This window comes from Pelmatolapia mariae, linkage group LG12 (assembly GCF_036321145.2).
Source record: "Pelmatolapia mariae isolate MD_Pm_ZW linkage group LG12, Pm_UMD_F_2, whole genome shotgun sequence".
Lineage (NCBI taxonomy): Eukaryota > Metazoa > Chordata > Actinopteri > Cichliformes > Cichlidae > Pelmatolapia > Pelmatolapia mariae.
Window position 1 is genome coordinate 29,953,248 of NC_086237.1, and position 142,912 is coordinate 30,096,159.

At 39.6% G+C, this 142,912-nt stretch overlaps 8 protein-coding genes across 14 annotated transcripts; 4 read left to right on the forward strand and 4 right to left on the reverse strand.

The window, feature by feature from the left end:
• Positions 1-4,909: 4,909 nt before the first annotated feature.
• Positions 4,910-15,624, reverse strand: cep78 (centrosomal protein 78). 4 transcript variants are annotated; one of them, XM_063489644.1, is made up of 18 exons: positions 15,527-15,603; positions 13,927-13,980; positions 13,099-13,367; positions 12,823-12,998; positions 12,596-12,668; positions 12,388-12,491; positions 11,890-12,064; positions 11,670-11,783; positions 11,295-11,359; positions 10,873-10,975; positions 10,530-10,544; positions 9,451-9,565; positions 9,161-9,203; positions 8,934-9,077; positions 8,742-8,819; positions 7,969-8,150; positions 6,417-6,564; positions 4,910-6,007 (listed from the first exon to the last, which is right to left on the reverse strand). In XM_063489644.1, exons 3-18 carry the CDS (start codon positions 13,358-13,360, stop codon positions 5,408-5,410), a joined length of 2,397 nt encoding a protein of 798 aa, XP_063345714.1. In that variant the 5' UTR covers positions 13,361-13,367; positions 13,927-13,980; positions 15,527-15,603; the 3' UTR covers positions 4,910-5,407. The 4 variants fall into 4 exon arrangements, with proteins under 4 accessions (XP_063345714.1, XP_063345713.1, XP_063345712.1 ...); XM_063489643.1 differs by lacking the exon at positions 13,927-13,980 and having other exon boundaries at positions 15,527-15,624; XM_063489642.1 differs by lacking the exon at positions 13,927-13,980 and having other exon boundaries at positions 15,544-15,620.
• A 5,621-nt stretch (positions 15,625-21,245) lies between these two features.
• lifra (LIF receptor subunit alpha a) lies at positions 21,246-39,947 on the forward strand. Its single transcript, XM_063489967.1, has 18 exons — positions 21,246-21,387; positions 29,328-29,547; positions 29,713-29,849; positions 30,092-30,245; positions 30,460-30,738; positions 30,887-31,016; positions 31,938-32,080; positions 32,212-32,360; positions 32,516-32,669; positions 32,920-32,984; positions 33,262-33,493; positions 33,728-33,913; positions 35,010-35,111; positions 35,266-35,412; positions 35,591-35,740; positions 35,920-36,013; positions 36,175-36,241; positions 36,378-39,947. Exons 2-18 carry the CDS (start codon positions 29,439-29,441, stop codon positions 37,065-37,067), a joined length of 2,988 nt encoding a protein of 995 aa, XP_063346037.1. The 5' UTR covers positions 21,246-21,387; positions 29,328-29,438; the 3' UTR covers positions 37,068-39,947.
• A 326-nt stretch (positions 39,948-40,273) lies between these two features.
• spef2 (sperm flagellar 2) lies at positions 40,274-54,529 on the forward strand. Its single transcript, XM_063488816.1, has 37 exons — positions 40,274-40,452; positions 40,710-40,812; positions 40,913-41,165; positions 41,356-41,514; positions 41,712-41,855; positions 41,958-42,028; positions 42,166-42,376; positions 42,559-42,747; positions 43,756-43,943; positions 44,861-45,032; positions 45,258-45,480; positions 45,629-45,699; positions 46,284-46,387; positions 46,522-46,769; positions 46,886-46,955; positions 47,043-47,197; positions 47,337-47,510; positions 47,670-47,803; positions 48,057-48,184; positions 48,329-48,467; positions 48,598-48,735; positions 48,826-48,971; positions 49,086-49,151; positions 49,251-49,329; positions 49,513-49,572; positions 49,670-49,793; positions 49,869-49,994; positions 50,765-50,903; positions 51,227-51,299; positions 51,425-51,581; positions 51,682-51,788; positions 51,914-52,096; positions 52,350-52,442; positions 52,788-52,958; positions 53,037-53,246; positions 53,704-53,826; positions 54,424-54,529. Exons 1-37 carry the CDS (start codon positions 40,395-40,397, stop codon positions 54,487-54,489), a joined length of 5,055 nt encoding a protein of 1,684 aa, XP_063344886.1. The 5' UTR covers positions 40,274-40,394; the 3' UTR covers positions 54,490-54,529.
• A 4,297-nt stretch (positions 54,530-58,826) lies between these two features.
• Positions 58,827-61,664, forward strand: pdxp (pyridoxal (pyridoxine, vitamin B6) phosphatase). Its single transcript, XM_063490180.1, has 2 exons — positions 58,827-59,616; positions 60,472-61,664. The coding sequence occupies exons 1-2, from the start codon at positions 59,019-59,021 to the stop codon at positions 60,816-60,818; spliced, it is 945 nt and encodes a 314-aa protein (XP_063346250.1). The 5' UTR covers positions 58,827-59,018; the 3' UTR covers positions 60,819-61,664.
• On the reverse strand, positions 61,652-65,683 carry kgd4 (alpha-ketoglutarate dehydrogenase subunit 4). Its single transcript, XM_063490182.1, has 5 exons — positions 65,350-65,683; positions 65,007-65,092; positions 62,901-62,964; positions 62,568-62,770; positions 61,652-62,219 (listed from the first exon to the last, which is right to left on the reverse strand). Exons 2-5 carry the CDS (start codon positions 65,058-65,060, stop codon positions 62,202-62,204), a joined length of 339 nt encoding a protein of 112 aa, XP_063346252.1. The 5' UTR covers positions 65,061-65,092; positions 65,350-65,683; the 3' UTR covers positions 61,652-62,201.
• A 1,216-nt stretch (positions 65,684-66,899) lies between these two features.
• On the reverse strand, positions 66,900-70,902 carry LOC134638589 (betaine--homocysteine S-methyltransferase 1-like). Its single transcript, XM_063489320.1, has 8 exons — positions 70,802-70,902; positions 69,613-69,745; positions 69,334-69,446; positions 69,029-69,220; positions 68,736-68,883; positions 67,913-68,095; positions 67,478-67,706; positions 66,900-67,361 (listed from the first exon to the last, which is right to left on the reverse strand). The coding sequence occupies exons 1-8, from the start codon at positions 70,817-70,819 to the stop codon at positions 67,184-67,186; spliced, it is 1,194 nt and encodes a 397-aa protein (XP_063345390.1). The 5' UTR covers positions 70,820-70,902; the 3' UTR covers positions 66,900-67,183.
• Positions 70,903-83,761: 12,859 nt separating this feature from the next.
• Positions 83,762-96,624, forward strand: LOC134638963 (LHFPL tetraspan subfamily member 2a protein-like). Its single transcript, XM_063489940.1, has 3 exons — positions 83,762-83,838; positions 91,846-92,545; positions 94,396-96,624. The coding sequence occupies exons 2-3, from the start codon at positions 92,143-92,145 to the stop codon at positions 94,650-94,652; spliced, it is 660 nt and encodes a 219-aa protein (XP_063346010.1). The 5' UTR covers positions 83,762-83,838; positions 91,846-92,142; the 3' UTR covers positions 94,653-96,624.
• A 1,123-nt stretch (positions 96,625-97,747) lies between these two features.
• Positions 97,748-107,716, reverse strand: LOC134638577 (secretory carrier-associated membrane protein 1-like). 4 transcript variants are annotated; one of them, XM_063489302.1, is made up of 10 exons: positions 107,459-107,716; positions 106,536-106,616; positions 106,184-106,294; positions 104,575-104,586; positions 104,147-104,258; positions 103,255-103,383; positions 102,902-103,061; positions 101,433-101,534; positions 101,221-101,338; positions 97,748-99,997 (listed from the first exon to the last, which is right to left on the reverse strand). In XM_063489302.1, exons 1-10 carry the CDS (start codon positions 107,513-107,515, stop codon positions 99,836-99,838), a joined length of 1,044 nt encoding a protein of 347 aa, XP_063345372.1. In that variant the 5' UTR covers positions 107,516-107,716; the 3' UTR covers positions 97,748-99,835. The 4 variants fall into 4 exon arrangements, with proteins under 4 accessions (XP_063345372.1, XP_063345374.1, XP_063345373.1 ...); XM_063489304.1 differs by lacking the exon at positions 106,536-106,616; XM_063489303.1 differs by lacking the exon at positions 104,575-104,586.
• Positions 107,717-142,912: the final 35,196 nt, after the last annotated feature.

The following is a 142,912-nucleotide window of genomic DNA, read 5'->3' on the forward strand; positions in this document are numbered from 1 at the left end:
GTTCCATTGTCCATCAACATGGTTCCACACTACTTCATTGATATTGAGGTCCGGCCAATCCATGTGTTTTTCTAGGTTTGCTTTTACTGCATTGAGAGTATGTTGTGGACCACTGCCATACTGAAAAGAAAAACAAAACAAAACAATGTCATTCGGATGCTTTTCAGGTTGCATGGTGGAACAAAATCTAACCATACTTTTCTGAGTTAACGATTCCACCAAGTTTGACAAGATCCCTAGGGTCACTGGCTGAAATGTAGCCTCAAATTATGACAGACCCTCCATCATATTTTACACATGGCTGTAGTCGCTCAATCTGATATCATTGTGTTGGTGTTGCTCCTGGAGAAAAAAAACTAATGTTGGTTCATGTTTTACACTGTGAATTGACCAGTCACATTGTAGTAATGTCATAGTTTTGCAACATTGGAATCACACCACACACCAAACCATAACCCTAACCACAATCACACCTTAATCCCCAACCTTCCACTTTTTTCCCTGACTCGACATTAGCAAGTTTTTTTTTCTTTTCGGAAAGTATGACATCATAACAATGTGATTGGTCAGATGCAATGTTGGTCTTGGACAAACATTATGTTGATCTAGGAACAACACCAACATACGAGTATCAGATAGACCACTGTAGACACTCACTGTTGTACCTTGCTCCGGACTTTCTCCTGCATACTAACCTTGGTTTTTTCCCTTTGTTTCCCTTCCCTGACCAATAGATGAATCAACCGAAAGGTCAGCCACAACTCTCAGGTTCTGTTTCAGGTCTTTGCTGTATTTTTTATATTTTTTATCAATATGACTTTCAGATACTGTTCATCTGTTAGAGACAGTTTTTGTTTTAGCCCATTCCGCTTTTGTCCTTCATGCATTCAGTTTCCTTAATTTTTTAAATGATACTCTGCCGACCATGCCAAGACACATTCCAAGAGATCAGCTAATAGCTCTGTGGGAAACACCTTGTTGGTGCAAAAACATGTATTTTATGTGTCAAACATTGTTAGGTTTCGCATTTGTTATAGGTTAAAAATAAAAACAATTTCCTGAAAATGGTCAAGCACAAAGACTGGACTGGAAACAAATGAAAAAAAAACTAACGTCTAAAGAACTATTTTGAAAACCCCCAGAAAGCCTGAAGAACTAGTGCTCGAGACCACTTTAAAAATGACAAAAAAGGTCTGGCTCCCTGGAAGCACAATATAAAGACATGAGTCATGCCGCACAAATTTAGATAAACTAAAGACCTTAATTCACTGAAATCTCAGCCAAAATAAGAGATACCACAACCAAAATGTACCATAGAAAATTGTTTGCTCCAGTTTCTCCACTTCCAGAAATTCTGCTGGACCCTGCAGTGGACTTGAACACTGCAATGCTCATCAGGATACAGCTCTGACTGTAACTAGAGATCCACATTAGAGAAAAGACAATGGAAACAAACAATAAACTTTAGAAGCACAAGAGCATCCCAAATGAGCTTGCATTGGTTGTAGGTAACATGATAGGACATAGTGGCAGGAGATTCATATCTGACATATTGTAAAGTCTAGCTCCTTGAACACTAAATATAAAGAAATGAAGAATGGGTCACAATTTTGCACAGTACTGTACATTTTGAATGTTTTGAAAAGTTTCAAATAAGGAAAATTGATCAAAAACAAGCCAAATGGGAATTTTAAAGGATACAAGCATTTTTCCACATTCAATCTGGTGCAGTATGTTTACAACTAATTCCATATGAAGGTTTTCTAAAGTGTTAAATTGATCCTACTTTAAGATCGAAGTCTGGTGACTTAACTGATGAAGATAAATTAAAAAAAAGAATACTAAATAAACTGAACAATTTCCAAACAGAACTATTGAAGTGCAAATGAGCCATTATGGCAACAGAACATAATAATAATGTATACTTTATTGATCCCCATGGGGAAATTCCTCTCTGCATTTAACCCATTCACTCAGTGGGCAGCCATTGGGCGCCTGGTGAGCAGTGTGTAGGGACAGTACCTTGCTCAGGGGTGCCTCAGGGTAGCCAGTCAGTAGATTTGAACCCTCAACCTTCCAATCATGGGGCTACCACTCTACCTACTGAGCTATCCCTGAACCTCAGAAATAGAACTTTTCTTGCACAACATAGTTGCTTAATAACTTACTTAATATCCTTTCACAATCACCACACACTAGGTTAGCAAACCAGTAAACAATGACAAGTTCAGATAGTTCTATTTGAACACAGGTTAACTTTAATTCTTAGAGCAATAAAGTCAATAAACAAAAACATGAGTTAACAATACTTGTTATACAGCGATATCTAGTGCTGGGCGATATGACGATATATATCGTGTGGACGATAGAAAAGTGTCTATCGTGCCATTTGTCTTCTATCGTTTATATCGTACTAACCCAAATTTTATAAATTATTACATGAAATATATAATTAACCCTTTACAACTGGTCGGAGCAGGTACACTCCGTTTTACCTAACTATTTTTAAATCCCTGTAGAACTGGAACCACATAAGGTAGTGCAATAATTTTTTTTTTTGCATGTGAAACCGGAGTTGTACTTACATCTTATGCCATTAGCTTGTCCAAAGTCACGGTTTCCTTCCACATATAACTTTGCAAAAATTGCATAAGAAGCACTTGCAGCAACAAAAACATAATATTCCAAACTTGCAGCAACAAAAAGATAATATTCCAGAAACAGGCTTTGCCGACGTTCATAAGACTTCCTACGTTGGCATATACGTCAGCGCGAACTATCGCACGTCCGCCATTACCTGCCCGAAACCGGAAGTGACGTCATTTTCGCGAAAGGGCCTTATAAGCCTATGTTGGTGTTTTTAAAAGACATGTTTGACTTTATGCTTTTCTGTATCGTTTCTGGGATGCTTAGAACTCAAATTACACTGTTGGAAATAGTTTGTTTTGATGCATTATAATATTTATTTTCATTTTTCCTGTAGTATATAAAAATTAGTGTATCTCAAAAATAAAACTATGAAGACACTCAAAATAAATTTCTCGTGGTTGGAAACTTTTGTATTTACAGTTTTGAGGGATACACCGCTTAAATTTTTTTAACTAGAAATATATGTAAAAAACAAAAAAACGATTTTCAATTTTTTTGTAGTTTATTGCACTACAAGTTTTTGCAATTTATGTAGTTACTATGGACTTAATGCATACATATTATTAAAATTTGGGCTATAACGGTTGTATTGATATATGGAAACTTGAAATACTCCCACAAATGGCACTACAGCATGTAAAAACATAAAGATAAGCTCTGGCGGACTTGGTTCTATGGTAGGTCTTAAAGAGTTAAATAGCCTGTGGCAAATATATTAGTGTTGTCTTCTCACTATACATGCTCTTAACTTTATGCAAGTAAATAATATGGTATAAAAAAATGATATTTTTCGCAAAGAAACTCCGTCTCGTGGTTTGCGAGCTGGTGCTGCTGTACGTGCACCCGGATTTGCGACATACTTTACGGTAACTCAAAACAAAGACTGCACCCTCGGCACTCGCTGTTTACAGACTGCGTACTTTCGAGATGACCACAGGTCAAGTCGTATATCGTGATATATATCGTTATCGTGATATAAAATAATTCATATCGTGATAAATATTTTTTCCATATCGCCCAGCACTAGCGATATCTAAAATATTGGAAATCTAGTAACCACCATAGCCGAAGCAGCAAATCTCTTTAGTGTTTGTTGATAAATTCAACTTTTAAATAAAGAGATCAGAGGAGGTGCAGTGTTGTGCAGAAATGGCGCATCCCCGTGAGCACAGTTATACTAGCAGCATGACACAAGATAGGCTGAATTTGTAGCCAATCAGCCAAATCAGCCAAAACATACAGTCACAGAAAAATATCTGGAGCAATAAGAATAACAGGGATTTCAGAAATATGAGCAAAGTCTGGGATTTTGCTGGAAAGTTGCAAAAAGAGATATCACTCCATTTCATGTCTCAGACATCACAAACAGAAAAACAAAGCCAACATGTACACTTACTGATCAGATTTTTCTAATACTACTAGCGGATATAGCTATCCCCCCAACCCAAAATGTAAAAAGTTACAAAATTAATGTAATTAATCAACTTTTATATATATATATATATATATATATATATATATATATATTTCTGTATTCCAATTCATTCTGTGTCAAAATATCTGGCAACATATAAAAATTGAAACTGAAATTGAAAGCTTTATGCACAATCTGTCACCTCTCCAGAGATCCGTTCTGTTTTCGGTTGACGTTTGGTGCTTACGTGTTAGGATAATGTGCACACGCCAAAAAGAACATCATGTTCTGCGCTGACCCACAAAACTCACGCTTTGTTCACAGTGAGTCAGGATTCCAAAAAAACAAACACCGGAGTTTAAATCTTCACACAAAAAATATTTCAAAAGTACTTCAGTTGTTTTCCCAGCAGTAATTTGTGTTTTGTTTTCTTACCCTTGTGACACTTTAAGTTGGATTTTGGAAAAATAACCTATCAAAAAGATGGTTACTGACAATGAGAATAAAAGTTATGTCAAGGTTGCATTACTCAGTAGGCAGCTGTTCTTGTGGTTCATATCAGATGGAAGATCACACTAACTCTAAGTCATTAAATATTAATATTAATTCTCTGTATTGCACATGAAGAACAAACAGTTTATGTCTGAGCACATGCTGAAAATGTTAAATGTCAAGTTTAGAATAACTCAATAACAATCGTAGAACACTTTATTAGGTGTTAAATTGCAAAATAGTTTATTATAAACTAAATTTAAAGCAGAATAACAGGAACATTAAATTATGCCATTATACATCATAGAGCCTTAAAACAACCTCTAAATATATCAAAAATCTGTCATTTAAAAAAAATAACTTTAATGTCCAAAGCTACAAATGAGTAAGAGCACATGTGAAACAAGGAGTGACATTTAGCTTAAAGCTCCTATGCAATGCCTTGAGATTGTACACTTTCTAGTATTTGATTGATTGCTACAAGAACCAGGATTATACTCGAAGAAACAGAGTTACAGATTTGAGAATGTCGCACTGAATTAAACTGCTATACTGCAGATTCCCCGCACTTTATGAAAAAGTTCAATAAGACTGTAAATGTAAATCTAAAATGTAAAAACAATAATATAAGGCTAATTTTTTATCACTTATTTATTTTGGTTTAAATGCAACAAGGTGCTTTTAAAAACATCTTGCTTCCCTAAACTGAAATGATTTGGACCGAAAATGCAAAAAAATAAGAACAAAAAAATTATGAAGGTGACAAAAAAAATCTACAATCTAAAATCAGCGAAAATCTAAACTTACAAGAAAAGGCACTGACACACAGGGACACAGTTTATGGTCAGCTGGTTAGGATTCATTATCTGACCGAACCCCCAGACTCTCCAGAGATCTGACCTGCTCTAGAGCGCCTCTCCTTGAAGGGGCTTTCCTCTCTGACCCTTCTGATCCTGACTGACCTACTGTCACCAGCCTTCCGTTTCCCCTGTTCCTTGACCCTACTGATCCTACAGAATCCTCTTTGTCACTTAAAATGTCACTAACACTTGCAGATGAACCACCTCGAGATCCATTGCTATGGGAAGCACGGTTGTAAGTGTAGCTGTTGCTGAAGCTGTATCCATGGGAACTGTTGTTTCTGTGAGAGTTGCTGTTGCTCGTGGGGTGGCTCGGCCTAGTCTGGGAAGTTTTACCAAAGGAAATATTATCAAAGGACTTTTGGCTATAAAAACTGTGTTCAGAGCCTGAGTCATGCTGGGTGTCAGGCTTTGAAAAATGATTTGCTTCTTCTTCTACATCCACTACACCACTTGCTGCTGGTGCAGAAGCCTGAGTGAAAGTTACATCAAGTGACCTTTCTTTATGAAGGGCTGCTCTAGTAGGGGATGGAGACTTGTGCAATCTGGTGTCAGACAATCCAACGAGGGCAGCAGACGGGGCACCTCCTACCTAAAAAACAGAAATTACATTTGATGAGACAATGTGGAAAACGATTCTATTCTAACTATTCTAATCAAAACTAAAACTGAAGTAACATTAATAATGTCTCATTAACAGATACTCTCATCCGGAGCTGCTAAAGAGAATGTGAATGCATTAAACTATAATTCTTGAACCTAACAATCTGTAGTCCAAGTTAATCTACATTTCTGCTTGATGTGGTTACGAATCTAATGTCCACCATTATCACTAAGGGCAAGTCTCCAGTGCTGTGAAGCAATGATTTATTTATCCACAATTAAATATTTGCGTACAGATTTGTGCTCTTAAAGTTTTTCAAAGGCTTATGCAAACTTTAAAATATTCACCCCACCTGCCAACAGAACATGCTTCCAAAGTTTGCTTTGCATATTCTTACCAAAGACAGAGCATCGATCCTGTAACGCCCTCCAGGCGGTGATGCCGCTCCATGCAAAAGTGGTTCTATTGTGGAGGAAAGCTGAGGTCTTCCCAGAGGGTGGAAATCTGACTTATCAATTCCAGCCATTGAAGCTAGCTGACCTAAGCTACAAAAAATTAAAAAAAAGAAAAAGACATGCAATCTATTAAAAATGAACTTGCAGAGTAGATAACCAGCTAATACCAGCCTACCTTTTTCCTACAACAAATGCAAATAAAAAAATGATGATGGTAAGATGTGACTAAGATAATAAGATATTGGGTACACTGGTGGTGCAACGGTGTGGGGGGATATTTTCTTTGAACCCCTTTATAACTGCACCACAGCTAATCTGACTACTCTCACTGATCCCTTTATGATCCCAGTGTACTCACCTTCTGATGGCTGCTTTCAGCATGATAACGTCATATTAGTCTTTGAACATGACAATGAGTTCACTGTACTCAAATAGCCTCCATAGTCACCAGATCTTAATCCAGCAGAGCATGTGTTTGCTTAATCTATTCTATTAATAATTAAGGTAGTTCTGAAAGCAAAAATGGGTTCAACCTTGTGCAAGAAGATGCACCTAACTAAGTGGCTAGTGGGCGCATTTTAGATTTAAAAAAATTCCAGAATGATACCCTGATTGAGTAAGTGACTGACTCAAAGATGACTGCGAAATTATACCTAACCGATGGGCTTTGGTTTCCATATATTAATCCAAGAAATGACAATGACAAACCTAGAGTTTCGTTTTGAATGAAACCCGTCCTGTCAGAATTAAACTGCAGAATCAACATCAATTTGGCCAATATTAAAATTAACTTCAGATATTTCCGAAAGAAACTGAAATCTAAGATGCACACCTTTTTTAAATATCACTAGTCTAATATTTTAGAAAATACACCTGTTTGACATCTTATCCCAAGTCAAATACGAGCCATTAACTACACAACCTGTAACAATTTAATGATGCATCACTAAGAGAAGTGTGTAATCTGAGTATATGCTCTTTCTATACCACTTGAGTGAACTTACTCTTGCAGACCACATTGTTACACTATAAATGATAAGAGCTACAATAATAAGCTGCTTCATCATGCAGCTGAAATATTAAAGCTACACAAAAGTTTACTCACAGGGTGCCAGACTGTAATACTCTACAAAAATCTAGCAAACACCTTTCTGCAATGTTTTGTATGATGCACAAAGATCACTTTATAAAAAATAAAATATAATAAATAACTGTAGGTATCATCCTAAAAAACACATTAAATGTAAAGTGATAAAGCAAAGACATGACAAGGGGAAGAAAGAGAATTAAATATAAACCACTTAAAATGGGGATCCAGTCAAAACAAAACTAAAGGGCAACTTAAAAGGTCAGTATGGCTCAAGAAGTGGGGAAAAAAAACACACCCATACATAATGAAACTGAAAGCTTTTTAAAAGAACAGATTTTCAGTAAACCACGTAGGTCCTGTGACAACGGTGGCATTTTGTACTGGCTGCTATTAAAAATACCCACCCAGCATCTTTGAGCAAATCCAGGAAAGCGTGAAACTTAGTGAATGACGTCTCAATGCTTTCCAGAATTGCCTCATCTTCAAGAGCACTGGAAGCCGGTGGTGCTAATGCAGAGCCACTGGTAGCAAGTGCCTCTGACAGGGAGTGATTGGCATCTCGAAGACGAGCATTCTCCAGCTCATACTGAACAGAAATTAAATAAAGAATAAAGGCACAGCTTGGCACAGTCTTATTTATTCATTTTAAAAAAACCACGACTGTTCAATAAAACTGATTCTTCAATAAAGGACGAGCTGTTGCATTACTTCATGAAAAATCAATAAGTACCTCCCACCTGACTCACAAAGAATCACACTGTTTTTCTATGAACAACTTTGAGCATCAAATAACATGGGAAATAACACAGTTTCAACAGCAAAAGTACACCAATTAAACCAACATGCTGTTTTCTGTTAATTCCCTGGAGTAAATTTAAAAAAAACTTTAGATTTGCAGCCACTAGAATGTATCTGTCTTGCACTTATGAGGTTACGAGGGCTCAAAATTGCTGGTCAAAAATAACAGATTTTTAAAAAATGCAATATTTTGACCTATTTTTGTGTATTTCAAGGGTCTGTGATTTGGAACATGTTGGTAAAATTAATTTTCAAAGATTTTAAGAAATCAGCTGATTGTGAGAGGGTTGATTTTCTGTGGATTTTTATATGATTAAAACTTGCAATAAAGGAAAACATTAAAACTAAATAACAGGCATAAATTACAGATTTTATTTACCTCCATGAGCCTGGACTCAGCCTTCAGTCTGGCCCTCCGCTCTTCTCCAAGCCTCATACGGCACTCTTTTAGCTCCATCTACAGGGCATGGATCAGAAGACCAGTGTGTGAGGTGGTTTTGTTTAATGAACTCTTCACATACCACATCTTTGACTTTAGAAGCAGCAAAAACACATTACAAAAATGACTAACCTGTATTTGTTCAAACCTCCGTGCAATGACTCTGTCCTGACGATTAAGAGAAGATGGTCTCGGTTCCACTTCCACCACTTCCTCTTCATCATCCTCCTCTGCCTCTGAATCCGACTCCATGGTAACTTTCACTGTGGCTGCACCCTAATAAGATATTAACATTAATGCTGCTGTTTAGGGCTCTTTAGCCATTACGCTGCATTACACACAGACACAAGACAGCTTACCTGAAAGCTATGGTCTGTTACAGTAATTCCAGGAGGCAAACCTCTGCAGAAGCAAAAACATAGTATTAGTCTCTACATCACTATAATAAACGGTGAATTCTTTTTAAACATATAATTACATAGATACATGTTCCATACAGGTTTCCATATGCAGAAAAAATAAATTTCCAGACCCCAAAACACACAATCCAAATTTTTGATAACTATCTTCCAAACGTATTAATGGAATATAGTTTTTGTTGTTTGCTTGTTGTTTCTTCTGAACTGTAAACTGGTGAACATTTCTTCACCTTTGGCGTCCAGCTCGTGCAGCAGCACGCCAAGGCACATGTGGGGTGCGTGATGGCTTAGGTTTCAGAGCAGCAGCTGAACTCCGTCCACCAGGAGATGGTCCTTTATGAGTGGCTGCAAAGAGCAGACATGTCCATGAATTCTGAGAAATCTTCACCTCTAAGAAGGGCGCAGCAATGCAAAGTCCTCATAGTATTATGAACTGTACTTTATCACCATGTATTAAAAGTGCCTTGAGGTGTCTGTTGTGATTTGGCACTATATAAATGAATAATAATCAATCAATCCATCCATCGTCTTTTGCCTATCCAATTCAGGGACATGGGGGGTCTGGAGTCTATCCTAGGACTCTTAGGGCGAGAGGCAAGGTACACCCTGGACAGGCCGCCAGTCTGCCACAGGGCTAACACATAGAGACAGACAACCATTCACACCCACATCCACACATATGGGCAATCAACCATCATCAATTAACCTAACCCCACTAACTGCATGTCTTTGGACTGCAGGAGGAAGCCGTAGTACCTGGAGAGAACCCACACAAACATGGGGAGAACATGCAAACACCACACAGAAAGACCCTGGCCTGATAGAGGAATTGAACTCAGGGCCTTGCTGTGAGGCAACAGTGCTAATCACTGCATCACTAGGCATTAATGTGCATTAATAATATTTAATTAAACTGAACAGTGATAAATGATAAACTGATAAATCTTTGCTCACAGAAAATTGTTAGGTTCCTCCCAATAATAACACAAGATATGCGCAAAATAGTGGAAATGATTATAATGGCCAGGAGAACACGTGTGGGCTTTCCATGAATTAATCAATGCAAAAATTATAAGAACTACATGCTTTGTGAAACTAGCAGATATTACTTGCTTCTAACAAGCAGGGTATAAACATCACAAGCAGATAGATGAAAGACTAATTAATCTAGGTGAGTATCTACTGAAACCATCCTATAAATAAGGGCAAAGTCAACTAAACCATAATCAAACACATCACAAATTCAAGATTATTTTTGCACCTATCAGCAGGAGCAACAAAATAAAATCACAATGAATTCAGTTCTTACCATGTCTCCAGATGACTTAAAAATTACATTTGAGAAGTTGAAAAGACACAGAGAATAAGCAATACTATCTCAAACAGACTGAAAGAAATCCTCCAGTGAATTTACACTGCACACACACATGCACAAAAAACCCCAACATAAAACAGAGAAATGTACCTATGCTCATAAAAATAAATTAATAAATGTCTGGGTTTTTTTAATAGGCTGATTTTAGGGGTACAACCAGGAATACTGAAATTACTGTGTTTTGTCTGACTAGGGAGACAATAACATGGAGTTACATGCAGTCTGCCAGTGTTTATGTGGAACATGGAACAAGAAAAATGTATGTATACATAAATACCTATTCTAAATGCAGCTTTCCCTCTGACTGTACTGGGTAATGCTCTCCTCCTTGGACCAGAAGCTCTCTGTGGTTCTGACGCTGCAGGCTTGATCCAGCAATACTGTAGGACAACATAAGGAAGAAACATGCATACAAATACACCACCTAGAGCAATGGTCCTCCCCGCCCCCACCCCTCCAAAAAAGTTCACACCCCACAACTTTTATCAGTGAATAAGAATAAAAAAGCAACCAAGCTGAATTCTACTTAAATAGAAATAAACACAATAGCATCAGCTAACTTTTATTTATTGACTTTCTCTCCAAAAAGAAGGAATCCCATTTAGTCACCAGAGTTACACTTTTATGTTGTTTGGTGCCATTACAATTTTAGAACCAGCACTTTTTTTTTCTCTTGGAATATTTCTCCCAAACACTTACCTCTGGTGACTGTCCATGACTGTTCATTAGTACTTTCTCTATTATAGTTTTAATTAGGAGTTTATCTGAAAAGAAAACACAAAAACAGTGAAGATTCAGTACCAGAAACATTTCTAGAAATTTATGTTTCGTGGTTTTTGAGATGAACTACTACATGACTGATTAATTACAGTATTACTCAAAGGATTTTTCTACAATGGGAAAGGAACATGCACACACAAAATTTGGTTTGCATTAATATTTAAAATGGAAACGTAAAAACAAACCAGCTCAAGCAGTGGAACGAACAGCATATTTGATCAGATTGGGAAAAGTGCTATTAAGTCTGGAAAAAAGCAAGAAAATGCTATTGCCTTGACTGAGGTAGCAACTTACCAACTAACGGGTTACCACGGATATCCAGCACACACAAAGAAGAATTCGTTTTCAAGGCTTCTAGCAAACGACGAGCGCCTTCGTTGGAAAGACCACATCTTTGCAGGTCCACAGCTGTTTTACAAGCCAAAAATCAGAAACAGAAATCCTATCAAAAATTTGTACAATAAGGAAAACAAACAAACACAACCAAACACCACAAACTCACAAATCTACTAACCTTTAACCCAGAGGTCTTCAGCAAGTTCACTTGCAAGAGCCGCAGCACCCCGGTCCCCAATTAAAGTGTTACAGTTAAGTGTGACACGGCGAAGACCTCCCATACCCTCAAACTGCGGCTGTCGATACCTCAGAGACTCCGCCCACGCCGTACCATGTCTTTGCATACCCTGATGCTTTAAGATAAATAAAAGGATTCTTACAAAAGTTGTGATGAAAAATGTTAAGACTCTGCCACTTCTATTACTGAACGAAAAGGCCCACATTGTCTTATTCTGTCTTTTATCTTTTATTGCAAAATGTACTGCTGTCTGAACCCTCGCAAAGGTAAATCAATTCATAAAGACCACCTGCTTGTGTGCACCTCAATTTTTTTCAGATTTCTCTAACAAACTTTTTTAACAATTATTATCTGGATAGTTTAAAATTATTAAATAATTATCTCTCAATAAAAAAATTAAATAGACTGCCAGATGACACTGAAAATCAAATACTATACCTTGATAATATTGGCCATGTGCTCTGCCCCCCTCCAGGTAAGACTGCATCCACTAAAATCCACTGCCCTGATGTTAGTAGAATACTTAACGCTTTGGCAAATGACTAAAACATATAGAAACATATAGAACACACAGTTACACAGGTAACATACAATACAAACTCCTTTCCTGAACAAAATTAGGAGACAGTAGTATAATTGCGCATACCCTCTAAGCCCTCATCACTGATTGGACAGTTAACCAGAGATAGGTTTTCCAAGGAAGTGCTTTTTGCCAAACCCTAGATTAGGATCATTTCAACAAAGAACTTGTTTTAATAAATGTCCATTCTAAGAGTGAACAAAAAAGCAGCAAACACAGAAGGAGTTCTGAATAACATTTTTAAAAAATGAAATAGTTACAATGCTTTGATTTTTATAATGCTCTGCTTTCACCTTTGTCAGGGTGATGAGGTCCCTTTCTCTCAGTGGAAGTCCATTGAGCTGCAGCATCTTGAGGTTGGGAGAGACAGTGAGGCACTCTCTGAGGGCCTTGCACAGCTTTAATGTCATATCCTTGGAGCGAATAGCTGGAATCTTCCTCCTGAAGCTAGACTTAAGATATCTTCTATCTGAAACCAATGGTGACATTGTTGTTTTAAGTAAAATCTGAAAATCAACAAGTTTCTAACATAGACAATTAAAATCGTATAAACTGTTTCAATAACTTACCTGCCTCTCCAGAAGCCAAACTAGCTTGGTATGTGCTACTTATTGCTATGTGGTGCAGGTGTTTGTTAATGGATATAGAGCTGAGAACGGGTGGCCAGTCTGCTAGCTTCAGCTTGTCTCCATTAAAGTCCAGCATCCCTTTGTTGAGGTTCATTTTAACTGCAGGAAGGGGGACAGATTCCTGCCTGGCACAGGCAAACTCATAGTAAGCCATAAAGTCCTGAGCACCCTGCCGCCGAATCTGAGCGCTGTCCGGGACCATCTTTGATCTAGGAATAAAAATATTCAAAATAAGACAAAGAGAACTATTTAAATGGGTAGGAATACTTCAAGATCACAGTAATGATAACAGCACACATCACGGCAACTTTACTTTTACACCATATCGTATTTTTCATACGATTGCTTCAATTTAAGTAGAAAATTCTCCTATATCTGTGTATATGATTACATCTTTGTCTTCTTCCTTAAGCTGGTCCTTTCAAGGGTCGACACAGAGGATCACGTGCCTCCATCTCACCCCATCTCTAGCATCCTGTTCTGTCACACCAACCCTCTGCATGTCCTCCTTTACTACACCAAAAACCTCCTCTGAAGTCTTCCTCTTTCCCTCCTGCCTGGCAGCTTCATATTCAACATCTTTTATCCAATATTGTCCAAACCACTCTTTAATTTCACCTCCAAAACACTTAACCTGAGCCGTCTTTCTGATATACTTTTCTAATCTTGTGTATCCTGGCCACCATCTTAGAAACCTTTGCTTTCACTGCTGTTATCCTTCTGTCACAAATCAACACCTGACACTCGTCTCCAACCACTCCACCCTACCTGCACTCGCTTCTTCACCTCTCTCGTGCACTGTCCTTCGCCCTCGATTGTTGACTGCAGGTATTTAAATATATATATAATTAGACATCTGCTGAAAAAGTTCGAATTCTTAAACACTATGTATCACTTGTAAACTGGTACATAAATGACTATGTTTTGTTATTAATTATTTGAAAGTTTGAGGATTAATACACCATAACAATGATCCACAGAATATGCAACATTCTTGTCTAAAAGACTCCTCTGGTGTTCAAAACAACTTATATTTAAGATATATTTTATTTTTGTTATTATTAATCTCTGGCTCTCTTCTACAGTGTCTTCTGTCCCATCTTCCTCCCATCACCCCCTAGCAGTTGTGGCAATTACCTCCCCTAACTGAGCTTAGTTCTGTTGGAGGTTTCTGCCTATTAAATGGAATTTGTTTTCCTTCCCACTATCACCAAGTGCTTGTTCAAAGGGGTTGTCTAATTCTTTCAATTTTCTTTATATTATTGCAGCGTCTCTACCTTACAATATAAAGCACCTTGAGGTGACTGTTGTTGTGATTTGTTGCTATAAAATGACACTGAATTGAAATTGAACTGAATTAATTTACAAAACTTGTTCAACTTTATTAACGTATTGCTATATCATAACATTTACAGACACAGCAACAAGCATGTGGGGTGGCCATATGCGAGCCACTAAAATTATTGAGGTGGCACACCAAAAACAGAATTTACAGTTTTATTATGCTCTAGGTTACTTGAAAATATGGCAAAATAATTAATCTAAAAGAATGATATTCCTACTTAATTTCCTGCTAATAAAGTTTATATCACTGAAAATAGGTAAATATGAAAACCAAATGAGATTTTGAAATCTATATTAATAAGTTTTAACTGATCGACTGATCAATTAATTGAGTGGAAGTCCCAGGATGGCTTTACTGATTCTCAGCAAAGCTGACTAGAAGCAGCTTAAGATTCACTCTCCCAGACTGGAGTTCACTTTAACAGTAATGAAATACAAATAAATATTAGATCATTAGATTTCCATGTTGTCCCTGAGATGCACAGTGACAACACTGGTGCACAGTGACACCAGCTTTTCTGCAACCTTATTACATTATTCCCAACATAGGACAGTCAGGGGGAGCCACTGGGGGTGCCAACAAATTTTCGGGGGTAGCCAGTGCCTCCTCTGGGCCCGCAGGAAAAATAAGCTATCAAGATATTTCGATAGCTTTGTTATGTAACTGATGGCCAGTTATCACTATTAAGCCAAGCCATAACCAGCCCTTCATCTGAAGATCACAGATCACAAGTTTTCGTTAACACTTCAATGTTAACCTTACAATAAAGCTAATCGTTGACTTTCACTGATTTTGAATCTTCACCAATTGTCTATACACAGTGTAACCGCTTTCGCTCATTAAGTGCAGAGCGCTAAGGTTAAACCAGTGGCGTTAGCTCAGCTCAGCTCCTAGCAACCAAAGACTGTCTATGCTAGCAGTGAATGTCAGCATCAGGGTCTAGAGCTGCTGTTTTTAATTGTGCCTTCATGCATTACACAACTGGATTTAATCAAAATAAAATAATATAATGTACTTTCATACCCAACTAAAGACTATACCGTCGCGGGACTGATGTATGGCTTTTCCTCGACGTTGCTTGACAACTTCAGCAGTCTGTTATTGTTGACAACATAAACGACCGCTCAAAAGTGGCGCTGTAGTGCCAGCAAACCCACGCCCACTTCTTCCTCACTGTGCCATTTGCAGCTCTAGCCAGAGATCTGCTGCCATCTATCAAAGCGGAGCGGTAAAACATATTACAGGGAGTCACAACTAATGACTGTACGGTCATAACCTATTTAGAGAAGCTTGAGTACATAATAAACTATCCAGTTATAAAACAGATGACGAACCTCTCGAGACGTCTCAAAAAGACTAAGTGATACTTCAACATGTCATTACAAAGAAATCAAAGAAGTTAATCTGCATTCCCTACTGGGCCTACATTTTAGGAAATAAATGTGTGCGTTTTGGCTAAGCAAATTTGTGCAAAAATGGATTTGGATTTAAATACATTAATAAAGATATCCCTATTCTGGTAAATCGACCACTCCTAGTTGAATGGATGTGATGTTAAAAGTTTCTTTCTGCCATTTATAGTTAAACTGTGGATGTTCCAATTCTTAAATCCTATTGTGATTTTTCTACTTAAAGGAACACACAGCAACTCTCCATATCCTGTTTGGGAGGAACAGCCACAACCTTCAATTACGTCATTCTAAGAAGTGGATTCAGTGACACAGTCTTCTATGTAATCACTTCCTTTTTGGTCATTTTGCTGACTGCTTTAGCACTACCTTTATGAGATTTTGAAGCAGATACAATATTCAAATCATTTGTGACTTGAAAAAGATATTATTACTAGTAATTAATGTTGTATTTTTACATTTTGTATAATGTATTTAAACAATTCCAATACAGTAAAAGTTAGGGCATTTGACAGCTCTAAAATGCACTGAACTATTTTTAAAGACTCTCTCATATTCACATTACACGGTCAACTTTCTTGAAAGTTGTCCAGGATGAGATGATGAACTTTCTTTCTTGGGGCCATCAAACTAGACAATTTATAAATCAGGTGGCACGTCTCATATGTAAGAAAGCATTGTCTTTTGTTCGGCAGACTGCAGGGAAAGGCTGCATTGAGCAGTTGTGTTTGTTGAATGTAAGATAAACAGATCTGTGAAATGTTTTCATATCTAATCTTGATTAACGGGTGGCATGGTAGAGTTTCTTTACTCAGGAGGATTTGTGAAGTAGCTGGTCTGTTGGTGGTAATCAAATATTGTGGGGTGTGCCAAGTTCCTGTTGATGCTCACTCTAGATTATTTCAGAGCTTTTTCTTTCAAATATTTCAATTAATAATATCTTTTAATATTTAGGCTACTTATGTCTTGAATATGATTAAGATTTAACTGGTCCTCATCCCCAGATCAAACCATTACCCACTGATTTTAAGTGTGATCCTCATGACTTTACCTCAGCTGAGTGCCAGTGGACTGACACTCACTTGTAGTTGTTGTTGTTTTTTGTGTTTTTTGTTTTGTTTGTAGAAACTGTTCTGTGGTCAACCCACAGAAGGGACACAAAGAAGCAACCTGTATTTTAGACCAGTGTACAACGGTAGCTGTGAATCCTCTTGGTCTTGGCAGCCTCAATGACTCTGCTGAATTCAGTCACAAACGTCTCACCAACACTGCACATATAGTGATGGTAAAAAATAAATATAGAACTTAAATATATATAAAAAAATACTTTTGCATTCTGGGGGGTGCTCCGGGAGTACGGGGTGTCTATTGCTACGGGCCATTCAGTCCTTATACGACTGTTGCAAGAGCTTGGTCCGCAATAAGTCGGACTTGTTCCTGGTGGGTGATGGGCTCCGCCAGGGCTGCCCTTTGTCACCAATTCTGTTCATAATTTTTATGGACAGAATTTCTAGGCGTAGCCAAGTGGCAGAAGGCTTTCACTTTGGTGGTCTCAGGATCTCATCTCTGCTTTTTGCAGATGATGTGGTCCTGTTGGTTTCATCAGGTGATGGCCTCCAGCTCGCCTTGGAAAGGTTCGCAGCCGAGTGTGAAGCGGTGGGAATGAGAATCAGCACCTCCAAATCTGAGGTCATGGTCCTCAGCCGGAAAAGGGTGGAGTGCCTACTCCGGGTCAGGGACGAGTGATGGGAGAAGGGAGCGGGAGATCGACAGATGGATTGGTGCAGCGGCTGCAGTGATGCGGACGCTGCACTGGTCTGATGTGGTGAAGAGAGAGCTGAGTGTAAAAGCGAAGCTCTCAATTTACCGGTCAATCTACGCCCCTACCCTCACCTATGATCACGAGCTGTGGGTAGTGACCGAAAGAACGAGATTGCGAATACAAGCGGCGGAAATGGGCTTCCTCCGAAGGGTGGCTGGCTTCTCCCTTAGAGATAGGGTGAGAAGTTCGGCCATTCGGGAGGGGTTCAGAGTAGAGCCGCTGCTCCTCCACATCGAAAGGAGCCAGCTGAGGTGGTTCGGGCACCCCCCTGGGCGCCTCCTGGGCGCCTCCTGGGCGAGGTTTTCCGGGCATGTCCCACCGGGAGGAGGCCCCGGGGCAAACCCAGGACACGCTGGAAAGATTATATTTCTTGGCTGGCCTGGAAATGCCTTGGTGTTCCCCCGGATAAGCTGGAGGAGGTGGCTGGGGAGAGGGAGGTCTGGGCTTCTCTGCTTGTGCTGCTGTCCCCGCGACCCGGCCCCGGATAAGCGGAAGAAAATGGATGGATGGACTTTTGCTTTCTGATGTTTTCAAAACACCCTTTCCCCTTAGCGTGTCCAGTGGTGCCAGTTAAGTTGAACACTGTTGCTAATGCCAGGAATGCCACTGTGGTATCACAGAGTGAGTATGAGAGCTATTCCTTCTTGGCACTTGCTTGCCAAGTAGATCTTACCAACCGTAAAAAAAAAATATATATATATGTATATATCAGTAATTTGTGCACATTTAACTTAACGAAACTTAAATGTATTTATAAATCACATTGAAAAACAACTCACATTGACAAAAGAAGGTTGTTTTAAAATGTATTTAGTGAAATTAATGATTTTATCTGTCTAAACTCTAGGTTGAATGCTTGTAACTGAGATATGTGTGTTGTTTGGAAGTCTATAGGCAACCTTCTATAAGCATGAAAGGTCCTCTAATGATGAAAGAGACTTGTTGAAATATAGTTTCTCACACATATTCTGTTTTGAAAATAGATGCAATTTTGTATACTTGTTACTTATAGTTTAAACAATTTTAACAAACACACCCACACGGGGAATTTTTAAGCATAAGATGAAGCTAAATGGGGACACACAACAGAGAAAAAGAGCTGTGTGCCTTGGTATTACCAGGTTGAACCAACAGGGGAAGTAAGGAGTCAAAGGCAAGAAAGACAGAGCCACAGGTGGCTCAAAGTGGCCTCGAGAAAATGCAATCACCAAGAGGTGGAGTGGCTCAAAGGCAGAGGTCAGCCAGGTCAAAAATTTTAACAGGATGGTCAGATGAACTAGTCTTATTGATTAACTTAGTAGATCCTTTAATCTGGTGTCACGGTGGCATTGAAAACAAGTAGAACTTGCAGCAATGGAAGATGATACCATGGCCAACCCACTGACACACCTGAAACTACCACTGAAATCAGACAAAGGGAAAGAGCGAGTGAGGGACGGAAAGAACGCCTACTTAGAGGGGAGAGGCTGAATACTTAAGCATTTAAAATGGTGTGGCATTTTTCCAAACAACATCCATTTGTGGTTTCCTAACTGGTGAAAGCAGATAAAGCTAAGTTGTAAATGAATTAGAAGTGCCAGTAATTCATCATCCACAGAAGCTGAAGAAACAGGAGATGGGGAAGAACTTACAGTAAACACTCTATATTCACATTAAAAGCGTAAACAGAATAAACACTTGCTAAATGTATTTTTTTCTACAAACTCCAGACTTGGAATTTCGAGAACCACACCCAAGGTTGCCAAAACAATAACCAGGAGATAAACATTTTCCTGCTGTTTCCATAAACCAGCCTGTTCTGTTTAGACACTTTTGGCAAATTTAACTCCCTTATACAATAATGTACACATATCAACATCATTAAACATCTGGTAGTCATATTGACTTTGGCAACAGAGGTTTCCCTGAACTTCATCGATTGTGAGAAGACTGCAAAAGAAAAAAAAAAACTAAGTGGTGTGCCACCCACAGCGCCAAGATCTTGACATTATTTTCCAGGGTTTTGTAGAGAACAGACTGAAGAGATTGTTTTTCTACATTCTTAATAATTCCTAATAATTCTATACCCCTGCCTTAAAATACACATTTATCATTACACTTTGTGTGATGATAAATGGATAAAATCAGCATTTCTGTCCGTCAGTCTGCACAGAACAATATAACAAAGATTTTCTTTTTTCCTTTTTTGTATTGAAAATTAAAACTACTTTACCATAGTCTTCAGTCTCTCACTTTAGACCTTTCTAGAATGCATTTGGATTTCTTTACACTTTTGCTTTTGCTTTTGAATTGTTTGAATGGGATTTATGATTTTCTTTTTTCGGTGGGTCACGCAGGGCGAATCTGAGCACTAATTCCATGTTGTGTTGGTTGTATGCTTTCGGGTTACCTTTGTCAAGTTTAACAATCACAAAAATCAAAGGTCATTTGTTTTCAGGCGGAAAGACTTTCTTTAAGGATCGCGTTTGGCTTCCTCATTTTTAACCAGTCTCTGGTGCTGAGAAGTGTGCCGATGCCATGATACTACCATCACTATCCCTGAAAGGATTCTCATCCTTTATCCATCCCTTATGCTTCTGAGAGCTCTGTCACAGTTTTCTACAGAGAGCTCCTGGGCTTCATACCTTGTCCTGACATCCAGTGTGAATTATCTGACCTCGCAGGTCTAAAGGTCTCCTTTTTCTAAACTATGTTCAATCAGTCTATTTGGACTAAGCTCTGGTCCAATCTAACAGATAACTAAAGCAAAGAGAATGAAACAATAAGTGGAAGAATGTTTTAGTACAACATTTAGCCTATTATTTCAAATGACTGAAATTTGTGGAAAAATAAAAGAAATGCTTAAAAAATGTACGCTTTAAAAAAAAGGTTTTTGGGGTTATATTTCTTGTGTTTAATCTGGTTTTATATGCTTTTTCTCTCTATTCTTCATTTTTTTATTTAAAAAACATAAAACAACCCCCCCCACAAAAAAACAAATTAAATACAAGCTTACATACAAAACTTAACACACAGTATTATTATCATAATGCTAATGGTGATTGATATTATAATTAGCTTAGGAATACCACAGCAAATTATAGGGTTGGGCTTTTGATTTTGTATTAAAAAACAACAACAAAAACATTTTCATCAGTTTAAACAAAATGTTTAAAAAGTGTTATATGGATGTCTTTGGAACCACATGACACACGCACAAAGTGAAAATAAATAAACAATAAATTAATTCAATTTGCTGTGAGTGGAAAAAACAGGGATTTCACATAACATCACATCTAAACATCGAGGCTGATTTTTTTAAAATTATTTTTGGTATTTTTTGTACTATCCATAGAGTAATTGTTTTGGATCTCAGGTTTGTCCTGTGTGTCCTGAACGCGGCACGACAACGCCCTCTCCCTGTGTGAACAGCAGGTTACAGGAATCCTATTGGCTAGTCCAGACGTCTGTCCCTGTCTACTCGCGGTTCGCTGTATTCCAGTAATCCCAACCCACTCGGGAGTCACTGGGCACGGTCCAACAGCACGGCAGGGACAGGGGTAGGATCGAGAAGATATCGTGGCTCTTTAATTATTTATCACGTCATTCAGGAGCAGGATTAATTGAATATATATCCGAAACATCAACGAAAACCAGTTCTCGTCACATCAGAGGTAATTTCGGTGTTATTTGTGTTCGGACGTCCTGCTAGCGATAGTTCGTTTAGGGCAGCTACTCCAGCTAGCAGTGTTTTCCAAATATCGGTGGCCTGTCTGCGTGTGTGTGGTGGGTGGCTTCTAAGTGACTTTACAATGACTGTCGGCTGACTTTATCCCCTGTTATTATCATCAAAACTATTGTTAAGAAGTCAAGGGAAAATGAAAAACAGTTCATATTTAGTTACCGTGTAGTTACATATAATTACAGTGTGTGCGTTTTTAAAGATGCGTTTGCTGTTACGGTATTCCCCATGCTTCTCACTTGCTAATGCTAATGATGCAAACTGTCCGTCCTGTGATGGTGCAGTTGGGCTGGTCTGTTAAACTGAATCAGCCACAAATCCACGTAATAATTTAAAAACGAATAAATGGATGACGTTTACACCTTTTGATTTTTTTCGCTGTGTATTTGGGACCCACAAGTTTGAACTGTGTATGGTGATAATGTGTATTTTGTAATTATGGGATTATGGTTTACACATTGAGAGGTCAGTTTCTTAATCAGGGAGTCAGTGTGTTGCAGTATGTCCATGTTCATTTTGAAACTAAACTGTGAACAGATAAAAAATGTGCACAGACAGGTAAAGAGATCCCCTATCTGTGAACATACAGCATGTTCTTACAAAACCCTGGGTGGTTATTTTATCATACTCTATCATACCCTACCCAGTAGCTGCTTAATATTACAGGCAACAGTTCATACCATTTGTGACATCTAAAATCAGGGATACAGGCAGAGCACAGTTAAGGTGCCAGTGAATCAGCAGGCGATCCTTCTTAAATGTGAAAGTATCTGCACATGACAAGTGAGGCAAATGATCCCTTGATGCGTTTTATTTGTTTCTATCTATTAGTTCAAACCTACCAGAAAGCTGTCACCCTGTTATTTTTAACTTCTTGATCTTTTAGTGGTAGTAATGAGAGTTATCTGCTGTATCCTCTTCATACGTTACTTTTATTAAATTGTGAGTGATTTAATAAAAATAGATACATTATTGCATCATATAGTCTAGTAGTTTTATGACTCAACATGGGACACACGAGCAGCAGACACCATAACAATCTGGAAAAATATGTTTCACCTACTCCTAACTGGGAGGACAATAGGTCCCCTGTTGGCATGTTTGCTTTGCAAATGGTCACTTGGTTGTGTTTCCGCTAGAAGCTAGCCTACTGCTAGTTTGCATAGTTCTTTTTTTGGCTTGCTTGATTTAAACTGTAGTCAGTGTGTGTTTATTTGGCTTAAGTCAGAAGCTAGGAAGCAAAAATGTAAAAACAAATTATATGAAGTGAGCTGTACTCACTTCCAGTTGTTTTTTTTTTTAGATTAGCATTTTCATCCATAAAGAACTACAGGGAATAGGGAAGGAAGGAAGGAAATGCCTTTTGGTTGACATCCAAAAGCTACACACACACACATACACACACACACAGAGGACTCAATGTCTTCTTTCCACTGAGGTCAGAGCACCGACATTTCACACGGACACTCATTTGGTAACTTTCCCTGTTTTTCACTTATTCTCTAACAAGCATCCGGTCTTCCCCTCTTCCCATTTAAAGGTCGGACATAAGTAGCTGAAGCTTTAGCTCGTGTTTCAAAATGTCACCTCAGTTACATAGAGCCACTCAGTGCTTACTTCTTTGGTCACAGTGGTCACTGTATGACAGAGTAATGGCAGCTTTGCTGAGCGTAGGCTGAGAACAGGCAGACAACTGTTTCCCTGGATTTGGCAAAGGAAAAACTTATCAAAGGTTTTGATTGCCTTTTGTTCAAATAGTATGCATCTGTATGTACATATGAGCAGACATAAAAATGATAAGCTCATGCAATATAGTCCGCTACCTGGGGCAAAATGCTTATTGACAAAACATTACAGCATATAAAAGGTTTATCAAACAAAGTTACATCTATTTAGGGTAGGTGTGGTATTTTTCCAAGCTTTTTGTAATGTTTTGCTTTAGTAGTTGCTTTTTAGCTTAAAGCAGTGGTGGTTTGGTGTAATTTTGGCTTTGGCTCTCATTCATTTTTATTTTTGTCCTGGTCTCAGTTCTAGTGGGAACAACGATCCCTTTATATGATCTTTAAACGTCAGGATGTCTTTTGTTACATTTACAGGAGACAGATTAATAACTGTTACTCTTACTGTGAAAAGCATTTCTCATGATCTGTTGGTGTGGGGAAAAATATTGTTGGAATCTGGAAACTTGTAACTATAATCAGCTTATTCTTACTTTGTGTCATATAAAATAAAAAAAAGGTTTAATTAATAACTGCCCTGGGCAAAGGACAAGTGCGCTAGCCAGGACACATACAAACAAACCCTTGGGAGAAAACAAGCAGCCAACTTTGCGTCTGCCAGTAACTGTTTGTATTATTTGTGACTTGTGAAATCCCTGAAGCACTAGAAACGGGAAATGGGTGTTTGAATATTAATTGACATTTTAACAATTTGATGTACGACATGTTGGAGAAAGAGTTGCATTACATCAACAGCCAGTCCTGCATGATGTATGGAAGTACACTTGGATATTTTCCATGGCTTTCCCCTAAACGTGGCTTTACACAGCTGCACAGTGTGGTGGTGTGGATAGAGGCGCAGGCTCAAATACAATGGCTTGTGTTTCACTGAATGTTCATTTCTTTGGTCCCGCTGTATTAAAAAGCAATGACAGCTCTGCTGAGCGTAGGCTGGAACAGACGCAAAGATTGCCTCCACATTTGGCTAAAGATAATACTATCAGTCACAGGGCCTCATTGCTCTTTCCAGTCTGTATTTGTAAGGTCATTTGTGCAAATGAACAAGGGCAGAAATCACACAACCACAAAGTATCTCCCATCGCCTGAGGCAGATTAAACTGTAATTCATCATAATGTTTATGTATATAGACAATAAGATTTTTGTAATATTTTGAGGTGTTTCTGTCCAAGCACAGGTAAATCTGTCTCTGTCTTCTTTTTCAGTTTTCAGTTTTTTTTCAGTTTTATTTTGTCTTCTGGCCTTGATTGCAGCATCAATAAGAATCACATAACAGTCAAAGTTTTTCTTCATACTTTTCTCAGTTCTTGTGTTTTTTGTTGTTGTTGTATTTCTGTGTTTTAGTTTGACACTAGAGTTAAAAGAGTCAGTTATGGTGGCCCTGAAAGATCAAACACACTGCAACTTAGGAAAACACCAGCAAATAGAAAAATGCTGCAAAATACACAAAAAAAACCAATGGAAATTAGCAGAATTAGCAGAAGTATGTTTTGGGCTGTGAGGGAGAAAATGATGCAAGTTAATTTGTGTTTTAATTGCATGGTTCATATAATACTGTAGATCCATGTTTGCTATGACTGTTTATCTCACCAAAAACACTTCCTTTGTGTTTTGTGAGGCTTTTTGTGAGCTTTTCAATGTTTTTTCTCTTTCTGTTGTGTTTTAATTAGTTCTGTTTTGCTTGCTTTTGCAGCACTTCCCTTTTTTTGTGTGTTTTGGTACGTTGCAGTGCTTTTGACCTATCAAGGCCACTACAGTTAGTAGTATCAGTTAGTAATCACCAAGTTTTAATAGGTCTCTGTGGACAAACATTTGTCATTTACTATAATCACAGATCGCTTACAATCTATAACTTGTCAGACAACACATGTAAATTCCCAGATGGGCTCTCATGTATACATAGATGTACTGATACTTGCCATGGACATGCCAGTAACTGTGTTTATGGCGCAATCCCTAAAGTACCAGTAAATGGAGTACATCTCTCCTGTACTTTGGATTCTTAGAAATGGTAGCTTCATTTGACAGTCAGTCCTGCCCGTGGTATTTTGCGTGGGAGTATACCTGGACAATCTTCATGGCTTTTCAGAGCCTCTTTACACAGCTGCATATACAGCTGGTAGCAAACTGTGGTGTGGAAAGAGGTGGCAAGCTTGAAGTCATGGTGTTGTCTTTGAGGTGAGTCTGCGCTTTCCTAAAATAGGGTTACTGCAGGCATACAGATGAGGTTTAGGCTTAGTTTTTAAGTAACAACATCCTTGTGGTTTTTGTTGTTTGTGGTCACATTCATTACTGCTCCAAAGACAAGAGCCAGAGCTCAGCAGAGAGGTATTGATTTGTGTGCTGATGTGCATTTTTAGCTATCAGTTTCTTGGATGAGATTTCCCAGAATGTACAGACCCCCCCATTCCCCCCACTTCCCATCAGTGCAGCCTGTTTAAAAGAGAAATTGTTGGGTTTTTTTTGTCTTGTACCCTGAGGCTCAAAGTATTGTGTTAGGGCTTGTAAAACATTTCAACGTGGTGTGAAAATTTGGAAAAATAATCCTCTTAAGAAAGGAGAAAGCCCTCTCATGTGGGAAACCACAAAACTTGGAATAAAACTGTTGTTTTGGTGCGAGCACAAAAATATGTAATAGACTGACTCCACTCAGCTGTATTTATATTGAGCAGTTCCTCTGAATTTCATGTGAAGCGCACTTTAATGGCAGGAACAAAACAGAAAATTTTTGAACTGCTATACCCAGCTCTGCAGAAAGTCACATTCAATAAATCACATTAATATTGCTGGGTTTAGTGTGCTTTTTGAATGCAGAAGAAGCAGCTGCTTAGAAAGGAAAATGCAATTGCTATGCATGCAGAAAGAGCTAGATTGATGACCGCGAGGTTTATTCATGTACGTGTCATGTCTAAATCACAGCCAACAAACAAACATGAAGATATCTGTAACTGCTTTAGGAGTCAAAAGAAAAAAATTGATGTTTAAAATCCACTGGCTGCTGGTCTACTGTGTAGATTGATGTTTCAGTTAATGACTGTCATAGCCTACAGCTTTAACAAAGAACTGTAGTGTTAAGAAACAAACACAAGGCTTTCAAGATTTGAAGCAGATTATAAATTTGTTCTAATTTATTCCCTCTGCCAGGATAAATCGAATCTTTTTCTTATCTTATTTTGAATCTGTCCTTGACACAAAAGAGTTATGAAATCCAGTAGCTCTTGTACTCTTGCTGTATTTGCAAAGTTTGCAGTGGGCCACGTCATGAATTAATGAAACCGCTATCTAAAAATATATCAGCATGATGCTGCCAGTCATACTCAATGTCACTATGGAGTACTGATAGGATCACTTATTTGGCAACGAGGCTTAAGGTTTTGGCAGGAATTGTTTGCTCATCTATTTGAAACATGTCACGTTATTGCTGCAAAGGGCTTGGTTGTTTTTCAGAGACTTATTTTTGTCAAGCTAGAGAGACGTTTGAGGCCTGCCCCAGCCTGTCTCGAGGGAAACCAGATGAACTGCGAATGTCAGTGACGGTTCAACACACAAGAACTGAGAGTTATATGCGTACACAAGCACATGCAGGTTCGTCGGGGTTAAGACTCGATTATTCCATCCCTGTGCACTACGACACATTTTGTGTTAAATTATCTAACTTTAAGAAGAAAAACAGGCACCCGATGTACATCATACATGAGTCATGTATGGATGTTTTTGCCATTAAACTTTTTTTCAGTATGCTACTCAGAACGGCTTTGTATCGGCTTTTGGGCCGTTTGGATTCACATTAATAGGTTAAAATTTATGTTTGCAAGTTTTTTATATATTTAATCATATTTTAAAGGGGGTGCAAAAATATTTTTGTTCTCACATGTTGTTAAATGATAAATGCCTGTCTCATTCTTCTTAAGCTGCTTCTGCCAGACAAGCTGGCAGTGTTATCTAACAGAGGAATAAGCTGTTTGCTGTAGAGCTATCCTAGAATGCCAGTTTATGTACTTGGATATTTGATAGCAATCTAAAGGCTACAAAAGGCTTTGGTCAGTGGGTGGAAAGATTCATGTCTGATTAGCTGAGAAAAAGAAACTCATCACTCAAAGACAAATTTAGAAGCAGCAGAATGTGTCGTACTCTGCAGCGCAGGCCTGTGTCTGCTCTGAGCCTGGTAGAGTACAATGGGGATGTGAACATCACTCTTGATGACAGCACTGCTGTCGATTTTTCAATAGGGACTAGGAACACTTGCCAGATCTGTTAACAAAGCTGCTAAGTTGGCAACAGTGAAGTCCTGTAAGTTACAGGGAGGTAAGGGGTCAAACTGAAATGTAATGTATTACACAATTTAACAAAAAAAAAAAATCAAATAGTAGAATTCAAAATCCCAAAAAGTTGCAGAGTATTTGAGTGCAGCTGTGGTTTACCATAACAGCTGTGAACGATTTGTGTGGTTTTAGAGGGCAGCCAAAGAGACGGTGAGCAGGCCGAGGTGGTACAGATTTTTGACTGGCAGTACCTGTGGAAGGAGTTTTGTTGACATTAGAATTGAATACACTCTGACATTCCATTTAGTGAAAATAAATGGTTGGGTTGATATTTCCCTGGAAAACGTAGCTCTGCGTGGTTGTACAAGTTATCTTCAGCTCGATCTACACTGCTGCCAGCTGCCTTTACATGCAAGTGTGTCTACTCAGCTTACATTACTTTCAATTAAATGTGTCTTTAGCTGTGTATACCCAAGTCCTGGTAGGAATAGTTAAATGTGCTCGTCTATCATAGACTGTATATAAAAGTTGGACATAGGTTGGAGGTCTGTCTGTTTGTATAGAGATAAATGGAAAAATGACCTGTTGGATTATTTTATCCATGATCTCAGTAAATGCCTCCCCAGTGGTTTTATAGTCTCAGCCCGTAGTTTAAAGTTTTATTTAATACAACCTAAAGATCATTTATTAAATTGTTAGAATAAAAAAGGGAATAAAGGAGGGCGTACTTTAGGGTAAACCTGCTTTCTGATTCATAACTCACTTTGTGTGAGCACACATTGGCCCACAGTGGCTCAATCAAAATGCCCACAAAGCTCAGCTCAAAGCCTCAAGACAGGACTAACTGGTAATGCTGCCATAGCTACATCAATCTTTTATATTGCACAATGATTTTAGTCAATGGCTTTAATCTGTAGGGTCAAGCAATGCAAGATTATATGTAGAGCACCTGTTAAATAAAAGTTCCAGCTGCATGACATACATGTTCTTGTCTTGTCTGACCCACAGCTGTGGGGCTGTATGGTGCTGTGGATAACGTGTGCAAAAGATCCTCATTTCGAAACCGAGAGGAGACACAGAGTCAGCCTTGGGGCGTCCAAAGCTAGTGTACTGGTAGTGCCGGTTCCAAGCCTGGATAAGTGGGAGGGTTGTGTCAGGAAGGGCGTCAGGCATAAAGTCTGTGCCAAATCAAATATGCAGATACATCTGGCAGCCAAAAGAACCTCCGATGCTGGTCCCACAGTTGTCTTTGTATCCAGTTTGCCTGTATCTTTCTGATTGTTCATAAGTCCGGTTGATAGCAGCAGTGTTAAATTCAAAACCCTCCAAAACGGCTTAGAAAAATTAAAAAACTAGGGTCTTTAAGAGGAGGACAAGTACAGGATAACCCGAATACCATGAACAGGAGGATTTTCATAACCAGTGTGTGTGATGTGTGTGCTTAAACAGCTGCCACGGCGAAGTTTTTGGGGGGGGGGGTTTTCTCCTTACAGTTGACTTTTCTTGGCAGTTGTACATCTGGCTTTGGCAAGAAGTAACATAAGAATGGCAGCTTGCAGTGAGGTATTGCAAAAATTGAAGTCAGTTCAACACATTGGTCCCCAGTGAACCCAGCAGTGACAGAAACAAACCTAAAGCGCATTTCTTAAAAACACTGTGCGTGCCAGAATATTTTCATGGAAAAAACATTATGTTTACATGACTTCAACCCGGTCAGCTTCACAGTGTCCCCAAGTAACTCCCGGTCATTAGCATTAATTTTTTTCACAGCCAGGCTGTTATTTTCTTTTTTTTAATAATATCTATGTTTTAACATGATACATGATACATTTATCGTTGTTTTGAACTCTGTCCTTCTGGGTTTTTCCCACAGGCCTTCCTCTGTATAGGCTTTGCCTCTCAGGATGTTTTAACACGGTAGTGTAGTGAAGAGGACCATCACTTCATCAGGATCTGTAAGCAGACGCTTGGCCAGTAGATAAAAATGGCTCGCTTAAGTCTCACTCCCACCTCAAAGCTTATTAGCAGTGGCTTTGTCTGGCTCCTGTGGATTGTCCTGGGGTTTTTGACTTCACACACTCATGCAGATACTGGTAAGAACTGAAACACGTGAAGGAAACCTTAACTTTAATAAATCAGTTATTCTGGTCTGCTGAATTCATCTAATGTTGAAGGTTTCTTTAATTCTAAGAAGCCATTTAGAGTTAAACTGTGTGTCCTATAATCACTAAACCCTGATGTGATTTTTTTTTTCCAAGGCCTTACAGTACCTCAGCGGGTGATGCTGTCTCCTAACTGGGACACACAGGAACTCTCCATATCCTGGTTGGGAGGAGGCGCGACGACCTTTGACCTCATCATTCTAAGAACTGAATTCAATCAAACTGTCTTCTATGTAAGAGCACTTCATTTTCTATGAACTTGTTTTGTTATGGCATTTTAAAGCAATTGTAGTAAATTATGAGTGTAGGAAGATTTGCTGTACTGGTAACATTGTTTTGTGTAGTGTAGTGATTTCTTTGATTTTACGTAAACTTTACGTTTTGTGTGCACTAAGTAGGTGATTTCTTCTCTATGACGGTCGCAATATTTCACCAGTTACTTGTTTTAACTGTGTATTCTGTGCATGTTCTGTAGGAGACAGTCTCTCCGACAGTGAATAAGGTGAGTGGTCTGCACCAGTGGACGTGGACTTCAGTTAACCCTCTAGAGTGTACCTCCCTGTCAGTCAAAATCCGCTCAAAAGATGGGCAGTATACAAGTGAATGGAGTCAGACTGAGACACTTCAAGGTCAGTGGCATGCATGTATATTATAGACCATCACTAATTAGTTAAAACCTAAGTACCCAGTTAGTATCCTGTTGACAAGTTCTCATTAAGGCCTCATTCTTTTAAAATGTATACCTCCTAAAACATTTGCCTTGTGCATATCCATGTCTTTTTACACCTTACTACTCTCCGAACTCAATTTTTTTATTCTCTCTCGATCCGTTTTCTATTTCAGGAAATGATCACCCCAATAGTGAGCAGAGTGTTAAGGCATTTCCCCAGGACAAAGTTTTACCTGTGGGGGCCAACATCACCTTCTGTTGCATTATGGATGAAGGGATGGTCTTTGATAAGATAAAGTACGATGGGAACGCCACGAACGTGACACGACTGAGCAGGCGGACCTATTCCACTACAGTGTCTAATCTGGTGGCCTCTCGCCAGTCAGGAAGCAACATGCTTTGTTTGCCAGAAGACAAGGGAAAACTGTATGGAGCGGTTGTGTTTGTTGGATGTAAGATAAACACGTTTGAAATATTTTTAGATCTAATCTGGGTTAATGCTTTGGGCATGGCAGAAAAATACATTCATTTATGTCTTTTAATATTTATGACTATAAAAATGTAACTGAGAATTTTGGGTTTTTTTGTCCACACCCCCAGATCCACCACTGCCCATTGATTTTAAATGTGAGACTTACGACTTAAGTTCAGCTGTGTGCCAGTGGGGGAAAGGACGAGACACTCACTTGCATGGCAGTCAACGAGGAACTCGCTACTTTGTGAACAACAGGTACGCAGTCTCACTCACAAAAGGGAGTAGTAGAACTGTACAATCACTCATTCACAGAAAACATCTGCAGGTTCTAGAATACATGGACAGTACAGGGAACCGTTACCTGTATTTTTCAAACAATCCTACATCCGTCCAAACCTGTCCAAACTGCATGTTGGATGTTTCTTGTCTTGTCCTTCACATCAGCTACATTGCCACCTAAAGCTGTTTATCCAGTGTCAGCACAAAAGCTGCGCCAGTTTTGAAAAAAATGATTTGTCCAGTAGGTCACAGAAGCAAAAGGGTCCAACTGCAGTGCCTTAAACCTCTCTCCTCGGGCAAGAATAACATATGTAAAATGTACATGTGTGCTGCTCATCAACTAGCATTACCTGCATGATTATAGGCAGAACTTTTTCAGTGAAGAGCTGCGATGATGCTCTCCACAGTACCATGCCAGCAGTTTTCTTCCAGATAAAAATGCTATGAACCCAGGATGAAAAGAAAACAGAAGATTGTTTTACAAAGTTAGATGTGGAAGCCCTTTCAGCTTTTATGTCCAAGACTTTGTTTTTAGCCATCATCGGGTCAGACTTAGTTTGTATTTGAACAATGTGTTTATATTATTTATGACAGTTCCTCTGCCTTTCTCTAAAAATCCTTTTTTTTGTATGGAAAAAAAAAAACTAGCCGAGAGAGGAAGACGAGAAATATAAAACACTTAGGCAAAGAGACCGCTTGCCTCTGTGTGTCCATTTGATAGCAGATTGGCACACTTCCAAGCCTTTTACAGGAATAGCTTGAATGCTGGCCAAAATGTTTTTCATCCTGTGCCTTTTCTATATGTTAGAAAGACAATTTGAAGTGATTACATTTTATTGGGAATTGCTACACTTTCAGCAAATCAAATTTTTTGTGCCTTTTTTGTTTTGTTTTTAGGGACTGCAGTGAGGTCAACCAAGATGTGGGACAGAAAGAAGCAACCTGTACTTTAGACACATGGGAGGGTAACTGGACACTGGTAGCTAAGAATCTTCTCGGTCAGTACAGCCTCACGGACACTGCTGAACTCAGTCAGAGAGGTAGGTGGCTCAACCTTAGCTTCTCACCATCACTGCACATACTCTTCTGGTAAAAAAGACATGTAGAAATCAAAAATATATAAAATATTTTTTTTCTCTTCTGATGTTGTTGAATCACTCTTCCTCCTCAGTGTGTCCAGTGGCGCCAGATCGGCTGAGCGTCGTTGCCGATGCCTGGAATGCCTCTTTGTCGTGGCATTGGAAGTACGACAGTTATTCTTCCTTGGCACTTGTCTGCCAGGTTGAGATCACCGCAACAGAGGACGGAAAACTAATAAAGGTGAGAAGTCTGCGCTTGTGTATGTTGTGCAATATGTCAGACATCATCACTTTGATTCTTCTGGCACTGCTTCCTACCACATTGCCCTCAACAAATGCGAGGTCATGTAGGATGTTCTCTCATTTGTGCTTATAAAATCGAATGTCTGTTTCCAGCGTGTTTTCTCTGGTGTGGGTCTGAGGTCTGTGTTTCTGTCGGACCTGTATCCTGATGAGCGCTACAGTGTTAAAGTCCGCTGCGGTGCCCAGCAGAATTTCTGGAAGTGGGGAAAATGGAGCGAACTGTCTTCCTTCAAAACCAACATCTATGGTAAATTATTTATTTGTGATATTGCTTATTTTGGCAGAATTAGGGCTGCAAGTGGTTATTATTTCCTAATTTTATCAATCAGTTATTTTTAAGTGATTAATTGTTGGGTGTCTGCCTGAATTAATTCAACTTTAATGAAATCTAGGAAGTAAATTTGTTGCTAAATACTGGAAATTTGAAGTCCTTATTACTATAGGACTAGAGTCTCTAAAATGTAACATAACATTTGTATGTTTTTGACTTTTCTCAGTTCCCGATACCCCAGATGCTTGGATATGGTTGAACACAGATAACACTGGGAAGGTTGTTTGGAAGGTAATGTGGTTTTTTTTTTAATCTTTGACTTGAGCTGTTTTAGATTTACATGGTCATTTTAGACAATTTGCTTCATGCATTTATAAGTGTGGGGAGCACAGATTCATCATGTTGACTACAGCTACAATGCACAGACAAGTAACGTGCATCTTCCGTCTTCATTCTTTATCCTGTTTCGTTTTACCACTTTGACACAGGTCACTGTTTAACGTACCATGAAATGTACCCCAATAAGTAGAAAGCGATTTAATATAATTTCTTTTCTGATCTCTTTTAGCCTCTAACACGAAGACAGAGCCACGGAAAACTGACACAATATGAAGTTTTCCTTTGGAGCCCTGAAGAAAATCGAGCACTTGCGCCGGCTGTAACCTTGCCACCGAATACTTGGTCTATGCCAGTCAACCTCACAGAAATCGCTTTCTTCAGCAATAACGGCAACATCGTAGCAAATGTCACTGCAAGGAATGATGCGGGATCTTCTCCACCTGCAAGAGTACATTTGACAAGTATGTGAAAGTGGAGGGAGAGTGTGTGTGAGATGTTTATCTTATATTTCAATGGCACACTTGACCTAATGTGACATTGCTGGCAGCTTCTAAGGAGAACTTTATGGTGTTTAAGCGTCTGGTTTCACTCGTATAACATGTGTCGTTGTTGAAACCCTAAAGTAGCACTCTGTTGTGTAGAAACCGTGAAGAGATGTGGCTTCTACATTGCTAAGGTTGTTTTCATCTTTCCAGGTGTGGAACCCCTTGCTGCGTCCAGGATAGTTAATACAGACCAAGGTTTTCCCCTGTTCTGGGAAAACAATGCCAATGCCACCTGTGGATATGTGGTAGAATGGCTTGATGCCTTCTGCCCACAAGACTGCCCTGTAGAGTGGATTAAGTTGCCTGCTGGAACCACTAATGTTTCCATTCAGTCAGGTATGCAACAACTGTCAGCCTGTGAAAACAGATCATTGATTTCAGTGGATTTCTGCACTGTGCTATATGTGTTTTGATTGTTGGTACAAACTTTGTTTTCTTTCTGTTAGTATTATTCTTGACTGTGTATAGTAATTTCAGGTCTTTTCAGACACGGAATAGATAATATTGCTGTCTTCTAGTTTTCAGAGATGAGCCATTTTTATACTAACATTCCTCATAGCTCCATTCAAAAAAGCCAACAGCATTGATAGGAGGCAGAATTACTGACAGTGTTACTACAGTATTACAGTGTTACTATAGTATTATGTGTTGTCTGTGGGATTTGACAGTTCATCAAGTGGAATAATGCATAAAGTCAGACTATAGTTGATAATATTTTGGCAGTTAATTTGATCATTTAGCCCTATCCCGTCGGTTACTGGAAATCGGTTACTGGAAATCAGCCGTACACACTTTAGTAAGTGGATCTGGCAATTATTAAAATCTAACTGTATGTAATTGCTCACCTGATTGAAGTGAATTACACATCAAGTGTTGTTTGCTTGCAATCAATCTTGTCTCCATGTCTCTTCCAGGATAATTTGTTAAAGTTACTGCTCTTGTGCTAGATACACAACTCTCATACTTTGTTACTGATGGATTCAGGAAGCTGCAACTATGTGATGAATTGTTAACTTGTTAATCTGACCTGTCACTGGTACTGTGACTGAAAGCATGTATCTCGTGGCAAAGGTTTGTTTAGGCATTCTCCAAAACACTGATATGTTTTAATGAGCTGGGAAACTCAAGATGTTGGAGGGACACCCGTGCAGTTGCAGTCTGGTGACTGCAAGTAGTCACTCTTGTGCTAAAAATGTTTGCGTAAAATGTGCTTGGCTCGAGGTTATGGAAAAGTGGTCAGAGCGTGCATTCTGATATCGAGTGGTCACATTCAGATTAACAGGAGAGAGTATGCGTCAGAAAGAGGTTTAAGACATTAATAAGATTTTCAGCTTTCAACAACCTCAGTTACCTCAAATAACTCTACTGAAAGGGGCTGTCGAAATTTAAATTGTGTTGCATAACACAAAATAATCTGTTTCTCTGTCATCAGATATGTTCCAGCCAGGTGTGAGATACAACTTGTCCTTGTACAGCTGCTCCTCAGATACCAGGGAACTGTTGAAGCGCTGGCAGGGATACGCGCAGGAGCTGGGTACGGATAACGCTGCACACTGAAAGCTTATCTTAAACACAAACAAACAAGCAAATAAACAAAAACAGTGGCGCTGTGCATTTTAATCGCGGACAATTTTTCTCCTTCTCACCATGCTCCTCTAACCTTTTCCCACCTTTTGTGGATTCCACAGTCCCTTCTGTTGCTTTGACTCTGTCAGCCAGTCAGCAGAACGCTGATATTCTTCTCACCTGGAAAGAGATTCCACTGGTGAACAGAAGAGGCTTCCTCCTGGGCTACAATATTTACAACAGCACTGGTTACCAGTTCAAACTACTAGGTATATTTATGATCCTCCTCCTGTTTAACCAATAAAACTGTTACAGTACGATGCTTTAAAAGGACAAAGATCATGAATAATTATGATTTTGCAGTTCATCAAAATGTGTGCATTTTGCTTCTGGTTAATACTTTTCTTCTTCTTTTCTCTCCTTACTTGTTCATTACCCTTTGAACAGAGAATGTGTCTGATCCAGAAACGATGAGCTACACAGCAAAGGATTTCGCAAAGGGTTTCACTAAGGGGACCTTCAAATTTACTGTCAAGGCCTACACTGCAGCAGGGGAGAACACAGGCACCACTGCCACTGTAACAATAGAGCCCTACGGTACGTAAATATCTAGTTTTATTTCTTATGTCAGTCTGTCAGCATTTATAAAGATTCTAATGTATGATGCATGCATTTATGTGTGTATGGATGTGTCGATAGATAGCGTAATTTGTACTGAGATGTAGGTAAATTGGTAGTGTAGCATTTCTAATACTCTCATTGTCCTATCCTGACAGCTGATTGGCTCATCTTGGAGATCTTGACTTCTTTGGGGCTTGTAACTTTATTACTGGCCATCGTCACTTTCACTTGCTACAAGAAAAGGAAGTGGTAAGACTATTGTGCTGCTATTTTTGCTATATTTTTCTCTCTTGTTTGCATGTATGCAAGAAATGATTTTATAATTCAAGGCAGCAATGCAGAACATCTTTTTTTTATTATTCAGGCACTTGATATTCTAAATGTTAAAATTAAAATTCTGCTCCTACCAGGGTAAAGAAGGCATTCTATCCAGATATTCCAGAGCCCAAGCTTCCCAGTGATTGGCCCAGGACACGGGTACAGTATTAGCTTAATCCAGTATGATCCTTATAAACTTCCTTGTGATTACAAAAGCTCATTCCCTGTTTTTTATGTGTTATTTTTTTATGCTGTCTTGTGAAACAATATCTAACTGACTCTTTGTCTCTTTCAGGGTCCGTTGGACGTGAAGCCATCTCCCCACAGCATGGTGTGTGTTGTAGAAACACCTGAGTATGATTGTATTAAAGAAATGCTTGTCGCCATTCCTGAGGAAGATGAGGATGATGAAGGGCAGGGAATAGGAGATGAATCAGTTGACACAGATGAACCAACGTCATTACGCTACTATAACCAAGTGGTAGATGAGCGTCCCATAAGGCCACGTTTCCCAGACTCGTCTGCTTCTTCTATATCGTCTATGAGTTCAGCTCACACCGATGTGACATACACAGGGATCCAGACCTCAGGGTCTTCTTTGGTCCTCCAGCTGGATCCACAGGGCTCTTCCGAGTGCCACCAACCCCAGCTTGATCAGTCGGTCAGCTATGGAGGAGGAGGCTATCGACCTCAGATGCAACCTAGAGCCCCAAGTGATGACATGGGCCTGCCTTCACCCGAGTCTTTCCTAGAGCCACAGGCTGCCTGTTCTGGGGGCTACAAGCCCCAGGGCTCCTGGCATTTTGACTCCCCCGTGGATGCTGCAGAAATGGGCAGCCTGGCACCTTCACTGGGATCCCCTACCTCTGTTGCTTCCACTCAATTCCTTCTCCCAGATGGAGAGGAGAATACAGGGGAGAAACGACAGCTGTCGTCTTCAGCAGCATCCTGGCTCACAAACCTGCTGTCATCAACAAAACCATGAGATCATCTCTCTCTCAGTACTAGTCGCCAGGTCAGGGGGTTTAATGTGAAACTATTTTCATCATTACTGTTACCAGTGTCATGTATTGCAAGGCTAAGCCACACAGTCTAGCTAAATATCCCTTCTGATGTAGCACTACATGATTGTTGCATTTCGACAGCAGCAGTTAATAAGTCATTTTCTGACGTTTATGCCAAACACGTAGAAATGTGTGTCTTGTTATTTTCTCGTCCTTGGATTATGAATATAAATCTGTATATTTATAAATCAAAACATTTCTATCATGGCAGCAAAACTCCTCAAATGATTCGTTCATACCTCTTTCTACCATACTATATATATGCACCCCCTGGAGACCCGGTGTCTGTGACTTTGTGTGATGGGCATTTCCTAATGGCATTTCCTGTGTTTAGTGTGCTTACCTTTCTTTCTTTCTTTCTTTCTTTCTTTCTTTCTTTCTTTCTTTCTTTCTTTCTTTCTTTTGGTGATGTAAGCTTTACTACACTACAGAGAAAAACTGAATGCAACACAGCTTAAAACTTTATAATGGCACCTGAAAATACTTTATAAATACCTTTAGGAAATGAGCAGTTTTAATTGTTCATGTCTTCTGCTGTTCCACCATTGGTTTAATCTTACCTGCTTTGAGACAGCTACAGGACTGAAGCTCAAGTCCTCTCACATGTGATTTACAGTTCACAAATAACTGTTGAAACAGAGATATCAGTGGAACTATGCACTTATTGATGAGAATCATCTTTAGTTTACACAGATGTGGGTGTGGTGCTTTGTATTATGGTCTGGAAATATATGGGTGATAAACCCATCTGTTATAAGCTAAAAACATGAATACAAAGTGATGTATTATAATGAACAAACACACTAATATGTAATGTTTTCTTGCCTTCTGTTTTGCCTTCATTACCAGTAGAGTTTATTTTTAATTTTTAATTTTATTTTTATTTTTTTGCCGCGAAACACATTTCACGGTCAGGCTGATACTTGTATTATCCTCCGAGATGATGATTGATATTATACATTTTTCATACATTTTTAACTGATGCGAGTTAGTTGGATGGGTAATCAAAGTTTTCAAAATTCAACGCTTCCAGTGATTTGCACCATCAAATTTCACACATTGCCTTATTACTCCTAAATGTTGCTGTTAACAATGTCTTACGCTAATGTGATTCAGAATTGACTGAAAGTGCACTGTATTTCAGTATCTGGATCCCACTCACACTTTAGTTTAATGTACAGGAGATGTCATTTGTCATCAGTTTCAGTGAGTGCTATGGCTTCTCGGTGTGTCTGTGTGGATTGCGAAGATTTCTTTGGTTTCTTTAGACAGTTCTGCACAAGAACTTGATATCAGTTTGGTAGGCTGTGTTTATGTGTTTACTGTCTTTTGGTCTGCAGTACATTTAAACAAATGTTTTATAATAATAATAATAATAAATATATATATGCCACCTTTTAAATTCTATGGTTAGATAAAGGGACCAAAGGAGAGAAATGATAGATAATGACTAGAAATGCTCATTGAATACAAATGAGTATAGAAAGCTTATAATTTGACACAATAAGCAAGATGTATTGTTTTCTTTTCTTCTTTTAGAGTCAGGCCAGGGCTTGCCCGCACGGCAGATGTGGTCTGTTTTTTCTCAGTGCCTCCAGCCAACAAGCTTTAAGCAAACCTACTGTGACATGAATCATGACGTAAACGAACTTTAACTCTGTCTTCACAGATGAACTGATAACAGGCAGGCAGTCAGTCCTCTTTGACTACTGAGAAAATTGTATCCCCCCTTTCTTTCTCTTAGAAAACTGCTCTGAATTTTGATTTATGAGGCGACAGCTTGCATCAGTACTGAATAAGCCACTTTCAGTCTAGGAGATCATCATCTTTCAAGATTATTTTAAAGAGGGGATGTAATTCTGAGTATTTAAACATGGCTGCATATTCTGTTCCTTTGAAGCTTGCTTTTTTAAAAAAAAACAAAAACAAGCAGTGCTTCGAAGACTATAAGTTACACAGTGTGTTACAGGATTTATGTTGATTTTGATCAACAGACTGGCACCTTTTTATTGTCCTGGAAATCTTATTATTAATGCAACAAACTGTACATAAGTGTGATTTTCTGTTTTTCCCTTTCTTTCTTGCAATACAAAATCTGATGTTTTATATAAAATGGCATTATATTCCCTCTACTATTTAGTTAATGAGAGGAAAATTCAAACAGAGTCAGATTTGAAATATATATTTGTTGTATATAAAGTGAATAAGAATTGTGATCCTGTTTTTTCTTTTTTTCCCTGTTTTTTCCGCTTTGCATTGCTATCTTACCATAGGAGATTCGCTTTGCCAGACAACGTGTATGTAAGGCTAGAGATCTCTTCCTTGCAGCTGCAGACGAGCAATTTTGCTTTAAAGTTTCCGCTGTTTTCTGCGGTTCATCTTCATTTCTAATGAGTGTTTACACTGTAGAATTTTTGGATATGTGCTTTGTATACCAGTGTAAACTTGCTGCTTTACACATCTTCCTCGCTGGCCTTGGATGTCTTTGTGAAATTGATGCATGCTATCTAAAATATCACAACAAAACAGTGGCTTGTAAACTCCTCGTTTATGTTGCCATATGGCTTGGAAACTAACACTTAGTGTTCTGCATGACAACAGGACTGAAAGTATTGTGCATTAAAAAAAAAGTACCTTATTTCAGGAAATTCTTCTTAAATTCGTGATATCTAGCAGATTATTTTATCCGTTCGATTTTATTGAATGAAAACACTACATTTTGTCCGAGTGGAAAAAATAAATGTTAACACTACTAACACAAAATGGTATGCTATTTGTTTAAATGCAATAAAATGACTTGTCTGGCTAACTGTTAGTTTGTCGGTGTGGTTCTTTTTTTTCCATATTGTTTTAATAAACATTTTAACCATAATCAACGTGCCCAGTGTGCTACTATTAAGTCCCAATTACAAGTTATTATTTTCCTTTAATGTCTGATAATGGTTGTGTAGCTAAAAATACTTCTGTCCCTTTAGTATTAAGTAGCACAGGTTCTGGATCGGTTAGCAGTTATTAATTCTAGTTTTTAATTACACTTGTTTGTGAAATAAAATCTGATCCAGGGTAAGCTATACTGAGGCGTTCTTTTAACGCCACCGGTAATGTTGATAGGGCGCCATGGCAACGGTGTACCAGTGGGATATGCTCCGCTGTTTTTTCTGACGTTATCCTGGAGCTAAAATGTCATACTCTTAGTAGCGTTAGGTGGTGTGTTGTCTGAGTATAAATGTAAGAGCTGAAAAAGTGCGATGTCGGATATATTGTGCCGGTGGCTGAACCAGGAGCTCCAGCTGTCAAAGGCTGTAGGTAAGTTTGTCCAACGAACTAGCTGCTAGCTTAATGAAGCTAAAGTTCGGTATAGATGTTGTTATTAGCTCCTGGACACTAAAAAGACAAAGGGCACGTCCATCTATAAAGTCATCAACCCAAGGGATATTATTTCAAAGTTAATACACAATACTCATCAACACGTTAACTCATTAAGCCAATAGTTTGTCTGGACTGCTCAAAATATATTATACCAGTCTTTGTTTGGGTAAATGACTAAATGTTCATCTCCACAGAGCCAAAGACCATTGCCAAAGATTTCGCCAGTGGTTACCTAATGGGGGAAGTTTTGCATAAATATCAGCTGCAAAACGATTTCAATATGTTTATGAAGAAAGAGTAAGTTGCCCCTTTCTTTCTGTCTCTTAGCTACAGGTGCTTAATTCTGCAGTTCATTTAAGGTGTTCATAATAAGTGTAAATCACACCTTTCGTTTTAGCACCTCCGTCTCCAAACTGAATAATTTTACCCGCCTTGAGCCTACTCTCCAATTACTTGGGATCTCCTTCGACATAAACACAGCCCAAGACCTAATTCAGGAGAAGCAGGGGGCTGCCACACGCCTCCTATACCAACTCTATGTCTCACTTGAGACGAACAGGAAAGCAGAAATTAGTGGGACAATGATGGAAATTATGCAGCCAGCAGGATGTGCAAGCCTGCACAAAAAGGAGCATCAGATCTATTCTGACGTAAGAGGGCTGTTTGTTGAGTTTTTTATGTGGTTATTAGAGGCTTTTTTCCTTTTGAAGCAGGCTTGTTTTGGTCGGTAAGAAACATATTTAGATTTTAAAAATGTTTTGCTTTTTACGAATAATGAAAAATGAAATCATGATTTGGGCCCTTACGTGTATTTTTCAAGCGTTTTTTCCTTTCACATAGCGACTGCGTCAGGTGGTGAAACGTGATACAGAATTGAAACTCCAGAAAATTTCCCAGCACTATGAGGAGAAATTCCAGCAGTTTGTGGTGACCCCTCCGATCGAGCAGAAGAGACAAGTCAAAGTCCAGGATGAGAAAAGACTGAAGAATATTGACAAGGTGCTGGAAGACATCGAAGATTAAATACAATATTAGCTTACTTAAATTGGTCTATAATTAAAACCCCTTTCCAAATTCTTTCTCATTCTAAGATGGCACACAGTATTTTCCTTTTGTACATTATCTTATATTATGCTCTTGCAATAAATAAAGTTTGAGATACTTACCACTCTGAACTGTGTATGTTGCTGTTGCAGTTGCAGGCATTTCATCAGAAGCACAAAGGCATGACTTTTAACCAGACCACTTATATGCAGGTGCCTAAGCCACCTCCATACATTTCACAGCTCAGCCTAAAGAAGAGACAGCAGCAGCAGAAGCGCAAAGAACGGCAAGCACAGGTGTGATAGAGCTAAAAATGCTGTAATAATTTCCTAACCCATAGAGGAAATTTCATTTTTGGTCTGTTGTTTCTTGGGTGTTATTGTGTTTTGTTCACATAGATAGTCCAGACTGAAATAGCCCAGTTTGAGACAAACAGGAAGAAGGTAATTACTGCTGGGTTATCATCAAGGTAAGAGAAAAGGAAAATATTTTATTCATGAACTAAGCATATTTTTAAATGTCTGTTTTAATGGAAATTTGTTCCACTCTTAAATCTTTGCTACCATATAACTTCTTACATATGTTTTTTTTTCTTTCTATATTTAGTGGTCAGTCCCCCATAGATTTTTCCCTTGGTAGCAGCAGTCAGGGCCGTGATTTGCTTGGACGTGGAAATAAGGTGATGTTACAGTCCAGCAACAGGTACATACAAGAAATCCGAAAGAGGCTGGAGGAAAATGCTATAGCTTGCAAGGAGAGAGAGAAAAGACAAGACAGATTCCTGGTGGAGCAGCTCAAGGTCCATGAAGCTCAGGAGGTGAAACATCTCGCTGAGAAATATTAATAGCCTTTGTTAGATATATTTAAAAAATCCAGTGGTTCTCAAATGTTTTTCCATCCCTCCTATTTTCTTTGACCTCAAATAGTCTGTTATTTGACTGTCATTTGTCATTTTAACCCCCAAATCAGCTAATTAGCCTCCTCTTCCCCACCCTTCAGGAGGCACGACGAGAGGAGCAACTGGTGAAGCGACTGACACGTCAGACTCAGCAGGAGCAGCGTTTGGCAACCCAGCTACTTCAGATACGTATGCAGAAGGAGGTCATCCGAGAGAACCGCCTGTTCAGAGAACAGCAGTACCAGCAGCGGAGAGAGAGAGACTTCCAGGAAGCTCTGGACAGGGAGGCGGTGAGATAGGTTCATATATGAGGACGGATGTCTCACTGCTGTTGTTTTGTATTAGGCTTGGTCAGTAATAGTATTAATTGTCTAGTAGGGATTAAAAATAAGAGGCCAGATTTACACAGGTTGTATTGTATCAACAGAATTTGTTATCTTGAAGAGAAACAGATGGACTTGAGAGGTATAGATAAAGGATATACTAAGAGTGTAGGAATCATGTCCATTCAGTGGTCACAGATACACTACAGATGACAGATTTAATGGAAAACAAATTAGTGATGTTCATGGTTCACTATGGTTTCAGTGTGAAAATATAGCTTTTTTGATAGCGTATAATTATTAGCAGTGGTATAGATTTACAGGTTAACTGTTATCACTTTATAACATTATAAGTTTAATTGTCAACAAATCCCAATAAAAGACCGAAAGCAAATATGATGAAACAGTATGGGGGTGGAGCACTGTGGCACAGACGAATAAACGAAACCAAGCTTTGAATACATGAATACACAACAATGTTAAGTACTTTAATTACTGTTTTTTTTAATAGTTTTTATGGGCTTTGATGACAGTGGCACGAACATAGAGAGTCACTTAACTAAATGTCAAATGTTTTGTATGTTGTCACCATTTTGTGCTGGTTTTATCACTAATTTAATTTCTCAGGGAACATCAGAGGAGAATTTTGTGAAAACATTTTTCAAATTCAGCTGTTATTTACAGAAGAAATGTAGAAAATCATATAATTAAATGTACACAGAATCTCTTATAAGGTCTTTTTGTGCCTTTTTGTAAACTAGGCAGTAGTAGTGATAAAATTCTCCTTTCTGTTATTTTTTGTCTTTGTCTTCAGAACTATTTGTGAATAAAACTTAGTACTAAATTTTATGCAGTAAATGATTAAATGTAATATTTAGCATCTTCCCTAATTTTTTAAATTAAAACACTGGTGATTAGCAGGAACCTTTATACCTTCTCCACTGATTCCCTCTTTCTGACTGGGGTCTCATATAGGCTCTGGCTCAGCAGGCTAAGTTGGATCGTGCAGAAGAGATCAAAAAGGAGCTTGAATTCTGTAACAGGATTGCTGTTGAGAGAGCTCAAAGGAAATATAAGAAGCATTTTGAGAACTGCAGGGGCATTTTGGAGCAGATAATGGACTTGGCCACAAAGGTTGGAGAATATCGACTGCTCAATGGAAAGTACGTAACATAGTTGCTTTGTAAAGATGAAGTATGAATGCAGCAAATGGTGTTTGGTTTCAAAACGGACCTCTTGGTCATTTGATAAATGTGTGAAAATTCAAAAATGTGTTATGTATGTTTTCAGAGTGTACCACTAATAAGTTGCAGAAATATTTTTACATGGGCAACTTCATGATGTGAATAATTGGACTAAGGGTGAAAAGAGCACGTACTCTGCTCTATATACAGATTTAATTTGTTTAAATTAGAACACATTTCAAACTCAAAAAAGATTTACAGATTTTTTTTGTGAAAAAGTAACTGAAATAATTTGGGCACTTTTTAAAATATAGATTTTTTTTCCTATCCTTTATTTTAGTTTCTTTTTACTCAAAAACAATATAGAAAGTATTTTAGGAAAGTACTGACAAACTAAAATCTGACTGAAATTTTGAAGTTGTTTTTAATGTTAATGCTAAAGCACTGCACAGTATGGTGCAAATGCTGATGTGAGTTCAAACCTGTGAAAAAATACCAATATTGGAAACTGTCATTGTACAACTGACCAGTGGTCAAATAAAATTGGGCCATGTAAATGTCCAGACTGTCTTTTCTCATGCTCATCATGCCCCATATTTGCTGTCTTGATCTATCCGTCTATCTGCAATGCTGTATGTATGTTATACTAGGTTTTACATGTCCCATGTCCACTTGGTCTGTGCTCCTACTCATGACCAGATTAAGCATTCCTGCAGAGTTTATTTACAGCATTTTCCACCTCAGTGAACATTGATTGACTAAATAAATACATTTAGACAACATTAAGAAACGTATTACGGTTGAATTAAGAGACTGGACATTGTTCAGATTTATAGTCCATATCCAACCTCAGAATTCAAGCTTTGCCTCCTGTCATTTTCTGCTATGATGTCCAGTCGGATTCCAGAGAAGCTGATGAGAGAGTGGAAGGAATTGCTGTTCAGTGGTCTTCCACTTTACGAGCCAATAAAGGACCAGCAGCCAGGGTTTGGGTTCCGTGAACCACTAAACACTATAGAGCTTCAGAAGCAGGAGATACTCAACAACCAGGACTATGATGAATACACTGTGAGTTTGAAATATGAATGCAGTGTTTCAAACATATTTTGTATGCACATTTGCCTGCCCTTACATAAAGCTAACTTTTGTTGACGAGGTAACTTTATTTAGAATAAAAAGTGGCATGGCGATTGAGCTACATTTTTGACATTGAAGAAGTGTGTATCTAAATTCAAGTACCCAATGCTATCTGAATGCCTAAGGTCCTCTTTGTCTTTGACATACGTTTGTCAGAATATGGTGGGTGAGTGGGGATTGCCAGAGGAAGCTGTGGAAGTGAAATTACCCGTGACCAACAATGATATTCTTGGGTACATTGTCCAACGACTGAGGAACGTTGTTGATCCACCCATCGCTGAACCATCATCATCTCTATTTCCACACTTTATCCTTAAGGCCTGTGTCCTTGGAAAGTTTTGCTCTGGCAAGACCACCTGCCTGTCCAAGATTGCTGAAGGCATGATATAAGAAAAGATATTTACTGCATACACAAACACAAAGTTAATCTCCACTTAAATCTTTACTTATATTATACTTGTATTATAAATGGATATTGGATAAAATTGCATGGTTAGTTGTCACTGTATGTAGTGTTTCTGCTTCAGCACATGGCATCTACGTCTTATCGACTGATACTTTGATTGAAGAGGCACTGAATGCTCACAAGAACGGAGAGGTTAGTTAGAGACAGTAAAATGAGTACTGCAACTTTAGTAGTATCCATTCTTATTATAAATAGACTTTAAAAGATTTTTCAGGGCAAACATTTCAGTTATTTCTGCTGTCATTTCAAACAATTATTCTGGACAAAATTAACAGGGCACAGTGCAGCAGCGTGAGGAAGACAATGAGCAACCTCTTGCAAACACATCAGTGAAATCTGGTGGGTTACTGAAGGTCTAATGATTTTATTCTACTGTTTTGTATTATACACAATGGTGTGTTTCTTTGCTTAGTATACAAAGCTGTTATCATCACTTCTTTTTTCATCTTTTTCCAGATCTTGAAAACCAAGAAGAAAATAGAGCTGGTAATGCAACAGTAAGTGCTGTTTGTGTACTGTATGTGTTGTATTTATCATCTTTGTATTTACTTATCATTTTTCTATTTACTTATACTACATAACAGCCTGTATCCATTTTATAACAGCAATCTGCCTGAGGGAAATTGTTTTTGATCTTTGTTGTTAAAAAATACAAATATATATTTGGAGAATCGAATGATTTGGAATTTGGGTAAAAGCTTTTCTTACTTTTCCAGCTTTCGAAGCGAGCCATACAAGGAGCTGCTGTGGAAAAAGAGCTGAGGAAAGGGAACGCTATCCCTAATGAGCTGTTAGTGGACATTATAGTAGAGGCGATCAGGTGAGAAATGTTGAGGCCATTATCTTAATTTTACCAGTTAATGTCACGTTGGTAATAGAAATCCAAATATTCATATACAAACTGAACAACAAATCACGCTCTACATAGTGAAATAATTATTGTGTCTGCATTAGTCAGCTTCCATCTCAGTCAGGTTGGATTCTGGATGGATTCCCATTTGGCATCGCTCAGTCACATCTTCTAGAGAAAGCCCTTGGTGGAGCTGTATCCTTAGAAAAGGAAGTTGTAAATAGCAGGAAGAACCTTGCTAAAGATCCCAATCCACCAAAACCTCCACCACCCCCTGCACCTGTGCTGGACCTAGTTTTGCTCCTGGATATCCCTGATGAGCATGCAATCAGTCGTGGATACACTAAAATGGGTTTGATAAACTCTTAGGAGCTTAATAATGTGTATCAACATTCACCCAAATATTAACTGTTGGGCTGTGTTTACATGAAACAAGTTAAATCTTAGTGTAATGTATATGTTGTGCAGATCTGGACGATGCTCCTAGAACCTCCCAGCATGCAGACAAGAATGTGTATCTGGCACAGATTGGACACAGGTACAAAAGAAGAAAATAGGGAGCTTAATTTGAAGGAATAACCTTTGTTCTGTGTCTGTTAATATCCAACATGATTTTTCCCTTCAGGATAACAGCTTTTCAAGATACCTGGCCAAAACTAGAGAAATGGTTTGGCGAAAAGCAAAACATTTTGGTCCGTGTTGATGCAGATGTAGACGTTCAGGAGCTTTATAGTAGGGTGGAGTCTATCCTGCATCAAGCTATGTTGAAAACACAGGGAGGTGAGTGGTTGGTATTTTGTAATTCAGCTCAATTTAGTGAACTTAGATTGTCATCATCCTTGCCTATGCTTCCAGGATTAGCTACAATACTTTTATCTATATAGTAAACTTTCAAAATTATGACATATTCTCTTATCAGCTTTTTCCAGTCCTCCTGTTGAAGATGCTGTACTAGACAGTGCAAAAGCTCCCAAGTTGTCCTCTTCAAGTGTACCTTCAGGTGTAGACCAGCCTACAGCTCTCACTGGAGAAACTGTTGAGCCCACAGAGTCCTGCTCCAGCCTTAAAGAGGAAAAGGTCCAAAGTCTCAGAGGTGACTTGCTCAGTATTCTGCTAATTTAAACAATTGTGTGTGTCTTTTCACTGACTTGTTTTAGGTCATGATATTTTGATATTTTGACAAATAAGTATTTTAGGGTGGTTTGGCACTAATTTGTGATTATTTACATATTGTTTCTTGCTTTTTCAAAAGGGCCCAGTAGGAGTGCATCAGTATCCTCAGTGTGCAGTGTTAGCTGTCAAGGAGCCCCCAAAAACTCACCTAAGTCTAAATCTTTCTGCCCCCGATCATCTGTCCAGCTCTATGTGAATGAGCCACTTCCTCCGGTATGATACGACCCTGTATACATTTGTTGTCTTCCCTGAAAGATTTAGTTTTGTTAGTTAGCGGATATGACTCACTGGAGGTAACTATAGGGGAGGGTTTATTACACAATTTAGTCCATGCGCAGTTTCAGAGTTAACGAAATTTATTAAATGAAATTCGTTGCTATATATCTTCTGCTGCATTAAAGAGTATTTTGTTTGGTTTTGTCTTTTTTTACTCTGTCCTCTCATACTTCCATTTGATCCTGTCTAGGAGATCCCAGAGTACCTGTGCTCATACTGGGACACATTGTGCGATTCTTATGTAGACGGTGTAAAGACGGTGATGCAAGAGCTGCGCTCGCAACGCTCTGTTATCAACCATCACCTGTTTAATATCAGGTATTCTGAAAAGCCTTTGTTTATACCTATAGGTCAGAAATGTTTTACAAATAAAAGATGAATTTTCATTGAAAACAATCATTTATGAAAACTGGTGCTATATTAATTTATTAATGTGCATTCTTCGGTTTTTGGTGTCTGTAGAGAGCGTTACAAACATTATTTGGGGCGCCCAGACTTAAAGCAGGAGTTAGTGTCTCAATGGCAGAAGAACTTCAACAGCATACCCGATGATATGAGAGAAGATGAGGATACCAAAGAAGAGCTACATCTGAGATTGGATGTAAGACTTTACAATACAAAACAAATATTCCTAAAATCATGAAATTTGTATTAAAAACCAATGAAATAAACTTAAACTTAAAAAAATATATATATATATATTTAAGATTTAATGATTTGCGGGCATACAGGAGCTACGTGAACGTTTGTGGGACATTACTGACAAGCGTAAGGAGCAGGATGAGCAAGAGAGGGCTTCTCTCATGAGTGATGGTTGGTTGGAGGAGCACATTGTTGTTCTCGTCAACCACCACTCTATACTTACGCAGGTAACATTGTAGTTTTTGTTTTGGCTATGTCTCTTACATAAAAATGTCTCTTAAATATCACCATAATCTTTGATTGTTAATCTTGTGTAGGTGGAGTTAAACCGCTTCCAGGAGACGCTCTGTATTCTCAGGGTCTACTATTTAAGCATGTGTGGACAGATGCTTCCCAAACCACTCTCAAATTTTTTTTATATTCCTTTAATGGAAAACATAGAAAATAAGGATCAGGATGAGAGGCAAGACGGATATCATTATTAGCCACTCAGACATATTAATACATATTAATTAGTGAAATGATAGAATGCTAAATATTTACACATAATGAGCACAGAAAGTTTTTGTTTCATCAGTAGTGAACCACCAGGATCAAGTTTGTGCAATCTGGATGAAGGAGAGGACAAGAAGAAGTTACATTTGTAAGGGAGAAGCACACTTGCACTAGTTTTTATTGTTTGTTGTTCACTCATAGAAACACTTCCCTGTTTTGTTTTGTTTTGTTTTGTTTTTTTCTTTAGTACTCCACTCAACAGACATCCTGACGCCTCTGGAAGGGTCTCCAAGACAAAAGGCCAAGATCAGCCAGAACCTGTTCAAGTCAGATTTCCTGTCTCTCTTTATGTGCCCTTTATTTTTCAGCGTACACACACACACATAGACACATCTTGCTAATGTTAATGGATTTTAGATGCGGTTTGTGAATTTGTACCTTAACTTACATAAAAATGTTGATGTTATTGACTGTTTTCACTTTTTTTTTTTTTTTTTTTTTTATAATAGCCACCACACGAAAAACTGATATCTGGCTATGAGGAAGCACTCACAGCTATCAGCAATCTGGTAATGGTCTATGTATATTTCTAAAATAATTCATGGAGGTATTTTTATGGAAGTATATACTTGATTTCTGAGTGGAATGGATTATGTATTTCTATAGGTGTCAGGAGAAACAGACAGGTCGGAGATAAAAGAGCAGGACGAGAAACTACCAGAGAAAGAAAATGAGAAAGCCTCCACAAGTGAAAATAAAAACAACAAACAAAAGCAGTCATCCAAAAAAGGCATGTCTCATGTAGATTATTAATAAAGTCATAGAGGTGCCCACACAACTTTCATTGTTCATTTTGTTGCTCCAGATCAGTCATCCCCACCACAGACACCCAGCCAGGCAACAGCCGAGGAGAGAAACTCAGAGAAGCCTTATAATCCTAAAGTTAGAGAAAAATTGCACAGAGAATATTCAGCTGCAGTAACTCATGAGGGTATACACACACACACACACACACACACACACACACACACACACACACACTAAGAGAGGCAGTGGTTTCTCTCTCTGTCTCTTATATCCTGTCACGGTTCTGGGTCCGTCGGACCCAGTATTTTGAGTTTATTATGCTTTGGTTTATTTTGCTTCTGGGATTGTTTTGTTGTTCTCTTGTTGTGGTGATGATTATGATGATTATTATTATTGGAGTTTCATGTTTCTGTTATCCACGTTTTAGGAATTGTGGTTTCACTTATAGTTCAGTTCCATGTGTCATTTTCTGTCTGTCTCTCTGTGTTGAGTCCGTGTCTCTGAGTAGTGATTCATGTTTCCTGTTTTATTGTGAAAGTCCTTGTCTTATGTTAGTGTGTCTAGCTTCGTTCCCCAGTCTCGTCAGCCCTGATCTCTCCCAGCTGTGTCTCCCTTCTGTTGCCCATTCCCTCATTACTACCCTGTGTATTTAAGCCCTGTGTTTTCCTCAACCCAGCGTCGCGTCGTACCATCAGTTTATGCCTGTGTGTTTTGGTTCTCCATGTTCAGTGTTCACTTCATGTTTTGTTTTCGTGCCAGCAATAAAGCTGAGGTTTTAAGTTACAATTCAGTGTCGGAGTCCTGCGTTTGGATCCTCCTCTCCGCCTGCCCGCACACAGAGCCTTGACATATCCATCTATTTATGCATTTTGAGTTGTGCACATACATGCAGATGTGTTGATGTATATATGGTTGTTGTGTCCCTCTGTTTGTGTGCATGTGCCCGCTTTCTAGAGGATGCGGTAAAGGCCCGCATTGCACTGGTGAAAGCTCATGGTCTGGTGATGGTACAGTCTCTGCAAAGCACAGCAGAAGAGATTTTTGGCAACATGGAGAAGTGGCTACACGAACGCTATCTTGCAGAAATGAAGAGGTATGGTACAGTGTGAGCATCAGCTTGAAACAGTCTTCAGATCTAGTAACCTGTCAGTGTAATTGCATTATCTAAGCCCTACAATTTGCAAAGGGTATCACCACACTTTTGCCCCTTGATGTAATTTTTATTTATTGTGCGACAAATGATGTCAGTATGTCACTGTTACCATAATGCTATACATGTATGTCAATAGGTGCTTTTGTCACTAAGATAAATGTTATACTAATGGTCAACTTTTTATACACTATTTTTGAATCAGAGAGATTTTCTGTCATAAATGGCATAAAAGAAATTCTTCATGTCTTTCTTCTTTTCTTTAGCATTGACCAATTAACAGAAGTGGTTCACCACCACATAGAGACTGATGCTAAGTTGAAGAATGAGTTGGTGTTGGTTTGTAATGACTTCTTTCTTATGTATATATATATATATATATATATATATATATATATCACATTTTAATAAATTATTCCAGAAGAATCTGACACTTCCATCATTTTCCATATTCTATTCATCAGGAGTGTTCTGACTTCTATCTGAATGGAGACTGCCGTGTGGTTGCTAGCCCACTTCCCCCTCCCCGTCCACCTCCTTTGGAGAAACCCATGAGGTCCACCCCAACCATAGCTCAGCTAGAGTTACTGTACCAGCAGCTATACAGCATTTCTCCATCAGGTGCAAATTGGAGAGACAAACTCTGGTGTGGAGCAATTAATTCTACAGTAACGTCTGTCAGTTAATCCATTATTTACTTCTCCTCCTTGCTGACTTTAAGGCTTCATGTCTACGTCTGGGTTCTTCAGTTTGCTCAAAGATATCATCACTACTAACATGGGCAAAGACACCTTGCCTGAGCCCTGGATGGACAAAAGTGAATCACAGGTACAGAAACTTGAGTAATAATATATGACAGTGTGGTTTGAGGACTGCAAAACATTTCTGCCTCATGTTGTTCTGTCATATTATGCAGCTTTTGCAAACAGTGTTATTGTCTGTTCTGTTCCTAGTTGATGGAGATTGTGTCTTCATTGACGGACAGCTATGAGATGGTAGACTGGCATCGGTTTCTGCTCAGTGCTGCTCTTCCTTGGCCATTTCCTTTGTTAAGTCAGCTGCTGGATGTGCTACAACAGTTCAAGGCAGCAGATACTGGTGACACAGGCTATATAAATGAGGAGAACTACCTGAGAGTAAGTCCATTTGTTGCTTTGTTAACTGTAACATTTTAACAGATTTAAAAAAAAAAATCACATTAAATCATTCTACTCTAGATAAAGCTATCCTCACACTTTGTATGACCCTTCTTGTTCTGTGATCAGGCCTTGGTTTGAGTTATAATATCACATTTAGAATGTATTATGTATTTGGTAGAGTATAAAATGAAATGCTTACCTCGCTAAAAGGAAGTGAGTAAGTAGCTTTTCTTGCCTCCTTTGTCATCAGACAGAGTTGTGGTTCTCCACTGAAAGTGTCCAGACTGTTCCTGAGGACCCCTCTGAGCCTGTACCTTATGAGCGTCTGGCCAACCTTCGCAAGGTGACTTCCTGTCAAGCCTAAAAGCTTGGTTGGGTTAGTTCACCACCACAGTGGTAAATTTAGATGGGCGTAGTGCACAAGCAACATGAACGGGGGGAAAAAAACACAAGAAAGTGTAAAAACATCAAAGGTGCTATAGAGCATTTTCCAGCTTTTGATATGTTACAATAAAAAATGCCATTTTGTTCATTTCCACATTGTAAAAATCAGTAACCTACAACACAAAAGGGAGTGGATCCAGTCATTCTGATCATTTTCTAATTCTCCATCTTCTTTTTTCAGGTTAAATGAGCTGCAGTTAATAAATGAATTAACTGTAAGATTTGGTCTTTTTTCTTTCCTCAGTTCTTTTTCCACATGTTTGCAGACCACTCCTTCTCTCCCTCTCGATTGGATTATGTGTCCATGCTGAAGTACTTTGCTGCAGACCCCAACCCCACACAGGGCTTCATCCGAGTACTTAGCGTGGTCCTTGGTCAAAAGCTCACGCATTCCTCACTGAACCATCTTGTCAAAGTGAGTATGTAAAAGGAAAAGTATCATGCAAAATCACTGCATTGCATTTCACATTATCATTGTGGGTTGTGTATTCAGTCTATGCCCATCATAGAAGAGAATGCAGACCTCTCCTCCTCTGAACTTGACTACAAGGAAGAACGTGCTCTCAGTGCATCAAGCATTTTGGGGGATGAGCAGGAAGTGTCGATCCCTGCTCTCCTTTCTGTCATCTGCCACAAAATCACTAAGATGGAAGACAAAAGCCACGTTCCCTCCGGCAGCCCGAGTCAGAAGGAGCACACTGCGGTATAGATGCCTATGAGAGCTCAAACTGAGCATTTAATAAATTTAATAAATAAAAATTACAACTAAAATAAATGAAGGATTAGATTAATTTGGAAAATGAATAAATGTAGAAAAATAGGTGAGGTCTTATCTCAGCAAGGCTTTGTAATTTTTGTAGGTCTTACAAGATTCACACACTTGTTACCTTCCAGGCACTATGTTTAGTCTTTTAATGGTACTATGATTGAGGTGCTGTCAAAATAAGATGAACCCCTGAAGAAAACCTCCAGTATAACAAACTGTCAGTTGTTGTATGTGTGTAATAGCAGAACTGAAGGACAGATGCATTTCCAAGGACAGGATTAGGAGCCATTAGGAGCAATGCTAACAAAGCGTATCATGACCACGAGCATAAATATTAACCATAACACTAAGCTCTTCTCTAATGATAATACTATTACTGTCTGCTGGCCTGCAGAACCTGGTGGAAGTATTCAGAGAGCTGGGATATGATCCTGAGGACCATGTCCCTTTTTCCATTCTCTCTCAGCATCCTTCTGTTCTGTCGCTGATGGAGAGTTGTACACACCACCAGCTTGTGGTAAGTTTCTACTTACTGACTCACCAGTATTGGTCATAGTTTGTTTTTTACTCTGACCCATGGCTTCAGTGAGAGTCCAACATTGCATAACATTTGTCCTCTCCTACACTGATCAGTCATGCCTACTTATCTACAGTTGTGGTTTACGTGCACTCATCATGAGTCATTTGGAGCTCTTGATGATTTCTTTGAATTGTTCTTTTACCACGGTGGAATTTTTGCACAGTATACATCTTTAATTACTTTAAAAAAACGTGGTGCAAATATTTGGATTTTTAAAAAATTATTTTCTCTAATCACACAATTTCAAATGTTTGCAAACAGGCATACACATATACGATATTTGCCTATTTTTCGCTTAGCAAGTTGCACCTTGAGCAAATGACCAAATGCTTTTGATTACCATCAACAAGCTTCTGACATAATTCTGGCTGGATATTTGACAACTCTTCTTGGCAGAAACTTCATCCACCCTGGAAAAAGAACACTTTAAAGAAATCATTAAATGCCCAAAATGATGATGGCTGTAAACTCAACTGTATATTTAACATAATGTGCAAATGTATTCTCACTGAGTATTCTCTCACTGTCCTTCAGAACATTCATGGAGTGTTACTGGACAGTCAGCAAGGAGGAGAGACTAACAGCTCAACACTTTCATAAAGGATAAGATAAAGACATAATTCGGGCCGCACTGTGAAGAACTCTAACTTGGGAAATGCACATGTGGATGCTTTTGAAGTGTTCTAATTACTTTAATGTTTAAAATGCTATGTTAATCCAAATAAATAGGTGTGCATCCATACACTGGTGTTGTACTACATATTTGAGATGGGAACAATAACATATGGTGGTGGATTGACCTTGCTAAATTTTTTGTCCTGTGATACACTCCAGAAGTTTTCATGACTGAGGTGCTTCTTTTTTAATGAACTCCAGTCCAGGATAATTCAGATGTCAAGTCTGACTTGTCCGTCACTGTCTGCTGTGGCACCAACAACCCTATCATAGTTCATTCAGGATGTATGTGTTATGGTAGCAGCTTTCCACTTTTTTCATAAACGGAGAAGTATGAATAAATGATATTTCAACAAATAATGTAGATTGTTAGACAATTTGTCTTACTAAAGGCAAAAAAACCATGTTATTATACCAATACTATGTTCTAATAATAGGACCTCTCTTTGTAAAAGGATGATTTTGCCAAGCATGAGGCATTTCTTGGTTTTATGGTGATAATCCATTTTGTTCTGCTGATATCTTCTGGAAATTTGTCCATTTGTCTTGATCATTACTCAGTTTAATAAGCTGCCTGGCTCATTAAATTGAACTTTTCCATAAGGAATTGTTTTAGCAGGAAGGTTTTTATTATCTGTTTCTAATGAAGGAGAATAATTTTGTTACCACATAATACAAACAGCACGGGTAATGTATTTTGGACTTTTTTGCTTCTGGCTATCTCAGTCCTTTAGTCTGCCAAGATCCTGTTTGTCTGATTGGTGAGTAATGGAGTATCCATCCATCCCTTTTCTTCCACAAATCCAATTCAGGCTGAAGCCTATCCCAGCTGCCACAGAGCAAGACCTTTGGTACACCCTGTATAGGTCACCAGTCTGTTGCAGGGCTAACACATAGAGACATATTCACACCTACAGGCAATTTAAAATTACCAATTAACCTGTCTCCATGCATGTCTTTGGACTGTGAGAGGAAGACAGAGTGCCTACGCAGAGACGGGGAGAACATGCACACTCCATACAGAAAGGCTTCAGGCTGGATTTAAACCCAGGACCCTCTTGCTGTAAGGTTAACTACCGTGCCACCAGAGTACACACACCAATATTTTGTTAAAAAATTGCATTAGAGTATATTATATATAAGTTCATACAGTATTAGGTAAACCTTACGTTGATATAAAAACAGTGAAAGCACTGTTTTTTCCAAACAACAAACAAGATTTTTACTGAGCAGGTATCACACAAATTTTAGACGACTTGTTTACAAAAATGACAGGAGACACTGCTGATAAACTCTCAGGGATCTTAAAAAAAACAAAACAAAAACGTATGCCCATTTAGTCTCTGTTAGACTTTCTTTGAACATTCTTGAATTAATGGTACTGTAAAATAGAAAGTCGTTATAACTTCCTCTCTCTTTATCTCAGGGATAACTTTAATGACCTCCCAAACTTCAGGAGGTTCCTGTCCATCCAGTATGAGGAACACTGTGATATTACTGACCTTGATGCTTGGAACCCCTGTTCCTTCATCCTGGCACACAAACCCAGTACGTCAGGGTTATTGTCATCCATTCAACCTTTACATTACCTCAGTAATATATCATAACAGTATATAGGTACTCTCCCAATAGCTCAATGTAAATAAATCAGAGGCTCAAAAGTGTTATGTGACTTTTTATATGGTTTCTTGATTCTCTCCAGGTGTCCATTATATAACTTTCTATCCTGGCACTCTGAGGGGTCCTTTATCCATCCAGTATCCTACATTCCAGTGTTCAGTTCCCAACTTTCTGACCACTCAAACATCTGGGCTCAGGCAATGAACCTTTTTTATTCTTTACTGACTTCTACATTAAAGGTAATATCTGCACATCATCCCTGAACACTTAGTTGTCAGTAGCACTTTAGAAATACTAATATTATAATATCTAAGTGTCTGATTTCAATTATACTTACTCTGTAGTAGTATTTTTAACTTACCGCAATTATCTCTTGATTTACTGAGATTTCTTTGTTATCTAAGATCAAAAACTGTTTCCATTAGCAGTCAGTCTAAATACTGTGCTGGTGGGAGGTCTTTTTTGTCCTTTCACTAATAACCAATTAGGACAGCTTTTAGTGTCCATTCAGTGCTTTGTTGCCTTTTCTCTTTGTTGTCTAGCAGTTAAATTGCATTCATTTAAATTTGATTTTATTTATATGGGACCAAATCACAACAACAGTTGCCTCAAGGCCAATCAGTGGCACCCGTGCTAGTTACAAGTGCCCCTGGGTCCTCTCTCTGCCTTGTGTCCAAACTGAAACAGAGGGCAGAAAAAACACTAAAATCATGACAGGAGGGGAGGAAACAAGGAATATTGATAAGAAAATTAGAAAGCTGCTTAAGATTGTAGATGAGCAAAGCAGAATCCTGGAATTTCACAGTGCAGAGAAGAAAAACAGAACATAATAGTGATCAGAGTACATGGAACAAACATTAGTAACATACATCCAAAATAATGTAATTTTTTTTTAAAAAAACTTTTACTTTATCTTAAATTTTATGTTTTTCATTGCTGATTTAAGATGGAATTTCTGTATTTTGTACATTTTTACAGCAATTATTCTGAAACCAAACCAAATTTACTACAGGTCACCTGCAGTGATAAAGAAACCAGCAAACATATAATGACATAATGATAATTGTAAGAGTTTTAAACACTAAAATTGTACAACAGAGGGAGTGGAAGTTAAATAATGATTAAAACACTGGAGAAGTTTAATCTCTGAAATCTAAATGTATGTATTTATTTTTCTCTAAATTATTGGAGGTCAAAAGATTAAGCTAGCTCGGACCTTTCTGCCGGCTTATGGTCTGTGAGAGAAAGGATGGACAGCGAGGCAGGGGACAGCAGACTCTGTGCATGAATCTGTTGTTGACTTTTAAGCAATTGTGAAGTTCAAATCCGGGACGTTTTTGTGTTAGAGCCCCACCTAGTGACGTGAGGTAAAGACTGCACTGAGAGTGAGCCACCTCTAGCAACTCATTAACAGAAATCTTATAACCACGTGTTGTTAAAATTGTGTCTTTTAGGAGGTTTCTGCCATCTCATTATTAACGTTATTGCTGTTAGGAATACCTGTAACATTTTTCGTTCTCTGTTAATAATCATGAAGTTTCTTTTACGTCATAAGGATTATTTTGCTACTTTGTTTTTACTCTGGTATATTTCAGAGAGATATTATTATTGACGTTATGAACAATTGGCCATGGCTTGGATACTTATCAGTAAAGAATAGAAGTTTCGTCCTCCTGGGTAAAGGCGTCCAAAGTGTAGAACAGCACAGTATAAAAAAATATATAAAGAGCTTTATTAAATTTGCAGCTTTTGATTTGGTGTGGATTACTTATTTATTTATTAAGCTGCATTACATATCGGTTTTTTTCTGTGTTTGTTGAATAAAAAAGGTAAAAATAAAGATAAAAATGAAGCAACACCCACTGGACACGTCATTAATTACACTTTGCTCGTACTGGATTGGATCCCCTTTTGAGACGATTTTAGCTTTGTGGCATAGTGCATTAACCTGCTGGAAGAAGTCATTATAAGGTGGGTGCACTTTAGGCATAAAGGGATAGACATGGTAAGCAACAATACTCAGATAGGCTGTGGTGCTTGGATGATGCTTAATTTGTTTTAAGGGGCCCAAAGTGTACCAAGAAAATATCCCCCACACTGTGACACAACCAGTACCAGCCTGAACTGATGATACAAGGCAGACTGGAACCATGCTTTCATGCTGTTTATACCAAATTCTGACACTACCATCTGAATGCCATTGAGAAATAAAGGTTCATCAGACCAGGCAACTTATTTTAAATCATTTGTCATCCAATTTAGGAGGGCCTGGGTGAATTTCAGCCTCAGTTTCCTGCTCTTAGCTGACAGCGGTGGCAGCTGCTGTGGTCCTCTGATGCTGTGGCCCATTTGCTTCAAGGTTCAGTATGTTACCTTGGTTTTAATGAGCAGTTATATAAAATGAAAAATAGGACCATTGTGCACAATGGTTACTCCTTTAAAGTATTTTAATTGTGGTGCTCTATTTTCTCCCATAGTGCTCTTTTGGTTTAGACTTTTTTTTTTTTTAATTTAATGCCATGTTCTGTCCATCAGCCGCCACGGGGGCGCAATTAAATTTTTAGAAAGTGCTATTCTTATAACCGACGAGTCCAATTGGCTAAACTTCTACAGTTTGATTGGTCAGTCTTGACGGCGTGGGCGTGGTTAGGTGTCAATGTTTTTGTAGCTCGCTCCGTGTATGTAACCGCACCAAGGACTCTGCAATGTGATTTCCTGACATTGATTTGTTTTCGTATCATTTAACCCGCCGGCTTCACTGCATGATGTACCAGCTTTCGACATGGGGGATCACTAGAAGGTGAAAGACGGAAGTAACCGAGGAAAAAGCCGGAATGGCAGGCGCCTTTGGCTTTAAAGGCTGCCAGAAAATTCGAGGACCTCAGATTAGAAATCTGCTTGAGGCGAAGGACTTCTTTCTCTTCGACTGCGACGGGGTCATATGGCACGGAGAGAATGCGATAACGGGCGCCGCAAAGGTGGTGAGCTCGCTGATCCGGCGCGGCAAAAACGTGGTGTTCGTCACCAACAATTGCACCAGGCCGCGGGAGAATTATGTGCACAAGTTCTACCGGCTGGGCTTTACCGACGTGATGCTGGAGCAGATCTTCAGCTCCTCGTACTGCTCGGCTCTCTACCTGAGAGACGTCGTCAAGGTCCCCGGCCAGGTGTTTGTCATCGGCTGCGACGGACTGCGCAGAGAGCTGCAAGAGGCAGGCATCCCCTGCGTGGAGGAGGCGGATGATCCGGACGCCACCATCTACAACTGCGCCCTGGCTCCGGACGTGAAGGCAGTGCTGGTTGGACATGATGACAAACTGACTTTTCTGAAACTGGCCAAAGCCTCCTGCTACCTGAAGGACCCGGAGTGTCTGTTCCTGGCCACCGACAACGACCCCTGGCACCCTCTGTCAGGTGGAAGGATACTACCAGGTATACTGGAATTTAGTTTTAATTACCACACAGTGTTGCTCATTCACGTCACGTTAAGATATTCGTTTTTCTGCCAGACATGGATAGATTGCTAAAATGGCTTAGTGGTCAAGGGACCGGGATGCCAAGAGGTCAGAGGGCCCTAAAACTTACTTATTCTGCAAAAATAGCTGGGCTTGTGCAACCTGCATCACAGGTTTCTTTTCAGATGTTCATCAGCATGAATCTGCAGTGTCAGGACAGGTCTGCAGAGAACAAATGGCTAAAACAACAAGAGCTCCGGCTTGTTGCGTTATTTAAACTTTTTTTTGTTCACTGCACCACTGTTCAGGGGCCCACCACTGCACAGATACACACAGAATACACCTGGAAGCTTCACTGCAGTATATTTAACCCACAATCCGAGGCACAGCTACCTTCTGGCCTCAGGCTTGTCTCAGTTCATCATAACTAGTTTGCAGAGCTTTAAGATAAGGTAGTAATTGGGTTATCCAGAGACCATAGGGTAAAAGATGCTGGTTCAGCTCAAGCTCAGGGCTCTGGTGCATGTCATCAGTCCTCTCTGCCCTCATTTCCTCCTGATATATTTAAGATATAAAAAAAAAGCCCCAAAAACATGTGAGAGCAGTTGTTAGTTTAGCTCACTCAGTAATCCAGTTTAGATTCCACAAATCTGAAGGGTGATTTTTTTTTTTTTTTAATCCAAAACAAGTGGCCCTCTGGAAAATATTTATGGCTTGTACCTACTGACTGAGCAGCTTATATGAGATACGCAGAACTATAAATAGCATGCAGCTGGAAATGAAAGTGGCTGGTGGTGATTCAGTCATCTTTACTCCGCCTCTCCCCCTGCAGGTTCTGGCTCCCTCACAGCAGCCTTGGAGGTGGCCTCAGGACGCAAGGCCACTGTGATCGGAAAGCCCAGCCGCTTCATGTTCGAATGCATCTCCAGTCAGTTCAGAGGGGTGGATCCCGCCCAGTGCCTGATGGTCGGGGACCGCCTCGAGACGGACATGCTGTTCGGGTCCAACTGCGGCCTCGACACCATGCTCACTCTCACTGGTGTGTCTCAGATCGAGGAGGCCCAGGAGTACAGGAATAGTGACCAAACCACCAACCACAGCTTGGTGCCCGACTACGTGGTGGACACCATTGCTGATTTCTTACCGGCTTTTGAGGAACTGGACGAACAGAGCAACTGATGAGTCTGTGGTCTCCAGTAGAGAGCACAGATTGCTTCAAGCGCAATGTTGAGTCTTTAGTTTGCAACAGAATTAAATCTTAATAAATAACAAGGCGCTGTTTATGTTGTGACCAAGACTGATTTAGGGCAAATAATTTCCATAATCACAGTAATCCAGTGCATACCTCAGTGTTTCTTCAAGTGTTGTGCTCATTTTGTGACTTGACAGTTTCTGTAGCTTTACGTGTTTATAATAATCTATGAATATACTGCAGTTTTGTGTTCATACAGATCATATCGTGTTTGATATTGAGTTTTAAACATCCAGAGGTATTTTTGTAAAGCCATGAATTGTTCTGAATTCATGTGTTTAGAAGCTGGCTGTTTAAAGTTTGTTGCCAAACAGGAGACATGTACTTACTAATGCTGAATTATCTTCAAGTGTGCTTGCCTAGGTGTCACTTCTAATTATATCACGAGAAGATAAAAAAAACTAACAGTGTGAGCTTTTCTCAGCTCTGGTAGAGACTAAGCTGACAATCTGCCAGGCAGACAGGTAAAGTGTTCATTCACTTCCGGCCTTTCTGTCATGTCTGTGCTACTTGTGCCAATATTCATCGGAGTAAACGGCTTACTGAAACTCATAGCTAGAAAGCCAGTAATGGTTGCCTATCATACTGCACTGTTGTGAACTTTCAGTGTTGTTAATGTTTACCATATAGAGCATGCCAGCAATGGTAACAATAAATACCTTAAATTAAATTTTTCTTGAAAAGAGTGGTGGCCTGTTACTAGAATTCGCTTTATGGTCTGCTTGTTTTGGATCTGCACAATCAAATTCCAACAATAAAATAATCCAACATTATTTTAATCATTTAAATCCAGCTGTTCACATGAAATCAATGTAATTTCATGCAGCATTGTTGCATCAACTACCTCACCAGCCTTTTAGCTCCAAAAACCATCAGTTCAAGTGCAGCGAGAGACATGGAAAGTCCAATTTCCTTCTGTATACTAGAGCCTCCTGCTTGGATTTTAGTCAGCAGGTAAAATTAGATAAATTGGATGAAAAATTAACAAATAAAGATGAGTTGATGATTTTGTTTTTAAACTAAAATTGATTAAAAACAAACCTTTGAGAAAAATATGCAATGCCAGGTGAATAAAGACAAACCAAGGAGCTAGTGTGCCTTTGCAGCGTGTTTTACAGTGAACATCTGTTTGTATGGAGTTCATATACACTTAAACAACTGACAATCAACATATATACATTTTAACAGGATCCATGTAATACTTTATTCTACATGTGGCATCAGGTTCTCTTGTGCTGACGAACAGGATTAAAGACATACTGATCATCAACATATAAGGACTTTGGCTGCAGTGATGGCGTCACTTCATGTCACTCTGGTCCACCGCGCTGTGGCAAAGAAATGATATAGAATACAAATAAACACAAATACCAGCCAAAATATATCCTTAAATACTCAAAACTTTTAGATTCTACATTCAGTTTCTATAGCTAGTTATGTACCAGCAACAAGTTACAGTAAGTTTTCCTGTTCTCACTCAGTCCATAAACTTAACCTTTGTACTTTTGAATCCCACTGCTACGAGTTTATGATCAGTCAAAGGTGGGTCATATACTGTTGCCAACTTTGCTTGACATTTGACTTTTTTACGTCTCTTTTGTTATTCCACTCTGCTCAATTTTAAAGAACCAAGTAGTTCTGTGTAAAAACTCTGGGTACAGTTAAGATAGCCTCACCTGGATGTAATCCATCTCATCTGCTGTTAACGGTCTCCTGCGGTACCTTGCAGGAAGTAGCTGAATAGAAGCCAGTGTGTCTGGTGTGCCTGGGGTTGGTGTTAAAGGTGCATGCAGTCTTGATAACTGAGGCGATGCTGGAGCTGAAGTGGGAGCATTATGTTGAGGAAGGTTTAGTGCTAATGTTTTCAATGCCTCCTGGGCTAGAGGATGAAAAGAAAAAGAGTAACGTAATGAAATAATCACCAGGGAAGGCATTGTTAACGATTAAATTTCTGATAAATGTGAACCTAAAAGAACACATTCATTCAGCTGGGAAAAACAAAGGCTCACCATTAGGTCTGGGCAGGCCTTGTCTGTTGGGGAATTTGATCAGGGGAGTATGAGGCCGTATTGCCTGAGAAAACAAAATCAAACAGCAGTCAGTAAAAGGGTAGGCATCCTGACATGACAAGAAATGGACAGTATTTTTTTTTGTCTCCCACACGTGCTAAAACAGAGTGAATGAGCTTTAAAACAAACACAGCAGCTAGAAAAATATGATGAACACCACTAGGGTGAATTTAAATTTTTATTTATGTTTGGTATGACCTGTGACTTGTGACAGTATTTTTGTAACATCAGGTGCTCAACGTTAAGTTAATGTAGCCTTCTAACAGCACAGTTGATAGGAATATACCACAAAACATACAACAGAGCAAACATTATACAAAATACAAGTGCATCTAACAGATCAACCCATGAAAGTAGTGCAGTGTATCAGTATACCCATCTTTTAAGTGCTTTTTGGTGACACAAACAACAGTCTATAGTGACAGAGTCTCAGTTGTTTGTGATAATCAGACAAATTAGCATTACAGTAACAATGACAATAATAATAATAACAATAAATAGATATATTATAAATGTAAATAATATAATATTCAAATACTTTGTTAAGATACCTTCACAGGGAATCATTATGTATTCTGCCTTTAGTTTTGTCTTCAGCAAGTCAAATATAACTAAACTGTGTTGAGATCAAATGACTGACTTGTCCACAGCAGTTTATTTTGCGACATGGTTTGGGGTTAACTGTGCACTCGTACTGTGAACTGCTGTCCAGTCAACTTTGTAGTGTTTGGCTGAATCCGAGCATAAAGCATAGCTTCTTACATGCCAAAATAAATCTGATTTTCTGCCTCATGGCACTGGATTTCATGATTGAGTGCCACTGAGTCTCAGTACCTGTGTTTCATGTGTCTCTTCTCTTTAGTGTTATCTGGCCTTTCTGTTCTCCACAGTGGCAAATGATTTGGACTTTGGAGTGAACCCCTTTGTACAGGCTCTAGATGTTGGATGTTGTGAAGAGGTTTTTCCTCACCATTAACTAATCATCCACCTCTTCCATACAAGTCAAGATGTTACTCATGTTGCTAATTAACAATTTATTGTGCCGAATCATTGACTTAGTCTGGATTTGTTTTGTTTCTGCAGCTGGTAAGGGTGGCCTGCTTCCCTTGCACTGAGAGCTCCTTTGACAGCAAGTTGCAGGTTCACAACAACAACTTTGAAACTTTTTAAGTTTCACACATGAAATCAACTCTGAACGTTTTTAATTTATGAATAAATTAAAAAGGTATAGTCCACACTTGTCCAAGAAACAGCTTTTGAATGAACTGTGCAGTTACTTATGATTGTTACATATGTTATATAACTATAACTCCAATCTGTGAAAGATATTTCCTGACATCAGGAGTTAGGCATTTTAGCGGCCTAACTGCAGCTAAAATGCAGTAATTCTGATCCACATTAGTTATGAAAGAACAAACAAGCGGTCATCACAAACGTACTGTTACAAACATTTTTTCCGTACCAATAGCATAAATTTAGTGGCTAAATGCAAATTAAACATTTGTAAAGACTATTTCTGTTTTCCTGTCATTACAGACCGCTCACATCCTCCAGTAATTGAAAAACGATCAAAATTAGTCTATTAGTAGGAAATAAGCACTGCTGGTACAGTTCCTTAATACTGTGGTACAAAGATCTGTCTTTAACCGACATATAGGCCTCCATGTGCACCGTTTTATGTTATGTGAACAGCACAGGGTAAAGAACTGCCTAGTTTTCTAACTCCTACAAAGACTTATCTTCTACTCAGCCATAGCAAGACTGACAACTAAAACGACTAATATTACACCTACCTTAAGTTTTAATTAATTGATTAAAAGGCCGCTATCACAACGTGACTAAACGATATTGATGTGTCCTGTGCGGTTTATGAACAAGGACACTAACAAGGGTATGACGGGTCTTTGCCACCTCAAGAGGCCGCAGGATATAAAGTAGTTTACTGTTCGGAACAGCGGGAAAAGCAGCGTTTTACTTTGTAAGCTCTAAATCAGGTGGCAACACAAACAAACCCGGAGAAATTAACATTTAAGTAGTTAACGTTACCTGAACAACTCGAGCGGTGGGAGCTGCCATTTTGGAGCTGACTTTACTCCCCATGACGACCTCTCAGGTTTACTTCCGGTTTGAAGCTGCAGAAAGAAAAAAACACGCAAAAACACCACATGATGGCGCTATCGACGGCGAGCCCGTAAGACAGAAAGGGTTCAGCGAATGACATTATAAAAACGGTGCAGGAGGTAATGTGAAAGTCATTGTAGACAAATAGCAATACATGTTATGGGAAGAGTGTTTAATTTTTAGGTAAGATTTGATCGTTAACATACATTTTGAGTGGAAGGTTGAAGTGCATTAGCGATAAATGCACTGTTATCATGCTACACCTTACCTCTAGCTGTGTCTTTAACCCTCTGTCTATGATGGCAGGTGGCCGGTAGATGTGTTGTCAGCGACTGTCCTGTTAGGTCAGGCCATGTTACAGTCTTCGTTAGCCGTCCCCTGTAAAAAAAAAAAAAAACATGAAAAACTGTATCACTAAAAACCTCCAGCCCGTTCTAAAGTTAAATTATTCGATCTCTGATAAGGCCCAGAACACCATTACTGTTGTCAAAGCGACAAAATTGATTGATTATTGTCGTATGGTAAGGAAAATGCCAACACAAGGCTCCTGTTAGGTAACGGCAAAAATATCTATCTTTAATTTCACCCTCCCTTGAAGAAAACGGATAACCTCGTCACGTGGGCTGTGCTCGCTCAATCATAAGCGAGATAAGGAACAGAGCTCTTTTATTTGTGAAGATATGTCACCAGCAGCAATATCGCTTTTTCCTTCGTGCCGCGTTGCACATACTGTAGTATTTGTAGTATAATATCTATATAAAAGCCAGATTACACAGCAATTAGGTTATTAATATTGCTGTTCCTTACTATTTGGGGCTCATAAGAGAGGAAAACCCAGCACATATTGGGTATCTGACTTTTTTCTCTCTCATAATTTATATGTCTCAGCAGTTCTCTTAATATAACGTATTAACATCTTTCATTATAGGCCTTCTGGAAAACAATGTGCAAATGCTGTTAAAACCACAGGCATCTGGTTTAGATTCCAGACTTTCTGATGATGGGAAAACATAAATAATAGCTTGTAATGGGGTAAATAGATCTGAAAAGGCTTTGGCAGAAATTCATGTTGATTAAATCTCAGTAGATTGTTGATATGTTTCTTCTTTTTCTTTTTACTGCAACCTTTAGGGGTCACAACAGCGGATTATCTCACTCCATATCACCCTATCCCTAGCATTCTCCTCTGTTGCACTTACCCTCTGCATAACATCCTTCATTATAGTCATAAACTTTCTCTATGGGCTGCCTCTTTTCCTCTTGCCTTGCAGCTCCATATTCAACATCCTTTGTTGTCTATATATAAATATATATTTATATATATATATATAAAGAAAATAAGACTGTCAGATCCTATTTTCCAATTAAGCTTTGTCAAATTAATTAATGGGAAAAATGAGAACTGTTTAATGATGGGTAATAAAAACCATGTCCAATGCTTGAAACAGTGTGTGAGACTAGGAAGTTTCCAATCCTTTCTGGTATGTTCTAAAGTCATCTTGTGCTTACTGTAGACATATACTCAGGTGTTATGTTGGTAAACATTAACTATGCTTTGAGTAACAGGCCTACAGTTAATCAGAAAGTTCACTGAGTTCACTGTTTATTCTCATTGCAGGAATAAACCATAGATAGCATAAATCTCACTAATTTTAGCCTTATTATTAATGACAGGCCTTATAGCACTGAACAATGGCTCTATTATAACACTTTTAACTCTGCTTTGCAGATTATTTGTGGATGCATAGACACAAGTAGCAGACACGGAATATATGTGTACACCACCCATCATCAGAAAGAAACTGAGAAGAAACAAAATTTGTATTTTATCTTTTTTATTAGATATTAAACAAAGTGGTCCAGGGTCGGAGAAACCAAACTGGTCACTTTGACTGGGTTTACTGGGTCAGCTCCCACTTTTGAGACGCTGTGGCCCCGGTTTTACAGTCTAAAGATACACATAACAGTGCTAATGTCACGACAACTGACACTATGTTTGTTAGATGAAGCACTGTATATAGATACTATGGACTGCTGCACATCGGTAGCTCTGTACGCAGCTGTTCCGTTTATGTTGGCTGCTGAGTCTGAAACAGACTGACTCAGTGGGTTTTTGATTTGTCAAACAGCTGTTCGAGTTCTTGTTTAGAGGTCGCCTCTTTCTGCTGCATCAAATCAGCATGGCCCTTGGTAACACCCCAAGAATCAGGGACAGACATGGAGGGACACTGGGGACGACCGGAGGCTGGCTTCAGGTTCTCCCAGTAATCACGTCGGGCTCTAAAAGTCAACAGACATAAAAAAACCAAGAGTGATTACTGGTAGTAAACAGCGAATATGTCATATTTCACAAAGTATTTTTGAGTATAAGAATTAATAGTTGCTTCTGTTCTGACCTGGCTCTGACCCAAGGCTTGGTGTGCATTTCCAGACCAGCACCCCAGGAGCCATGTTTCTCTGATGCACTTGGAAGGAAGCCTCTCTCAGGTGCCAGTTCCTCTGCTATAGCCCTAATGTGATAAGCCTCAAAGCCACAGCAGCCACCAATGAAGCGAATGCCAGCATTGTAAGCTTCTCTTGCATACTTGTGCATGTCCCAGCGAGTCAGAATCCTGGGCTCCAGGCCTGAAAGAGAAAAAAACCAAACAATTTTATGCACATTTAAATTACAGTTTTGTAGTTTGTGGCGAAAGCTTGCTGTTCTGTGTTGGCTGGCTGAACTTTCTGCAATGCAGTGTAGCATATTCACCAGCAGAGGGCATATATAAGGACAGTGTGTATCCAGAACAGTTGGAATGGCAGATTTATAATACAAGACAGTATCTTGTTACCGAAGGGGAACTCTGGCAGGTCAATAAATCCCTGGCAGTTGCAGTCAGGAGTGTGGAATGCCAGCGGCTGAACCATGTAGTGAGCCTTCAGACCAGCCTTCTCCACTCCCTCCTTCATCAGCTTCACGGTCTCCACACAGGTCATGGGGTCAAAGTGACAGTTGACTCCCACAATCTGGGCACCTGTAGAACAAAATACACCGCATGCAGTAACATGAACTGTGTGTGAGAGTGTAAGAAAATACATGGCTGACACCTAATCAACTGTGGTTTGCAGTTGTGGGTATAAGGTCTTTCAGTGTATTTGTATTTGTGTTTAGTGGGAACATTTTTGTGCATGTTACTGAATAAAATAACTATTGGCCACTGTTTTGGCCTGTACAGGCTCATCCCAGAAAAAAAAAAGGAAATCCTAACAGAAGAAAACCAAGTACAGATATCATATGCCATTTTTATTCCTTATAAATTAGTTACACTATGGTGGCACAGATGCTGAAGTTTTGTTCATTTTTACTGTGCAATAAATTGCTGTCGGGCCAATAGTCACTCACTCTTCAGTTCAGTTCAGTTCATTTTTATTTCAAACATTTCAAACATGTGCCTTCACAATCATTACAAAATATCATTTCATTATTTGTATTTGTTTCTCTTGTCGTAGAAATACACCAAGTGACCTCACATGAATGTAAAGGTATGTAAACCTCAGTTGATAAGAAGTCTTGAACTTTTTAGTGTCTGATAAGGCTCACAGGGAGGCAGGCTGTTATTCTTTTCTGCTGAAACAACATAAAAATTGACAAAGATCAAAGATAACTGTACTCACCGGCTTTGACCAGCCTGACTGCACACTCTCCGGGTGAGACACCGTGCATGTCCCCCTTTGGTCCAATACACAGAGAAGCAGCCACAGGCTTCCCTGTCTCCTTCATCACCTCCACAGCCCACACGGCCTCTTCAACATGCTCAAAGTACTAAAGGACAAAAGCATTAAAGCTCAAACCAAACTTCTCTCAACAAGTAAGAAACACTCAAAACTGGTGTTCAATGGCAGTTTTACACCTTTGGAATCCTCCAGAAAAAGTTTTTAAAAAATGCCAAAGCGTTCAGTGTTGCTACCTCAGCAATCAGGAAGTCCACATTTTTCTTGATGAACACATCCAACTGTTTTCTGAAGATGGCCTTCACATCTGCCTCGCTCTTGCAGCTCAAGTAAGATGGAGTTTGGGACACTCCTCCAGCAACAAGAGCATCACCCTCATTGGCAACCTCACGGGCTAAATCACAGGCAGCCTCATTGATCTGAGCTCCCTGTAGAGCGAAGCAAAAAAACCTAATAATCAAAGAGACTCTTCAAATACACATTTAAAATATTTGTGTTTTGATAAAGAATGAAACTTGCTGTAATTTCCCTTTTAACTTACAGTCAGTTTGAGGTTGTTGCCTCTGTTCTCAAGTTTGTCATCACTGGCGTAGAATGTGAAGGTCTGCATAACGTTGGACCCGGCTCTCAGGAACTCCCTGTGCAGCTGTCGCACTGAAAATCATCAAGAGGTTGCATCATAGGACAAACGCTGTGCCAAAGCAATCTAAAATGTAACATACACTGCCAGGTATTTACAGGGAGACCCAGCAATGGATAATGGAAATCCCATTTTAAGATGTAACGGAGTGGCAGTTTTGGTACAGCAGTATGTTCTTACCTGCATCAGGGTACTGTACAGTAGCTTCAGGGGTCCATGGTCCGGCCTTCACGTACCCCCTCTTCTCCAGAGCAAACACAAATCCTCCATCACCAATCACCACCTCACCAGCACTGAGACGTTCAAGGATGCCCTGTGGAAACAGTGGGACCCATGGACACGCTTAACCTGTGCTCAGTGGATCATTTTGCAAATATCACTGTTGAGCCAGTAAAGCCAACGAAACTGCAAACTGTATATTTTAAAGAAACCTGTAATCGATATCAGCTCATACACAGTTAAATCAATCGTCTGTGCCTTGTGGATTGCAGTTTCCTATATCCTGTACCACATCTGTCTTCCCACGCTGAAAGTTTGTTTTTAAAGGTTCGTTCCTTTACAAAGCTCAAAAAAAATCCTGTAAGAGTTGCAAAAATCAAAATCAAATAATATTTTGAAGTAAGTCTTGTTATTTTTAATCTACAGGAAAAAGTCAAAACCTAGGTAATATCAACGGAGACTGCAAGTGAACTGAGCAAACACATTAAGTGTTCCTAATATAAGATGAATGCTTAATGAAGAAAATGTTTTTTATAATCCACATTTTATGAAATCTTATTTTTAAATGGCAAAAAATCCAAACTATCTCATTAATTATGTGCTACTTTGCATAAATCCCTGCTACAAATTGAATAAACACCTAAATGTGTGTTTTGCACACATCTTTAGTCTAGCAATAGAAGCAAAATCAGCTAAAATATTAAAACTGACCAGTGGATAATATAAATATAAACATGCTTGCAGTGTGACACTCTAAGATTTTTTTTTAAAGCTACCATTAATCCTTATACAAATTAAGAATGGAATAAATTAAATGAGCTTCAGTGGTCTTTCTGTATGTCTAATAACATCGAGAAGGTTCAGTGGTCTGAGAAATGACCTGATGTTCTACACAGAATACACACCACTCAAAAAGACTACCATAAACATGCAGTATGATACCCCAGCCTCACAACCTTTCACCCACATTTAACTTACAGCGTGAGATGGAAGCAGAAATCTCAGACACAAATACTAACCCCACTTTGGATCATTATGATTGCTATTAGAATTTCACAAAACTATCATTTGTATTTCCTGATATTTAGATCTTCTGCAGAACTCTTCTCACAGCATAACCCCACCTCTGGACAAAAAAGTCTGCACATACCTTTTTTGCTGGTGCCATAATCTCACAGCTGTGTGGAACCCTGACTGCTCAGACCTCGAGATGCTGAAGTGACAGTATAGTGGGGAGGAGGCCAGATTAAATCTCTCTGAAGAAGGGGAGTGGTCGAAGTAAGAGCTGCTCTGATTGGCAAGGGAAAGGTTATGCAACTCTTTGAATGAGAGTATTGTGAATGTGTGATACTAGTTTGGTCCGGATTAGATGGTTCTTGGTGTTGTTGTTGGATTCCCTCACAGTATTTGGCTTTCTGTTTTCAACCTGATAGCAGGCAGGCATTAAAAGAAAAACAAAAAAACAGTCAAACACTAGATCACTTCACATATGTCTGCATGGGTGAAATTTGTAACAGACATTTTTGAGTAGTTTGATTTGTTGCAGCAGTCCAACCACATGCTTCACAAAAACAACACGAAGCCATAAAGTGAAGTAACAAACTCAGGTTTATTGTTTTGGGGGGGTTTACAGTTTAACAGTCTACAGTCGGAGCATTGCTGTTACAAGTGCTTTTCATCATCTAACTGAACTGGGAAAGACCTCACTCATTCCCCCCCCCCCCCCCCCCCCCCCGTCTCTCTGTTGTTGACTGACTGGAGGGAAAGGTGCATTGATTTTCTTTATAATCTCATCCTCATGCAGTGGACTTGGACTTCTGCACCTCCAGCACATGCTTCATTTCCTGGCTGGTGGTGGCCTCTTTGTGCTGAAGCAGTTCAGCATCACCCAGCATCACCCATCCATGGACACGCTTAACCTGTGCTCAGTGGATCATTTTGTCTGTGGATTTTTGTACATTTGTGGATGTGGAGTAGCTTATTCTACATTTTTAAAAATAGTGACAAAGAACACACAAAGATGGTACCATACATAATGTACTGTGGTTGAGAAATGAGCTATCTCTTTGTGCAATGACAATTTTATGATTCTGTAAGTGTTACTGTTTAAGTACAAAGGTGTAAAGATAAAAAGCCATTTTTAGCTTGAGATTCTCCAGCACTGAGTGCTCCGGTCTGGATATTTCACAGACCACATGCTCACACATGCATGAAACATGCACTGGCAACATTTCCTTTACAGCACCACAGTCCACTAACCAGCACTGCATATTGCACTTGGTGTGTAAAACAACACACAGTGGAGCATAGTGTGTAGAGGGTTTATTTTACCTTCTTGACAGGTGCCATGTTCCCCGTTCTAGCTGCAGCACAAAGCACTTTGTAACAGCGAACCCCTCTTTAGGCCTGAAGAGTGCCTGAGATCCCTGCGTCGCTCTTTTTATACTGTTGCAGGTCCAGGAGGATTTCAAGTTTGAACCAAATTCATGCCAAATTGCCCCATGTTTGTTTGGAAATTGCATAACAAAGTCAACAATTAGCTGGTTTCAGTAAAACAGGGAAAGAGAATGAAAGGGAAATCTGCCTGTGTAATGATTATAGCAGCAGGCTAAACCTACACATTAACTCACTCCCGTTTGTCCCAAGCATTTTTTTTTTGTTCATGTTTTTATTTTTTTTATTTTTTCGCTTTTATTTTCCGCAGACTGCAGAGATTGTCTTATGACGTATGCCTATACTTCTGCTTTTGACATAATTTTTCTCAGGGTTTACCTTGAGCATGCAAATGCATTTACTGCGTGTACATGTTTGCAACCTCATGTGTTTGTGTGAGTGTATACATGTTTGTAACAGCATGCATTTGTGTCCTCAAAGACCTAGCTTTGGGATGTCACAAATTTAGTCTGTCCTGGTTTTTGGAAGCTTCACACATTTGAACATGTGTGCTCATTTAGGCATGCATGCATGCATGTAATGGATATAGAACTACTATAGAACAACTAGTTTATGAAACAGTTTATTTCCATACAGTGAGTGGGGAAATATTTTGATAATCATTGTCTAGAGATTTGATGACTTCTGGCACTTTAACAATAATAATGTAGTTATTTTTTCTGTTTTAGATCATGCAAATAAATAGGGAAATAACAGATTAATTGTATTTATAATGATAATAGATTAGGTTGCTTTGATCGTGCTGTCTGGAATGGAAAAAAGCTGATATTTGTGCAGATTTAAAACCGCTCCTACATATAGATCGTTTCATTTATCTGGGTTAACCATTAACACCTCATTTTCTTCACACAGTCTTGATTTTTTCTATGTGCTGCACACAGACACAAAAGTGTAGACGCACAGGCACACGCACACACACGCACAAAGACACACGGATATGGAGAAACTGACCTTCAGCAGAGTGGTGGTGTCGTGCTGTTAGATCTGGGCCTATCCAGTTTCAGGAGGAATGTTACAGTGAGACCTTCCCAAAGTGTTTATCAACAGAGTCAAAGTTCAGAGAGCCACCTCCAAAATCTGTAGTTTATGGAATTTCATTAGCTTGTATTTTCTCTGCTTTTTATGCAAAAAATGAATCCCAGCAGCCATTTGAGAAACGGCTGTGCATTTTAAAGTAACCCCTTTTCCTTGTTGGTTTCAACTTAATGGCGTCGTGCTGAACCTTTTATTTTAAAAAAAACTTTAGAGATAATACAATTTTTTTTCCAAATAATACATTTTGCTGGATTTGGGGGGCAATGTGTACTAAATGATGCACAAAGTTGTATTGAACCTGTGGGCGTATTTTGGTAGTAGGAGCTGCAAATAAATGTATGCATACCTCCCTGTTAGTCATCAGACTGAAGCTCATTTCTTCTCTAAGTCGTCTTATTTTGGGGGTTTAAAATGGCTATATTTAGAAAAAGCTTACCACAAGATGTAGAAGTTTGACTTGCAAAGATGACACCTAAATGAACCCTCTGAACTACTTCTCTCAGACACAAGACTTTAGGTACACTTTTATTGAACCTTAGTTCACGTGTTTGTATATTTGTGTCTAAGGGCAAAAATAATTCCAGTGCACTGCTGAGATACCGATTCAGGCAGCAGGTCTCCCAGGTGAAACCTTTAAATTTCTAGGTACACGTGCACCAGAGAAAGTGCTGCTTACCGTGCCCACTGACTATGTAGCGTAATATTTGAAGGACACATGAAGCTTGGAATAATTATAAAAAGTTTTGCATTCACCTGATTTTTCACATCTTATTTTTCTTTTCACCTCCTCCTTATTAATTAAGGGGCTCCTGCTCTCCTCTCTTTCTTCATTTTTGATCCCATCCAAGAAGGGTTACAACAGCTACATCAAGCTTTACTAGTGATCTAAATTTGTAATGAATATCTATGATATCCAATTTCTTCTGAATTATTCCAGCTATCCCAGTCGGAGTATCGAACACTGACCAGCAGGTGAACAGACTAACATTGTCCTCTCGTAAACACAACTAGTTCTTTCAGGCTGAGGCTGAAAATGAGGCCATTCATGGAGTTTCTGTAACAGAAAGCTGACGGTGAAAGAGGGACCAGGGACTGATTGGTGAGTAGAGGGGAGGAACTCTTGACAGTTGGCTTGAGCTGGATGGGTTCAGAGGTTAGGAGTGGAAGTGAGTCTGAAGTGAGGCAAAAAAGTTCATATTTGATGTATGAGAGCTGACGAAGAGAGTGAACGAGCTTGGCTCATACTGAAAAAACTGTGGTTAACTATTGACTCCTGACAAACTGATAACATGTTGAATTTGTCACATGCTACTTTGGTCAGGTAGCCACACAAATATAAAAGAGAAAAGCTGACACAACACGGGAAAATGTTACTCTTGAGATGAGCGTTTGTTTTTGGAATGGCAACTGCAATATTGTAAGTTATGTTAATACTGTTTTTACACGCTGATTATTATTGATAATCTTGTTCTCCTTTTTTTTGGTCTACAAGTCATAGCACATTGATTATTTTCCTGCCAATATTATCTGTGTTGTTTGACTATCTTGTAACTGGTTACTGAGGGACACCCTGCCTGTGCTGCTGTAACCCCATGTTTACCTCCTCCCCTCCCTCTGGTCCAATCACAATTCAGGCTGAAGAAGACATTCAGCTGAAATTGTATTGAGGCAGTCAACGCAAAAGAGGGAGTGGACTGTGTGACCTAATAATCTCACTCATGTATTTGTAGTTTTTCTTATTATTATTTTGTAATTATGTTTAATAAATTTGCAAGAGATTGCATTGTGTTTAGTCATTAATGATTCTCATTCTACAATGTAACTCCACTTTTAGACACAAGAGGGCAGAAGGGTGCTCTTTTCTTGGTAACAGCAATGGCCCAGTACTGTTTGAGAGGTTCTGATACAAGACACAAGAGGTCACTGAGTGTTTGCTCCATTTTAGAAAGATGTGAATGTTATATTTTCCAGCTGAAAACTCTCAGGACAATTTGGACTTAAATGACAGTGTTTGTAAAACAGGGATTTTAGGGAATCCTGAAACTGTGAAACTCTACATGCCATGTCTGTATGTATTTTTTATGTGAAAGTGGTGACAGAATTCAAGGGATACCTTGACACTGTCAAGACAACTGTCTATTTTCCCACCACATTTACCTGTTCCTGCACCTGCTGATCATTAAAGGATCATGGGGAAGACTCCATTCATGATCCCTCCTATGCATAAGTCATAAGATTATAATGTCACCTGAGGTGCCATTTCAGCCAGTGTGGCAAACACAGGTGCTGTCCCACACGCAGGTTTCGTAATACTGCATTGAATGTTCAGACTTTTTTGCAGTACGCAAAGCATGAGATCTTACTGGTAATGCATGTTGATAATTACGACGCTGTTATGAGGATCTTTTTTTTTTTTTTTTTTTTTTTTAAATCAAAACCAATATTTAATGGTTGTAATGGTTATACATGGTTATTTAAATTCCAACAGCATCAGAATGACGTCTCCATTTTAATTTTCACTACAGTAAATTTAAATCATCCTACAATTTATGTTTTCATGTCAAAATGCACTAAAATATTATTAAAACACAAGTTTTTGGAGAAAAACATCAGTTATCACACAAAAGTCATCTATCTATCTATCTATCTATCTATCTATCTATCTATCTATCTATCTATCTATCTATCTATCTATCTATCTATCTATCTATCTATCTGTCTGTCTGTCTGTGTATATATATATATATATATATATATATATATAGACTAGAGACTAGAGGCCAACATCAAAGTAGCACAGAGCTGCAATAAAGCAGCTGTTCTCCACTGAACCAGCCAAGGTGTACTTTCAGTGGCAGGGGAACAATATAAGAACATCACCACCAAGGCTGGAAATAGAGAAATACTGGAAGAGCATATGGGAGAAGAACACAAACCATAACAGCAATGCTCAGTGGCTAGTGGATCTAAGAGCAAACGACAGCAACCTCCCTGAACAGGGACCAGTAACTGACACAGTGGCAGACATCCAAGAAAGGGTCTCCTGTATAAGAGTTGGACAACACCAGGCCCTGACATGGTTCACGCCTACTGGCTGAAGAAGCTGACTGCACTCCACTAGCATCTGGCAGCACAAATGAACCAGCTGCTAGTTGACGAGAGACACCTAGAATGGCTAACTGAAGGCCGGACAGTCCTGATCCTAAAGGACCCCCAGAAGAGACTGGTCCCATTCAACGACCGACAATAACCTACCTCAGTACCACATGGAAGCTCCTGTCAGGCATCATAGTGGCTAAGATGATCCTGTACATGGATGATATCAAGCTGCAACCACCAAGTACCTGCAGAGGGTCAGGCAAGTCCTGAGGAGTCAGCTGAACGGTAAGAACAAGATCCAGGCTATCAACACCTACGCCCTGCCCATGATCAGGTACCCTGCTGGGATAATAAGCTGGCTGAAGGAGGAGATAGAAGCCACTGACATCAAGACCAGGAAACTCCTGACCATGCACGGAGGGTTTCACCCCTAGTCCAGCACCCAAAGGCTGTATGCTAAGTAGAAGTAAGGAGGCTGGGGACTAGTGAGCGTTAGCACCACAGTCTAGGATGAGGCAGCGAACATCCAGGAATACATAGGAAGATGGCCCCAACCGACAGCATGCTCAGTGAATACCTCAGGCAGCAGAAACCCAAGACGGCCGTAGTGATAGATGTAGCGGTTCCAAATGACATGATTCTTGAGGAATACCAAGGGCTCAGAGAAGAGCTGGAGAAGATGTGGAGGGTGAAGGTAACGGTGGTCCCAGTGGTAATCGGAGCATTCGGTGCAGTGACTCCCAAACTAGGCGAGTGGCTCCAGCAGATCCCAGGAACAACATCGGAGATCTCTGTCCAGAAGAGCGCAGTCCTAGAAACAGCTAAGATACTGCACAGGACCCTCAAGCTCCCAGGTCTCCGGTAGAGGACCCGAGCTTGAAGGATAGACTGCCTGCAGGGCAGAGAGGGATATATGTTGTTTGTATTTATTTTATTTGTTAAGGATTAATGATCATTTCTGTTAAATGTGTTGTTCAAAATTCTGCATAAACACTTAACAGGGAATTCTTGGCCCTGTGATTTCATGAAGTATGAACTGCCTGTATGGGTTAAAGTAAAGACAGAGTGAGCTTACAGTTCACTGTAATATAGCTGTTGCAGGGCTTTTCATTATCTTCTTCTTTTTATTACCCCTTAGTGTGTACTCTCTCTATGTCTCTAGGTTTATGGTAACTTATCTTTTAACTTTCCCTCTAATCTCACCACAAAGTGCCATAGAATGACAGCAGGAATAGCTCAAATATAATGAGCAGTGGGAAATATGTTATAAAATTATCAGCTGAGAAAAACAATAAATTCTGGCTTAGTATAGCTTGAATATTATTGTCTGTATGGATTTTAGTATGAAAGAAACAGTTAAAGGATTATGAAAAACAATGCAAACGATTAGCCCTGTTTGTGCATTTCTTATTTGTTTTCTAGCAACCGCAGATGTGGTGTTCAAACACAATTCATGAAGTCACCTGCATCCAGGAGCTGTATTTATTTTGGCAAAGCAGACAGCAGAGTGCAGCACTGTTAGGTTTGAATGCTCAATGGGATTTTGCATCTGGAGATACTGCAATGTTTCACTTCTGTCCTTGTGACTGTGGAACGTTTGGTTTGCTGAGATGAGTAAAATTTGGATAAGCAGCAAATCAAAAATTTGAAAAAGAAAAATCTCCTCAAAATGACCAAATAAGATGATTTCGTTTATACACTGGTGTTCAAATGTATGAGTCAGACACAGATTGAATGTCTGTTTTTGTTTTTAGATAAAATGAGAATGTAATTATCCATCAGGGTAAAATGAGTCTTTGGCCACAGCGGGGACATGAGAGCGTTTTCTTCTCTGCAAAGTCGTCATCATTTCTTTTCTGTTTTTACATGAGCCAAAATCTTGTGTCACCTCTATGTCATATTTTATTTATGTCTTTGTCTCTGACCTCATTTCCAACATCAAACTGTACGCTGCTGGGAAACACCACTAAACAAAACTGAACATGATGTGTTCTCCTTTTTTCTAAATGCCAGGTCTGTGACCACACTGTCGCCTGCTGTATGTTTATGTTTACCTCACTAAACCTTCAATTAACTGGATTTTTTCCTAAAGGACTGGCTGGATGAAAAAAATCATTGGTCTTTTTGCTACAGTTACATTTTTGTTTACAGTATTTAAGATCTCATTGTTACTATGAAAGTAAAGCTTCACTTGTAAGATCAGCTGATCAAGGGGAAATGAGTGTTAACATGTTGTTCCCTTAGTCTGTAAGTCTGACATGTTGCAGCCTGAAAATATATCTCATCATCTCTTGAAGCCCCAGAGAGTCCTACGGGGTAAGTTATTCTCCTCTAAAGTCTGAAGATATATGCAACATGCCATGTAAAAAGTATTGTTTTCATATGACTATAAAAGCAGAAGTTTGGGGAATTTGCTGCACTTGTTTTAATGCAATGCCACAATCTTCCCAGGAGTGCATGACCCTGTAAATTCACCCCAACATCAGACCATGCAATGCTCTGGGAAATCGCAAAACATCAAAGACCTGCATCTCAGACTCTACGGGCCTCAGTTATCATGTTAATTATTACATTTTACGACTTTTCAGAGTTGCAGTCCTTGCAGTTATTGAGTCAGCCATAAACTCCTCTGCACACCAAAGTATTCTATAGTGAAATGTGAAGCCATCTGTCTGACAGCTGGACTGAAACTGGATCATGCAACAGGACAGTGATTGCAAACACAGGAGCAAATCAACAACAGAATCATTGAACAAAAAAAGAAAAAGAATCAAGGTGTTGCAATCACAAAGGGCAGACTTCAACCTGATTGAAGTGCTGTGGCATAAACTTAAGAGAGCTGCGCATCAACGAATGCCCGGAGACCTCAATGAACTGAAACAACGTTGCAAAGAAGAGTGGGGGAACATTCCTCGACAGTAATGCAAGAGGCAGATAAAATCATTGAGAAATGTTTTGCATGTTCTGCAGTCCTGTGACTGCAGACAGTCCTGTGAAAGCTTTCTTTTTCATATGACTGTATTCAAAATTTAATGACAGATAATGTAATACATTCAGTACCAATGTGCATGAGGATTTACTACAAATGCTTACTTGTATTTGGTATATTTACTGGTATATTTACAAGTAATTATAATTAACATGCATAATTAACTTATAAAGGAATCCTAGGAATTTGTTTTTACAAAACTTTTCAAGTCGTTTCCACTATAACACAATATAAATCATGAAGTTGTGGATTAATAGATACAATTTTCATAGTTTTGTGCCATTTTACAAGCTTAAATGAGATTAGAAATTGTCAGATTTAGGGTGAAGGATAGACAAACACTGTCCTCAGTGGGGTAAACAAATAAAACATGTGCAAAGCAGGTTATACTTATGCAATTTCATAATAACCAGCTACTGTGGTGGTCCTGGATTTTTGACTCAGTTTTGTGTAATTTCCAGTTGATTCCTATTGTTTGTTAGTATCTTCTGTTTATCTTCTGTTTGTTTCCTGTCTTTAAGATTCTTAGTCTTCATTTTTTGTTACGCTGTATTCTGTTTGGTGTTTCCACTTGTTATTTATCTTGGATTCCTTTCTCCCCCGCCTTTACTTAAGTCTAGCATCCCTCATATTCCCTAATATTGTGTTGTAAGAGTCTTTGTCTCTGTTTTTGTGAGTTGAGGTGTTCCTCTGTAATGTTGCTTTCTGTTTTGATTTGATAGGCATTTGTCTCTTGTTTTAACTTTCCCAGGTCTGTGTGTATATTCCCGGATGTCTCCACTCTGCCCCAATTACCCTTTGTCTTTTGTCAGATTTGAGCCAGTTTACCCTTGCGTTGTGTGTTTTGCTGTTGGCCCCATGCCATTTTGGACCTTTCTGAATTCAACCTCAGTAAAAGTTGATTTCTTTTTTTTTTGTTACCTCCGTCTGTTTCCAGCAATTGGGTCCAGTTTCCTGCTACACATCATGGCAGCAACATGAACAAAACCTGTATCCACATAAAGTCAGCTTCTTATAAGAAACTTAAAAACCACCATGTCTAGATTTTTCGGATTCTAGCAAGATTTACGCATTGATAGTTTTAGAAAGAGTGCAAGTATATATTAAAAGCCCTACTGCAATTAACACAAATATACCAGGCAGCCCTGATTTTCACACACACCCACATACAAATCTGTAAACACATGCAACAGGAATGGCATCATCATAACTTCCTCCCCACAGTCACTAACCATCAAACCCACTCATCTTTCCCAGTGTCTCCCAGGTCCTGTCTGCATTTCCCATGGAGTTACCCAGCAGCTAAGAACGTCTTCCTATGTCATGACCACACGTCTCTATTTACAGACTTTTCTGCCTCCCACAGTGTTCTCACCAAGATGAGACACACAAACAGCACTGGTGTGGAAAGAGGAAGTTCTGAAGGCAGGGCAACCCAAATGATACAGTGGCTCGGCTGCAGTGCAGAACTGTGGCATCGTGTGAGTGAGGAGACAAACTGTAAAGTGTGAGTCTGTGAAGAGTGCCACGAGGGCGGCAGCTCTTTAAAAAAAAAAAAGAAGCTCCCACTGCATCACTCCAGAGAGGAAATGAAAGCTGGAGTTAGCAGGCCTGGAAGAGGAGTTTCTTGGCTTTATTTTTTTTATTAGGTTTTGTGTATGGCTTGTTCAAAATGTATGCAACAGGAATGCAGCGAAAACCAATGTGGTTGTCACAAACACCCAAAATATAGAAAGAAAACCCAAACAGTATATATCATAGTGACACATGTAATACTAGAACATACAAACTGGACTGTGTCAAGACTGTATGTCGTCTTTTCTTACTAAAATGAGAAGCTTTAGAGCTTTTGTCTTATACTGAATAAGAAGAGTGTATGACAAATAAGACAAAAAACGCAATCCTGTGAAATTAAAAAAGATTTAAGTTGAAGTCAGTGTTATCAAACAGTGTAAAGTGGCTTGAAGCTTGAGACTACAGCAGTCATCTTAAGGCACTTTCTATCATAAGTTGAACTTAACAACACTGGGGAGGAATAGCTCCTCTGTAACAGACAGCAAATTTAAGCAAAACCACTCTGAAGGAGAGGCAGCAATCTGCTGTAACCAGCTTGCAGCTGGGGGGAAAGAAAAGGCAGAAAAGAGGAGAACAATGAGCCCGCCGAATGCATAAACTACAGGAGAGAGCAGGCAAAACTTAATAAAGATCAGTGATGGTATTTAAACTACATGTGCAGTGCACTGTGGGAGGTCGCGCACTGTAAAAAAAAACAAAAAAAAAACCCCCAACAACAACAACCCAACAAACAAACCAAAAAATCCAACAGGAACAAAAGAAAAGAAAATGTTCTGGTAATTTTCTTTTACTATGTGCTACTTTCCTTAAATGTTTCCTTAAATGGTAAATGATAACATTCATTGTATAAAACATACAGAAAAATTAAAACTGAAACTAGATTTTCTTTCTCTTTTCTCTTTCTTTTATTTATTTTTATTTTAATTGTGATTTTAATTGTGCCTGTTGCAGCAGTGGTTCAGGGTTAGGGTTGTCATGCGATATGATGGTATTTGATAATTTAGGTCATTGCATGTTAGGAGAAGCCATTTTAATTAAAGCACAGGTATACAGTATGTAGGCCATAATAATGATGATGATGATGCGCCTTTCTGATGAGCAACAGACTTACAGTCAAACATGCATATGTATTTTAAACATCATTAGACACACCAGAAATCAATGCATGGATCTGAGAAAAATTGGCTATGACAGCATGAGCCTGTTTTTACAAACACACTTATAAAGGAATTTAACTATCAGCACACAACACTATCGGTGCACAACAAACAGTCCTTTAAAAACACCCTGCAGTGCATTTGTTCCTTTTATAATTTTCACAGTGTGAAGGTCTTCCTCAAGTTTTAGCAGTTCGATTATACCACACTGTCATAACATGTTTAAGAGTGGCTCGTGGCTCAAGGTCAAACTACTCTCAACATGCAAAGGGAAGCTTTTAAGGCTCTTCTGGAGCCTTAAATGTCTGGTAGTCAAGGCTATCTTAAGTTATATGTTGACACCAACCTGATCCAATCTATGCAAAACCATTCACAAGCATCATCCGCCGAGGTTCTCAGTCTTTCAGTTCAGTCATGTTAAGTCTAAAGGACTCAAATCAAAGGCAACTAAACTTCTTTCAGGTTGTTGAAGATGTTTAGTCTCTTATCTGAAAGGCATCTTCAACTCAGAAAAAGCTTGAAGAAAACATATACAAGAACCTAAAAGGAGTCCAGCTGCCTTCAGCTCAAGCGCTTTAAACCATTTATAAACACTCAAATCACAAACCCTTACTCCTTAAAGATTTTGGTAACAATGTTATGCATTTAAAAAAATATTTGATAAAATGATTAAAACAGTTATCGTGGTCTCATAAAAGCCAGTTTAAAACCTTTTGTTTTTTTGTTTACACAGTGTTCTGTTAAACTAAACCAACAGCTACTGGCTTTAGCTCCATATTTTGCAAACTGGGTTCAGGATGATATCTTGTAGCTGAACTGTTGCGTTAAAGTCAAAATCCAAATCACAAGTCATCACAAGCAAAAATGTTTATCTGTTGTCAGCTTTTTAAGGAGAACTTCTTATTCTCATGTACAGCTCCATATAGTTTCCCTTTTTAATAATTCCTTATTTTTTTCATACTAGCCTCAGTGCTGCCACCCAGTTTATCCTCTCATCCTGTGTCTTAAACCACTTTAGCTGCTCTCTTTCTTTCTTCTTATTGGCCCCTCCTCATAAACAAAAGCTTTGAACAGCTGCTGCTGTAATCACATCCAGAGCTGTGTGTCTGTGAGGCCAATATTAGGTATATCGCTCTGTTTTTGTAACATCATACAGAGGCAACACCAAAAAAAGGCTTTTGGCTGACATGGATTACTCAAACGTATGTTGACCTCAACATAAAAAGCATGAAAGGCGCACTTTAAGTATGTGAGGCAAAATTGTTTTTTCATAATGATAATATTTATCCAGGACTATTTTATTGGTCAGACTGAACATAAATAATCAAATATCCCAGTAAAATAACATTATGTAAAATGATATCTCACCTAAATATATGCAGTATGATGGGTCACTGATATGTCTGTAGATTCAATGTAAATCCCGATTATTTTGCTACACAGCTGTTATTTCACACCTGCACACTGATTTATGTGGCAAGATACACTTATGTGGTTTTAGTAGTACCCATTAAGATAAAGAAAATGAATTTCATTATACAGACAAAAAAGGAGTGCGTAGATCGTTCTCGACGCGTTTATTTGAAGAGCTGAGAATAAGAACATCCAGGAAATAGTAATTTTCTTTCTAATCATCGCTACAACTTTTCGTCTACTTTCTCTGTGGCACACGGTGGGGGTGGGGGATGGGAGCGAGAGGGGGAGGCGAGAGAGGGGCGTAAACGGGGGGGAGAAAGGATGGCGTCAGATGGTAGCGGGGCGGGTTTGTGGGAGGGAGAAGGAGAGAGTCCCGAAGAAAGGAGTGAATGAGTGCTTGGAAAGCTGGGCTGCCCCGGGAAACGAAGCAGTGTTTCAAAACTTCTCTGCTTTTCGACTTCGGTAAGTAGAAGAACTTGTAGCAATGACACAGCTTTTGGCCGGCAGATGTGAATCTCACTGCTGAAAATGCCATTAAAGCACAGCTGTAAATCAATTGATTTACAGCTGCACACACAATGCACGAAACCCTGCTCAGCCTAACGTTCATGTGTCAGCTGATTTCTTTCGTCGGAAAGCTTTTCATTGATTATTCGCAGCTGTATGTTTTTGGAGTTTGCATGCTTCGCTGAGTTGTAATACACAGGCATCTTGCCACTTTAAGACTTCTTGGAGGATTGTGCGTTAAGACCGCATTTATTCAAAGAGTGAGCTATCTGCACTTGCAGCTGGCTCCGTGTTCTGATACAGCATGTGGCAGCGGTTGAAAACGTCAATATTTTAATGGTTTTCACATCTTTATCTGTATTTCGCACATGTCCGCACAGCAGCCCTTTGTCCCCTTCCCTTTCCACCACAGCCCCGTGTCCTTGAAGTGCGGTGCAGGGTGGAGGTCCATCTTTGGAAAGCCACCCAGGGAGTAATATTCTCTCTGCCTGACACACTGTTGCACTGTGAGGGGAAGTGGCGCTACATCATAAACCAAACAAATCAAGAAACATCTGCAGTGTTTACTCAAGCTGACATCAAGAACAAACTTTAGCAATAATAATGACAAAAGTGAGTTATGACTAAATTTCAGTGAGGACTTCTCATCGTGACTCATATCGAATGATCAGTACTGCATTTTTTGCACTTACACGTACAATGTTCAACAAATTCCAGTGACCTTTTAAAAGATTATGCAGTTCTGCCGTAATTTCCTTCAGTGTGATTGCTCTAGCCTGCCCTCTTTTCCTATGAGTGAGTTTTGACAAGCGCAAACTTGTTAGGTGTCATTGAATGGAGCAATGTGCTGATGATAGCCAAGGGAGATGTCTTTTTTTTCAGTGGTGAAAATACAAGCTGTGCTTCTAGTGAATGCAGGAAATATCGTAAGTCATATTTATTTATTGAGGTTTTTATCAGGCTGTGATAAAACTAGTTTTTAACATAAGCACAAGTGTTGAGTCAGGGTCACGATTGACAGACTTCTAATTATTGTAGATAAAACCATTATTATATCCAGTTACGCCACACAGTTCTTCACATTGTTGCTGTCCTTTAGATTTTGCTTCCTTCTAGGAGCCTCCTGTTCTCTACTGAGTGTGATTGTAAACTGTCCTTCATGCATTCTTTGATATGTAAACCTTTAGAGGCAGCCACAGCTGGATACTCAAATTATTTATGGAACTCTTTTCATAGACTAACATAGTTGTGTTGTGTGGCCTTTTTTGTTTTTACCTCCTTGTAATTATTGTTTTCGTCTGTGTGTTCTGATACATTTCTTATTGCTAACTGAATGTAAATCTCAGCGTGTGAATGCAGTGAGAGGAAATGTCACATACATATACAAACAAGGATTTGAAGGGATTTTAGTATTTAAATCCTTTCCAAATGGATATATTAGTGTTTATAGTAGTTTTATAGAATACAAATCTAATTAACATGCCAAAGCTCTTATGATCTTTTAATTAAAGGAAAACTATAAATAGAAAAGAAAGGAATAGATTGTGTGTACATCAATCATCCTTTCAGAAACAAACTGGAGAGCAGGACGGCCGAAGGGGTAGAGCCAGCCCGCGTCATGCATGTCTTTGTGTAAGTGAAATGTGAGGGTCACTTTGTGCATCAGAAACTGTGAGGCTACAACAGAGTTTGCATGGGGAGTGAGAGGCCGGGGTGTTGCACAGATTGAATAAGTTAGGAGCCATGGCGACCTGTTTTTGAGAGTGAAGAAGTGCATTCTGGGCCAACGGTGGCATGTCTTGGAGAGGTAGAGTGAGTAAGGGGGGAATGGTGTCGACATGGCTTTGTGTTGCCTTTGTTGAGTTGAATTCTACCAGATGAAGAAGGCTGATTTTTTTTTTTTCTGTTTTTTGGCACATGCACACACACACATACACATGCGCATAAATGAGCTTGGCTGATACTTTTCTGTGGGGAAGTCATGTGTTTTTTGATGCGATTATAGCCAGGTTGAGTGAGCACAGGCTGGCACCGTTTATGATTGTGTATTTGTGTTTGTTTGTCAGTAAAGTGGGATCTATTGTTATGGCATGATGTTGGAGGGCTTCTCACTGTTGACTTATTGTTTACATTTTTGGGCCCCTCTATTGTCATCGAAACCTTAGGTCCAGTGGTTGTATATGAAAGTTAGAACTGCTGGCATTTGTTCATCAGCAGTAATGGTCTTCTGCAGCTTGAATTGTTTTATTGTGTTTAATCTGGGCCTGCAAAATAAATCTAACTCACTCTGGAGCGCTAAACATGCATTTGATGGTGGCCATCACTCAGTGGCAGACGTTATGAGACACAAATTGTGGTAAATGCCTATCCATGGGAAACATTTTCTCCTCCTGCAGCTCTTTCATTCCGCTCTTTATGGAGGGCAGCAAAAGCAGCAGCTCACATGGTTATGGTTAGCAAGAGAGAATTCTTGATGAGAACAGCTCTTGTTTCATAATATCTGGGACAATTGAGCAAGTAAACCAAAGAAATCAAACTTATCTTTGCGCTTATTGTCTTTTATGCTTGGTATGCCTAGTGTGACTCACTCTTGGGTGCTCTCTCTGCTCTCTTGTTGAAGCACACACTTCATTAAGGTGGATGGTTAATTCCCTGAGGCTGTAAGTTTAGGTGTGGCAATCAAAGGACTAGGTAAAACTTATTAATTCTGTTTGCAACATCTCCTCTTATTTTTCATTCTTAATTTTCGTTTAAACAGCTGACATTTGCGATGGTAAACATGGTCTTGGTTTCACAAGTTTGTTGGAGGTGAAGAGAGCGTGGCGTTGATGTGTTTTTTGTTCAGCAGATAAAAATGAGCAGTGATAAAAGTTTACAAGTCTACACTGAAGGCCACAAGTGATGATGAGTCTTGATGAAGCACCAAGAAGCTTTTATTAATAATGTACTGGAATTAATTGGAAAATAAAGACTTGCGGTTAATGTATTTTTTCCAGCGTGGGTGGTGGATGCATTGCTCCATTCTCACTTACATCATATTGAGCTCAGCTACTTGCATTCTTTTATGATAGAAGGACACGTTTGATCCCACCCAACTCTGATTGGCATCAAACTGCTTTAGTATCATATTTATTTTTCATTTTCCTAATTTGTGATGATGCAGACAGGAAGTTTTATCATTTGAGTGTGCTTGTTGTTCACATATTGTATGAGCCCTTGTGTTGCCCTAAAGATAGTGAGTCAGCCTTTTATGAGGCTCTTACTTCCAGATGAGCAGCGCAGAGCAGAGCTTGACTTAGGGCTTATGGTTTAGGTTATGAAAAATTTGCTACTGGGGGATCTCGATCCAAATTAACGGGGGGGTCATCTGATATGGGCAGCTGATCTACCAGCTCAAACATGCTTTTCTAAACAGGCTCATCACAGAAAAACAATAGCAATTTCATCGTCTCTGACAGCTTCTAATTTATGTCCATGAATGGATGTGTTTCCCATTTTAATGGCTGTGTCTATCCTCCCTTTACCAAATAATCTGGGTCAGCATGCTTTAGATCTCTTAACCACCCACCTTCAGTCCTCATTCACTTTTCACCTTTCAGAACAGACTACAGTGGCCTGCACTCATTACCTCAGCACCTTGGCATGCTACCAGCACTGTTGCTGATATCTCAGACCAATTAACTCCTCAGCGGCTTCCTCTAACGGCTAGCTGACTGACCCACATATGTATCTGCTGCTTTATCTGGGGCTTGGAGTCAAACGGACATTTCGCTTCATTAGTAGAAACTTTACTGGACATACAAACTGCTTGGACAACAGGTTTCATGTCTAACCTGTGGTCCACATGGCTGGCTGTTGGCCCACAGACTGCAATTTTTGTAAATTCCATGAGAGAAAGTTTGTCTCATAGCAGCAAGGAGACTGTTCATGTTGGCTTGTTGAATGAAGTATTAGAAGGCTGTGTGTAAGTTGGCTCGGGGCCCCCACTACATGCTTGTAATGCTGTGCAGCAGGCTTGGTTTGTGTCAGGACAGGAGAGCAGCGTGGGATAAAGCAGGTCGAGATCAGATTCAGAACCACATTACCACTGAACATCTTTCATCCTGTTGCATACCTACCGTAACATCAAACTCTGCATCAGGGAGGATTCATGAAAGAGTCTCCATGGTCTGTCGGTGTTAGGGATGATGCATATCAATGAGAGCAACTCCACAAGCACAGAGAGAGCTGCAGTAACAAAGATCTGGCTGTTTCAAGATATGTATCTATCAAAAGCAACAGGGAAGCAAAGGCCTCTCACCCACAGCGCCTTGATCACTGGGTTATGAATAAGTCATAATTCTGAGTGTCTGATGTGCCGTTAAGTGTAAAATACTCCTCCCCAGTGTTCATATAAACACACAGAAAATCTTGACTTTGCTGAGGAAGTGCTGTTCAAGCGCTTTCCCAGAACAACCACCAAACAAGCGGAAAGTATTCATCAATTTCAGGATGTAGTGACCTTTATGCTCTCTCAACAATACTGCAGTAAGCACTCTTATGCACAGAATGTGCATATATATACATGCATACATCCACAGACTCAGGCAAATGCCTGTCAACAAGTTGGTACTAATGAGTTACTGTAAAAGTTTCTTGCAGATTAATTTGTATGCTCTCTACATTTTTGAGTTAAATACAAGCATAGATAATACCTCAAAATACTTGGTCCTAATAAAAGTGTAACATTAACCTTTTAAGGCTTAATTCTGACAGCACTCTTTGAGACTAGAGAGCGGTAGACGAGCCGTGAGTGAAGAGATTTCCTGTAGTAGCTGAGAGAGATCACACAAAGTGCCTGCTGACTGCCTCGACGAGGTGTGTTTTGTAGGCTCCATCTCTGTACAGAGCTGCTAATTTGTGGGCATTGTAGTCTTAACAGAGAGCACCATGCTCAGGCTGGATGGGCTATAATCAGCTGCAAACAGAAGGCTCAAACTCCAGAGGAACTAAAAGTGTAGACTGTGTAGCCGAAAAAACAAAAGCTCATGCAAACAAATGTACGCACATGGTTATGTGCGCTTGAAAGAGCCACATTAACACACATTGATTTTCTCACAATGCACACGCACTTAAAAACTACATTTCTGTGTCGTAATGGTTGCTATAAATAGAGCTAAAAAGTTGCCTGTGCGGTGAGTGCTGCTGTGTGAAATGACTGCAGAATGGAAACTGTGATAACAATAAGGAGCCATTGTGCGTGAAGAGGCCTGGAACAATCTCAAGGACTGTAATAGAATAGGGCACTCCCTAAACCATCCTCAAACACATAAACACACTTCAAATACCTGATTATATTGTTCTCGGTCTTTTCTTTATAGCCACAATTCCCTGAAATTAGGATTCACAGCTCATTCAGACACACTGTGTGTGTAGGGCGACGGTTTAGATGGGTAGTTTGACAGGTCATCCTCACAATGCATGAGTGAATCTCTAAAACGTTTGCACAGACACTGATGCTTCCTGTTTGCTTCCTGTTTGTTTCTGTCATTTCCTTATGGGTCTGAAAACGACCAGTGATGTTGGCGGATCTTCTTCATCTCTACTCAGCCCAGTTGTAATTGAAATGCACTCCCTCTGTTTAACCTCCCTCTGGGTAATTATTTGTAGACAGCGTATTTTAGCTGGAATTTTGTGTGATCTCTAATTAGTGTGTGAGATAGTAGTAAGAGAATAAAGTTCAAGTGTCCTGAAGCACTAAAATTTTGCTCAAGCACAAGCAGACGAGATGAGATTTAACTAGGAATGTTTAAGACCGGCTTCATCGTTCAAGTAAAATCAAAGCAGACTTGTGCACAAACTGCAAACACATCCTGTCATGACTTTCAAACACAACAGGGGACTGCAGACATGACTGAATCCCCTTGAACTGAATCACGGCTTAACCGTTCCAAATCTCATACCTGCTACTCAAATGTTGTCATGCTTCGACTTTGTTGTTATGATCTGGTTAATCCTGACTTCACGTGACTCAGTGTAGGGGTAACAGATAATACTTGGTCTGGAAATTCCTGAAGTGTTTTGCCTTGAAATGCCTAGGATCGTGACAGATGTGGTGTAATGATTTACCGTCTTTAATTGAGGCTGGAGGGTTGATTATGTGATTCCTGGTGCTGTACTTGGAGTATTCCTGGCAGGTCACCAGAGTGACTTATAGCTCTTAATTAATTTTTTTTTGTGCTGAACTTTTCATCACTGGCAAAATGACACATTCAGCAAGAATTAGAGCAATAATATCGACTCCTATTAGTTAAACAAGCCTCTCCTCCCTTCTATGTGAAAGTTATGGCTCTATAAAGTGCCTGATTAATGGTTTCTCATAACTGATACAGACGGGAGAACCCCTTCTGTCTTAACTCCAGTGGTACCAAGCTGTGCCAAAAATATTCATTTGGTTTTATGGTTCCAGATTTTGAGATCTCTGAAATATCTCCCATTCCCTTTGTACAAAAGACATGAAAGTTTTTTTTAGTTCTTTGCTTTTGCAGAACTAGAAAATGAATGAAGGTTTAGTTGGTTTAGTTTATTTTTACAAAGGGACAAGTATGTTACATGAAATACAGTTGTGAAATGCAGGGCAACACTGTGGTGCTTTGGTTATCACTGTTGCCTCACAGCAAGAGGTTTCGTGGTTTGAACAACTGTGGCTTCCTCTTACAGTTCAAAGAAATGCTTCTTAGTTTGAAATCGGCAAACCAAGCTGCACCATTGGTTAAATGCTATTAATATCTGTTGAGTTTAAGTTCTCAAAACCTGCAAGTAAAGCATTCTGTTTGTGGCTACGTACTAGCAGAGATGAATTAAAATAATAATTTATATATTATATGGATATAATTTAGGTCAATATAATCTTTAAATCCTGTCTGGGGGAATGCACAGACACAGGCTTCCCTTGGCTCTACCAGTGAGATCTGCCAAGATAGTGAAGTTAACACATCCTGCATATTTTTCTGTATGTATCATGCAGCTGGTTCATGACATCAGAGGGTTTCCAAGAAACTTCATTGCTCCCCTAAGACCAAGGATGCGTCGAGGCCAATATGGTCACAGCAAGTAAATCATAATGCAGCAACAGTGCCATTGATTGTTGGGACTTATGCCCATTGCACGAATACAGATTTTATTTCTGTTGAATAAAGAACAAAGAAATGCATTTTGCTTTGCTAAGCTTGATGAAAGCCAGTAACTAATGCTGATGTACGTTCATTTATTCAGGCTGTAATTTAAGCAGTGAACTGAAGGATCCCATTGATGTTGTGTCTGCCTGTGACAGCGGCGAGGATATGGCACATTATAATGTGTGATCCTATCAGTGGTTCCATAGTGTAGTGGTTTACACATTTCCCAAGTGAAAGATTCATGGTTTGATTCCAGGAGGAGACACAAATTCCTCGGGGGTTGCGTCAGGAAAGGCATCTGGCCAAAAATAAAATCTACCAAATCAAAAATGTGGAGCCACCCACTTTAGTGAATACTGAAAGTGGCTTTTGTTTGATTCTGTCAAATGTGGCATGCTGTAACAGAGTTTTGCACTGCTCTGTGCTAACAACTGCTTAGTGGCAAAACACACAGTTTCTATCCCATTGCAGATAAAATCAACCAGCCAGATGTCTACCATGAGTAAAACGAGGACAGAATAAACTCTACATTGTGATTCATCATGACTGTTCTAGCACACACTGGGAAGTTTGCCTTATTACACACTCATAACAAGCTGTTTGTGACTTTAAAGTAGCGCTTTGGGAGTAGGTTTTTGGTAAGGATGAATGTTTGATGACAGAGGTACAAATTGGACACTGTTTGTCATCTGGAAAGCCTAAGGAGGAGCGTGATGATTCATAGTTGCTGGAGAATCATTTGTAGATGTTTCTTACACCCTGTCCTTGTTGTGTTGCTGACTTCAGTGTGTCTCTGTTCATTTAGATTTGCTGTTCAGGCGGTATCATGACTAAAGGAAGCTGATTTGGTGCGCTGTCGCCATTTGGGATGTCTGAAGCCAAACATTACCTCAAAGAGGAAGAAGGCAAAGAAGAGGTGAGAGAAGGGACAACATCTGCTCTGAGAGGATAAGATCAGCAGCCCATCTGGATCTGCGCAAGGAACCTAACAGACCTTTCTCTTTCTAAGGAAGGGAACTGAAACTCTCCAATAGCTTAAAGGGCTTCAAGAATTTTTATTAAGTTTTTCATCATTGTTTTTTACCTTCTCTGAGCTAAAGCCATGTGCCATGTTATTGTAACATGCCGTTCCATGCTGTGGACCCTACTCAGCATTGTAGTGGCCTTTGCTGAGCTCATCGCATTCATGAGCCCGGATTGGTTGCTGGGATCGCCTCGGAATGACACCAGCGGGACCAGGGCAGGAGTGGACTCAGAGTACCGGCCATCTCTCGGCCTTTACAACCGCTGCCTTCGTATTGGGACCCCGCAGGTGAACTGTGGGCCCTATGCCACGACATTTGGAGAAGTGGCCAGCGGTTTCTGGCAGGCTGCCATGTTGTTTCTGGCAGCGGGGACATTAGTGCTTGGGTGTGTGGCCTTTATCTCCATCTTCAGCCTGTGTTTTCAGAGCATCCTGAAGAAGAGCATATTCAACATCTGTGGACTGCTTCAGGCTGTTGCAGGTAAATTGTTAATCTGTATGTATGTGTTAAGTATCTTTGTTACAGAAAGTAATCATGTGCCCCCTCCCACCTTCATATATATGTAAACTATGCTCTGAGGACAGCTTCCACTAAATTGAAATGTATTTTATTTTATGACATAAATAAATTATAGTATGAAAGGGCATATATAATAAAGTTGCTGGAGTAAAACCAGTTACCAGTCAGATTAAGGGGTCATCCCAGAGTATACTAGTATATAGTCTACTGTTTACAAAATATCAATGAAAACTGATTTCAGAAATTACATATCTAAGTTTTTTAGGTTTTTATTTCATAGTATACAAAATGAAAATAAATATATATATATATATATATATATATATATATATATATATATATATATATATATATATATATATATATATATATATATTTTAAAAGACACAAACTGAAATCATGTTCTATTAAATAATAAAAAAAACTCTGAAACTAAAAACTGGGACCATAAACTCACCATGAAAGGGTTTCGTGAGATTATGAGAAATTATGTCCGTAGTAATATTTCTTTTTTATAAACTTCTATAGAGCAGGACATATTTTTGTAACCATGTAAGTCGCCCTCTGCTGGCTATTTCAAAGAATGGTGGATTGGGGCATTTCTAGCCTTCATTTTAAAAAATATTTAAATACAGAAGCTTAAAAACACAGGGAAAAAAAATTAAAATTCCCTATGTTTTCTCAGTGAAAAACATTTTTTTAAGTGTTCATATTTATTGGTCGTTATGAATGGGTGAAGTGTCTTGCCCAAGGACACAACGACCGAGACTGTCGGAGCCAGGGCTCGAATCGGCAACCTTCCGATTACAAGACGAACTGCCAACTCTTGAGCCACGACCGCCCATGAAAGATGAAGATGAAGAATAGTTGTTGGATAGGTGGCAGAAATCATACCACAATCCAGCAAATGGCAATAAAAATAAACAATTAATATACTATAACACAGTCAGGTGTCAAATAAAGTAGTAAAATAGCAACATTATAAACAGAAGGAGTTATTAAAAAGACCAGTCTCAGCCAAGACAGATTCATTTTTGAGTCCAGACACAAAGTTTCTGAGTTTCAGTATATTTACTCTTAGAAAAATAACAAGCCTGCCCACCAACCCTCCATCCATAATTGTTTATTGAATTTAGGGTTGCAGTGGGCTTGAACTTATCATAGCTGACTTGCCATGAAAGGCTACAAACATACCAAATACATGAATATAAGGTTTTTTTTCATTGCCATGAATCTACTGGGTTCATTCACCATTAATACTAGATGTTGTATGTTACAGGAACTGATTTCAAGAATAGCAGTGCTGAATCATGGTCAAATTCAAGAAACTGAGAAGCTGCATATCACTTGCTCCAGAGCTAATGCTAATATGCCAGTATAGCGTCTATCACATCAAGTCTGTGCAAGCAAGGCTGTTCGAGCTCAGTTTTGAAATCATGCCATACTCTGTAAGGAATGTCAGTACTGCTTTTGTGTTGGCAAGTTACAACATCTGACTTTACAACATCTGATGTTCATCATACTTTCCTAAGTTTATTAATCTTACCACTGTATATTTTGCAATGAATCACACAGGCGGGTTTGACTGCCCAGCTTTACTGAGTAGGTAGTCTGTAATTATGTGATATCACCACTGAGGATGGGGGTCAAATGAGGTCTCTCCACCCATTACAAATCAGCTCGTCAGCTGAAAAATTGGTGTTGTCTTTAGCAAAGCTGACTCACTATTCTCCCACCTGCACTGTGATTTGTTCAAACCTTCAGCTCTGACATGACTAAACCCCTCATATCATCACCTGCTCTTCCTCCAGGCCTGTTACTGATGGTCGGCCTCATGCTGTACCCTGCTGGTTGGGGTTCAGAGAAGGTGAAGTTCTACTGTGGCTCCGATGCGTTGCCGTTTCGACCATTTAATTGTTCACTTGGCTGGGCGTTCTACACAGCGATAGGAGGAACGCTAGCAACCTTCTTGTGTGCCGTTCTGTCTGCACAGGCCGAGATCGCTACTTCCAGCGATAAAGTTCAGGAGGAGATTGAGGATGGGAAAAGTCTGATCTGCCTGCTATGAGCCTTTAGAAACCCTGGGAAGCTGCAGAAGATCACCCACGGTGTAATTTCTCTGATGTGGACTACAACTTCGTGGAGGGAGGACAGATGTTTCTCTGTGGGATTTTTTCCCCCCCTCATGGTAGTCTGGATAAAATCAGCTGATTGTTGTAAACAGCCTTAATACCCCCCCCTCCCCCCCCCCCTTTTTTTAAATCGCTCTCTTCTGATGGAGACTACCTGATGAGCAGTTGAAAGGGGAATAAAATGCTCTCCCCCCTTTTCAGAACTTCAGTCTAAAAACCTCTGGTAAAGCTGGAGAAGGAGGAATACTTATGCTTTTGAACAAGTTTTTTTTTTTTTTTTTTTTTTGCTGGAATAGCAGGAGGTTAGTCAACGAAATTGGATTGGCAGTGGATAGGTTTTTAGATTTAACATGTTAAACACAGCCAGAAAGCCAGTTTATTTGTTTTACCCATCATTATGGTCATTCATAGGGTTCGATCACTGACCACTACCAGATTCATCCACTCAAACACCCAGCAACGTTCTTGTACAAATATTTTATTATTTTATTAATATAGCATAAGGTTCTGTTACCTTTAACAAAAATGGTTAGTAGTCTTGAGCTACTTTTTAACTTTCTTACTATGAGTACATTTCAGAGCCTGTACTTTTTTACTTTTACTCGAGTAAAAAAAGTTGCTTCAGTACTTCAACTTTTATTTGAGTATTTTTTTTTTTTTAACACGGGTATCTGTACTTCTGCTTGAGTAAAGAAAATCTGTACTTTTGCCACTTCTGGTGATAGACATTAACTCGAGGTTTCTTAAATGCCTATGTGCTCTGATTCTGTGGTAGCAGGACATTGAGACTCTTTTTAAACGCTTTAAGTTGAAAATTACCACAGAAGGGATTTTTAGTTTCAAAGCGAGCTCCTCCTGTTTAACTGATTGTGTAGCTTAATAACTGCGTGTGCGTATGCAGAAACAAACAAAAGAAAACAGAGCTCTGCCAGATGTTTCATTGTGTGTGGCTTCATGACGAGCTAAAGCAGCAAGATAAAGCAGGTGGTTTATCATGAAATACCGTATGACATGCAGAAAGCCATAAACACAAGTTCTGGCTTTGTGAAGGTGCCCAAAAGGAAAAGATAAGGATTGAAAAAACCTCCCACTGGGTCATTACACTTCATTCCCACTCGTGAGTGATTTGGACACTTTTGCAAAGCTGATTAAAATGGACCTCCATCGCAGTGTGATGGTTTTCCAATTGGAACCTATTGTATTTTGCACTCTGCATTTCACATTGCTGCATATTGTATTCATTTCTAATTCATCCATCTAAATGTTTCTGTATATGTTAGGATTCATGCGATGCAGTGCTTTTATTCATTGTAGATGTGCAATAATTCCATTAGTGTTGTTTTCTGAGAGCAAGTAGGCAGAATGAAAGTGAACTTGTGATATGGATTTACATCCAAACACATTCCTAGTATGACTGTGATTAAATATATAGTCTGCTATTTTTGTTACATTAACAAAAGAGTATAAGTGGAACACTGTATGAGGCTTCATGTATGAGAGGGTGATATATCTGAGGACAGAGAACCTGTGCTTAAATAAAGCAGGACTTCTTTACTCTGTGTTAGAAATGTGTAAAATCTGTTTCTACTGTGCCAAGACTTCCTGATGAAACACTGACCCCTGGAGACGGACGGTGGACATTAGCTCATAACAGTGTTAAAAGAGGCTTGTGAGGTAAATCTGAAGTGATATGAGATGATTAACAAGTTTAATTTCTTTTTTTTACTGGCAAATTTTAAATTTTATATTAAATCCATTTATGTTTAACTTTTGAAAATCTTGTGACTCTTTTCATCTCTAAGCATGTTTGTATGATACCCTGCAAACTGTGTCACGGGCTTCGGAGTCCAAGTGGTTCTTAAACTTTTTTTAGTATGCCACCAAAAAAAGTAATTTGTATTCAAACATGACCAGTAAAATAAATAAATGAATGGATGTATGAATAAAAAAAATTGTCATGATAATGAGACTACCATCTTGCAAATGGTAGAGCAACTTTTGTTATCTTAGCTGACAGGAGTGACATCTGTAGCACATCTGCTTCAAGGTTTAATGCGTTGTATGCTCAGAGATTATCTTCTGCATACTTTGGTTCATTCTAACAAGCAGTTACAACCAAGATGTGAGAGTTACTGTTGCCTTTGGTCATACTGCTTCAAGCTGAATCATTTTCCACTGACCTCTGCATACATCAGCACAATCTTTGCCTAGAGAACTACGGCTCACCGGTTATTTTCTCTTTTTCAGTCCATTCTCTGTAAACCTTAGAGATGATTGTGTGGGAAATTCCCAGTAAAACGGCAGTTTCTGAAATTCCGAGATCACCTTTCTTCCTCATTTTGACGGCGAGTTTGAATTTGAGCAGATACCCTTGTCCATGGTCATTCTTAATTTCTTTTTTTGTTTGTTTTTAAATCACGGCAAGAGGATAAATTTGTAATTATATAACAAATCCACAATCATTTCTTTGAAATTTTATTTCATGTTAATACCATAAATATACAAAACTCAAACTATTTCACATGCGACAAAGGCCAGACAAGAGTGCATTACTTCTTTTTACATGTGATTTGATAATGGGGATCAATTTTTCAACTTTACAAAATATACAAGTGTCCCTTTCTAGATGAGTGTTTTTTTTCTTTTTCTCTGATTCAGTGAAATAACATAGTCACAGGTCCAAAACACAGTTTTGTGTTGGCAAACTTCAAACACATTGTTCTGTACTGCTGACCAGCTCATCAAATACATCAAGAAATTACCCGCTGCAGCATGGCTTTGTAAAACAACTGTTTGAAACTATAGATAGATGGGACTCATGTGGGTGTATGTAAGAAAAAGAATACCTCAAAGTAAAACATGGAAAGGGATCACACCACAAACTGAGATTTGAAAACAAATCTGTATGGACATTTGGTAGATTTCTCACAGCTTTTCAGGACATAGAATAACACTTGAGGGAGCTTATTATTATTTTTTTCCTCTTTCATACCAACCATAAACACACATCCTCGTACGACAAGCACACCTCTTGCAAGGTCAAGTTGCAAAGTCATTAAACACTTTAAAAAAAAATCTTTAAATCTAGCTGATGCTATGACAGTGTCATTAAAAAACCCCCACACAAACCAAAAAGGAAACAAAATGCAAACAGCTTAAATTACACCATAAATAAAAACATTTTTTCTCTTGCGCTACGTTCAACATAAAACAAGAAATGTGCAATGAATTTCGATGAAATTACGTCCAAATCAAAAGAATACTGCAGAGATCTAGGCTTATTCTTTCAGGATAAATCACTGAGCCTCAGCTAGCTAACACTGACAGCATTTCGTCCACGATAAAGTTCAGGCTATACATTTTTAGTAACAGCAGTGCCAGTTATCACCCGTCTTCTGCCATGCACATCTTCACACAGTCACCAATATCATGAGAGGTGCTAAAGCACAAAGAAAAAAAAATAAAGAAACCCACATCCATATTTCACATCAGTGACAGTAGTCTGTACAACTTGGTGCTGGATAACACTGTTATTATTGTAGATAAATTAGTGTATCATAGTGACGGCACCCCAAGTCCAATCTTCTGTTATATTAATGCTTATTTTGGCTATAAAACTTCAAATGCCAGTAATTCACTACTGACAGAGGAAAACAAAAATGGAGTGTTAGCCTATGTAGTGTACATATACACGGTGTCAATGTTTTTTTTTACAAGTTTATGTATGCAGGTTAATCTCAGGAAAAATGGTAGCTTTATCACTCTATCCAGAACTGTGGACAGTGATTCTTCTGTGAGAAAAGGCAGGTCTGATCCCTATGAATGGTACGCATCCTTTTCAATAGGAAACACGACAGCGGGAGGCCACGACCGAGCGCCTCTGAGATTCATAGCAGCGTTAGTTTTCGAGTATGAGGAGCTACAAAAACAACCGAGGGCCACACAGTTTTTGCGTTAATACACACATAAGGGGAAAAAAAGCTAATGTTCAATTTTCATCCCCCTTTTCCCTCCAATTTTCTTCTCTTAACCGTCGTCTTCTGTCAGGCAGCCACCGAGACATGCAAACAGCCCTCACAGCAAAACCGAGGGAGAATAAGTAGGCAGACATTCACCGAAAACCAGCTCCTTGTAGCTGGGACCAAAAGGAAGTGGGAAGAATGACTTTGCCAAAGACTTAGCTACCTTGGGTGTGCTAAACATGCATGCCGCTATCATGCTGTCAAATCTAGAGATGCTGACCCAGCCCACGTTGTCAATCAAAGTAGCGCACAGAGCAGGAAAAAAATCGGCCACCTGGCAGGTGTTGTTGGGGGGGGCAGGTCCTTATATAAGAACATACAGACATTTTCCTATTCTTGTGATTTTTTTTTTTTTGTTTTGTTTTTTACTATAACAAGAATGGTACTTGTCTCACAACAGAAGCACAGATATAGGACAAGGTACAATTTACCTTTCAGAGCTTAATGACGGAGCACTGGATTATATTAAAAAAAAAAAAAAAAGAAGTGAAAGAAATCAGAGCCACAATTTTCTTAGAGTGAAGCAGACATTCGCACAGAGGCCCAGCCACTTTCAGTATATGGGCAAGGAAACCAAACGATGTGCAAAACACCACGGTCAGATCACTTTTCATTTATCAGGCAGGAAGCTGTTTGGAGGTCATCACCCTCACAGAAAAAAGGTATGGTCGAGCTGCGACCTGTACCTGACCTAGGATCACTGCGAGGGGACAGACGAACAAGGAGAGTAAAGGAGTGCGCAAGCGTGTGCGATGAGATCTCACACAGTCGGAGCACACCTTGAGTCACTTGCTGGATGTTTTGTGAGATGTGAGCAGATAGTCACCTGACTGAAAAGCTGACCAGGTGGATGCAGGAGAGCTGATATATGATTTAAAGTGAAGATGAACAACTCCGGTCGTTTTTTCCGTTATTTTACTTCACACTTTTTAAGCAAAGTGTGTCGGTGCAGGGCAAACATTCACAAATATTATCCATTTGATCCGAGGACCAGCAGGGCCAGAGTTGTGCATCTCCATTTTGTCTGTGTGTGTGTGTGTGTTTAAGTATAGTGTGTGTGTGTTTAAATGAGCACTGAGCACGTGTACCACATCTGTTTATGGATGAGCTTTGAAGGCCCCGCGAGCAGCGTTGGATGCAGCATTGGCTGCAGCGTTGGCAGCTGCAGTCTGAACGGTCTTGTTAGACATGACCCCGGTTGCAAACTCTTGCTGGGCTTTCTCAAAACTAGCACCGGTGGTGCGATAGAGCGCGTGCACCTGTGGAAAGAAGACAAGGAATTAGTTGCAATCAATTTATTTGGTTTAAATTTACCAAAAGAACTGCAGCACAGCACTGCATGCTCGATAGGAAAGATGTTTCTCTTCCTGTCCAGTCATAGCACTGATTCTTCTTGGCATACAGCACTATGCTTATTCCTAACACACTACAAGATGATGTAGACCAGGGGTGTCAAACATAAGGGCCCAGAATGGGCTGGAAAAAAAATAAAATCTGGTCCACTGGACAGCTCTGGAGAATGTGGAGAGTGGCATTAATTTCAGATTTTTTTTTTAAACACCATCAAAGTAAAAAATCTCTGATCTTTCACTATAAACTAAAAAATAATTTTAAAGAGCGTTTTCTGCAAATTGATAAAAACTTTTGAATTTTTTTTGTTGATTTAACAGTCACTAAAGCAGCACTTACAGATTTGTTTCATTTACTACAAGAACTTTCTTTATCAAATAGAAAAACTGAGTCACACTGTGGAGACTGCACTTCTTTTTCTTTGTTCTAAGCTATCACAAGGATTAAATTTATAGTGAGAGAAAGGAGGAGACACACTAGTAAAGGGCCAACTTAGGATCATAGTGGGCTGTAGTTTTAGATCCCTAGTCTAGACGTTTCCCTATTCTCTGTCCACTTAAATCCTCGTAGAAGCAAGTCTTCTTTATTGGCAGCCATCCTGGCAACATTTGCGGGCACTTATTCCAAGCTAATAAAACCAAAGCCCCAATTAAAATGAATGGAGAACGAGCCATAACTTTAATTTCGGAGGTCAACTGCACATAAAAACTGAATTGATTGAATCTTCATATACATTTGATTTGGTGACTTTGCCCAAAATGCGAAATACAGAACATCATGACCTCGTTTAGGTTTCAATCCAGAGAGCAGATATTATCAGTGTCTGCCTCCTCCAAACTGAGGACTTTAACAAATGCCATGCTAATGAGTACACTACCCTAACTCTTTACTACAGTTACAAGTAGATCTGTCTGCCACTGCCCAACTGGCTCTCATATTTCCCACTTCAGCTGTCGATTTGCTCGGCACTCCTGCCATCTTTGGCATTCCAAAATTCTCCCACAGATTTCTCAGAGTGCCACATCTCACTTTTACAGTGTCTCTATGTCCTCTCCCCAATATTGTCACAGCAAAACCTTTTACTAATAATATCCTTTGTCACTGTAAGGATGCCGTCTTTGTGTTGCGTTACCTTTTTAAACATAATGAGGGAGCCCACAGACAGAGCAGTAAAGAGGGCTGCGATGAGTAACATGATGATTCCTACTGGGATACTGGTGTTCAGGCCAGTTAGAGCTGCGATCCAACCACTGGCAAGACAAAGGAAAAAACCAAGATGACAATGTGATCTTCAGTGCACACTGATCTACGGTGCCTGGATCAGCTCAAGTACAAAATACTCACCATGTTCCCCAACCAGTGATGCCAATGGTTTGTAGAACGTGAACTCCAAACTGACAGATGTAGACGAAGAAGAAGACAAAGAAGCGGAACGAACTGTCGCTCCTACGGTGGAAAAAAAAGAAACGGTAAGAGAGCAGTGTGGAGGGAATAAAGTCAAACTGTGCCACTAGTTCATCCTCCATTAAACATTAATTACTTAATCCTTCCCTCATTCTCTCAAAGCCTTTATGCGTGAAATAGTCGAGTGCACGGTAAGAACATGGCAATGTCAGCTGCCCAACTCTTTTTACCAGTTTCATATTTGGAAAACTATTAACTTTATCTTAAGTTAATTTATGTGTGTTAAAAGGAAGGTGCACATCTGTTCAGTTTTTATAGAAGCTGAGGGTTTGTGATGTTTGAGAAATGCTGTTTGAGCTTGTTCTTCTGGGCACACAGGTTTTCTGTAACTTTAAATCCCTGAGCTGCTTCACCCTTTAAGAAGAAGACAGGCAGTTAGTGTTTTTATTTAAGATAGCCTTGATCGGCCACAGTCACAGGAGATAAAGCAGAAATGATTTTGGAGAACATACCTGTAGGTCTGTGTTCACCTAGACCTACTCTCCTAATCTCTTTTTTTGGCGGCTTTTTCCAACCTTCCTGTGTAGGGCTGTGCGATATGACCAAAATCTCATATCCCGATATAAGACATCTATCATCCCGATAACGATATAAATCACAAAAATTTAACATTTTCTGTAAATCTCGGGCAGCTCGACTTGCGTGAAGTGTTTCCAGCTGGGCGTCGTGTACCTGGAGTCGAGTGTTTTAACCGATGCATGAAACTATACATTTTTAGACATAAATTGTAACGGCCGCCATTTCTTTGTGAGTATTTATTACACGGCATGCTGCTGGGAAAAGCCTGTTCTAACATTTGAGTCTAAGGTTTATTTTTTAGCACCTGACGGCTCTTTTTTGCTTCTCATCCGTAAATATTCTGCATACTCTTTTACATGATTCGGTTTATTGTGAAAAGTCTCAACAGGATCTTGAGCTTTATTGTGAAAGGTTTATGTGGAAGATAAACAAGCCGACATGCGATGGTTTTACCGTCGTTGTTGCTAACGACAACGCATAAAAGCAGGCGCTTGTCAGTCGTGGTGTGGTTATATTAAATATAAGAGAAAGAGAGAACTTTAAGAAATTAATATAGCCACTACAGTGACCATCAAAACATGTGAAAAAATATTGCCGTAAACAGTTTATTTTGCGACACCACGAAACAAACGATAGCATAAAATGAAACGATAGATGTTTTTATATCGTCATCCGATATATATCGTTATATCGAACAGCCCTATTCCTGTGTATACAATTTATTGTATTTCAACTATAAAAACTGAACCCACATATTTATAGAGACTTGGACCCCAAATATCAGTGGAAAGGCAGTGTTTTTCTTTTTGGTTTTTCATGTTTCAGCTTACCTGAAAGCCCCGTAAAGCGGTCTGTACCAGCAGACGAAAGAACATGGGGTAAAAAGCAGAAACCAGAGCATAGCCAGGCCAAAATCTACACCACGAGTTGGATCCACACAGAACCAGGCCAAACAGCCAAACATGTTCACAAAGAGCGTGCCTGCATGGACTGATAAACAAAGATGACAAAGAACCTCAGAGTAAACCTAAACTTATACTAAGCAACATTTTCTATACAGATTCTTGTGAATGAGCAAACGGTTGATGTTTCTTAAGTGACTCGCATCACGAGGTCTTGTAGACCCACTTGATGTGGTTAATATTGAAAGAAATTGATGGGGTGTGCTAAATGGTCCACTTACACATCCAAAGGTTGTACATAATCTTTACAGTCTTCTGGAACTCTACAGGAATGTCCACTGCAATGTCGTGGTAAAAACAAGGACCAACAGGGAACTTCTCCGGCAGTGGAGGCCAGTTGTTCTTCCGCCCTGCGTGGAGAAACGAAGCAGTGGTTGGATATTGAGCTTTTTCATCTAAAGCTAAAATATTATTAAGGATACTAACAGATTTGTTTGCAAGAATCTTAACAAGCCAGAAAAATATGTTACAATTTATTATCACCACGGACATTATCCTACAATTAGTAAATGTGAATAAAGTATGAGTGATTGACATGAAATGTTTGTTTCATTCAGTCTATTCATTTCTACTTCAATTAGATTTGTCCTTTGTACATTTAAACATGAACATCCACTATAACATAATGCCTTCTTAATTCAAATACAGAGAAATACTTTCTTTTATGTTTTAAAACTCTGTGTTTGTCAATCACCATTTATTTATTTTATGCAACTTGTATTAAATCTCCAATTTTGTAAATCAGACATTCACTAAGATCAATAGCTTGTGTGTCGCTTTCACTCCCATCCTGCACCACACACACACACACACACACATACACTCACACACAGCAACACACTTTGGTCCATTTGATCACCTTGACATTTTTTGGCTCAATGTAAAACTTAAACTGGAACATTTCCTGTTCCATACTTATGTAATACTGTACCTGCACAGAATTAAAATGCTCTTCACAAATTGTGCGCCACGCCTGATATGTTAGTGTCAAGGTAAGAAGTCCACTTTTAGATCAGCGCTGTTGCTAGTCCAGCTCTGAGTGGGACCCAGAATTCAGACTTTGAGGTTGAAGCGTGTGAGTGATTCAAATGGGTAATTGATGGACTGACTGACCTCCGACGGCTCCGTGGGACTGTAACTCTCTCTCTCGACGATCGAGCTCTGCTGCTTTCTTCTCCAGCTCTTCCTGCCTTCTCAACAACTCAGCCTGAGCACGCGCTTGGTCCTGAGACAAACACAGATGTGATCTTAAAGCTCACAATCCAACATCTGACAGAGGTCCAATATGACATGAAGTCCAATGATGTAAGTAAAGGTTTTTTCACTCAGGGAAAGCTCAGACATGTTAGTTTAACAAGGGAAAATAAGGGCTCCGACTTTAAAACTTATCAACAACTGCAGTTCACCCACTTGCCTCTAACAGCTAGTTCTATACAACTCTAAAGTGATGCTACAGGTGGAAAAGGGTCATTAAATGGATCCACACTATTCAAGACAGTGACATGAAAGGGTGCAGGGAACATTAAATGAAAAGGCAGTACCTCATTACGCCGCTGATGGGCCATCAGAAATCAGATAAGTATATGAAGAACAAGAGGAAAGGACAGAGTGTTGTATAGTTGCAGGTATGGGGACAGTTGCACATTTTTGGTTCTTTTTCAATTTTGATCACCTTTAACACATAGAGCCCAAAGTCTAGGTTCTCTGGGACTCGCTAGCCACCTTTAACTGTTCTTTTTTGTACACAGGGATCTACAGAGCTAGCTAAAAAAAGGACATTTGAACACTGCTGCTTTTGCTAGTCTGCAACAGAAATGCTGGTTAACTAAGCGACCCACCACAGAAAGCAGCGCCGCTCTCTTTCTCTGATGGGAAATTGTAAACAAGCAGGTGGGAAATGAGACAGACAGCTGCGCAAACTAGTGTGAGTTTGCAGCCCACTCGTATCTAGGCTGTGTCAAGAGTACAGTAGCTTATAACCACTTGATTGGAAAAACGTACAACTACATTCTGCACAGACATGTAAGGAAAGACGTCTGCTGTTGGAGAGACTGCTAACATTAGCCCATGTTTTCAAACGTATCCAGCACTGTGTGTAAGATGTGCAAAGTACCACTTATTTCAGCAAGATTAAAAATACTAGTTTATTTTCAAAGAATGTGATTAACTGTTTAAGGTAGCTCTTAAAAACATAAGCAGTATTTCTATTAATAATGTTTGAGTTCTACAGTCCTAGTTGACTCCCTTGAGTTTTTTCTCAGACCAGTAAATTAATCTCTCAGAAAAGTCTTTAGTTTGTGGAAACTTCAACATCTTCCCTCTAAAGTGCATTTTAGCTGCTTTGACTGTAAATTCAGGTTCATCCCGTTGCTTCTGTCAGCAATAAAATCAAAGATTAATGTCAGAGTTAGAGTTCCCTTGGGAGCCGTATATCCCCCAATAACAAAACCTCCACCATTCTTCACAGATAAAATTTGTGACTGAAAAAACAACGCCACCAAGCCAAAGTTTTCTTTGATTTTTTGAGGCCTTCTGGACCTTCTGTTAATGAGTATCCTCAGCGGTTTGTATCTAGTGCTGAACTTGCTCCAGTTAAATAAACAAGACAAGACGTGATGAATGTAACAGGACAAGAAGAGACAGGAATTTTGCAATGATCTACACATTTGTGCTTCTTGGCCTAACAGGTTACATTTCCATTTTTCTTGTATAGGCCTGCTTTTACACAATAAATCCAGCTGTTGATGTCCACCTCTGTCTGACAGATTTTTCTCTCTTATCTTCCTCACTTGCACTCTGACCCTCTTTACTTGTCATACTTACAAAAAACTCCATCTCTTCATCAACTCCAAGCTAGACGTTAACTGATGTTAACACACTGCTTCCCAAGAAATGTTTCACAGCCATGTTTTCAATTACTTTTCAGCACTTGCACATTGGGCACTGTGTGTTTAATGGCTATAACACACTCACAGCTCTTTTTATATTAATAACCAAGTAGAAAGACGAGGAAAAACATAGTGCGACTAACCAAATATGTTTAGTTTGAATTGCAAATGACAAAAACATGTTGACAACCTAACTGAAATAAAAAAAATGAGAAGAAAACTGGATGTGAAACATGTATATGAATGCTCCTGTGTGTTTTACCTGAGTCTGTTGCTGTGAGTAAGCTGGCGGCTCTTCTGTGGGCTTCATGATGGCAGGCTGTGTGTTCTGGGAAGGTGCTGGAGTAGATTTGGGGGTGTTTCTTGGGGCTGCCTGTAACCCAGCAGACATTCTCTATGTTAATATTTGTGCAAGCATTAAGAAAAAGTGTAATTAGGCCACAGTCATATTTTGTCACTGAAATCCTCTGTGACTGAGAGGAGGAGGAGGAGGAGGAGGAGGAGAAGGAGAGAAAGAGGATGAGGGTAAGGGATAAAAACGAGGTCACTGACTAAGAAGCACATAAACGCATGCATGCACACTACTCATCAATGAAGTTGCCCGTAAAGCTGACCGTTCTGGCGTCTGTGAAGGGGTTATACTCCTCCAGACCACCAGGAGGGGCAGATCGTGTCACCTGGGTCACCGAAGGATCCTACAGGGCAGAGAGGTCCACATAGGAATTTAGGGAGTTAAAACTAAAACTGCAAGACCAAAAGCTTCATTCACAAGATGCCGTTAGACGGCCTTTAGTTTCTGAAAATCAGCGGTGAGAAGTTTACATAAACAACATGTAAATGTATCACTTTAATGATGGTATTCTACTAATATTAAGGCTTTCCACCATGTTTTGTGAAAAGCTAAAAACGCGCAAGTTTAAACACCCTGATAAACACAGCTTCAAGTAAAGGGGACTCAACAGTTGCTTGAAATTAAAGCCTTAAGATTTCTGGAAGCGTGTGGTTTATAAAAGGTGGAATAAAATGCAAGCTGTAGCAGAAATTAATAACCTGTTCCCTTGCTTAACATCGAAAACAGATGTACAGTGTCTGTGTTTCCAAAATATTAGTCTACATGACTGCAAAGGGAGCCAAATGTTTACTGGATACTGTGAAAGTACATAACACACTGTGATATGAGCACAAAAATGCACCTGTCCTAAGCTAGCCACCCGGTAAACTGTCCATCAAGCTAGCAGCGGCCAGCAAGTGTTTACAGACGGTGGGCAGAGCTAATGCTACCCAGCTAGCTAACGTTGACATAATGTGTCTTTGTTCTCAAATGACATAATTCCTTTAAATTCGTTTACAATAGATATCCCCAGCAACAGTGCGTTGTGACCATGTAATTATTCGGCACTCCCTCTACAAAACTATCGAGGTATAAAATTTGATGATTAGCTCATTCTGCAAGCAGGGATGCTAAAGTGAGATTGGCCTCAGTGGGTTTTCAAGCGTATACTAGCTTGCTTGCTTGCTAGCTAGCCGTGTCAGCTACCTGAAAAGGATTGCTGAAATCCGGGTCTGCGAACGGGTTGCTGTCGAAATCGGACATTGTGTAGCCTTTCTAACAAGAGTTTCCTGTGTGCGGGAACTCCCCGATTCTCCAGGGAAGGCTCAGGTCCTTTGATTTGACTGCTACTCTCTGCCGCCTGCAGTCTTCTCCGCCTCCTGCTGATGGAGACCCCTTGATTAGCAAGTTAGCCAGTAGCACAAAAATGGCAGGAGAAGAGAGGATGCGTGATTAACAGAACGGTCTACGTCACTGTTTCAGCACCGCGGACAGCATGATGCCTGGGCAGGTGCGCTACCTCTGAGCACAAATATGCAATGCACTGCACGAGACACCTCTGGTGTATTGTATTGTTATGTACTGTATTTGTGTGTTGGACTGTGTGTGAGTATTTGAGACTTAAACATGGACAATTACAAGTTCACATGTTGCATTCAGTCTCCGTATTTCTAGAGTACAATGTGCAAAACATACTACATGAGAGTTTACTGATCACAAAGTTCATCCAGTCCTCAAACTATACGCAAAAGCTACTGCCTGCCTTTATGACAATTTGTTGTATTTGTGTGATGTCATGTAAGTAAACAGATGTTTACTTACTGTCTACAGAACACAGGATCCTTCTGCATCATGCTGAACTGATACAAATTCTCTGACTAATAATATAAGGAAATTTACCAGACGTAATCTCACTCTTACATTGTAGACTCCATATCATGGATTACTGTACTTAACCCATTGGAGCATCTATTTGAATTGGAAAATTTGCTATTTTCTTTGTTTATTTTGACTTTTATGATGTGCTCAAATATGCCATTATCAGCAGATTGGGGCACATTCACTTAAAAACTGTCCCTTGTTTTTACTGATTTTTTACTAAACTATTCTAAATTATCTCACAAATATTAACATATTGTAAGTGAATTAGTGCTTATATAGTACTTACTACATTTCCCAGTCACACAAGTCCCTTTTTCTATGCCAAAGCACTTTTAACCTAAGATTCTTACTCTGATGGATGCATCAGGGGCAACTCAGGGTTCAGTATCTTGCACACGGATACTGGGCAAGATAGATGAACCACCAACCTTCCAGTTACTACACAAACCAATTTATCTCCTTAGCCACAGCCACCCCAACTGCCAGAAGTCAACCAACCTTCGACCTGCCAACCTGTTAGCTGTGGTTAGATGGTGCTGATTACTCTGCTGGGATGATGATAGTTTAGTTATATGTTTCTTTCTGTGTGTGCGTACTCTCCTACGTTTTGCACATATGCATTAAAATGGATGCTCCATCCATCCATCCATCCATCCATCCATATTTATCATTTTCTGGGTTGTGGTGAGGCTGGAGCCTATTCCAGTTGTCATGGGGCTGAGAGGTGGGATACAAAATTTGCCCTGGACAGTTAGTCTGTCACAGACTCAGGCCCAAGCCAGGCAGTGGATTTAAACCCAAGACCTTTTTGGTGTGAGGCAACAATGCTAACCGCCTCATCACATGCAACAAGTCTTTTTCACTTATTAAAAAAATTGTAAAACTTTAACCCACTACAACATTGGTGCTTATCTTATTATCTGTAAATAATTAATAACTAAGAATGATCCAAAGAAACCGACCTTTTGCTTTTATTTCAAGTGCACCTTACTTTTCTAATTTCTTCCACACTGAATTACATTTTCAGTAATGCTATGTTGCTTTCAATGCAGTACTTTGAAATTAGTTATTACTTTTAAGCTCTCAAGATTATTTTCATAGCGTGCCCATACCCACATAGCCATACAATAAGTTGTTTCTATAAATTGTTTCTATACAATTAGTTTTTTTAATTATTTTTTTTCAGTTGCCAAACAAAGAAGTCAACCTAAACTTGTGGGGCTGCTTTTACTTGCGTTTTACAATTTCCACCTTTGTAAGATGTAATGGCCAAATCTTTAATTCGGTGTACTGATGAGAATGTCTTCCCAAATTAAAACTTCACCGCCTCAGCGCAAAAGTGGAACTAAAAGGCAAAACCTGCACACCCGGGCTAATGTGAGACAAGAAAAGATTTTTTTTCTTACATCATCCTTGTGATCATTCAGTAAACTACAATATTTGAGCTCCTGTAGGTCAAATACCAACGCAATATCCTCTACTTGATGATTATGATGATTACGTTAATGATGATAATGATGATGAGGATGGTGATATATGGAAGTGTCTGCTGCTCACTTGGTCGCTTGTGCCTGTGTGAAAGAAGTAGAGAGGAAAACCTAGACTGCCTTTTTCATGATAAGTAACAGTGACCTCTTTATCTGGAGCAATCCCAGACAATTTACTGGAAATCATTTTATCTCTCTTGTCCACATATAAGAAGTATCAGCCCCCCTGAGAGCTCCTGTGGTGTGTGTGCGTGTGTGTTTTTCTTCACTGGCTTCAAGATTCAGTTATATGTCAAAAATGCCCACTTGGGGGAGCTACGATCCAAAAGGTCTCTTCAACCCCGTTTTGCAGAATCCTTTCTCATTTTCCATCAATTTATTTTCATTCAAACCAAGGGTGACCATGTGAAGAACATCAGATCAGTTGACAGCCTGTAAATGTGATTTAAACATTTAAGCACCATTTACCCAGATTAAGTTTCAATTGAAGAACAAATGCTATTAGGTTGAAATCTTACAGTATGTTGTAAATGATGGTGGTTAAAATATTCCCTTTTTACTGTTTGAATTCAGCTGCTCATTTTTAAACAAAGGCAGCACGTTTCTTTAGTTTTATAGCTGCTTATCATACAACCGTTAAATTAAACGAATGGGTTTTTGTTAATAAGCAGCTAAACACTTTCATGGCAAGTTAATGTGCTTTTTTGCTTTATATACTGTACCTATATTATGTTTGTGTGGATGAACTCTAGATAAACACAAAGTGAGAATTCATTGCAATTCAACTTCAGTACACACACTCACACACACATAAATGAGCATCGGTTCCTCCCCTAATCTTGTATTAATGGACCCAATCACAGAGTCTATGAATAATCAATGGCCAGTGGTCTGCAACCGCAGTGCTGAGACCTTGAGTGAAACTGAATTTTCCTAATAAGACACACACACCCACACACACACACACATGCAATCACACCTTGTGGACCTAATAAGCTCTAATGCTCTGTGGGTTGAAAATACGTCACATGGTTTGTTTGCTGTAGAATGTGAAAGATAAACATGCTGTGCCAGGATGTGCAAACTGTGTGCATAGACGTACTGTATATGTGTGTACAGGGGAGGAAAAAGGTGTGAAAAGAGGGATCTGTCTGTCCTTGTCCACTTGTCCACTGGCCCTCTAATGCTGCTTTCCATAGATGACTCTGTGAGGAAACAACCACTTTGGCTAATAGCTGCTACATTAGTCTCTTAACCAGCTGGTCATGGCCATTTAGAAATGTTCATTAGGTCGCAGACCAGAGTGGATAGGTGAGATAGTTCACTCCACACTGTTGACTGTAGAAAGACAGGAAAGGAGACAGAGAAAGAGGAGAGAGCGAGGAGAAGGGCGGACAAACAGACGGTGAGGGAGAAACAGAAGCAATTTACTGGCCAACATGACGACCAAGTGTAAAAAGCCACGGATGCAATTATCGTCATATTGCTCTGAATAAGAACCTTGTGCATAATTAGATCTCATTAAGGTCTATGAGTGTTATTTTAGGGCTCTGAAAGGTTGGATAAGCAGCACTTGATATTATGGCTTATTAATGCCGCAACATCTGGTGCCATTCTGGCAATGGCCTGACAATGTCTAAAGGGGCTGAAAAAATTCAGTATTCAACTGATGTTGTGACTAGATGGTAAAATACAATGCACGATCTGTTATGCTTATCCAAATATAGGGCTGGAGATATACTGTATATAGATATAGGGTATTATGGCTTTATGTATGCTGTGTGTATGCATGCGAGTTTGTTTGTGCTGATGACCAGTCAGAACACATTACACACCGCAGAGGGAAACAGCCCTCTGTCGCCGGAAAAGCGATTGATTCTCCATTTCCATATTAATGAGCAGATTTGTTAAGAGCCTGCAGGAGTGGGAGAAAATAACAGGGTCTTCATAGGGCACGACATTTATAAATAAAGCTGATGCAGAGAAAAATGGAAATTAAACCTTTTAGTTTAATAAATTTGAGGCGTCCGCAGCAAAGCGAGCGATTTGCATTTCCATTTGTGGCCAAATAATGAGAGTGCGGGTCCATGATGAGGCTGCTAGTGCTTCTTTTGGGTCTCAGGCAGTCAGACAATCACTCCAGCGTGCAGCCCTCCACATCAATGTCATTAGCTCAGGCCTGTTAACTCTGCTACTTGGCTTTCTAAGATTATTTGGTGAACTAGAGATTCCTATTGTCGCTTCGAGTGAGGAATAGAAATGCCGTCAAAGTAAAATTCATTCACTTCTGTATCTACAGCATTCCCCACCTTGGACGTGTCTATATATTCCCTTAAATATTCAACTTTGTCTATACATGCAGACATAACTTTAAAGTGATATTTTGTTGTTCTAAAACAACCCTGTCAGAAATCGTTGCTTTCCTTCGCTCTGCCATTCTCATAAACACTCGCACCTAGATGCACACCCACATGTGTCTGCGCACACACGCACACACACACACACACAAAGCATCACTGATTGAATTTATTGGGGAATGGATGTTGACTAGACCACTCCAAGTAGGCTAGATTGTTGTTGTTCCCAGATTGACAGACAGACCCAGAGCGGCTGATTGAAAGTGCCTTTTAGCTTGCTCTCACTGTATATTTGATTTGGCAAAATGGAAGGGGAGTCCAGTCTTTTCCCAGGATGCAAACACAAGTCCCTGTGTTTGTGTGAGAGTATGTGTGTGTTTGTGTATTTATGTGCGCTCTGCGTACGTTGACTAGTGGATGCTTTTGTAAATGCTGCATAAAATGTACCCTTTCAGGTATTAATTGAATAATGCAAGCACTCCCCTTGTCAGCCATCAAGTGGGCCACTTTCTCGGTGGCCTGTGCTGTTCTCTTTGCCTGTGAATTGACTAGATTTATCTGTGTTGTTCCAGTCAATGGATGCCATTTGTTCCAAATATTTGACATAAACATGCAAAGAGCAGAGGCGTGCACTCATAAAATAAGCTTCTAGACTGTTGTTTTACAGCCCAAAGAGACAGAGGGCTCTCAGCCTATCAAATCATGTGGAGCTCTTGCTGAGCCAACAGCGTGTTAAAGTTCTTTTTCAACCAATGATGTGATGAAAAGGAACAATTGCTGCCATAAAAAAGAGGAGAAAGAAGAACGGGAAGAAGGAGAAAAAGAACATGACGAGAGAGACTGAGTTCTTTGGTGGTGCCAGTGCGCAGCTGGAAGAGAGCTGTGCAGTGTCCTGCTAAATATGCATAGTTATTTTCCATGCCTTTAATGGGACACATCTCATTGAGTGCCTTATGTCTGCTTCCAAACTGTAAAAGATATTTAGCTTCACACCTGCAGGAAATTCCCCGTAATAAAGACAATATTGGCAGAGTCTTTGCTGAATCTGCTCGATGCTTCCTAATGGCAGTCAGACAACTTCTGTGTTAATGCAGCTTGTAAGAAATGAAAATTAAAGTTGCATTTAACTTGTATCTTTGCATGAAAAGAATGTGAAATTGATTGTGATTAATCAGGGTAGCCATTTATTTTTATACAGCATTTTTTTTTCCTTTTTTTTTTTCTTTTTTTTTAAATATAGAAATTCCCCTTAGATTTTGTCTGTATTGCTTTTATGGATTGGACGTGTGTGTGTGTGTGTGTGTGTGTGTGTGTGTGTGTGTGTGTGTGTGTGTGTGTGTGTTGCCAAACAGTGAGGTTCGATTTGCTGATTTAGCACCTCTCTAATTTTCTGCACGGTAATATTTGCCTTAACCTACCTGCCATCTGTTTTTATTATCCAGGTGAATATGTTTGTCTAAGGATATCAATAATCATAAACAAAGCAATGACTCTTTCACCTCTCCCCATATAGTCCTCACAGTACCTCTGTCTGCCTCTCACACGAGGCTGCTCTCGCTTCATGATCTGCCTCCATGCAGTCTACATATTTCAGTGTGTAATTGGTGAAAATCAAACATTTTCAATCCCAGTTTCAGTCAGTCAGTCAGTCAGTCAGTCAGTCACACACATACAGTACATAACTGCACACACATGAATTCACATACACTGTGCCCGTGGCTCTCATGCCTTGACAGAGTGTGTGCTCTCCTATTACAGACAGTAATTACCGTCAGTCACCCTGTGTGTCCATAACAAGCCAGCATAATGCCCTAATCAGGCCTGGATTAATCTAACCCTCTCTCTAATCACTCTAAAAGTGATTTATATTGTTTTTCCTGTTCGGAACAAATGAAATCTGTAGCCTAAATTAATACTGGCTTTTCATCACTGGGAAGCTAAAAAGCCAGTAACCGTCACATTCTTGTCATTAAGACTGCATCTGTGGAGAGATGTACACACACACACACACACACACACACACACACACACACACATACTCACAGTCATGCATGCATATTTAGGTTGGAAAGAAAAAATATATAATACAATATTTCATTAACTAAGCATACTAATAACATTAGCATTTTGTAGAAAGGCTCTCAGCCGCACTAAATGGGGTCATCAGAACAACAACAAAACGTTTTATTGCTGCTGTTTTATATTACACGTTCTTCTTTGATTTAATAATTTCTATTAGAAAATGGCTGCTGATGAATTACACTTAGACTGGACAGATGCATCGGGCTTTTTTAGCATTAACTTTCTGAGACGTGAACTACGCGCACAGAGTTTATTGGTCAGCCTAATGTATGTCGGCACAGGTATAATTTTGCACTGTAGTACACGTAAAATGTGTTTTTATCCATCTTCCAATTACTCTGATGAAAAATGCTCTATATCATTCTGTACAAGCCATTTGTTAAATTGTATCAACCACAATCTTGCAATTTCTTGGTCTCTAGCTTTCATTTTAGATAGCATGCCTCTTGTTTTGGTCCATGCCTCCTACTTTGTTTCATTTCCATTGTTTAAACAAATCAATTCCAACCCTGACTCACTTCCCACTGTTTTTCATTATGAAGAACGAAGGCCGGACACGAATCGTAACAGAACCCTGAAATTTCCTGCTCACCATTCAGTTTGTGCTCAGAATACAAACCAACTCACAAGATGCACATTTAACAAATGCAAATTGTGAGCCAATCTGGTTGAGCTATCTGGGCTCCTGCTTCCATATTCATTTCCTACACCCCACTGTTCACAAACTCAAGAAACAGTCCTGGGGTTAACCTGAAAGGGATAGGAAATGAAGATCTGACAGTGTCCACTATCTCGCTCTTTTTTTTTCGTCTCCTTTATCTCTTTCTTTTCCACACCGTCTCTCACCTTTGCTCCTCTCTCCTTCCTCCCCTCTCCCCCTCTCCTTCCCTCGGTCCCCTCTCCCCTGTTCTCTTCATGCTGTGTAATTCTCATCTTACACACTCTGTTGCTCTGGACTATGAATAATGCATGGTGTGTGAGAAATCCTCAATCTCATGCTTGGCTCCCAGCGAGCATTACGGAGCTTGCATCTCTATTACGGAGATGAATAGGAGAGAGGGGAATATCACATAGAATACGGTCTAACTTCATTGTTTGTTTTCAGCATTATAGCCCCAATCTGGGATTTCTTTTAAGTACATATGAATTATGTATATGAGTGTACAAGGGTAGCTTGTTGATGAAAATTAATATTGTCAAAACCTTCATAAATCACTGTATTGTCCCTGCACTCTTCTCCAGTGTCACAATACAAATAAATATATACGAGAAGAAACTATTTGCAGCTTCTCAACAGATTTAAAATTCATGTGTGTGCATGCTGCCAGCTATTGAAAAAAAATCATTTATTTGTCCTAATGAAATTTTATAGAGAACTGCTTTAAAATCCATCCAGCAAAGCTATAAAAAGCAACACCATAACAATTTCGCAGTGTGTGTTTTAGTTCTGTTGGGTCTTTGCTTTCGCTCCCTCTCTTTTTGATTTGATTTTATGGAAATGATAAGATGGCAGGGAACAGAAGTGAAAATGCATTTCTAAATACAAGAGCTTTGTTGGATGCGTGTCCACAAGGATCCCTCTCTGTCTCTCCATTGCAATTTGTTTACAGCCGAAATACGGCAAATGCTGATAAAAAAAACGAGATCCGGTTACCGCTCTCAGAGAAGAAAAAAGGCTCAACACTTTAACAATGGGTCAGCTTAAAATTCTTTTATGTTGCCATATGGTGTCATCGCGCTAGGAGCAAATGACTGCTTGAACCTTTCCATGGATTTTATGGGAAGTATAAACCTAGTGAAGTGGTAGTGTTATGCCACCCGTGATGTGAACTTTCAACATTTCCAGCAGTTTTACAAGCTTTTTTTCACGTCCTTCTGTAGTCTTTTTAAATAATTTACTTTTGCAATGATGACATCACGGAGAGGATGCTTATACACTAAATTGTTCAATAAAAAAACAAATGAAAAACATTTGGTTCAGTCTGACAACCTTCCTGCTTCTGAGATAGGCTTATGTATACGTTATATGTGCTTCGGTGTGTGTGTGTGTGAGCTATGCTGTGACACAAACCTATGTTTTATGGGGTGTGTACATGTGATAAAAGCACTCAAGAGTTAAAGTGCTTTTCTACCATGCTCAAAGCCATGTGTCAGCACTAGACCACTAAATCCACACCATTCCCTTGAACAGTTTCCCTTCCTCTGATAGTCTATCATTCCTTTGTTTCAGGTGGCTGGCCACTGTGGCTGACAGGGCCAAGTCCTTGAGGAGATCATGTGTCTGTGGAAAGTACAGGACAAGCACTGATGTTTGAGCTTTCAAACCAGTGTCCCCGGTGTTGCCTATTTCCCTCTGCCTTCACTGCATCTCACATACAATATCTCTATGACAGAGCTCCGTGGCTTGGTGAGTATTTGTGATTCGCGATTTTGCATCGTTTGAGTCCTCTGAGGCGTTGTACACGGTGCAGGAGATAATATACCATCTGTGTCATCCATTCTTTCTCTGTGTACATTTCACCCATCTTTTTATCTTCCATCTTTATGTTCTGCATTATCTAGTATTATACATCATTTGTAGGGATAGAGAGTGTTATGAATAAAAACCTCCCTATTATTCCATAGAGCTGAAATCTTACAGAAATATGCCTCCCATTTTGGTAGACATGGCTTACTCTTTCGTCTTTTTCATACCCATTTTGGATGAACCCCTGATGAATCACGCTAATGACCTAGGCCCTGTGCTGCAGCACTGCTCTGAAATTAATATTGTAGAAATGGAGATATAGGGCAAATAGATGAGAATAGGAACCCGATATTCACTCTTGGGTACTACGTGCTCGGGCAGAGACACACACATACATGCACTCGCATATACAGCACACAGAGCCTGACAGGCAGGCTATTATCCCCCAGCCTGCGCTGCTGTAATTGGCTATCGCTTTTTACAAATGTGGCTCCGTCTGACTCGCATATCAGCTCGCGTCTCATCAACTGTGTAGGGGTCACCATGTCCGTGCTTGTGTGTGGTGGTGCATGTGTCTGTATACGTGTGAGTATATATGTAGGGGTCACTGGTGTGCCAATCCCTCTCATGTCTTCATTTCACACACTCATTTATGTCCATGCTAAACGAGCCAACGGATGCTAAGTGTGTCTGTGGCGGGCTCCTCTTTAGCAGTGCCGGAGTATTTAGCCATTAGGGCTGCTAATAGCATCAAGATCATTCTCACACTGGCTAGGTGATGATGAAATATTAGCTTAGCTCAGGGTGCCATTAGTTAGTCTGGGATTGCCTTGGAGGTCAGATTCCTCTTATTTCACACACACGCATAGATCAAACCCAGTTATTAACTGAATGCGCAGATTAATTTCTTAATTTTATCACATTGTGAAAAAGCATGTTTCAAAGCCTACTGCAGCTTTAATACAAAGCTTTCCTTTCGTTTGCTCTTCGACCAAACTGTTGAATTATTAAATGTCTCCTTTTATCTGCTCAAATTGCCCTGATGTACTTTTTATGGAGTTTTTATCCTTTATTTGATAGTTGACAAAGTGGAGGGAGAAACTATAGCTGGAATTATACAGAGGGCATTAAGTAGTGAGGACGTTTGTACACATTTTAAAACTGTATGTTCCCATTTTCAATTTACCTTTAGTCCAGCTGTGTCTGTAACATTATTTTTTTAGAGGTAAAAACACAGACATTAGTCATCACGCTTTACACCACAAGTATTGTAAATGCGAATATATAGCTAAGATTAAATTGATGCGTCCTGATAGAACTAATGAAAAAACACTAAGTTTTCTTTGGACTTTTCTTTTGCATTTCTTAGAGTTTTCATGCACAAAATCTTCAGTAAAATTATAGTTTAAACATTATATTTACATTTCCCGAATATAATGCAATTAAGTGTGAATTGTTTCTTGATTTTAGATCTATGTTTTAATATTTCCAAAGGCAAATTGGGTCTCAGACATAGAAACAAATATCATATGTCTGTCTATGTACAGTAAGATTACCTTTATGATATTTACATCTCTAAAGCTTTTCTGTATTATGATCTGGTACAGTTAAATCATCACATAATTTATATATTCATTGTACACTGGGAGACTATCCCAGCTGTCAGAGGTCACCAGTCTGTCACAGGGCTAACACACAAAACCATTCACGCTCACATTCACACCTACAACAAAGTATCATCAGTTAATCTAACCCCCCACATGCCTTTGTAGTGTGAGAGGAAGCTGGAGTACACAGAGAGATCCCATGTAATTAGATGCATGTGTAAACTCAAACTCAAAGGTAAATTCACTAGCTGGGCCCATGTCCTCATTTTAGGTCTGACAGCGTTTTAGTAGGTAAAGGTGAATGCTTGGACATGAATTGAGCTGCGTTTTGGGGGAGGCCTCGAAGGGGACTGGCGACAGCTCCGGGGCCTGGCAGATCCCCATGTACTAAATAGAAGTGAAGAAGTTAAAGAATTGAAAAGGGCAGGGAGGTTGGGGCATGTAAACGAGAATGAACAGTTTGCAGAACTGGGGGAACCTAAATAGATGAGAACCGGAAGGAGCGTGTTTGGAGGCGTGGTCCCACTCCTGAAATTCCGATACATAATGTCCAATTAAATAAGCATGTAATAGTTCTAATAACTGAGTGTGCTTACATGCTAATTTGTATGTATTTACAGCACATTGTTTTTTTGTGCTATCACACACTTACCTGTTTATGTGACTGATAAATATTCATAACATTATGTGCTTTGTTTATGTTTAACTGTATGGATAAAGAAAATTAAATCACATAATCCTGAGTAAGGCTGACTGTAAATATTGTTTGAGTGTACATTATCAATTATAAATGCTGCAGCATTTCAAAATATTCAGCTGAATAAAAACAGCAGGATCACAGAATCTCAGCATGTGTATAACCTTTCACTTAGTCTGGTATTCCCTGTCATGTGACAGACCCAGTAAAAGCAACAACTATATAATATAAAGTATTCACAGACATGTTGCTGTTGATGTGTTTGCTCCTTGTGTGTGGCACATAGCATAGAATCTATTTTATGTATAGATTAATGGACACAAAACACAATTTACACTGGGTTAAATGGCTTTCACACAGACTTTATTGTACAGTGTGAGATGTTTTATGGTGTATGAAAAGGGAAGATTAGAGAAGGAGACAATGAAAATGACTGACTTGTGTTTGAACTCTCGGCACCAGCGCACCACAGGTTTGGAGTTGTACTTTAAGAAGAGTCCCTAAAGCCACACCATAATTACTTTCCCACTAGGCAGGGCTCTGGAGCTGAAATTACATCACACATAATGGGGCTGATTTAAACCTATATTCGAGAAGCCAACTGCTTGCCTATCATATTCTTGCACCTTGTTAATCCTTAACCAATGAATTAACCCTCATTACCAGCAATGGAATATAGATGAACACTCTCTCTTCCCCCGTCTTGCTCTGAATCGTCTTCCTTCTATCCCATTCTTAGCCTCCATCTAGTTTCCTGTGATGGGGGACGTCTGGGGTCAGTGATTCGGTCCCGTGTCGCCCCTGATAGTTCTTCCTGCATTCAGATTATTCTGACCTTAGATCAGCCCTATCGGCTGACCGTTAAAGCACTTTAAACCCCAACCTATCCAAAAGCCAGCTGCTCCCCTCAGAGTCAAGATTGCCTCATATCTCTCAGCTTGTTTGTCTATCTGTCTCTGTCTCATATGAACAGAGTGAACAGTGCGACTAAAAGAAGGAGACCATGAGCAAATGCTCTTCACAATGCTTCAATTTCACATGACAAAGTAGAGACAGAGGGCTGAGCACTGGTATGAGCTGAGATGAGCTTTATGCTCAGGTGTCATTTAAACCTGGCCTCCTCTAGACTGTAAATAACATGCCTCAGCTCCACTTTGCACACAGGAGCCGAGTTCTTTGAGCAGAGGCCGGTGTTCGTGCACATATGTGACTGTGTGGTTTTTACCCACCTTCAGGTATTTTCTTTTCATAAAGCACACAAATCAATCCAGCTCCAAGAATTTGATCTTATCATGAATAGTTGAGCTTGACTTTGTTGTCTCAAAATCCAATATTCTTTTGGGTAAGAATCTATTGGATCAATGATTTATTACCCACGGTGTAACAGAGCTGTTCTCTAATGACTGTGTTTGATTGACACCTGACACTCACTCACTGTTCACTGCAACCAGTGTTTCAGATCACAGACAAGAAGCTTCAGATCACTAGAACAAGCATGTGTACGGCATTTCATTACCATATTTACAGAAGAGATCATATATAAAATTTAAAAGCTCTGAATTTGTGAGTTCTATTTTTCTTCAAATAGTTGTGTTGCAGTATTTACTCTATTTTCTTTTTTCTTTCTTTCTTTTTTGTATTTATTTTACCCATGCATCCTGTGAGAGGCAGTATGCCTGTGCTTGTGCATTCAGATGAACATCCGGTCTTATTGTGTGTGACCTCCGTCTCTCAGGCTGTTTGCTGTCTCGGATAACATTTTGACATTCCAGTCTCCTCTCTCAGACACTGCGATACCTCGGACCGAGGGTGGATGGGGGGCCCAGTGATAAGGCTTCACTCACAATTAGCAGGCAGGAGCAGGGAGGCGAGAGGGGGAAATTGAACTGTCAGGAGAGAGAAGAGGAGAGAGGAGGAGTGGAAGAGAGAAGAGGCCGAGATAGAGGGGAGGGGAGAGGGGGAGGGTGACCCCATCCTGCAAAATGGAGCCCGTCATAATTTGTTCATTTGGTGCCCATCAGGCTCTACCTTCCCTCTCTAACACTGCTCTGCTGACCTCCCTCCCTGTGTTTCGCCCTCTTCCACCTCTTCTCTCTTCATGCTCTCGTCTTCTGTTTCACCTTCCTGCTTACCTTCGCTTGTCGTGGCATTTGCTTCTTGTTGGTACTATTGTGCTCACTTTTGCCATCCTCGCACTGCTATTAGCAACATTATTCTTATTAAATGCATCAACTGGCTATTTAAGATAAAATTACCCAGAAGAGAAAAAGAGCTAAGAAGACCAAGGCCTGTGCCTGCCCTGTCTCTCCGGAGGACGCGGTGGATGGTAATGCTAATGTTAAATAAGCAGAGAGGCTTTTAGCAGCTCTGTATTTAAATGTCAAATGCTGATGGGCCCTAATGAGGTAATACTGCTGAGTGCAATTAGCCTGCTAGCTGCAGAAGACTATTCACATCAACACAAGTAGACTCACACATGTAGCAGCATGTATACTCATATACACACTGTGTGCTGAGTGGAGAAAACAACTGCCACTTTAAGTGGAAATAAAGGTTGCTTTTAAAACGTGATCATTGTTGAAGTATGTTGATGTAAAGGATATTTTTAGGCACTGATTAAATATGAAAGCATAAAACTTATTAAAACTGAATTCCCTGACATGTAATCTTGCTTTTGTTTCTTAGCTTGTTGTACTAAAATGTTTCTTTATAGCTTCTTTCTTCTACAAGTTATTTGTTTAGGCTAAAGGTTTAACTGAGAATTCAGCAAAGATTTTCATCTCTTAAAATTTGATCTCTCACTCTGTACACAGGACAATATGTGTGAATTGGTATGTGTCAGCTAAAGTGTGGTCGGTGCGTGTGTGTGTGACAGAGAGGATACAGGTGTTGTTAGCAAGCTCTGAAGGTGACTGCTGGTCTCATCCATCAAACAGGCTTTCCTCGGGCTGATCCCTAATGGATCCCCTCAATCAGAGCCGCTCACTGTCACTCGCAGTGCAACAAAATGAGAAATCAGGCAACTGGTCGCACAGCCAAGGTTGGGAGTCATATAAAGGGGACAAAGTGATAAAGACCAGCTCGTGTCCAGCCTGTTGATTAGTATTGAGTGATCTCAGCCTTCCAGTCGGTCATGACGGAAGCAGCACATCAATCTGGACAAAGCTAGTTCTTTAACAACTATAATTCAGCTGTGCATTCACTATATCCAAACCTGCAAACAAGACTTCATTGTGAAGTAATTTGTTGACTATGCATTAGTGGATATGTAATAGTCTGTACCTTTAAAAAGAAAAAAAAAGAAAAAAAGAATTCCACTTTAGTCCTTCAAATTAGCTTTTTTTTTTTTTATAAATCAGTGTAATGTGATAACAGGCTACAGGCTGAATATGCCAGTGGTTTTGATTTTATCTAGTCCAAAGTACAGCTACTGGTTTAAAGGAAATGATAAATGGGCTAAATCCTCTCTGTATGCTGAAAAATAGTATCAGGCTAATGTAGTTAAAAGTTTCAACACACTTCACTTTGCTGTAGGCCATTAAAATCTACGAAGGGAGGACAGATTCAAAACAGTGCATTTACCTTATTCTTCTGTGTCCAGGCTTCCTCTTATATTAAATGCTGGTTCTGTCTTCTCTTCATGGTGATTTGATTTGAGAAGCTAATATCCTGAAAGCCCCTTCTTACTGTATGCCTCCAGGTACTCATTCTCCCAACTTTAAAAGCACCAAACCTTTATTATTGAAAAGGCCTGTATTTGGTTTTAGGGTCTAACAAAATTGTGTACCACATTTTCCTCCTTGAACACAGAATGAAAAGGGCTTGAGTGCTATCCGAGCGAAATAGATTTATTATACAGCATGTCTGTGTTTGACTACTAAATAGACAAGAAGGAAAGAAGATGTTTCATAGAAATATGAATGTACAGTGAAGTGATCACACTAAAAGCTCTCAAAACTGCCCAGTTTTAGTCCCAGTAGACTTGTAGTCTCTACAAACCATATAGGACTTTCAGACCCTGTAAACTGCCTGCAAACTGTTTGTTCAGACGCTCCAAGCTGGATAAACAGCTAGTCAAAGCTGAGAAATGCCCCAGGTTCGATTTGTCTCTTGGAGTCAGTAAATTGTGTTTTTAAATTAAAGCAAAAATATTTAATTACCCACAAATTAACAGATATTCTGGTAAGAACAACTGGTTATTTACTGCATTCTTAGGTGGAATATATTGTTATTATGTATAACCTGTGTATAGCTAATGCAGCTGACTGACCCTATATAAGGAGCACGAAAAATAGGCTGCCATTAGGGACTGTTTCAGTGTAATTAACCAAGTTAGTCTATATGCTTATCGTGTACACCTTTAATTCTAAAATGTAAGGCTCCTTTAAAAAAATCCAATTCACTGGTCATTATTTGCACACACAATTTCAAGCTTGTGAGACAAACACAAGCAGGTAATTCAAAGTGTCATAAAAAATGACCTGTGGTGTCTATTTTTGAAGAACACCATAGGAGAGAGAGAAAATGCTTCCCATTTTATTTGTTTTTATGTTTTGAAATAACTAATAGTGGTAGTAAGTCATATCCATTCCATTCATTCTTATTGCAGACTCGCCAGTCGACATGCACGCTGATATTAATTTTGGTAGCAATATTGATCTGGAGGCCTGCACACAGTCATACATACAGCTGTCCGGTGGTGGGCTTACCAATCACCATAAGTCAGTGTCAAGCTGGGAACACCAGGGGTGGTGTGGGCGCCCATCAAAAATTAATCAGAGAGATTTAATGCAGCCCTTGTCTCTGCTATTTCTGGACTTTACGCAGTCCTCACATGTATACAGTCTTGATATTGTATCATATAGTCCGACTAGAAAAATCTAGTGGGGATTAAGTTTTATAGTGGGATTACATTTGGCCAAAAACTGATTTCTGAAAGCATAAAAGGTTCTGCACCAGCAATGACATAGATTTATTAAGAGGACAGCTGCTTTACATCTCTTTGAAGTTTTCCTACTTGCTTGCTGCTTCTTTGTTTTACCCTCTATGTTCTCTTTCTGTCTCTTAAGCTGGGGAAAGCTCTTTGACTACATTCCATGATTATCATACAGATAGGATCATATCCCATTGATTTTATGCAGATGATCACCTTTCTGTGTATGCAGGGCTGACGGTGGTAGTAATTTACAGAAGAAAATCAATTACCCTTTTCGTCTGCAGGAGTAATTGTTTATTATTTTCCTATTAGACAAACTGTGTTGATCAATGTTATGGAAGGATTGCCCATGAATATTATCAACATAAATAGATTTGCCTTCGACATTAGTACTAGTTTTCCTTTAATGACCTGTACAATGACAAACCAATGCCACAGGCTGAGATTTAGCCGCTAACTATGTGATGGATTCATGTGTGTGTTCAGTGTGTGCTCACGTTCTCTGTTTCTTGGTCTAAATAGTTCTCAGATGTTAAAAAGGACTGTTAAACATTCTGGAACTATTTGTAGGCCTTAAATTGACCTCTTTGTTCAGGGATATATCGTGTTATCAGCTGTTTGATAAAATCGTGAAACAACTGTATTCAAAATACTAAGCACAGGATCCTGTTGTTTCACAAATCTGGTGTTGATGTGAATAGTCATTGGTTCCCTTGGCTCTGTCCACAGGCTCTCTGCCTGCATATGTGTGGATTGATCTAGACACAAACTAATCACTATTACTCACTGAAGTAATTGGCCCAGCCCGGATCACAGAGTAGCAACCGATCGACTGGTCCAGGGATCAATTCTTTGATCAGAGGAGGTGGGAGCAGAAAGAAGGGATGCAGAGGCAGGAGGAGGAATGTTTTCTAATGTGGCAGATCAATCTGGCTGAACGGCACAGTTTCTGGGTGTGTTCTAGTCCACCTATCACATTCAAAATGGTAACCATGTTAACTTTGCAGCTTAACTGCATTTCATCAGCTGCAGTGTGCAGCATGCAGAATTCAGAGGTCAGAATCACAAGTCTATCCGAGATTGCATGGTGACATCTTCTGCAACCAACAATCTACTTCTCAGGTTGAACACAAATGCCATAGATTAAGGAAATTAAAAATGCAAACTGTCTTAAAATTAAACCAATATCTTGGAAATCGAAGATAGACGTATGTATCAAACAGATAATATTAGAGTAATCAGGAGCAGGCAACAGAGACCGAGCTGTTTGGTGTTTCACCATATCTGCTTCCAAATGTTTATAAAAAAGCTGTACAATTTACCTTGACTCACTTATGAAAATCTACATGACCCAAATGTTTGCAGGCAGCCCAATAATTTACTTTAAAATTCAAATTCAAGAGTATTAATTTTCTTAATAAATTATTAGTTGATGTTGACATATTTTGCTTTTTTATCTTTATAAAAACAAAATAAAAGTACATTAATCAAGAATAACAATTTGAAACAAGATAATCATTAGCTTCATTGACTGTATATACAACATAATGTTTGCAGTGCTGTTCAAAGGCATGCCTCTATCAGCTTTAGTAAGAGTCACTGTCATTTTTAAATGTAAGATGATATATGGATTTCAAAGATAAAGCCCATTATTGTCTGGTATTGTCCGTTCCTTCTGTGAATTATAACTATACTATAAAGTGAAAACAAACAAACATGCAGAGACCAGGAGAGAAATGTGGTTCCTTTACTGCAATTGCTGGTGACCGAGCAACTCTGATAACACAAAAAAGCACCGGGATAACACTCCTAACATTTGGCCTCAGTCGCTGCATTCCCCTGATCCGCCTATTTCATGGGCAGAGCAGGTGGTCCTAATATTTCATGCGTTCAGTGTGTTTGCAACCCTTATCCCCCCCACTCTGGCCTCTTGTTTATTCCTCATCCCACGAGAGCCCATTTCTCTTTCATTCGTGCTGGTCCTGCTTTTAGAAGGTTCCTGCTCGGCCAGACAGAACGCTGAGCACAGTTCCGGAGCGCTGGCCTCTTCTCACCATTCTCATCTCAGCGTCTCCCCTCGACGCTGCTCCTGTGTCGCGTTCTCCTCAACTCCATCTCCTTCTACCGCCCTTCTCCCCCCTTTCTTCTTTCCTCTTTCTTATCCTTCTCCTGTCCCTTTTCTCCTTCCCTCTTTCTTTCCCTCTCACTGTGGTTGTTGATTGGGTGTCTGAGTGCTTGTGGCAGCTGTGTGTTGTGTGTAATAGAGCAGAGAGGCTAGTCTGAATACAGCGATGGGAGAATTTGTTTATGTGAGAGATGCATAGATGGAGACAGGTCTCCAGACGCTGCGGGCTCTCTCTTGCTGTCATCCCGCATTCAGGCCCTGACAGGAGATCTGAGATGGCCAAATATGCTAGACGCTCTCCCCAAATCCCCAAGCTGCACCCCGCAATCCAACCGATGTGTGCTCGTGTTTATTCAGATTTGACAGAATGATTCTGTGTGTGAATGTGTGTATGTGAAGTGTGGTCATGTGTTTCTAGGATGGCATGCTTGATCAGATTCCCCTGCCACAGGCTCGGTCCAGAGTCCATTACCACTGAGCGACAGAGGGGAAAAAGTCTACCAGCTATTCTCTTTTTATCCCATCCCAGTGATCTCTTTCTCTTTCTGATATGTTAAGGCTGTTCAGCGGTGCAAGGATTCAGCATCCATTGCTTCTCTGAGATACACATCCCGCTCAAACAGCTCATTTAGTATTTTCATTCCTCTCTTTTTGTTGCACTTGTAGTTGCATTTGTATCTCATGTTTGCAGCAGTTTGTCCAAGTTAGACGTGTCACTTCACCCTCGCATCTTTAGGGACTCTTTGCTTTGTCTTTGTGTCACCACGATATGTTACAATTTGTTATTTAAGTCAAGTGTTTAAATTGAATAACCCCTGTTTTTTGGTTCATACGGGGCTTACTTTGCCCACTGAAGGACTATAACACAGCAGTACGCTGTTTGGTCTGGCACAGCCCTGACTGTTGCACTCTTATACCTAAATGAAGACAAACTCATGTATTGGAATAATATGCTTAGAGGAAAGACTCTAAACCACAATTAATGAAGACTGAACCTGAAGTGGCTCTTTGGCTGTAAGGCTGTTGTTGCCATTAGAATCTATGCTTCCATCAATGCAGCTTGACTAAAACGCAAAGGCTGCATTCTGAGAGCAACCCGACTCGGCATGTTGTGGCCTTTTAACTACCTTCAGCAATTTGATGCTCCTTAATTATCCAACACCCCCCCCCCCCCCCCCCCCCCCCACTGCCTTGCTGCCATCTTTCCGCTCAGCTGCAGAAACGGTGCGTTTGCTTACCAGCTCTGCCTTGCCTAAGTGTTCGCCTGCATGTAAATTAATCTTGATTCACTTTCCCCTGCCCTGCTGAGTGCTACAAATTACCCTATAGCAACGAAACAGCACAAGTGAAAAAAGCCAAATCGCTGCACTTGATAGGCTGTTGCTCCTGTGCTTTATGCCATTACATTAGAGCTACATAATGAATGCTCTCTTGTGAAAAGTAGTGTGTTGTAGCTTTTTAATTCATCATGAATAGGGAATGTTTGTGCATCTCTCTCACTGTGTCTGCCTGCTTGTGTTTCTCCGGAAGAAGCTTTAATAAGGGGTGGGGGGGGGGGGGGGGTGCTTGCTGGGTAACCACTAAGCGTACATTCACTCACATTGCCCCCCACACCTCACGTCAGCATCCATCATTCCATTTACAGGAGCTTGACAAAATTAGATGCCTTTGTGCCGTAGCCGCTCTAATTGGCCGAGGAAGAGAAACAGGCTTTTGACACAAACACAGGCAACACATTCACTTACCACAGCACTTGTCTCTCTGTGGATGTTAATGTGGAGGAGGTTTAGGTTTTAATTCACCAGAACAGAATTGGCTTCAGCTTGAGTGCTTCGTTTTCTGCCCTGACGGCTCTTCACAAATTTCACTGCCGTCTTTTATTGCTTTTAAACCTCAGTTTTATGGGGGTTTTTTCTGATGGATGTTCACTGTACTCTACTTAGTTTCTTATGAATGTCTCCTTTAAGAAGTCACTCTTTGTTCTGTCGTCTTGAACAAAAGTAATTTTTATTTGCTGTGTTTGATCTTAGCATATTAGTCAAATATTTTGCTGCATATGATATAACCTTGACTATTGACAAAGCAAGGACACTCACTGTGGGTATGTTCTTGTGTGTGTGTGTCTGTGTGTGTCTGTGTGTGTGTGCATTTGTGCATTTGTGTGTGTAAATCAATGACAGTGAATGGGAGGAACCCCTCTACAAACCCTCATCTTTCATCCTGAATAACCGATATCATAAACAGACGCTACTCATCAATCTCACCTGTGTTCCCGATACAAAGATGGGAGGCAGGCCTATTTCCCTCTCTTTCTGCAGACCTGATGACATTTACTAAATTGCTCTGTGTGTATTTGTGTATATATCTATATGTGTATATAGATATATACAGTAATTGCACAGAGCACTCTGGTTGTGAGTGTGTGGTTATGTGAGTGTGCTGTGTGTTTTCGTCCTTGGCAACATTTGTGGAAACTTGATGCTGTCTCTTTGTGTTTCACTATTATCGTAGATCAGTTTAAGTTGAGCGGACGGTTTTGGTAAGTGAGCTTTGCCTTTTTATTGGTGGTGTTGGAAACCCTGCAGCTCTGTAAGCGTCCACAGAGGGGCAGTGCAGCAATTTGCAGCTGCTGTGGACCAGGAGAGAAAATAAAATAAAAGTGGGGATAAATCAGCAAAACCAGCACACATGAAGAAGAGGTAAAGATTGAATTATGTTTAATGATGTCATTTGGAGAGGAGTGTGCTATATTATAACAAATGATAAAAGCGTGTTTTAATGAGTAGTCATAAAGACTCGGTAGACAGTCCTATTCAATGGGCCTCTTAGCTTGCAAGGTTCCTCAGGGCTGAAAAAGATCAAAGTGACTTTGGGACAATTATTGCATGTGTGTTTATTATTACTCCAATTCCATGCCAAATTGAGTGTGTTGTAAGTGTGTGTGTGCAGCCCAAGGTCATGGTAAACATTGTACATCTCTAGCTTTAGGCAATAGTGATAATGCTTGGATAAATAATAGATGAAGTATATAAATCTATTACCAGAACAAGGCTGATAAAGATATTTATCCCTCTGAAAGGGGGATTACCAAACAGACACACTGTGTGTCTGAGTGCATGAATTCAACTGTCTGTTTTATACTTTGAAGCAGGCAGGAGAGATAAACCGATTTTCAAAAATCACAGTACATTTGAAATGCCCACAACTGCCTTCAAGCTTTATTAATGCTCCTCTTTGATAAAACATTTTTGGTTAGTTTTAACTAAAAAAAAAAGGAAGGAAGTTTGATTGTGATTAAAACACTCTTTTACTGAAATGTTTCAGGTTTAAATGGTGCTTAATGAAGTGTTTTTGAGCCAACTGTTCCTTTCTGAACTAAAACTAAACAAAGTTCCCACCAACTGCAAAGCAAAGAGTGCCACAACAATTAGTTGGTAACAATTAAATATCATTATGTTATAATTAATCTGCACACAATTCATTAAATACTAATTCCATATGAAAATTGGGGGGAGAAGAATGCCATCAATACGCTGCTTTAATCAACATGTGATTGACAGCATGCTGAAATAGAAAGTTTCTGAATAGGATGAGACACCCTCTCTCTCGCTCTCTCTGTATGTGTGTGCTTGTCAGTGAGTGCAAAGTGGATCATCTTAAGTGTGTAAAGAAAAACTCCCCTCTGTCTGTTGATGGTAATTAAGTTCCCTCCCTGTGGGGTTGCTGCTGTGGCCAGGTTGGAGGAGACGGGTGGGAGGCATGATCTTGCTAATTGTTGTACATGAGAGCCTGTTTTGGCTCCTGTGTATGTTCATGAACTGTGAAACTGAATGGAGCCATATGACTACAGGTCACACCCTGAGTGCCGTTGCTAAGATACAGCATCTGAAGCATCATGGAGGGGTGGTACTTGGGTACTCCATCTTCAGCCCCCCCCTCACAACCTCCATCCTGCTTCCTCCCCCCATGTCCTCCCTGTGCCACTTCCCCCTGGGGTTTGGCTGAATGGGCTGGGCTGACAGGGGCTGAATGGTTTGGGGTGACAGGGGGTGGTGTCCTATTTGTCCCTAAATGCTTCTCTATAGACCACTGATAATAGACTGGCTGCCTGTTCCCCTCCCCGCCTGCCCCACCAAACCTCCGCTGCTTCATCCACCACCTTCACCCACTCTGTCTCTGTCTCCTTGTCTCATTGTCTCCCCCCTCATCCTCTCTGTCTCGTTTTCCTCCCTATCATGTCTCCTTCTCTTTCTATCTTTTTCTCTGTCTCTCTTTTTCTTTTATCTTCCTGCTGCTTCACTTCTTCAGGCATGGCGATGTTGGGCTCAGTTTTTCGCTGCTGTTTGTTATATTGCTGGTGCTCAAGTGTTGGTGGTGCACAGGGAGAGGGTCAGCGCCTATTATTCACCTCTCCAGCTCCTCTACATTGTCCGGCCACTCCAGCTCTGTCAGCATTACTTGGAGCTTCTTTTGATGCTGCTGGTCTTTCATGCTTTGTTTGGGGACATAGCTGAGGATATCTTTTGATGACTACGGGCCTGTTAGTCAAGCTGTATGGTAAATGAGAGCAAGCAAGGAAGGGTCTTTTAAAAGATTCATCTGTGAGATGAAAAAATACAGCAATGAAAGCGATGCAAAAATAAAAAGGGGGAAAAAAAACAACCCACAATGATCGAGTGTCTTTCTGTATTCACCACACAGTCAAAAGGATAGTACACTGAAGAGGTCACCGCCTGCATCTGGATCACCATCTGCTTAGTGACTGCATCACTGTGCTTTCACAGTGGGGGAAAAAAAAATCTGTTTACTAATTTGAATGTGCATCCTTGATTTTGTGTGAGTCTGTATGTATTTGTGTTTATAAGTATGTGTGTATCTACACGTGAGCTTGCATGCCTGTATTAGGGGTCAGGAGTGAAGATGTTACCCTCTGGTCATTCATCACAAGCATGACACACTCTCCCCTGCGCTCTGGTACGCAGAGGCAATGTTTTATAAAAGAATAACACGTCAGCGGGCACCCACCGGCCATCCATTACCACTCTGTGCAACCTGCAAAGACGTAAAATGGGCCCATAGATTTCATGCATTTTTCTGGGTGCAATACTTGTTTGGTACATATGGAAAACCACTCACTGTCCTATATGTTCATTAACTTGTAGGATATTCAACTGACCTATAAAGAAATGTTGGGGTTGTGTTGTCCTGCAAAGACAAACTTCCTCTTACACCCTGTACAAGGCTCATCACTCATCTTGCTGACAGCAGCTGCTACTGTTACTACTTCTGTATTTGCATTCACACAAATGTTCAAATTGCCATCATGTTTAATAGCAAATAATGTAAACAAACTGACTGTGTAAATATTTTGGAAGGCACGTTGTATTTAGCTCCAAATTCACCAAATTTGGAGCTAAATATTCTGTTCAGCCTCAAAAGTAAAACCAATAACAGGCTTAGTAAGAAACATTGCATGACAAAACAACAACTGTGTTGTCATGCAATGTTCTGTTGGGAAACCTGGTCACCTGGATGTTACTATATTAGGAAAAGTGGCGTATCATTTTTGTGTAATACATTATTGATTAAAAAATACTAATCCAATAGAGCAGTTGGGAAAATGCCTATGTGCAAGACAAAGAAAGACACAAACATGTTTCAGGCAGACAGCACACAATTGAAATTATTGATTTATTACATTAACACTGTTACAGCTGGCCCAAAAGGCCACAAAACAAGGTAAAACACAACACCAGTTTAGTCTCTAATCAGCATAATTTATTAGCAAAATCATGCAACAAATAAGCGGTCCAATGTGATGGCTAGGTGCAAGGCAGGGGAAGAGAGTGAGGATAAGGACACTGAAACAGACCCCGGGGCATGTACTTCACAGATAACCTGACCTGTAGTAACATTTAGTTTAACATACATATATATTTTTTAATCCCCATACAAACCAACCAACAAACCAAAAATGTCCCTTTGGTTGTTTCTGGACTGGTAGCGGCTGTCATTGTTCAGCTGTGTACCCAAATACAGGATTCAGGAAACAGGAATACATTTTGTAAAAATCAGCTTTATTTTTATTCTGGAATACAAATAGTTCAAAACATTTGTAGACTAGAGAATCTGAACACCAGAAACACAGGACAAGGTGACACACAGCTATGAGAAACAAAGGACAAGGGGAGACTCAGAGAATATGTACAAATCTAGAAAATAAGACAAACGACGTAAAATCTAACACAAGACACAGAGAAAACAATTATCAGCATAAAACAGGAAGAGGGGCACAACTGAAATATGGAAACAAGACCAACCTGACACAGCTAAACAGGAAGACAAGAAACAGACAAACATAGACAAGACTATAAAGAAAAAACTTACAGATGAGACTAGAACAGAATGAAATACAAACTAAATATTACAGAGACCCACCCTAAACATAACCTAAGATCTAAGACTTAGACTGCAAACTAAAAGCAGGAGACCACTGGTAGATATAAGTGACGTAAGGGCAAAATATGTGTTGCAATCAAGAAAGTGTCTGCCTTATAACCTACAGAACTCACAAAATGATTATTTAAAGATCAACAATGTCAAAACAATCAAAAAACATCACATCATCAATAGTGGCTTTATAGTTTAGTGGAAAGATTGCTGGTTTCATTCAAGCCAGAGACACAAATCCCTTTCAGGGTTGTGTTAGGAAGGGCATCCTGTAAACTCAGCCAAATCAAACGTGCATAGTTACCTGCTATGTGACAAGTGACCAGACAAATGTAGCTTTACACATCAGTTTGTAAGGTGGTGTGTGGGCATGGTTATCTTTGAGTATAATATATGAGAAAAACCTTTCCGTATTATGAGGCAGAATTCAGTTATCTCCTCAAAGCCAGGACAGGAAGAAACCTCAGTCAAAACCAGACTCACAGAGGGTGATAACCATCTATGACTGGAAGGGAAACAGAAAAAGGAAGAAAGGAAAGAAAAGCACTTTAATGGTTCCATCTTCAGACTTGATATCAATCAATTTTCTTTTCCACCAGAAAGCAAGGCAAATGCTAAGCCATTCCTTTAAAGGTTTGAGTCACACAGTGAAGCACATTGCTTTCTGTTTCTCAGACTTCAGTAATGCAAGTTGTATGTTTTGTTGGTGATGTAAACAATTACAAACATCACTACTGTTAAATACAAGTCTTTAAAGGCTGTTTGATATACAGCTATGAAAAAGAAAGTACACCGTCTTTCATTTCTAAGGTTTTAGATATCAGTCCAAAATAAAAAAAAAACTGAAAAACTATGGTTGGTTTGGAAGGTTTGCCATTAGAAAGCCTTGTTTTTCAAAAAAGAACTAAGTGGCATGAACAAGCCACAAGACCTGGAATAATGTCCTTTGGAACGATGAGACCAAAAAGCAAACATAGCATATCAGCAAAAACACCTCATATAAACTGTCAAGTACACTGGTGTAGGACTGATGATTTGGGTTTGTTTTGTAGCCAGGGGACCTGAGCACCTTGCAGTCATTGAGTCAACCACGAATTATTCTGTGTACCAAAGTATTCTAAAATGCTTGGGACAACTGTCCTCAACAGGACAGTTGTCCCAAGCACAACAGCAAATCTAAAACAGAATTGCTGGAAAAAAAATAGTCCAGACCTCAAACCAACTCCAATACCTTGGTGAGAGCTTAAGGGAGCTGTGCATAAATGAATGCCCACAAATCTCAATGAACTGAACACAAGTTGTAAAGAAGAAGGGGCCAAAATTCCTCCACAGTGGTGTGAAAGACTGAAAATGTCATGCAGAACAATTACTTATTTATTATTGCTGCTAAAAGTGGCTCTACACGCCATTTAATCATTACTGTACTTAGTTTTGATACATTTTTTCTGCATTTTTAGGGGCTTTTTTGGTAACGTTTTTTAATAAATAATGGCATGGTATAATATTAAGACCTGGAAAGCAGCAGATAGTTTTTTTTACTATGTCCTGATATATCAAATCGTAGGATTGAAAGAGGATGTGCTTTACTTCTAACATGATTGTTTTTGAAATTTTAGCAGGATTTAGTTTTGTATTTTTCTTTTTTGGGTAGAGATCATTTCCTTTTGTTTGCATTTGCATTGCAGTTTGTGCCTTTGGGCCATCAGTATTTTGTATGTGACAGCTTGTGCTGTGTAAGACAGAACAAGTTGAGGAAGATTTGAGTTATAGAGCTCTTAGACCAGTTTATGAGGACTATTATCTCTCAGTTAGTTTCAGTTTTATGTGCATTTTCTCTGGGCTGGCCTGGAACCATCAATTTAATGCTTTCATAAAGCAAGGTTAGATAGCACTGAATCAAACAGAACACTCGCTGACACTCTCCTCTGCTTTAGAGCTAAAGTCACAAAGAGGAGATGAGAGAAGAAGATGAGGAGAGGCGATGAAAGGTGGAGAGACAGTTTTATGATGTCTTTTTAAAGCCAATTTACAATAAAAGTTTTGTTTCTAGCTGCAATAACAATTGAAAATGTAGTCACACGCTGAATTCCAAACAAATATATTTCCCCTTGTCCATTTGAGTGTCTGTTGCACGGACACTTTATTGTCTGACATGACTCTGTGTTCATGCATCAGACAGGCTTATGTGTTTTGTGGGGCAACCATTTCTGTGGTGCTTATTGCCTGTTTTATAGCAGGCCATTCCTTTCCTGATGTTGGTCTATCACCTGCTGTTTCCTGTCAGCAGTCAGAGAGACAAAGACTTTCTAGTTAGTCCAAACATGTACGCGCTATTCACTGGAAAACAAATAACAAGCAGGGATCGTTACGGGTTGAAACTGAGTATAGTGCTTATGGACACCACAGAGTTTTTCAAGCAGGCATTCAATAAGAGTCTGATTCCATTTCAGCTCATTTATGAGTTGTGCGTGTGACTCTGTGTATTTGTGTGTAATCCATCTACTCTAGTGTGACAACTTAATTTTCAATGCTGGTGGAGGCACAGCAGGCAGAGGAGAGGGAATGGATGGGGAAAAGAGGAAAAGGAGAAATGAAGAAAGAGTTGAAAGAAATGCTAAAGGTAGTGGTTACGATTTTGTTGCTTTGTTGGTGTGAGCTGTGAGTCTGAGAACGCCGTGCCAGCACTCTCTGAGAGGGAAGAGGAGATTTATCATTTGTCAGTGGTACCTTAACCCTGACAGAACCCGAATGTGAGAATCCCCCTGACACACACGCACACACACACACATAAACACAGATGTACCCTGATGTGTTGACTGCATCTGTGTTGTGACAGGCATGGTGGAGCAGGCTGCGGGGTCTTTTGTCTGGCGTTGACGAGCATGTCATTAGCAGAGACGAGGAGAGACACAGGGCCTCATCAGTATTTAAATAGTCTGACATCTCTGCCACCACATTTCTGCAGGGGCTTGCTGCTATCCACTTCCATTTTTCCAGCTCTCTTCTTTTTCCTCCCGTCCTTTTCCTTAACTTCTATCCATCCATCATCTTCTTTCACTGCTGTTCTGTCAATTGCATTTTCTTGTTTTTAAATCAGCGACTGGGAGACTTATTCACTTTCTTTTCTTTGTTTTGTCTCAGTGTGTGTTGGGATTTGTCACAGAGTGTTACCTGCTGTGTCTGACTACCTGGTGTAAAGTATTAGATTCTCTTTACTTTGGCTGCGCCCAGTGAGTTTTGGCTCTTGTGAAATGTAGCCTGTCACCATGCAAAAGTCTAAAAATGAATTCAGGATTGTCTAAAAATTTTCTGCTAATATTCCATAGAAAGTCTGTGTTTTTTTCTGGGCTTCTACTTTGCAGATGGAGCTCTCGTCGCAGCGTCTGAACGATACTGACAGTCGTGCTCACGTATAAACTACTTATTACAACTGTGAGTGCAAAGGAGTACTCAAATCTACAGGAGAAAAGAAAAAAAAAGAGCACAAGTCAGGACTGGCTTAATTGTGACTCTGATTTGAATGAAAAAGCACCTTTATAAAAGGGCCATTGGAGGCTGAGAGGTAAAAGGTTTTACCTTTAACAAGAGCTGCACTAAAACAACTCTGAACCTGAAGAGGTGCGCTCTCAAACGCATGTATAAAGCCCTTTGTACGTGTCTGCTTTGAATGTGCGCACCACACACAAACACACACACACCGGGGTGATTTATTCCAAGCACAGGGCAGGTAAATTGAAGCAGGCCTTTCAGGTTGGTTTTCAGCTCCAGGTCTAATGAGAGCAGCGTTTCCCGTCTCTCCAAACAATGCGCTCCTGTCTCTTAAGAGCCCTTCCACCCGCCTGCAGCCTAGCCACTCTACATTAGATCTGTGGCCTGCAGCAGCCACTACAGTGAAAGGCCTCAGGCTCTGAAATGGCTGTTTGATTCTCTCCCTGCTTTGCCTCTAAATGAATGATTTATTGGCTGTCAATGAGGAGGCCAAGCGTAATGGACAAAAGCAGCACTGCAGAGCCCCAGTCAAGAGGATGTTGTTGTGGATGTTCTCTTTGAGGATCTCCCTGCCTCAGTCTGAAACTGTAATGAAGAGTAAACAACCTTGCTACTGCTAGACCAAAGGTAGTCGGGCGACATTAGGAAGTGTATGACTTCAAGTTGAATGTTGACATCTTGCACCTTTAACTCTAATAGAAACATTTTTCAAAAAGAATTAATTCAGTTTTAAAGAACGGGCTCAGGAAATGTTATTCATCGTCACAGTGCTGGAGGAGTGTTTCTTCTTAAACTGCCACCAGTTGGGTAACATTTTTTATTGTTGTGTTACTCCATTTGGCCCACAATTTGAGTTAAAATTTCAGTTTCTATGTCTCAAATGGTTCTTTATAAATACCGTAGGTTTCCAAGCCACAGATGCGGTGCATCGTAGGCTATCAGATATAGCATTGGCTCCTTCTGTTAGCACAGGGCTTCAGTCAATTAACACTGCTGAGTAACCTACCACACACACTGTGACTAGAGTGGCCACAGGCGGCAATGGAGACGTGTTATTTAAAATCCCCACTGCTTTTGTTCCCGTAAAAGGGGACATTAACACCCGCTCGTCCTTTGGCCTCTGCTTGTCATCCAAACGGCTAATTTCTGCAGATCCCTCTAATCTCCCAGGAGAGACGGCGGGGCTCAGAGCCAGCAGGGACGAGGGCCTCAGAGGCTGGCCGCAAGAATAGAGAGTCAATGGGTGCTTTTAGAATTGACGTTCTAAAACGTGCCTTTGTTTGCATCATGCTCCCTGGTGTCCCGCCTTTCTGCAGTTCTAATGATAAGTGACAGGCCATTAATTGAAGCTCTTTAGGAAGCCATCATCAGACACACGTCTGATCCTTCCCCACTGAGGCCAGGAGAGCAGCATTGTAGGGTGGTAGATCAGGAAGTTGTTGGCTTAGGTAGTTTAATGTCTTTGGTTTTATTGGTGCTAGTAAATCAGTTGTTATAAAGGAGAAAAAAAACAAGGATATTATTGGCTGTAAAATACTCTTATTTCTCTTCTGCCTAACAACTGATTGCTTGTTTGAGCGAGCAAAAGTGGATCAATTAGAATTTAATTTCTGTAATTTAAAAAATGTGATGCTTAATGCAAGCCGCATGTATAATGGTCTATTTTAAAAGACCATTGCCACAAATCAAGGACGCCTTTAAGTAATGCTGCAGTAAAACTTTTATTTGTTTTCGTGATTGCTTCTTTCTTCTTCTTCTTCTTCTTTACTAAACAAAGTGAAAAGTCTTGTCTCGTGTCAAGGTCTTTTGTTGTTTTAATGAATTTTGAAAGAAACAAGAAAATAGAGAATTAGTAAAGATGTAAATACTCCCTTATACTGTGCAGCAGGCCAGAAGTACCTCGCGTTCCGCCGTCTTTACTTTCAGACATAATATATTACATTCATAAAACACTGTGTGGAGCCATCAACTGTTTTTATTTTGTTTCGAGTGTGCACTGCCACTATGAACTTCAGTCTTCAGCCTCTCAACATGACATTCTTCAGAAAAAATAAACAACAGGAGCGTTTCACGCTGTAGCGGTGGCCTACAGTAATTTGGGCAAATGCTTCTACTGCTGATGTAGAGATGATAAAAAAATATTCCTTATATAGTCTTACCGAGCTCATGATATGAATATAAGAAGAGGAACATTGCAAAGTAATTGTCTACATATCGTGATAAAAACATTAATTTAAGGGCACCACATGCACCACAAGTAATACTAGAACTAGGATTCAGAGGGAAGACAAGAGAACATAACAAGATGTTTCATGTCAGCTTCTTTATTCTTCTCCCGTGGATCCGTTAGCTGCTGTAAAGCGTAAGCTAACTCAGCTTTGCAATTGAATCTTGTCATTTTTTTCTGTGTCTGAGCAGAGGACAAACATAAAAAAATATCTTAATAAATTAAAAGTACTGAAAATACACACAAAATATGTTATCACCATAATATCTTAGACACATTAGGTTCTGTTGGTTGGTTCTTTGCATTTCTTTGCCCACAAAGAAAACAATATGAATATAAACCATGTGGGAATTAGAGTACAGAATAAATGGCAAACATTATAAAACATTCTATTAAATAGAGACTGATTCAAATAATTGCAAACAAAATCTTCTTTTTTAAAAATATCCACCTTACAAACAAAAAAAGACCAATCTCACCTCCTATTTGATCATGTCATAATCTACAAGGTCAAAACCATCACTGGCCAAAAGAAGAACTGAAACCTCATTGAATTTATTCTACATCCCGAAGTCCAGTCATCCAGCTACAGTTCATTCCCCCCCTAACCAATTTACCATCTGTGCATCTCTCCATCTTCTCCCTAAAACAGGGAAGGAAACAGTTGTCGCTGTTTGGGTTTTAGGGCTAAATGATGTCGCTAATCGCCTGCTTTTAGTGGAGCTGATTTATGGATTGGACATGAATTGTTATAGGCTGACTTATATATATGTGTGTGTGTTTGGGTAGGTGTCAGAGAGGCAGCCTGTGCGATAGGCTAAATAGTCCTATTATTTATTGTCTCAGAGCGGCCTCTCTGAACGGAAGAGCGGCTCTCCAAATTGAAATATAGCTGAGTTTACCCTTCTGATTACCGCAGTAGTTTACTCCCAGAGCCCAAGGAGATCATTAAACAATGGCCGCCACCAGCAACTCAGCACCCCATTATGGTCCAGGATAAATGCTCAGACTGAGACATAGCTAACCCGGCTGACGGACAATAAGTGTGCCTCTAAGGCATCATTTTTCCCCTTAAAACTGCAGCAGTTGTTGCCTCAACCCAAGCTGGCATCACAACAGCAATGTGCCTTGACGGATATAGATTTCTACCAGAAAGATTCATTGTTTTCTAGATGAGAAAAGGCACTCTAAATCCAGCTAATGCGAGGCGTTATTCTGAGAGTAAACTGGCCAGCTAATGTTGTGACAAGCTCTGTAATTGTTTCAAAATTCTAACAAGATGATTAAAATATGGTAATGGATTATGAACAAACAATGAGCAACACATGAGCACTTTACTTTCCTTATCATTGTCCAACTGAATGAGCTTAATAAATGCTATTGCATTGAGCCACTAAGACCAGAGACTTGGCACTGAGGGAACTTGTAAAGTTAAAAAAAATGAAAACAATTATATTGATGATGCAATATAGCCTTCTTTTTGTGAGTATTATCAGGATAAAGCAGAAGCATTAAAGAGTTAAGAAGGTGGCAAGTGTGTCGATGTGAGGAAAAATAGGTTATCACAGTGGAACCACATCTCATTCCATCCCAGCCATCACCATCATCCAGCATTTCCACAATGACCTTTGCCGGCGTGATGATGGCCGGGGTTGCAGGCTGAGTCCTTCACACGCTGCTGCTCTGATTACTGCAACATCTGTAACATAAACAGTGGAGCAGGACATCAGCACAGCAGACCTAACAGCCATGACAATGAAGTGACAGTGTCAGCTCAAGACAAGATGACAATGATGTTTCTGTCTCAGTGTGTTGATTATGCACTGTTCAGTGTGTCTCATGGAGCTCGAATCTGTTCTGAATAAATGGGGAATGAAGCTCCAGCGTACACCATGGCAGCTTTTTATGTCACAAAATTAAACCTTGACCTATGATTACTTCTATGATTAATAGGAACTGCACAAAAACATTTCTGAAAGGACCGTGGCGCTAGCTGGTTTATGCTGCAACATGTTACCCCCAGAGATGTCTGAGGCTTTATTAGAAATTAGTATGTATGTCGGTACACAAGTCAGCCAGGAACGGCTGGAGAATCATCACCAGTAATAATCAGCCTTATTCGATAATAGCAGGATAAGAGAAAAATAGGCTTGCATACTGCTGAAACTGGAGCTAATATGATGAGCTGACTCTGGAGAGGAATAATATCGAACAGCTGAATGGAAGGCAAAAGCTCTGTAAAACTGCCCAAACAAAGACGCTGTTTATGAAGTTTGTTGCCACCAGCTGCTAATGAAACTATATTTAAATCTTAATAATAAAAAATAGCTGGATGATCTATAATTGCTGTGCTGTTTAACATGCACACAGGTCTGTGAGGAAAAGGAGCAAGTTTCTTCTGTTGAGCGGCTCTACATTTCTCCCATGTAGCAGGCTGTTTTTGTGGCTGTTGTTGCTGTCTGTCCTAACACATTTACCTTAAGCCATCAGCACTCATTAAATGCCTGCTGGTGCAGGGAAACAAAAGGCTGCCCGGCGAGCCAATATGCGCCTCTGACACGTCAGCCAATCCCCAGACGGTCCGCAGAGCCTGGCTGCGCCACGGAATTCTCAAACATATTTTTCTAATTTATGGATGGATAATAAATCAACATTAAGGCTTGGACAACGAGTTATACATCAGAGGGAGATGGCTGCAAACTGGGCCACAATGCAGCAGAGGAGACCAGGCGCACATCTGCACTAAAGTCACGCTGTGTACGTGTGTCTGGGTGTGATTACATGTAAATATGTACGTCTCTTCCCTGCCAGACTCACTTTAATTTCAACCTTTAACTTGGTGGAGATGCAAACATTTTTTAATGTCACTGCTTAGAGGTGGCGAGTATGAATATTATGAATCGGGAATAAGACCATTAGGATTTACTACTGGAGGGATGGTGCTTTAAATGCTTCATAAAATTTAACACTATGAAATATGCACGCGTTTGCATTTTAATGTCCATTTATTGGCCTTTCACTGACGTGGTAGGTCACTGCTGCTATGCTGGGCCTATAGCCCTGCATTTAGTAGCCAGGACTTGGGAAGGAAACTCATGTCCTACTGCCACACGAACATGAGTTTTCTTGAGTGTCATCAAGAAAGCAGGATTACTGTTTCAAAATGAAATTAGTTGCAGGTCTTTTACAAATACCCGGGCATGCATCTGTAATCTGCCATAGCAGATTGGTGGCATGGTTTAAGTATGCTTTGATGTTGTTTCTTTAAACCTGTCAAGAACAACTAATATTATTAGTCTAGGTACACATTTTTATTTAATATATTTTTTGATATAGACTTTAAAAGCTTAAAAGCAAGCCTATCTTGGTGATTAAATAGGCAATGACTGCAATTTCAGTGAAAATTATCACTACAGTCGATGCATTAGTTTCTTTAAACAAGGACAGGGTGCAAAAAATATGTCCAGTATACAGACAGTTATCAGTACCTAAAACCTGGAGTAGACATAGTTGACGTGTGAACACATTTTTGGACTTTATCTCCTTGACTTTCATGTCACCATCACAGTGCTGCTGGTAAGTTTGTCTGTTGCTGCTGGCACTCGCTCGCTGTTTTTGCTCTCACTCTGTTCAGCGTTTGATGTATCATGTGGATAAGCTAGAGCTCCACTCTAAAATTATTAGACCTAATCATTCATTAACCTCTATTACACTGATAGGAGGGTAAACCTAACGCCTGATTACATTCTCAGAGTATGTGTGTACAAGTTGGTGTGTTTATGTCTGAGTGTGCATATATACATTATATTTATGATGAATATGTAAGTGTGAGGGATGCAACTTATGCATTTCTCCACATACTGGACATGTCTTTATTGTTTTGGTTAACAAACTATCTCTCTCTCTCTCTTTCTGTGTGTGTGTGTGTGTGTGTGTGTGTGTGTGTGTGTGTGTGTGTGTGTGTGTGTGTGTGTGTGTGTGTGTGTGTGTGTGCATGCATGTGCAGTGGATAAGGTTTGTCATTCATTAGAGTGGAGCACAATCAGAGCTAAACTAGCCATGGCGGCCTGACTCATTATAAGCTGAAGGTTTATTTAAAATCTCACACTGCCTCATTCCCAATCCACTCACCGCCATATGCATACAGTAATTACACAAGTGAGGAGGAGGAGAAGGTTAGTGAGCTGCTGCTGTGTGTGAGAGAGAGAGGAAGAGAGAGAGCAAGCACACAAGCCTGTGTGTATGATTATTTTTCATTCCATGTTTCGCCTGAGTTCTGCCCCTATAACTGAGGATCTAATCAATCTGCCGGCTATTAAGTTTGTTAATTGATAATGCATACTAATTAGGCCTGGCTCCGTTACCACAGCGACGACGGGAAGGTGATTGTAGGCAGGAGTCCAAATGGACTTTTAAAGCAGAGAGCGTGAGGTAGAAGCCATCATGCCAGCACATGTGCACACACATGCTCATGGACTGACCCCTGCAAGCTGAATAGATCTGTGAGAGCATTTGTGTAATGTTGTTATGAAAGAAATACTTTATTTCAGCCCATTTTGAAACATTTATTTCACAAAAGATTTACAGAACAAACTGTTGTGGAGGAATGTGGATATACATATGGACTATTTTGATCTTTTTATGCCCACTCTATGTCAACAGTTGTTGCTTCTAATTGGATAACATATTAGCAGTTTCTTTTCATATTACCTTTACCTTATTGATCAGTTCCAACACCACACGACAATGTTTATTTATGTCACCAAACTAGAGTTTTTTCATTGCATTTAAAAACTATTTAAAGGTTTATAATATGTACATACTATGTACTTATCAATTATCAATATTTCATAGT

Excerpts from the sequence above, each read along its gene's own strand:
- cep78 (XM_063489643.1), bottom strand. The coding sequence starts at position 13,360 with ATGGTCCCGGACAGCGCTCAGATTCGGCGGCAGGGTGCTCAGGACTTT. Across the intron at positions 12,999-13,098 it reads TTTGGCTTCTGGAGAGGCAG|ATAGAAGATATCTTAAGTCT; the intron begins GTAAGTTATTGA and ends CATTGGTTTCAG. Across the intron at positions 11,784-11,889 it reads TGAAGACCTCTGGGTTAAAG|CTGTGGACCTGCAAAGATGT; the intron begins GTTAGTAGATTT and ends CTTGTAAAACAG.
- LOC134638577 (XM_063489302.1), bottom strand. The coding sequence starts at position 107,515 with ATGTCCGATTTCGACAGCAACCCGTTCGCAGACCCGGATTTCAGCAAT. Across the intron at positions 101,535-102,901 it reads CCGCTTTACGGGGCTTTCAG|GAGCGACAGTTCGTTCCGCT; the intron begins GTAAGCTGAAAC and ends TTTCCACCGTAG. Across the intron at positions 101,339-101,432 it reads ATCACTGGTTGGGGAACATG|TGGTTGGATCGCAGCTCTAA; the intron begins GTGAGTATTTTG and ends TTGTCTTGCCAG.
- pdxp (XM_063490180.1), top strand. The coding sequence starts at position 59,019 with ATGGCAGGCGCCTTTGGCTTTAAAGGCTGCCAGAAAATTCGAGGACCT. Across the intron at positions 59,617-60,471 it reads AGGTGGAAGGATACTACCAG|GTTCTGGCTCCCTCACAGCA; the intron begins GTATACTGGAAT and ends CTCCCCCTGCAG.
- lifra (XM_063489967.1), top strand. The coding sequence starts at position 29,439 with ATGGCTCGCTTAAGTCTCACTCCCACCTCAAAGCTTATTAGCAGTGGC. Across the intron at positions 31,017-31,937 it reads CGCTACTTTGTGAACAACAG|GGACTGCAGTGAGGTCAACC; the intron begins GTACGCAGTCTC and ends TTTTGTTTTTAG. Across the intron at positions 35,413-35,590 it reads TTACCAGTTCAAACTACTAG|AGAATGTGTCTGATCCAGAA; the intron begins GTATATTTATGA and ends CCCTTTGAACAG.
- LOC134638589 (XM_063489320.1), bottom strand. Across the intron at positions 68,096-68,735 it reads AGTCAGGCTGGTCAAAGCCG|GTGCCCAGATTGTGGGAGTC; the intron begins GTGAGTACAGTT and ends TTTGTTCTACAG. Across the intron at positions 67,362-67,477 it reads AAGCCTTGGGTCAGAGCCAG|AGCCCGACGTGATTACTGGG; the intron begins GTCAGAACAGAA and ends GTTGACTTTTAG.
- kgd4 (XM_063490182.1), bottom strand. The coding sequence starts at position 65,060 with ATGGGGAGTAAAGTCAGCTCCAAAATGGCAGCTCCCACCGCTCGAGTT. Across the intron at positions 62,965-65,006 it reads CCACCGCTCGAGTTGTTCAG|GCAATACGGCCTCATACTCC; the intron begins GTAACGTTAACT and ends TTGTTTTCTCAG. Across the intron at positions 62,771-62,900 it reads AGGCCTGCCCAGACCTAATG|CCCAGGAGGCATTGAAAACA; the intron begins GTGAGCCTTTGT and ends TTCATCCTCTAG.
- spef2 (XM_063488816.1), top strand. The coding sequence starts at position 40,395 with ATGTCGGATATATTGTGCCGGTGGCTGAACCAGGAGCTCCAGCTGTCA. Across the intron at positions 40,813-40,912 it reads AATATGTTTATGAAGAAAGA|CACCTCCGTCTCCAAACTGA; the intron begins GTAAGTTGCCCC and ends CTTTCGTTTTAG. Across the intron at positions 47,198-47,336 it reads TATGTTGAAAACACAGGGAG|CTTTTTCCAGTCCTCCTGTT; the intron begins GTGAGTGGTTGG and ends TTCTCTTATCAG.
- LOC134638963 (XM_063489940.1), top strand. The coding sequence starts at position 92,143 with ATGTGCCATGTTATTGTAACATGCCGTTCCATGCTGTGGACCCTACTC. Across the intron at positions 92,546-94,395 it reads ACTGCTTCAGGCTGTTGCAG|GCCTGTTACTGATGGTCGGC; the intron begins GTAAATTGTTAA and ends CTCTTCCTCCAG.